At 44.0% G+C, this 131463-nt stretch overlaps 2 long non-coding RNA genes across 3 annotated transcripts; both read left to right on the top strand.

Moving 5' to 3' along the window:
- The first annotated feature begins 10899 nt into the window (after positions 1-10899).
- On the top strand, positions 10900-71718 carry LOC137756830 (uncharacterized). The gene is made up of 6 exons (XR_011072263.1): positions 10900-10976; positions 12561-12759; positions 39569-39652; positions 40912-40976; positions 58472-58538; positions 71648-71718. It is a non-coding gene; the product is annotated as an uncharacterized lncRNA (long non-coding RNA).
- A 7810-nt stretch (positions 71719-79528) lies between these two features.
- Positions 79529-111769, top strand: LOC137756838 (uncharacterized). Of its 2 annotated transcripts, none has more exons than XR_011072265.1 (4): positions 79529-80601; positions 98835-98967; positions 100139-100260; positions 111722-111769. It is a non-coding gene; the product is annotated as an uncharacterized lncRNA (long non-coding RNA). The 2 variants fall into 2 exon arrangements; XR_011072264.1 differs by lacking the exon at positions 111722-111769 and adding an exon at positions 103347-103523.
- Positions 111770-131463: the final 19694 nt, after the last annotated feature.

The following is a 131463-nucleotide window of genomic DNA, read 5'->3' as shown; positions in this document are numbered from 1 at the left end:
TCTGTTTCAATCTGTTGATGGACATTTAGGTTGTAAAACAATAAACATTTATCTCACAGTTTCTGTGGGTCAAGAATTCAGGAGTGGCTTAGCTGGATGGTTCCGGCTCAAGGTCTTTCATGAGGTTGTAGTCAAGTGTTGGCCAGGGTTGTGATCATCTGACATTTGACTGGGGCTGGAGGATCCACTTCCAAGATGGCTCACACACATGGATATTGGCAGGAGGTTTTGGTTTCTTGGCACATGGACCGCTCCATTGGGCTTCTTCAGTGTGTGTGACATGGCAGCTGGCTTCCCCTAGAGTGAGTGATCCAAGAGAAAGCAAGGCAGAAGCCATGATGTTTCTTATGACCTAGCCTGGGAAGTGACACATTGTCAGGATATCCTACTGGTTACACAGGTCAGCCCTACTCATTATGGGAGTGGACCACACAAAAATGTGAATACCAGCAAGTGAGGATGGCTGTCTTGGGGGCTGGTTTACCACAAATCAGAACTATATTGACAAGTAACTAATGAATTAAAAGTGGTTATGGGAGTTCCCTGGTGGTCCAGTGGTTAAGACTCTGCACTTCCACTTCAGGGGGCATGGGTTCGATCCCTGGTCGGGGAACTAAGATCCCACATGCCACACTTGTGGCCAAAAAAAAAAAACTGGTTATTAAGTACATGTTTGAACTCAGCATATTCCAAACATTTTCCCATGCTCCATTCACATGTCCTGAGAATAGAATCAGAGTTAAATATTCAAACCTTAGATGGTTACAAATCTGGCTAATTCATGTGCTTGTTTGAGCCTATATGTCCTCATTTGCAAAATGGACATAATTCTATACTTATTTCACAGGCTTTTTGTAGCCATCAATCAAAAGAGCAGTCCCTAAGTACTCAATTGATGGTAGGCATTTTTATTAATTATTATTGCTTTCACTATACAATTCAGTTTGAGAGATGAGCTCAAGTGCCCAGAGTTTGCATTCTGACACTCATATAACAAGAAGTCTGGATATTGCCTAGGTTCAGGTTTGATGAATGCAATGGCTCAGTGACATCATCAAGTACCCAGGTTCTTTTTAATCTTTCTTCTCTGCCATCCTTGACATTTGGATTTCCTCCTTGATAAGATAACTGCATAGAGTAACTGCTGCAACTTGGATCATCATGTCCTCACACAACTACATACAAAGGCTGGCTAAAAGAGTAAGTCTCTTTCTTCTTTTTGAGGTGAAGAAAATCTTCCCATACCCCTATAGACTTTTCCTGATATTTAATTGATCTCAGTTGTGTTACATGCCTATTTCTAAGCCAGTCATTTGCAGGTGGTAGGGAATTACAACTTGCTGGCTTAGATGAATCAAGACTACTCCATGGGGCTGGGGAAAGGCTTGGCTTCCCAGAAGCACATGGCTATGTGATGCCTTAAAAAAGAACATGAAAGAAAGATGGAGATGGCTGTTGGGTGAGTCATCAGTGTCTGTTTCAGGGTACAGGGAAATAAAATTTTTAGAATTTTGCATGGCTGAAAATGTCTTTATTTTGTCTGCACACGTGAGTAGTTCATCTGGATGTAGAATTCTGGACTGGAAATGATTTTTCCTTAGAATCGTGAAGGCATTGCTCTATTATCTTTTTACTTCTAGTGTTATTTTTGAGAAGTTCAATGCCATTCTGATTTTTGGTATGGGAACTGTTCTTCTTTCTGGAAGGGTTTTGGGGTTTCTCTTTATTCACGAGTTTCTGAAATTCTGTGAGTATGCCTTTTGGTATAAGTCTTTTGTTAGTCTTTGTGCTCGGCATTCGGTTGGCCCTTCTAGTCTGAAAAATTATCTTAGTAAGTTCCAGGAAATTTTCTTGTACTGTTTCTTTGAAAAAGAAATTCCCCCTTTATTATCTCTGTACTTTCTTCCTGGAATTTAATTTGAATGTAGGATTTCCTGTATTGGTCTTCTAGTTTTCTTATCTTCCCCCTCTATTTTCCAAATGTCTTTTTGTTCGTTTCTGAAATATTTCTTCAACTTCATCTTGACTTTTTTTTACTGAATTTATTTCTGCTACCATATTTCTAATTTTAAAAATTTCTCTCTTGTTCTCTTAATGTTTCTTTTTTAGACCATTCTTTTTACGTTTTATGGATGCAATACCTTTCCTCATCTCTCCAAGGATTTTACTTGGAAGATTTGTGTGTGTGTGTGTGTGTGTGTGCGTGTTTGTGTGTTTCTTTAAAAAGTTCTCTAATTCCTCCCAGCCACTTACATTTCCAATTTGGTTTTTGTCTTTTGTTAAATATTTTCCTTAAAATATCTGGTGATTCTTCTTCACTTTCTCACATATAAGGGAAAAAAGCACTTTATCCCACTTCACTATCTACCCATAAGTTACACTGTATATAGAGGAGACAGGAATGCCAAAGGCATAATGACATATGATGTAGTGCTCCAGGTGAAACTGACAGCAGTCATTGCTAACGTTTATTTTATTTTATTTTTTTTAATATTTTATTTATTTATTTGTTTTATTTTTGGCTGCACTGTGTTTTCTTTGCTGCGCACGGGCTTTCTCTAGTTGCAGCGAGCGGGGGCTACTCTTCGTTGCGGTGTGCAGGCTTCTCATTGCGGTGGCTTCTCTTGTTGTGGAGCATGGGCTCTAGCCACGCGGGCTTCCGTAGTTGTGGCTCGCGGGCTCTAGAGTGCAGGCTCAGTAGTTGTGGCACACGGGCTTAGTTGCTCCGTGGCATGTGGGATCTTCCCGGACCAGGGCTTGAACCCGTATCCCCTGCATTGGCAGGCAGATTCTTTACCGCTGCGCCACCAGGGAAGCCCTGCTAACGTTTATTAAGTGCATGTTATTTTATTTAATCCTCATAACTCTGTGATATATGTATTATTACTATCCTCATTTTGCACGTGAGGAAACCGAAGCTCATACAGCCAGAGAGTGGTGAACATGAGCTCTAAACCATAATACCATACTGCCTCTTAGTAGGTGAAACTTGTCCTTGGCATGGCCCACCGCCTCTCTCTCTCTCTCTCTCTCTCTCTCACTGGCCCATCTTCAGGTGTTCTTGCTCCCTAATTCCTTGGTGCCCTCCTGGTTTCCTTAGGTATCCTCTGTTTGTATTGATACCCATCCCTATTATTTTTCAAAATCCTCTGCCCTCCCACATTTCTTCTCCTTTTTCCCCACTCCCTTTCTCCTCCTCCATCAAAATTTCAATTTCTTCAATGGTACTACCTCAATTTGGGTTCAGAAGAAAAACAAATCTATTGACATAACTTAGAATGAACACACACCACCACCACTCCAGTGATTAGCATTTTAGAGGGGACTGTATTAATTCTAATTAGTTGTAGAGTCAACATAGGTAACATTTCTTGATCTGGCACCGCACTGTAGGACAACAGAGACAATTGGTCTTGGTCATTGTTCCTAATACGTTAAAATTTTAGTTGAGGAGACAGTTTACCTAAAAAGATAATCATAGTACATCAAGTACTTGTGTGCACTCTGTGAGATACTGAATACCTTTAAAGGTAGTGACTGCTTGACATCAAGGCAACTTGATTTTCCAAGTACACTGAGATTTCAGAGGCAGGTGGGGACTCAAGGCAGCGACGTCTGCAAGGGTTAGTGCCCAGAGGATGCCAAGAGGGGTGTGTGTGGAATCTAGACAAGGGCACTGATGAGTAAGTGTGGGGCGTCATGAGAGGTGACCTAGTGCTACCCTTACTTAGGTCACCAGAAGAAAAGGGGTCTGTGGCAGGGGCCCTCCACTTCTGAAAGGCAGTGCTCTTTGAAGCAAGGATGAGAAGGATGCAGGAGTGATACTTGATTCTAAGTAACTGTCACACCAGTTGCTCCCAACGCTGTTGTTTGCGTGGTTCTCAACAGCAAACAAAGCTGCAGGGAAAGAGGGCTTCTTCAGAACATGGCTTTTCTGACACTTTGAGTGTTTTTTGGATGAAAGTGCTTTCTTTTAATATATTTGAAAAATCTGTTAGGAATAAGATAAATCCATACCTCAAGCTTTATCAGCTTCAGATTTAATCATGTTTCTTGAACCGAATTCATCACAGCGTTTAAAGGGCAATAAGAGAGCAGTCATCAGCCAGTCTTCAAGACTTCGTTCGGGATGAACTAGCAGATCGACCTTTATTCAAAACAAACAAATCCCTTTTTGACTTTTATCTCTGGCTTTCAAAACCGAGCACCCAGCAGCAGATTAAAAACGCCTCCCAGACCCGTGCTGCTGGAAGGGCTGGGTCCTGTGCCCCCCTCGGCGCATGCCCAGAGTCCCGGGTCCTTCGTGCTCAGGGGGAACGGCTTCGTGGCCGCCAAAGCCCAGCAGTCCGGGGCGCAGCAAAGACACGGAAGGGTCGCCAAGCCGCAACCCAACGACCTGTGTCGAGCACGCCTAGCCTGGGATGCTGGGATGTTAACTGTGGAGTTTGTGTTGTTGGAAGAAAGCAGGAGAGCCGCTTCTCCCAGGCCGGCAGGTTTTCCTGGGCGGTCCGCTCCCTCAGGGCCAGCGGGAGAGGGCGTGTGGAGAGCTGAGGACGGCCCTGCGCGGGCCTCGACGTCCCCGGCCGCAAGGACGCCAGGCGGCCTCTGCACCCGTGCGGGTACCTCCGAGCGGGCCCGGGCTCATTTTCCACTCGGCTGCTTCCCGGCCGAGCTGTAAACCCAACCTGACGTGGGCTCATTAATTTGGCAGCGACTGGAAGGCTGGGCCAGGGCGGCGCACCCGGGAGGCCTTTGTACGCCCAGGGTCAGGTCAGAGGGCAACCGAAACACGGCTGAACCCTGCACGCGGCTCCCGGGCGCGGGGCTGCGCGGCCCAAGCTGCTTCCTCCCGCCCGGCCGCCCCGCCAGCGCGGCTTCCGGAGCCCGGGAGCGCGGTGACCCGGGCCCTGCGTAGCGCCCGGCGGAGCTCGGAGCCGGCGCGTCCCACCCGGTCTCTCTCCGGGAGGGTCTCAGGCGGGCTGGGCCGGCCGTCTCCAAGGCCTCCCGCCTCCGAGATTCAGTCCCCCGGGCGCAGGCCCGCACCTGCCCACCGCCTCTCCTGAGTCTCCGCGCCCCGCACCAGCCCAGGGGCGCCTGACCGGCCTGAAGCGCAGGAATCGCCGCTTCCTTCCGGCCCGAGCCCGCCCCGAGTCAGGCTTCCGCCCGGCAGCCCTGCGGCCGGGTCCTGTGGCCGCTCGGGAGTTTTCCTGGGCGCCCGTGAGGCCGGGCTCCGTGTTCTTTTGCACATGGTGCAGCCCTGACAGTCGGCCGGCATCGAAGGCAGCCTCGCTGTCCTCTGTCTTCTCGCTCCGCTGGGTCGAGGCGTGCGTGCGGGAGGAGGCACGCGCGCCTCCCGGCGGGGAGAGGAGGCCGCAGGCACCCTCGGCGCTCGGGGTCTGTTTCCCCCGCGTGCTCCTTGGACCCTCCATGCTGACGAGCGCTTGCCGAATTTTCTTTCCCTTCTCCAGTTTTCTCGACGGGCGGGTTTAGACTTCGAAGCCCTAGAGCCCGGATCCCCAAGCGAAAAGGTTCTTTCACAAACGCCTGAAATCCGGCGGCGGGGACAGGGTGGCCTTGGGGTGGCCTAGGGGTGGGGGGAGAAGGGTTGTTATGCTTTTTCCAAGTGCTCCAGCACAGATTAATTTTAGCAAGAAACAGAGCGGCTTCCTTCTGTTCCTTTAGGTGACTTTTGTGACATTTAGCAGCAAAGAAACCTATTTCCTCTGCCATTGAGAGCTAACCACGTGTAATTAGCCCAGAAGTCTGTTGTATTTGGGGAACTGTTTGCGATATCCCATCGGTTTTCATCTCGCAGTTCAAACGATACTGTTTACCCTTGTGTCGGGGAAATTGGTTTACATGCGCAGCAATTTCAGTGCGACACCGAAATATTCTCTTGAACCAACGCTATGAATCGTACAGGCTTTGTACTGCTAATAACCCTCCATTACGACTGTCAGGAGACATTTACACAGCCTCTTGGTCGGTCTTGTAAAGGAAAGTCAGATCCTGGGTTTATCTAACTATTTGAAAACCAGTTGGTCTTTGGCCAGAGACGCAGACGCATGGGCCAGAGGAGGTGGCCGGGCAGCCTGGGAGCAATCGGGTCGCAGGGGGCAAAGCCCTGACGCCTTCTGTCTGCTGTGGGGTGGGCTAGGTTGGCTGATACTGAACGACCCCAGCAGCTCCCTCCTTCCGCCCCGCAGACTCGTTTGCGTCTCTTTTCTCCGAACCGTGATCCGGAGCTTCGGGCCCAGCTTCCCTAGTGACACATCGTGAAACCTTAGGGAAGTGGTGCAAGCCCGGAACGGATGGGTGTCTGACCCTGCGTGTTTCGCAGATTGAGGATGGATGGAGGTGTAGACGGCTCAGGGCCATCTAGCCCTTTCGCGAGCCTCAAAGAGACGGTTCGGTGCTCCCAGGAGGCACAAGTCTCCTTCTCAGGCTGTGTCGAGGAAAGGGAGCCCGTCAATGCAGCGTGAAGCGCCGGCCCGCAGCCATGTGGGTGGGGGGCGGTCTCGTTTTTTTGGCCCGTGGGCAGCCGCTAGACGGCTGCATAACCGGCTCCGGAGACCGGGAGTGTGCGTTGGAGCCGCGCCCCGACTGTCCTGGGGCCGAGAAATTGGAGAAATTGCTCTGAAGTAGCGTTGGCTGCCCTGACTGAGAGGCCCGTAATCAACCCCTGGCATGTGTGCAAATGCTGATTTTGCGGGTGTTACTTAATCCACGCCGGCGGTGAAAAGCCTCGGGTTGGTGGCAGGCTCACCTCCCACCACCAGGCTTCTTCTCGGTCTGCTCTGGGGAGCAGACTCTGCGTCCAGGGTGGGGTGGGGTGACCGGTGAGGGTGTGAGTCTGATGCTGGGGCTTCTTTGGCCCAAGGATTGAGGAGTGAAAAAAGAATGCAAAAGTGAGGCTGTTGACAGACGTCTGCCGCCTTAATTCAGGCTGTTGTCCCAGTGTCCTGGTAGAAATTAGCCATTTCCTCTGTATCCCATGCTAACTTACTCTTTCAAGGGGAGGAGTAGTTGGCAGAGGAAAAAACCATAATGATTTACACACAGTACAAAATATGACCAAGGCTAACTTGAGGAAGGTACAAGGAGAGGAATATTCAGTTGATCATTTAAACCTCAGTACCAGAAACAGTCAAAATTATCTGTGGAAGGCCATAAGATCAATAAGGGGCTCCTCTACAAAGGAAGACCCAAATTTTAGTCCTAGCAGTTAAAGTGACCTTTGGTAACTCCATTAAGGTGGAGGTCTGCTCCTGGGCAAATGCAGGAAAGCAAAGATCTAAGGCCAGAACCCACGTCCCACAAAGAGTCCATCTTTTCCAAAGTTGGAAGGAAAAAGCTCCCGCACAATGCCTCATGATGACTAGCCCTCAGTTCCCTCTACTACCTTCCATTCATTGTCTCATATGACTTATTATTATACTGGAAATGAGTAATTTTATAAAGCAAAATATTCTGGGGGAAAAGGAGTGAAAATTCCCACCTACCTCATCCCTTAAATTTCAAAAGGCAAATAATCCATTTACTCATGACCACACCTCTCCCTGCCCCTCAAAAGCAATGAGAATTTAAATTTATGTAACAACTTGAATATAGGTCTAAATTATAAGGGGCAATCTCTCTTTTCAGATCCTTGAGCATTTTATTTTGTGGACTTTCCAGTACTTTCTACCAAAAACAAATCCACAGAGAACGTGAAAGCATCCCAGCTATAGAAGCTAGTTTTAGTCAATCGATGAAAACGAATTGGAAGGTTTGTCCTGAAAAGCAGTGATTTTAAGGTTAAGGTTATACTTTGTATTCTTGGTGTGCGTAGCCGCAAAGTGTAGAAAGAAAGACAACAGAATTATCTCAGAGTATAGTGTTCACATATCAGGGCCATTGTAAAAACAGGGTTTTAGTTTAACAGGGTTTCTTAGTAGAGGCCACCTCTGCCTTACTAATTGTCCTCCTTGATGTTTGCTTTCTTTTGTCCTCCTTACCCATCTACTACAGCTGACAAAAACTTACACCAAAGAGACTCCTCACGCAATTTGTTTTTGAGAGACTGCTATTTGCTTAGCACTGTACTAGCAATAATGAAGGGTAGGAAAGGATCAGATGTGTTCCCTGCCCTTTTGGAGCTTCTCATTTGCCTGGGGAGAAAAGACTTAGAAAACTTAGGGTATTCATGTCCATTAAAGAGGTAGGAAGGGCCTACACAGTATTGCTGAGGGAACGGAGTGAGAATGGCAGCACAGTTAGAGCGTGAGGAACGGCACAGGTCACAGGAATCTTTTCTGGGTCACCCAAGTGGTCTTCAGGTCATGTTGGAGAGAAAACTAGATGAGGAGATTGGGAAGCCAGCAACCAGATGGGGCCTGGCTCAGCTTTGTGCTTTTCTCCCCTGCCTCTTCTGCTCTTGCAGTGTGCACGGGAAACAACTGAAGGGCAAATCTGGAATTCATGGTGTGTGTCTGCGTGTGTAGGGGTGAGGTGGGGAGGAAAAGGCCAAATACGTTATCTGATCATTCTCTACCTGTGGGGAGGTTAGGGAGCTCCATTTTCTGGCTGTTGACCCAGAGCTACTTGCCTTGCTATTTGCATGGCCATGATGCCCAAATGTAATATCAGGAAAATAAACTAACTGGATTATGAGCTGAAGAATCATGTGGCTTTTTTTCCTGCTAGGATCTCAGCAGCTGCTCTATGACAAACATGGCCCAACAAAACTGCCACCATCACAGGATGAATCTAAAGGACTTAATTGCCTGTGAGTAATTTACAAAAAGTACTTGGAATTTGGTATGTGATAGAAAGAACAACCACAGTGGAACACCACTGCATTTCTAGTCATTTTTGAGACCATATCTACCTGGTTTGTGTTTGAAGGCAAAATAATTCTTTCTGCTTGAGAAAAATATTTGATTCTGTTCCTCCACATGCGTTTATTTGGGAGAGTTAAAAACAAATCCAGATACAGTTGCTGTTTTGATTCTACTCACCCTCTCCCTCCCCTGCCACCCTCCACCAAAACCTTCACTTTGTCTGGTTTGATTTTTCAGACCACACACACAGAGGACCGAATGTTTTATAAGTGATCAGAGTCTTATCAGCTCTGTAGTTGGCAGAAGACTTGATCTTTGACCTCTTGCCTCTTCATGGTATTGCTCTGTGGGAAGAGGTGCCCCCCTCCCTTAATAATGTGGGATGTGGTAGGATGACCCTCATGGCCCATCACTTCTGTCATTTAAAACATAGCTAGTTCAAGTCCAATTGGTCTGAAACCTGCTTTCTTCAGAGCTTGCCCAAAGTTTATGTCTGTAATCATCCATAATGAGCCTATGCTGTCAGATCTACCCAGCACCTGTGCCAGAAGACTGAGGCCCAGGCCATGGTCAGCACCACTGATGGGCAGCCTGAAAGAGCCTGGAGGAGCCCTGCAGGTGAGATACTGCCTGGAACCTCCATACTCACCCTGTTTTCCCCCCCTCAATCTGAAGGCCAAAAGCCCTGCCTGCCCCTAAAATATCTGAAACAAAACACACATTTAAAAACTTTTGTCAACCTGTAAACAGTTGAATTTTTTCCCATTGATGAAATTATCAAGTACTTAATTTTTATTTCCTCCATGAATGTATTCATATGTTCATGGAAATCTTGCCCAGCGCACAGAGCATTTGGCAATCAGTTTCTTCTCCTTTGGGAAACCACCTATGCGAGTTTTCAGGGATGACCAGGGAGACTAGGAGTAAGTTTCTGTACAGTCAGTGAAGCCCCAACTAGTGGAGGCCATGCTCCTGGCAGAGCAGTGGATGAGGCAGGTAGAGGCAGTGCATGGGGAAAGGGAGGAAGGTTGGTATGTGATCCACAAAGTCTAATTTCTGATGTTTCTTGGCAGGTTCTGACTATGATATCTTATGTGGGTAACCCTTCAGATGTGGTAAAGATTGTAGATATTGGATGAGAAAGAACAAAAAGCCACTTCAAAAAAAAAAGCAACTCAAAAAGAGAAAAACTATCATGCATGTTTTGATTCTATTAAAACAATGATTATACGTAAATAAGACATAACATAGTTATTCCTAATGCATGTATGCTTATTTTTTTCCATTTATATTTCTTCCATCTAATAGATACCCAGATAAAATATAAAATCAAAGTCAGCATTTACCATTTATCTTATCATTCATATATACTCTTCATATATACTTATTTTTTTCCTTAAAATGTACAGAATTTTAATTCTATAGACTTCTTTTGGGTCATGAAACTCACTTTACATTCTGAAAAACACTTTCAGTTGTTTCTTTAGCCAAGTTAGCTTTGCCCATTTTATTAACCACACTTTTATACATTTATTTATTTTTGTGATTTATAAAAATGGCCTCATCATTTTAATAGTCACCCCTGGGTACATAGGCAAAACTTCCAAAATATGGTAATACCACTATAGCAAAACACCATTACAGCAACAAAAAACACAAACCCACTGAACATGAGCCCAGAACAACATTCCTCCAACTATCTGGGGAAAATAAACCAAAAAGAGCTATCTTTCATCGTGCCTGAAAGGTCAGCTAACCAGGGCTCTCAGGAGAACAGAGGAATGGTATTTTACAGAGGAGGGCCCTTTATGGAAGACCCTCTGCTTCCAGCTCCCCAGAAATGCACTGCAGGGTGGGGCGTGGAGACTGATCTCATGAAAAGAGAGGTCATAGAAATGAAGCAACAGAGAGCCTGTCCCACCTCCTGTGGACGTCTGGGGCTGCATGGATGAATAGACACGTGGTCCATTAGAGCTGATGACCACTCTTGTCCCGAGAGCTGAGGGCAGAGCCTTTTTTTTTTTTTTCTGTTGTTGTTATTATTTAAGGCTAATAAAGGGCAGAAGGAAAGATTGTTCTTTTGTGATGCAGCATCATAATATAGAGATGGATTCTGAGTCCCAGCTGTGATTTTTACTAGATGTGTGATCTTGGGTAAGTCGCAAAGCTTTTCTTGAATTTAAGTGTTTCTCTTAATATTAGAGACAACAATGGCTGCTTCTCAGAGTTGGTAAGAGAATTAAATGAAAAAACCTGTGTGAAAGCACTGATGTAATATATTGAAAGTGCTTTATATTATACATGACTGTACTGCTACCTGGAGTTTTCCTTGAGTCTAAATCATCTGGACTCTCTCTTTGTCTTTAGTTGGGTGCACACAGCCTTCGCCATTGTGAATCGGATCTGAGCGAATGCCTGAAGAACCCAGAGAAGTAGCTGGTCCAAGGAGGTGGCCCCATGTCATACCGCCTCTGACAGCACTGGGCAGGCAAATAAAAACTCAGTCACTCAGGAGTGTAACAGGGGTTCTGGCAGAGCCTGGAGTGAGAGAAAGTGCAATGGAGCAGAAGAAAAGATAGAGGGGACTCGAGTATGTTCAGTTGACTTTTGCCAGCCTGTGGGGAAGCAGCATGGAGCAACGGTTACAAGCAAGGGCTCTGGAGCTCTTCTTACCAGTGATGCATACTTAGCTTTCAGTGCCCGAGGCCCACATCTGCAGAATAGGGAGAATAATAGTACCTGCCTACAGCATTGTAGGGAGGACTCAATGGGTGAGTGCCAGCATAGGGCTTACAACAGTTCTCAGTATGCTGGGTCCTGGTTCTTTCGAGAGGCAATAGAGACTCAAGCTAATGCACCGGACTCTGAGGGAGCTGCCTGAGTCTGCCTTCACCCCTTACTGACTAGATGACTTTGGGAAGTTTCTGCACCTCTGTGCCTCAGTTTCTTCATCTGTAAAATGGGGGTGATAATAATACCTACTTCCTAGGGTGGTGGTGGTTATGATTAAATGAGTTAATAAATGTCAAGTATTTAAAGCAGTGTCTGGCAGGTAGCACGTATTTGCTGATATTATTATTGTTGTTGTTTTTTACTATTGTTTTTAATAGTAAAAACAGTAAAAATAGGCATGCTGCCCCCTCACCTTTCCCTCCAACTCAATAAATGTAGATTATCCTACAGCCAACCTGAAGGAGAAGACTCTGTATCACCTGGAGATGTTTTCTATGGCTCTCACCAATACCCCTGGACATACCAATGTCATCCTAAGATGGCTCTTTAATAATCCTCTAGGAAGAGACACAGCCACCCCTCCCAGCAGGCTACCCCATACCACACCCTCACTCTACCTTTAGATAGACTCTCTATTTTTCACTTGTGATTTTTCACCACCTTCAGCTCTTCTACTTGTGTTTTTCCTCTTCCTACTAGTTCTTGCATGTGACCAAGGGTTCTTCTGAGTTCCATAGACCCTCAGGGGATCTTGCATTAATCAGACCAGGGCTGCTATTGGTCAGAATGACTACATGGGCGGATGGACTCAATGGACAGTGCTTGGTTTCTGGTTTTTATGAAATCAACAAGAAATGAAAAATGGAGCATAAAAAAAATTAAATGCCCTGTTGATTTCTAGTTAATCCAATTATCTCATTCTTCATGCTACTATAGATCCAGAATGATACCGCCATTATTTGAAAGACGGAGAATAAATACTAACGCCTTACCAAAACATTGCAGGACTCTGCAGTTTCCTCTAAAACCTCCTTTCTGTTTGCGGGTGGACTTGAACTCGACAGACGGAGGAACATCATGGAGCACATCCCCTTTGTTAGCAGTCTGAGCTTCATAGGCCCTGGGCTTATGGCATTCCTTCACGGCGGACATGGCAGAAAGAGTTGGACATGCCATTTTAGACTGAGCTCTGAATCTCCAGATTGTGAGTAGTTTAATTCATACCCTCCATGTAGCTTTTGCTATTGACATTTATTAGCCGAGAGTGTTGCTGCCAACACAAGTTTTGAGTAGATTGTGGTATAAACAGATTTCCTCTTTACACATTCTAATCAGCGCAGAAGGACTGTTTTTATTGAAACCGTATCTCAGCCTAAGTCTCTCCACACATGTAGGCACACATGTACAGAGTTTAAATTGTATTTATGGTTGGTAAATGTTCTAATTATGGGGCTGCGTGTGTTCTGAGGGGAAAATTAAATCAGTGAACATGGGAGGCCAGGATGCCCTTCCGCTCTGGTTTAGGTTCTTTATGGTTTTAGGCTTTGAGAAATCAATGCCATGAAATGGTGGGTGACAGTCCAGGTAGATGTTTGACCTCCGACTGATTTACAATGTTATCTACAGATTTCTTTTTCCTCCGTGAGGTAAAGTTTGATTTCTTATTGCCTGCATCATCCTAACATATCACAGTGCAATTTCCAACAAGCTGCTCTTCTGGACAATGTCCTGGGCCTCATTTCCCATATTAGAGTGCATGAAATGCTAAAATAGAAAAGGGGTGTAATTGACATTGTGCCCACCAGCCCAGTCCCATACTACTGTCGTAATGATGACAATGAGTAGGTTACTAGTCACCGAGCAGTGCCTAGGCTTCTTTGGAACTCACCTAAGGAGAGGTTTTGACATCTTCCCCAGTGCCACTAAAGGATGCAGTCCTAGCTGTAGCTGACCAATGGGTGCTAAAGGGTTTTGAAAGTAGCTGCTGCTGTTGCTATATAGTTAGCTCAAGGATGTTGTAATTTGCAAAAATGGGCAAAATATGCACTCCAAGGATATGTAGAACATAATCTAGTCAGCTCTACCCAACCACAGTAATTTTGCTGCTGCAGGCAAAATGCCTTCCTGGGGTAGGCTCGAGTTGACAGATTACTGAGGGAAATTTTTGTCTCACCCACACTCCCAGATTATTCAGCTTACTTTCTAACACACCACTCAACCCTCCACGCAGACTGTGTGGTGTAGACTTGGCACCCTAAACTGAATAATCTCCTTGCTGACAGCTGAAAAGTAAAGGCATCTGTGGCAATCAGATGGGTTGCCTCAGGTTGGTTCCAGATGTCAAGTTGATTAATGTCAGAGTCAGGGCTGCCAGCAGCTAGGCCACGTGAGTGCACAGATCCCCAGGAAACAACCCTGGTGCTTGTGGCATTGGTGGGTAGAGACATACGCACAGATACTGAACAGACGCCAGTCCTTCTGTATCAGCTCAGTAGAACGCCCAGAAAATCATGGATTCCTCCAGCATGCAAACCCCAACACATAAAACTTTTCAGCTATTTTCCATGTTTCCTAACCTAGTGGGTTTGTTTCCTTAAATTAACATCAGTATTTCTATGCGAAGAGGTCCAACCTAGGAAGGCCCTAGTGGGAAAAGCCCAAGATAAAGTTTGTATCTTTGTGATGATAAAACAATACATTTCTGTAGTACTTCCGATTTTCTGATTTTTTTCATTGTATTTATTTCATTGTATTGTATTTTTTTCATTGTATTTACTTCCTTTCTCACTTGTAGCTTACATCCCTATGAGTAAGGTTGAGAAAGGTGTGCTCATGTAAGTGGTACAGGGTTTGTGTTTTGAAATACTCTGTGGATATAAGGTGTCATTGTCTCTCTCCATCTCCATGGGCCACTATGAGATGGGTGAATGGTCTGTTGAAGGTCATGCAGTTTAGTCAGCACAGGAAATCATCCACCACCCTGCTCATTCTCTTAAACCAGTGTTTCTCAAATTGTGGTCCATGGACCAGTAGCGTCAGCGTTATCCCAAACCTACTGGGTAGAACCTCTGGGAGCGGGCCCAGCAATGTGTTAACAGAAGCCCTTGAGGTGATTCTAATGCACACTCAAGGCTGAGAACCACTGGCCTGTGCCAGTAGTTCCCAGCTCAGTTTTCTTGGATGCCAGGACCCAGTGGACATAATGATGAAACCCCATAAGCTGTTTTCAAAATTGCATGAAACTTAATGAAAATCATACTCTTAATGTTACTTTTTAAAAAAACTTTATATTTTATTACACATGGCTGATAAATGAATGTTGGGAAAGGAAATTGATTATTAATCAATGCCATTTGGTATTCTTTCATTCATGCATCACTCATTTAATCCTTTAAAGGTTATCTAATATGCTCTGTGCTAGATACTGGGAGATAAAGATGGTATACTCTTTACTCTTGAGATAATATAGGTTTGTAAACAGCTTATTGCAATTCAATATGCTAAGTCCCGAAAGGCACATTTAAACAGTACTGCTGTAGAAATAAATCTTCTGAAAACCTTGGGGGAAATAATCTTCAGACTTGGCTGTGTTGCTTCAAGGCTTTGTGCTTGAACTTGTATGGTTGGAATGAGGAGAGATGGGATGGCAGAACTACTCCCTCTTCATTCCCAACCACCCAGCTGAGAACCGGTGGAGACACAAGCCCACTCCTGGGTTCTGGGTTTGCCCTCTTCTTGGAACTTCCTGCCTTTCCTGGGCAACAGCATTTCTGATTATGAGAAGCACCGATAGAACATTTGAAACAGGCTCACAGAGGCTCTGTGTTAGTAAGGAGAACTTGAAAATAAGACCTACAACATATTTTTATTGACTTGGCTTATCTTTTATTATAATGGGCAATTATTTAAAAGGCACCTCTCTGTTTAACCAAGGACTTGAAACCAAATGAAATGTCAGCTTGATTCAGAGTCTGTTTGGAAAACATTTCAGTACACTTACTTTAGAAAATGCATAGGTTTAATTTCAGTTCAACTGTTTCACAGGTCTTTGTCTTAAAAAAAAACCATGCTTATGTGGCAGGAGAAAAAAATACTCTCTGTGTTCATTTTGCTTTCAGATTACAGTGAGGTTTGTCCCTGTTTGTCAGGTTCTTGGTTCTAGCGTCTCAAGCCTAAGCAGATGAGGGGCCCACCTCTGTGCTTCCTCTCAAGTTGACTTTCTGTCTGTAATTCCACTTCAGAATGACTATACACAAAGTACATCCAGCATAACTAAAACAAGAGGAAAGGGAAGGGGCAGGGCAGAGATGTTAATACAAGGAAACTTCACATGTAACAACTGAAACTTATATCAGAACATTAGCAGTTGCTTTCTTCTGGTGGGGGAGTGCTTCTGGTTCTAAATGAGGTGTTAGTGTTTGTGGGGTGATAACCTTGTCCCACTGAATTATGATGAGAAAACAACCCAGTTGCCTACAGAGCCAAAAACAAATCTCAGAACTGCTTAACTCATCCGTCAAACAAATTGTATTTTAGGAAATTCAGGACAGAGAAAAATGCACAAAAGAAAAGGACATTTATTTATTTGTACAAAAGTAGAATGACAGGCGTTTGAGTGGATCCAAATAGCATTTAGGGAGAAAAAAATGTGATTCATTGCCAGCTATTAAATCTTGTTTATCCTTCTTTAAACTAACCAGAAACACATTTTGGAAAAACGCTAGTTAACAGTTTAAGCATTGACAGCCTCCTGTTGTGCTGCTTTGCCTTCCCTGCCTTCCAAGGGGAAGACGATGGGGTGAAGCCAGTGAGCATTGTTTCACGAGTCCATGACAGGAGATGAATTCCAGTCCTGCTTGTGAAGCTCCCCCTCAGACTCTGGGAGAATTCCTTCACTTTCCTCAAAGAAGGATGCTTACCTCACAGCAGGGGCAAGACGGTCCATGTTTACAAGGTAGTTTCAGATGAAAGGCCCTGAAGGACACAAAACATTATTCAAAGACACAATGACTGATGAAGTGACGTGTCCTTCAGAAAGTGCCAATTCCCAATAGCCAATCATTATCACAGTATCTCCCAGACCAACAGCTGACCTCACCAAAGCTGGCTCCAGTCACAGCTTTGTGATTGAAATTCTTCAGAGCACTTGACAAGGATCTGAAAAATTTGCTGAAATCCCAAGACCCAGTGGGAGAAAGCCCTGCAGGCTGCAGTATATTGTGGTGGCCCCTTCCAGCCCCGCCCTGTGCTCATCCTGCTACAGGGCTTTGAGGGAGCAGCCTTTTATAGCTGGGTCTGCTGCCCCCAACTCCAGCACCCTTTTGCTTAAATGTATTAGCATAAATATTTGGGTTGTCAGTGCCCTTAGAATTTGAGGGTTCTGTACCTACCATAGACTGTAGTGATTAACTTGATTTAATTAATTACAAAATATACACATTTCTGAAAAAAGCCACTAACATCTTTTTGCTTTCTAAGCAAATAATTCTACCACCAGGATTATCTAGGGTTTGTGGTCTCAAAGGTGACTCTGCTGAGTTTAAGGCCCCAAAGAAAGGCCCAAGTGGACTCATTAGATCCAAAGAACTCCTCTCCTCTCCCCGCCTCCCACTGCAATGGTCTAGGCAGGAGGAATATCCACACAATGGTTTGCTGACCTTCAAGCCTCAGAGCACTCATGGAAGCAAAGTGCTCTTTGCCCTTGCTGGTTGCCACCCCTCCTTTTCCCTCATAACCTGCAACTTTTCTCTTGCCCAACACATCACATTCCCTCACATATTTCTATTAATATTATAAATTCCGTGAGGACAAGAACTGCATCTTACTCATTTTCGTATCCCCTTCTCTTAGCAGAGCACCCACCACATAAAGTCAGGCACTGAAAACCAGTGGTTGAAATGGTCCTCCCACAAGTAGATGTAGGGCCTTCTCACCTGCCAGCATCATGAGCCACCTAAGCTAGGTCTGCACAGGTTCAAGGTGTTAAGACATTTCCTTCCAGAAAGCTCTCTAATACCCAGTATTTGGATGACTCTCCTTTTCTCATTTTAATTAACTCTAGAAACAACATTTCAACCTCTTCTACCGTCACCACCACCACCACAACAGAAAAACAGCCCTCATCATCATCCTGTGGCTTTCCTGAGAATCTACACTTTTAGGGTGAGAATCCATCTGAACTATTGCAACAGTACCTACAGGGTTTATTGGATGAGAGGAACATAAAATAGCCTGAGAGGTCAGAGAAAGACAAACTTAGGTTGGGAGAAAGGTGTGCCTTCTCTTCTGGCTGTTTGGCCAGAGTAGTAGTTGAGAGAGGGAATAAAGAGAAAGGCACAGAGCATCATAATAGTTCAGAAATGTCAGAGTGTGCTTTCTTCCAGAAGGTGTAGATTCAGCAGATTTAGCATCATTAAATCCCTCTTGTCTCAGAAGGAAAATCTGGGCATGAGATGGGACAAGAAAGAGAGTTAGGGTGTCCAGCCTAGTTGTTCTCTGACTCTCACCATAGAACACAATGATAAAGGGACAAAAGACTTTAAAAAATAAATCAATAAAGTTTCTAGATGGTATGGACTGTTTGTGTCCCTCCAAGATTCATTTGCTGAAACCTAATCCTCAATGTGATGGTATTTGGAGGTGGGCCTTTGGAAGGTGATTAGATCGTAAGAATGGAGCCCTCATAAATAGGATTGATGCCCTAATAAAAGAGGCCCCAGAGAGCTCCCTCACCCCTCATGCCATGTGAGGACACAAAGAGAAAATGGCAGTCCATAATCAGCAAGAGATCTCTCACAGGAACCGAACCATGCTGGCACCCTGACCTTGGACTTCCAGCCTCTAGAACTGTGAGAAATAAACTTCTGTTGTTTATAAGCCACTCAGGCTATGGTAGTTTGTTACAGCAGCCTGAACTAAGACATCAGAGTAGTACTTTAAAAAGTCTTACCAACTCTTTGCACCTATGCACTTGACTACCTGCCCCATGTTTTGGTGTTTCTGGGAAGAGCAGTGGTGGATGGGATGTGGATGGGACCACCGGTTCAGGGGAGGAGCTGAGCTCACAACAGGAGGCAGTGGGGACTCCCTGCAAGGGCCCTCTGACTCTGGCCTGGCTTCCTTTGCCACATCACCTTCTACTTCCTCTTTCCAGGGAGACTGTGGTCTCAACCACATGCCTGCAGGCAACATGGGCTCACATCAAACCATCACGTGGTACCCTCTGTGCTTAGAGCTTCATATCCAGGAGCATGGCAGCAAGGACAACATTGTGGTCATTTTGTCCCATAGTCCTGCACTGTCAACAAGAATCTCAAGAAGTAATGAAGTCTGTGGCCCGGCAGTTCTACTCCGAGGTGTACACACCCAAGAGAACTGAAAACATACACACAAATGTTGACAGCAGTACTATTCATAACAGCCAAAAATGGAAACAATCCAAATGTTCATCAGCTGATGAATGGATCAACAAATGTGGTATGTCCATACACTGGAATATTATTCAGCACAAAAGGGAATAAGTACTGATACATGGTATAACATGGATGAACCTTGGAAACATTAGGCTGAGTGGAAGAAGCCAGAAACAAAAGGCCATATATTACGTGATTCCATTCAGATGAAATATCCAGAATAGGCAAATCCATAGAGACTGAAAATAGATTTGTGATTGCAGTGGGTTGGGGGCTTGGAAGAATGGGGAGTGACTGCTAATGGTATGGGATTTCTTTTTTGGGTGATCGAAATGTTCTGGAATTAGATAGTGGTGATGGTTACTCAACACTGTGAATATACTAAAATACACTGAATTATACACTTTATTTTTTAATTTTTTATAAATTTTTATTTATTTTTGGCTGTGTTGGGTCTTCGTTGCTGCACGCAGGCTTTCTCTAGTTGCGGCGAGCGGGGGCCACTCTTGTTGTGGTGCGTGGGCTTCTCATTGCGGTGGCTTGTCTTGTTGCGGAGCATGGGCTCTAGGCACGTGGGCTTCACTTAGTTGTGGCACGTGGGCTCAGTAGTTGTGGCTTGTGAGCTCTAGAGTGCAGTCTCAGTAGTTGTGGTGCATGGGCTCAGTAGTTGTGGCATGTGGGCTTCAGTAGTTGTGGCACATGGGCTCAGTAGTTGTGGCTCACGGGCTCTAGAGCACAGGCTCAGTAGTTGTGGCACACGGGCTTAGTTGCTCTGCAGCATGTGGGATCTTTCTGGACCAGGGCTCGAACCCGTGTCCCCTGCATTGGCAGGCGGATTCTTAACCACTGCGCCACCAGGGAAGTCCTGAATTATACACTTTAAAATAGTGAATTTTATCTCAATAACAAATGCAATTAGAAAAAAAGAAGTAATGAAGTCAAGTCACTGGGAAGCAACAGCCCCCTTTCCTTCTTTCTTCCCTCCCTCAGCCAACTGGGGAATTTGCTCGCACACTTGCACACCCTAGATCCGTATTTTCGGCTCATCTGTTGGCTCTTTCTCTTGTCTTCAACCTTCCAACCACTTCTCTGCACTCGAAGTGATCATCCTTTGAGACTCAAATGGGTGTTCAGTTCTGAATTTTTCTTTTTGTGCCTGCAGTATGCCTTGGGTCTTTGGGGCTGGGCTGATCTAGATAGAAATCCCAAATCACCACTCTGTCTCTGGGAACACTGTGCCTCTGAGCTGCTCCCTGTGGAAGCCGGATTTCTCAAATGTTGGAAGGTAGCAGGGAGGCTGGTTTAAGAGACTGACTGATAAACAAGGCTTGGCAAAATGCCAACTCGGGCAGTCTGGTTTTTGGTTTTTGTTTTTTGCTGCTGTCATGAGACAAAGCCTTGGGGTAAAGAGACGCCTCTATCACGGGGTTCCAGAGGACCCCTCGGTTTGCTCTTCTACGTGTTCCCTTCTCAGCAGGTGTCAGCACAAGCCCCTCCCTCAGGCCGCTTATGTGGAATACACACATCTATTTAGCTAAAAGTGTGAGAGTTTTTCAGAGTACAAACCTCATAAAAGTGGCCGCTGGGGCACTCACTGTGCCCACTCTGAGGGCCCCTGGCTGCAAGCCTCCCGCTCTCCCTGCCCACTTCTCACACGTGACTTCCTGCTTTGCTCTCTGGGTAGATGGCTTTCTTTCCTCCCGGTCACAGGTGCCTCAATCTAGGCATTCCTGGTCCTTGATTATCTTTCACTCTTTTCTGATAAGCACATCCAGGAACATTTTTATTCCCATAGATGATTTGAAGGACAGACAAAATGGGAAGCTTCTTATCATACTAGTTCTGGGAAGAAAAGGGAAATCACATGCCACTATAGGCTTTTAAGCAGGCATGCTGAGATGTGATGCAAATGAAATAGTACTGCCTCATCTGGACCAAAATAGTTTAAGCTGGCTAATAAAAGTGAAGGCTTTGGATTTATTTTTTTAACTGAGAAATAAAGCCCAGAATAGTCAAGTGGATTGAAAAATATTCAAGTGATTCACAACAGAACACTGGCCGTTGTTTAGTCCACAAGGAGCGCCAGTGGAACAAGCCTGGTCATTTATCTGCATATTTAATGAAAACACATAGCCCTAAGCATTAGTAGCATACTGAGCCATCTCCTGCAGGCCAAAGAGAAGATGTTTGTGGAGTTAGCAGTATGTCTTCCACAATCGTGTTGATGGGTAGTCAGAAAGCTGTGGTGTAAGCAACAGACAGAGATTCTGGATGACCCAAGTAAAAAGGAATTTATTGGTGCTATGTGGTGTTCACAGCTTGACCGGGAGCCTGGAGAAGCAGGCTTGGGGAGGGCAGTAACCAAGCTCCAGAGTGAGGAAGCCTGTAGTATGGGAATGATACCATATCTGGAACAGTCTGGATAAGGCAAAGCTGCCACCCTTGGGTCACTCAATATTCAGAGTCTTGAGAGGAAGCATCCAATTGGCTGAGGCCTTATTGCAAGTATGCCGGTGGCTTTACTACCGTGATGAGAGGGAAAAGGATCTAGTCCCTCAGCTTCTGTATGGGAAGTGAGTGTCATCTCATCAAAACTACACATGGGGGAAGAGGTAATTCCCCCCAAAAGATATCAGAGTGCTAATTAGGAAATGGGATCAGATGCTAATTGGACCAAAACCAACCATTGTTTCTTTCATTTGAAGTACAGAAAATCACTTGAAACAAATGAAGATAGCCTCTCTGTGAATGAGGGTGTCCAGGCATCTGTAGGGAAGTGTTTACAATGAGACCTTAATTTTATGGGCATTCTGGCAAAGGTGATATATGAGTATGAGCTAAAGGAGTATCCAAAACTGTTACTAGCTCTCCTGCTCAACTGGTTGTGCAGCCTAGACTACATCAGTGGAGACAAAGTCAGCTAGTATTTATACATAGACAAATGGAACGTTTATCCGGTGAATCTGAATCAAATTAGGTAAAAGTGAGCTGAATAAACCTCCTTTGTGAGGGTCTTCAGCCATTTTTTCCTATCAAAAGATTTAATAGGTGATTAGCACTTCAGGTACTGAGAGGTATGGCACTTACAATGCACATAGAACCTCTACGTACTCCATTAGCGTTCACAGTTTATATATATATATATATATATATATATAATATAAAATATTTATATATTTCCCATTCACATATGCTGTTAGCCAGTGACAACAGTGTGGCACCCGAGGAGCAGCAGCCCACCATCTCGCACATACAGTCGGCCTGTGAGGGTCCTGCTGTGTGATCCTGGGTAGAGTGTGTTAGACAGTATTGTTAAGTGGGCTGTTTACTTTGCTGTGGCCTCTCCTGCCATCTACATTTCGTTCTGGCAAAAAAGTGTTAAATGTTGATGGCTGAAAAAGGTCTACTATGATGGTGCTGGACCTGCTCCAAAGAAACAAAGGCGAGGATCATGCTGGATCACATTGTAAGTTTTACAGCAACTCATGCCCCCTTAAGGATATGGTTGAGCAAACACGGGGTAAAGTTCAGCAGGCAATTAGGAATTGGTGGAAGTCTTTTGACATTGTGGAAGAGATCCGAAATATCACAACAGCCTTGGGAGATTTAGCAACAATTATATGAATGGGAGCTGGAAGAACTGCGTCCAGAGACATGTTGTGACTTCAGCGAATTGGAGAGAATGGAAGTGTGCTCGCCAAGGCACAGTCTTCTCAGTGCCGGGAAGAAGAGACCAGGCGGTGCTCCCTCTCCCAGAAACGCCTCCGCCTCACTCCAGGGAGGATGCCTTCCTCAAGGAGCAGCTCTTTCCCCACTGGTTTCTCAGAGAATTGACTCAGCTCTTCATTCTTGCAGAGCAAGTCAGCAAGGCTTTCAGAGAGGGAAGTCTGTTTGCCTCTGTAGTATTCAGCATGGTTTTGCGGTTACAGTAGGTATTCCATTAGGATTCTTGGTGGATAAACCACAGATAACATTCTCCATGCCTCTTTGCATGTAATCGTAGTAATAAAGTGCTTGGCCAATATTTTATTGATCATTGAGAATTATGAATAATAATGGTTGTGTTTGCTGGAAAGCTTCTGGGAAAAGATAATTAGAAACATATTTTTGTCATGGCAGTGAAACAATTGTCTTATTAGTTTTTAAGGAATTCTTCTAAAAGAATTAGGATTGCTTCTTTTTTAAGAATGGCTTCTAAAATAAAGACCATGATGCAATGCTAAAGATTAATGTTTTGCTTGGGCAACTTAAAAATAAGTTTGTGAGAAGCACTATTAGTAATGAAGAACTAAAACATAAGATTAGTTGTTATGGTGATACAGCCCCACCTCTAGAAAATTTGGCTTCAAGGAATGGGCACACTGAACAGAGTCCAAATATGCAGGTTTCTCTCATATTCTTGGGCTTCTTAATTTAGGAATCACGCATTTTAATATAAGTGTATAAAACATTCTGAAAATACTTAAAAGTCTGTGTCAGTATGAACAGTGACTAAATTATTTGTTTCATGTATAGTATAGCTTAAGAAATGGAAAAAAGTAGAAGGAGTATTTCACAATCCTAGACAACTTGATTTTTTAATTATAAGTCTCTAGATCCAGCCTAGGATGGATTCTTTGTAAAAATCAAACATTAAAATAGAATCAGTGTTATGCCTGTGACTTCATATATTCATCTGGTGTAGATTCATCACAGGAAAAATACTTTCAAGTCTCTGTTAATACATGATTCTTACCATTTCTCAAGCTTTAATATGAGGGTGTAAAAATCACAGCATTTTAGCATGGTGGATTGGGGTGGACACCAGTTAAGAGGGTATTGCAATAATTTGAGCAAAGAATGCCAGTAGAGCTAGTAAGAAGTAGTTGGATTATTAATAATTTTGAAAGAAGATTCACCAGGATTTGCTGGTGGATTGTATGTGAGTGAAGAAGGAGGACTCAAACATGACCGCAAGGTTTTTGCTCTGAGCAGATAGAGCAATGGAGTTGCCATTTACTGTCATAAGGAGAGCTATGAGAAGAGTAGGTTTTAGGGGAGAGATTAAGAGTTTGGTTTTGGACTAGTAAGTTTGAGATGACTTTAAGACTTCCAAGGGAAGATGCCAAGGAGTTAGCTGGAATAACAGTCTGGTATTCAGGTGAGAGGTTATGGGCTGGAGATAGAAATCTGCATGTCATCAATGTGTGCATGGTATTTAAAGACTTGAGTGTGAGGAAAGATGAGGACTGAGGATGGAGAACCCTGGAACATGCCAAGATTCAGAGGTCAGGCAGATGAGTAGAATCAGCGAAAGTAACTGTGAAGTGGCTAGAGAAGGAGGTGGAGAACCAAGTGAGAGTGGTGTCCCAGAGGACAAGAGAATATTGTTCAAGAAGAAAAGAGTAATCACCCTTGTCAATTGCTCCTGAAAAGTTGAGAAAAATAAGAACTGAGAAATAGGGTGACCGACTGCCCTATTCTGTTCAGAACTCTCCCAGCTTTGGCAGAGTCCGAAGCCGACTGGGATGGTTGGTCACCCAACCAATGAGAAATAGCCATTCCTTAGCAATATATATTGGTCAGGAGTGATTTAGGCAAGAAAAGTTTGTGTGGAATAGTGGGGACAAGTGTACAAAGCTGAGTGGAGTGAGGTGGTTTTAAGAGAGAAAAGGTGGAATTATTGTTACATAATACATATTACAATATTGTTACATCATTATTCTTACATAATATTAAAGTTATGTAAGAAAAATTTTTAGTTTTTACAGATGCATTCTGAAGTATTTAAGAGAGAAATGTCATGTTATCTGGGACTTGCTTTAAAATACTTCAGCAAGGACAAAGCAAATAAGTATCTCACCTATAATTTTTTTTTTTGGCCGTGCCACGCAGCATGTGGGATGTTAGTTCCCGACCAGGAATTGAACCCGCACCCCCTGCATTGGAAGCTCAGAGTCTTAACCACTGGACCACCAGGGAAGGCCCTCACCTATAATTATTAAATCTGGGTGATATGATTATGGGGTTCATTGTAATATTCTGAATGTTTAAATATGATTGAAATTTTTCATAATAAAAAGTTTAAAAAATTTAAAGAAAGTGAATGGGAGAAAAGGAATTAGAGGCAGCAGGAATACACAACTCTTTTGAGGAGTTTTGCTGTAAAGTAGAGTAAAGAAATGGGCTGTGCCTGGATTGGTCTCTGAGTTTTGTTTTGTTTTGTTTTCTTTAAGATGGGGGAAGTTAACAGTACGTTTGGATGCTGATATGGAAACACAGATGAGGCAGGCAAGGCAGGGCAAATGCAGGTATGCTGTCCTTGAGTAGGGAGAGGAGATGGGGCCGATGGGGCCCAGGTGGAGGGCTTCGTCTTAGTGATGATGGTGCTGAGCTTGTCCACGGTCGGTAGGGATTCTGAGATGATTGGCTGTACATTCCAGAGGGCAGCCAGTGGAGGTGTCTGGGGTTGGGAAGGTAGGGAGTTGGTCGGATTGAGGGATATACCAAGCTCTGTGGGGGTGAGTCCTGGTGAGAGGGATGGTTTGGGATCTTGGGATTCTGGTGGTGATGGGTAAATACCCAGAAAGTCAGCATGGATGTGGGCATCGTGGGATTAGCCACATCAGGCAGATGTAGGGGTGAGACTGAGAGTTATGGGGAGAGGGGAGGCCTGCAGAGGGGTGGGTCATCGGGAAACACAGGGAACTCTGAAGGTGTGTCCCCACCCCACTAAGTCCCAACTCTCCCTGTGGCTCAACCTGTGGAGTTTGGGACCCAATGATGTTCTTGTCAGAAAGAGGAGGAAAGTTAAAAAACAAAAACAAAAAACTGAGGAAAAAAGCAAGAGTCATGTACTAAGGAAAATTAGAGAGAGAAGTCTTTCAACTCCCAGACCTGATAAGGCCAAGACAGAAATGTTCTAAAAACCAAAAATGCCAATAAATTTACCAGTGGGTCACAAGCCCATGAAGTTCAAGATCAGTTTAATCTCTCCTTTGGTCATTCTGCAGACTTTCCAGGGGCAGAAAATTTGTCATGTGAAATGGAGTTTTCTTCCATTTGGGCAACCCCTGAAAACAACCTTTAGTTGTTTTGCCTGAGCCTCGCATCTCTGAACAGATGGTTTCTCATGGTCTCTCAAGGAACCTATTATTTTGAGGTTGCCTGGCATAAAGTAGAAATTTAATCAATATTTGTTACATGAATATCAAATGAATGAATGAGGTTATTTATTTATTTATTGAACACATAGGTTGCAAACATTGTTCTAGGCAATGAGGAAATGGTTGTAAATAAAAGAAATAAAAACCTCTGCCTCATCCTCATGGGTCTGACCTTCTAGAGGAGGGAAAGAAATGCATGTTATTACATGAGGCCACAGTTCCCAGGGGGGTGGCAAAAGCTGAACTCCAAAGTGAAGAAGTCTTAGTGATTGGTTACTGAGGGCCTATCATGTGCCAGTTGTTTTAAACATGCCATCTAACTTCACCTACCAATATGCAGTAAGTAGTATTGATCCCTATCTGAGAGATATGCAAACTGGGGCTCAAAATGGTGAGGTCCCCAAGATAATGGTGCTAAATTGGCAGAGCAGGAATTTGAGTGCAGGTCTCTCTGACTTCAGGGCCAATATTTCTAACCAGTACACTGAGTTGCTTCTCAGTCTCTACTGAGCACAAGTAGGTGCATTTCTGTTGGGAAAATAGGGGCACTGGTGAATTCGGAATCCTCAGTTCTCTCCCTCTATCTTGGGCATGAACTAACTCAATAGCAGATACCTCTCTTGCAACCAGGCTTTGACTCTGAAGTCAGTTGATAGCCTTAAGCTCTCTAGCTCTCAGGTTAATTTCTATTTAGCTACAGATGCAAATCTAAGTATTAACGCATATATGTGGGATCTAGAAAACTGGTACAGATGAACCTATATGCAGGGCAGGAATAGAGACGTAGACGTAGAGAACGGACATGTGGACATGGGTGGGGGGGGTGGTGGGACGAACTGGGAGATTAGGTTTGACACAAATACACTACCATGTGTAAAATAGATAGCTAGTGGGAACCTGCTGTATAGCACAGGGAGCCCAGCTGGGTGCTCTGTGATGACCTAGATGGGTGGGATGGGGTGGGGGTGGGGGTGGGAGGGAGGTCCAAGAGGGAGGGGATATAGGTATACATATAGCTGATTCACTTCATTGTACAGCAGAAGCGAATACAACATTGTAAAGCAATTATACTCCAATAAAACAATACAAAAATAAAAAGTTATACAATAAATACATGGATGTTGTCCACAAAAAAAAAAAAAAAAAGCAATCTAAAAGCAAGACCCTGAGTCTGGGAGCTATTTCACAGTTTGATAAAATGCCAGTTCCTATCATATGAATAAGGAAAAGAATGACGCAGCTCAACAATCTACCCACGTTACCTAAAAATCAGTAGCAGTGCCCTCAAAATGGTTCCAAGTCATGCTCTGAATCCTAGACAACACTCCTGAATTATTGTCCTTATTTTTTAATTGAGATATAATTGACAAAATATTAGTTTCAAGTGTACAACATAACAATTTGATATTTCTGTTTATTGTTAAGGATCACCACAATAAGTCTAGTTAACATTCATCACCATGCATAGTTATAGACTTTTTTTTCTTGTGGTGAGAACTTTTAAGATTTACTATCTTTGATAACTTTTAAATATGCAGTGTAGTATTATTAACTATAGTCACCATGCTGTATATTACATCCTCATGACTTATTCATTTTATAAGTGGAATTTTTTACCTTTTGACTCCCTTCACCGATTTTGCCCACCCCCCTCACCCCCAATGTCCCTGACCACCTCTGACAACCACCAGTCTGTTCTCTGTATCTGTATCTTCTCTGAGCTTGGCTTTTACTTTATTATTATTTTTTTAGGTTCCACATATAAGTAAGATTATATGCTGTTTGTGTTTCTCTGACTTATTTCACTTAACATAATGCCTTCAAGGTCCATCTATGTTTGTCACAAATGGCATGATTTCCTTCTTTTTTTGTGGCTGAATAATATTCCACTGTATATATATATACATATATATACACACCACATTTTCTTTATCCATTCATCCATCAATGGACACTTAGGTTGTTTCCATATCTTGGCTATTATAAATAATGCTGCAATGAATATGGGGGTTCATATATCTTTTTGAGTTAGTGTTTTTGTTTTCTTCAGATAAATACCCAGAAGTGGAATTACTAGATCATATGGTAGTTCTATTTTTAATTTTTTTGAGGAACCTCCATACTATTTTCCATAGTGGCTGCACCAACTTACATCCCCACCAACAGTGTAGGAGGGTTTGCTTTCCTCCACATCTTTGCCAACACTTGTTATTTCTAGACTTTTTGAGGATAGCCATCCTGACAGGTGTGAGGTGATGTCTCATTGTGGTTTTGATTTGCATTTCTTTGATGATTAGTGATGTTGGACACTTTTTCATGTGTCTGTTGGCCATCTGTATGTCTTCTTTGGTAAATTTCTATTCAGATCCTCTGCCCGTTTTTCGAATGGATTGTTTTTTTTCCTGTTAAGTTGTATGAGTTTTTTATATATTTTTGGATATTAACGCCTTATCAGATATATGATTTGCAAATATTTTCTCCCATTTGGTAGGTTGCCTTTTCATTTTGTTGATAGCTTCCTTTGCTGTATAGAAGCTTTGTAGTTGGATGTAGTCCCACTTATTTAATTTTGCTTTTGTTGCCTTTGCGTTTGGTGTCAAATCCAAAAATCAGTGCCAAGAACGATGTCAAGGCACTTACCACTTATGTTTTTTACTAGGAGTTTTATGATTTCAGATCTTGCATTCAAATCTTTAGTCCATTTTGAGTTAATTTTTGTGTATGCTGTAAGATAGTGATCCAGTTTTGTTCTTTTGCATGTGACTGTCCTGTTTTCCCAGCACCATCTATTGAAGAGACTGCCTTCCCCATTGTATATTCTTGGTTCCTTTGTCATAAATTCATTGACCATATGTGTATGGGTTTATTTCTGGGCTCTCTATTCTGTTCCATTGATCTATGTGTTTGTTTTTTATGACAGTACCATACTGTTTTGATTACTATAGGTTTGTAATATAGTTTGAAATCAGGGAGCATGACTCCTCCAGCTATGTTCTTTTTTCTCAAGATTGCTTTAGCTATTTGGGGTCTTTTGTGGTTCCATACAAGTTTTAGATTTGCTTGTTCTATTTCTGTGAAAAATGCCATTGAAATTTTGATAGGTATTGCATTGAATCTGTAGATTGCTTTGGGTAGTATGGGCATTTTAACAATTTTAATTCTTCCGATCCATGAGTATTTTTCATTTACTTGTATCTTCTTCAGTTTCTTTTGTCATGGCCTTATAGTTTTCAGCATATAGGTCTTTTACCTCCTGGTTAAATTTATTCCTAAATATCTTATTCTTTTTGATGCAATTGAAAATGAGATAGTTTTCCTAATTTCTCTTTAGCCTAGTTAATTATTAGTGTATAGAAATGCAACAGATTTCTGTATATTGATTTTGTATCCTGACCCTGTATTTATTATTTCTAATAGTTTTTTTAGTGGAGACTTTAGGGTTTTGTTTATATAAAATCATGTCTTCCACAAATAGTGACAGTTTTACTTCTTCCTTTCCAATTTGGGTGCCTTTTATTTCTCTTCTATATTTGCTCTGGCTAGACTTTCAGTACTATGTTGAATAAAAGTGTCAAGAGTGGGCATCCTTTTCTTATTCCTGATCTTAGAGAGATAGATTTTAGTTTTTCACCATTCAGTATGATGTTGGCTGTGGGTTTGTCATAGATGGCCTTTATTATGTTAGGGTATGTTCCTTCCATAAACACTTTATTGAGAGTTTTTATCATGAATGGATGCTGAATTTTGTCACATGCTTTTTCTGCATCTATTGAGATGATCAATGACTTTTATCCTTCATTTTGTTAATGTGGTGTATCACATTGATTGATTTGTGGATGTTGAAGCATCCTTACATCCCTGGAATAAATCCCACTGGATTACGGTGTATGATCCTTTTAATGTATCATTGAATTAGGTTTGCATATATTTTGTTGAGGATTTTTGCATCTTTGTTCATCAGCCTGTAATTTTCTTTTTTGTGGTATCATTGTCTGGTTTTGGTATCTGGGTAATGCTGGCCTTGTAAAATGAGTTTGGAAGTGTTTCCTTTTCTTCTACTTTTTGGAAGAGTTTAAGAAGAATTGGTATTACTTCTTCTTTAAATGTTTGGTAGAATTCACTAGTGAAGCCATCTGGTCCTAGACTTTTGTTTATGGGGTGTTTTAAAATTACTGATTCAGTGTCCTTACTAGCAGTCAGTCTGTTCAGATTTTCTATTTCTTCATGATTCAGTCTTGGAAGGTCGTGTGTTTCTAGGAATTTACCCATTTCTTCTAGGCTGTCCAGTTTGTTGGTGTATAATCATTTGTAGTAGTCCCTTATGATCCATTGTATTTCTATGATATCAGTTGTAAGGTCTTCTCTTTCATTTATGATTTTATTTATTTGAATACCTTCTCTTTTTTTCTTGGTTAGTCTAGCTAAAAGATTGTCTCTTTTATTGATTTTTTAAAACAAGCTCTTGGTTTCATTGATCTCTTCTATTGTCTTGTTAGTCTCTTTTTCATTTATTTCTTCTCTGATCTTTGTTATTTTCTTCCTTCTTTTAGCTTAGGGGTTCATTTTTTCTTTTCTAGATCCTTGAGGTGTAAAGTTAAGTTGTTTATTTGAGATTTTTCTTATTTCTTGAGGTAAGCATTTATCACTATGTACTTCTCTCTTAGAACTGCTTTTGCTGCATTCCATAAATTTTGGTATGTTGTATTTCCATTTTCACTTGTCTCAAGATATTTTTTTTTGAAAGTTCATAATAGTGCAATTGACAAGGAAATTTAGTTATTTCTGAGATATACATTTTAAAGTAATAACTAGAATTATGAGTTATAACATTATACCAGAACATATAAGATTTTTAGAAATTTCACATAATGTCTGAAACATTTATATTAACATATTACCATACAAATAACCCAAAGAAAGTTTAGTATTAGTTGTTTTGTTTGTTTGTTTTTTTATACTGCAGGTTCTTATTAGTCATCAATTTTATACACATCAGTGTATACATGTCAATCCCAATCGCCCAATTCAGCACACCACCATCCCCACCCCACCGCAGTTTTCCCCCCTTGGTGTCAATATGTCTGTTCTCTACATCTGTGTCTCAACTTCTGCCCTGCAAACTGGCTCATCTGTACCATTTTTCTAGTTTCCACATACATGGGTTAATATATGATATTTGTTTTTCTCTTTTTGATTTACTTCAATCTGTATGACAGTCTCTAGATCCATCCACGTCTCAACAAATGACTCAATTTCGTTTCTTTTTATGGCTGAGTAATATTCCATTGTATATATGTACCACATCTTCTTTATCCACTCGTCTGTCGATGGGCATTTAGGTTGCTTCCATGTCCTGGCTATTGTAAATAGTGCTGCAATGAACATTGGAGTGCATGTGTCTTTTTGAATTATGGTTTTCTCTGGGTATACGCCCAGTAGTGGGATTGCTGGATCATATGGTAAATCTATTTTTAGTTTTTTAAGGAACCTCCATACTGTTCTCCATAGTGGCTGTATCAATTTACATTCCCACCAACAGTGCAAGAGGGTTCCCTTTTCTCCACACCCTCTCCAGCATTTGTTGTTTGTAGATTTTCTGATGATGCCCATTCTAACTGGTGTGAGGTGATACCTCATTGTAGTTTTGATTTGCATTTCTCTAATAATTAGTGATGTTGAGCAGCTTTTCATGTGCTTCTTGGCCATCTGTATGTCTTCTTTGGAGAAATGTCTATTTAGGTCTTCTGCCCATTTTTGGATTGGGTTGTTTGTTTCTTTAATATTGAGCTGAATGAGCTGTTTATATACTTTGGAGATTAATCCTTTGTCTGTTGATTCGTTTGCAGATATTTTCTCCCATTCTCAGGGTTGTCTTTTCGTCTTATTCATGGTTTCCTTTGCTGTGCAAAAGCTTTGAAGTTTCATTAGGTCCTATTTGTTTATTTTTGTTTTTATTTCCATTACTCTAGGAGGTGGATCAAAAAAGATCTTGCTGTGATTGATGTCAAAGAGTGTTCTTCCTATGTTTTCCTCTAAGAGTTTTATAGTGTCCAGTCTTACATTTAGGTCTCGAATCCATTTTGAGTTTATTTTTGTGTATGGTGTTAGGGAGTGTTCTAATTTCATTCTTTTACATGTAGCTGTCCAGTTTTCCCAGCACCACTTATTGAAGAGACTGTCTTTTCTCCATTGTATATCTTTGCCTCCTTTGTCATGTATTAGTTGACCATATGTGCATGGGTTTATCTCTGGGCTTTCTATCTTGTTCCATTGATCTATGTTTCTGTTTTTGTGCCAGTACCATATTGTCTTGATTACTTTGTAGTATAGTCTGAAGTCAGGGAGTCTGATTCCTCCAGCTCCGTTTTTTTCCCTCAAGACTGCTTTGGCTATTCGTAGTCTTTTGTGTCTCCATACAAATTTTAAGATGATTTGTTCTAGTTCCGTAAAAAATACCATTGGTAATTTGATAGGGATTGCATTGAATCTGTAGATTGCTTTGGGTAGTATAGTCATTTTCACAATATTGATTCTTCCAATCCAAGAACATGGTATATCTCTCCATCTGTTGGTATCATCTTTAATTTCTTTCATCAGTGTCTTATAGTTTTCTGCATACAGGTCTTTTGTCTCCCTAGGTAGGTTTATTCCTAGATATTTTATTCGTTTTGTTGCAATGGTAAATGGGAGTGTTTCCGTAATTTGTCTTTCAGATTTTTCATCATTGGTGTATAGGAATGCAAGAGATTTCTGTGCATTAATTTTGTATCCTGCAACTTTACCAAATTCATTGATTAGCTCTAGCAGTTTTCTGGTGGCAGTTTTAGGATTCTCTATGTATAGTATCATGTCATCTGCAAACAGTGACAGTTTTACTTCTTCTTTTCCAATTTGTATTCCTTTTATTTCTTTTTCTTCTCTGATTGCTGTGGCTAGGACTTCCAAAACTATGTTGAATAATAGTGGTGAGAGTGGACATCCTTGTCTCGTTCCTGATCTTAGAGGGAATGCTTCCAGTTTTTCACCATTGAGAATGATGTTTGCTGTGGGTTTGTCATATATGGCCTTTATTATGTTGAGGTAGGTTCCCTCTATGCCCACTTTCTGGAGAGTTTTTATCATAAATGGATGTTGAATTTTGTCAAAAGCTTTTTCTGCATCTATTGAGATGATCATATGGTTTTTATTCTTCAGTTTGTTAATATGGTGTATCACATTGATTGACTTGTGTATATCGAAGAATCCTTGCATCCCTGGGATAAATCCCACTTGATCGTGGTGTATGATCTTTTTAATGTGTTGTTGGATTCTGTTTGCCAGTATTTTGTTGAGGATTTTTGCATCTGTATTCATCAGTGATATTGGTCTGTAATTTTCTTTTTTTGTAGTATCTTTGTCTGGTTTTGGTATCAGGGTGATGGTGACCTCATAGAATGAGTTTGGGAGTGTTCCTTCCTCTGCAATTTTTTGGAAGAGTTTGAGAAGGATGGGCGTTAGCTCTTCTCTAAATGTTTGATAGAATTCACCTGTGAAGCAATCTAGTCCTGAACTTTTGTTTGTTGGAAGATTTTTAATCACAGTTTCAATTTCATTACTTGTGGTTGGTCTGTTCATATTTTCTATTTCTTCCTGGTTCAGCCTTGGAAGGTTATACCTTTCTAAGAATTTGTCCATTTCTTCCAGGTTGTCCATTTTATTGGCATAGAGTTGATTGTAGTAGTCTCTTAGGATGTTTTGTATTTCTGCGGTGTCTGTTTTAACTTCTCCTTTTTCATTTCTAATTTTATTGATTTGAGTCCTCTCCCTCTTTTTCTTGATGAGTCTGGCTAACGACTTATCAGTTTTACTTATCTTCTCAAAGAACCAGCTTTTAGTTTTATTGATCTTTGCTGTTGTTTTCTTTGTTTCTATTTCATTTATTTCCACTCTGATCTTTATGATTTCTTTCCTTCTTCTAACTTTGGGTTTTGTTTGTTCTTCTTTCTCTAGTTCCTTTAGGTGTAGGTTAGATTGTTTATTTGAGATTTTTCTTGTTTCTTGAGGTAGGCTTGTATAGGTATAAACTTCCCTCTTAGAATTGCTTTTGCTGCATCCCATAGGTTTTGGATCGTCGTGTTTTCATTGTCATTTGTCTCTAGGTATTTTTTTATTTCCTCTTTGATTTCTTCAGTGATCTCTTGGTTATTAAGTAGTGTGTTGTTTAGCCTCCATGTGTTTGTGTTTTTTACGTTTTTTTCCCTGTAATTCATTTCTAATCTCATAGCGTTGTGGTCAGAAAAGATGTTTGATATGATTTCAATTTTCTTAAATTTACTGAGGCTTGATTTGGGACCCAAGATATGATCTATCTTGGAGAATGTTCCGTGTGCACTTGAGAAGAAAGTGTAATCTGCTGTTTTTGGATGGAATGTCCTATAAATATCAATTAAATCTATCTGGTCTATTGTGCCATTTAAAGCTTCTGTTTCCTTATTTATTTTCATTTTGGATGATCTGTCCATTGGTGTAAGTGAGGTGTTAAAGTCCCCCACTATTATCGTGTTACTGTCGATTTCCTCTTTTATAGCTGTAAGCAGTTGCCTTATGCATTGAGGTGCTCCTATGTTGGGTGCATATATATTTATAATTGTTATATCTTCTTCTTGGATTGATCCCTTGATCATTATGTAGTGTCCTTCCTTGTCTCTTGTAACATTCTTTATTTTAAAGTCTATTTTATCTGATATGAGTATAGCTACTCCAGCTTTCTTTTGATTTCCATTTGCATGGAATATCTTTTTCCATCCCCTCACTTTCAGTCTGAATGTGTCCGTAGGTCTGAAGTGGGTCTCTTGTAGACAGCGTATATATGGGTCTTGTCTTTGTATCCATTTAGCAAGCCTGTGTTTTTTGGTTGGAGCATTTAATCCATTCACGTTTAAGGTAATTATCGATATGTATGTTCCTATGACCATTTTCTTAATTGTTTTGGGTTTGTTTTTGTAGGTCCTTTTCTTCTCTTGTGTTTCCCACTTAGAGAAGTTCCTTTAGCATTTGTTGTAGAGCTGGTTTGGTGGTGCTGAATTCTCTTAGCTTTTGCTTGTCTGTAAAGCTTTTGATTTCTCCATCAAATCTAAATGAGATCCTTGCCGGGTAGAGTAATCTTGGTTGTGGGTTCTTCCCTTTCATCACTTTAAATATATCATGCCACTCCCTTCTGGCTTATAGAGTTTCTGCTGAGAAATCAGCTGTTAACCTTATGGGAGTTCCCTTGTATGTTATTTGTCGTTTTTCCCTTGCTGCTTTCAATAATTTTTCTTTGTGTTTAATTTTTGCCACTTTGATTACTATGTGTCTCGGCATGTTTCTCCTTGGGTTTATCCTTTATGGGACTCTCTGCACTTCCTGTACTTGGGTGGCTATTTCTTTTCCCATGTTAGGGAAGTTTTCGATTATAATCTCTTCAAATATTTTCTCGGGTCCTTTCTCTCTCTCTTCTCCTTCTGGGACCCCTATAATGCGAATGTTGTTGCGTTTAATGTTGTCCCAGAGGTCTCTTAGGCTGTCTTCATTTCTTTTCATTCTTTTTTCTTTAGTCTCTTCCGCAGCAGTGAATTCCACCATTCTGTCTTCCAGGTCACCTATCCGTTCTTCTGCCTCAGTTATTCTGCTATCGATTCTTTCTACTGTAGTTTCATTTCAGTTATTGTATTGTTCATCTCTGTTTGTTTGTTCTTTAATTCTTCTGGGTCTTTGTTAAACATTTCTTGCATCTTCTCGATCTTTGCCTCCATTCTTATTCCGAGGTCCTGGATCATCTTCACTATCATTATTCTGAATTCTTTTTCTGGAAGGTTGCCTATCTCCACTTCATTTAGTTGTTTTTCTGGGGTTTTATCTTGTTCCTTCATCTGGTATATAGCCCTCTGCCTTTTCATCTTGTCTATCTTTCTGTGAATGTGGTTTTTGTTCCACAGGCTGCAGGATTATAGTTTTTCTTGCTCCTGCTGTCTGCCCTCTGGTGGTTGAGGCTATCTAAGAGGCTTGATGGGAGGCTCTGGTGGTGGGTAGAGCTGACTGTTGCTGTGGTGGTCAGAGCTCAGTAAAACTTTAATCCACTTGACTGTTGATGGGTGGGGCTGGGTTCCCTCCCTGTTAGTTGTTTTGCCTGAGGCAACCCAACACTGGAGCCTACCTGGGCTCTTTGGTGGGGCTAATGACAGACTCTGGGAGGGCTCACGCCAAGGAGTACTTCCCAGAACTTCTGCTGCCAGTGTCTTTGTCCCCACGGTGAAACAGAGCCACCCCCTGCCTCTGCAGGAGACCTTCCAACACTAGCAGGTAGGGCTGGTTCAGTCTCCCCCGGGGTCACTGCTCCTTCCCCTGGGTCCCGATGCGCACACTGTTTTGTGTGCGCCCTCCAAGAGTGGGGTCTCTGTTTCCCCCAGTCCTGTCGAAGTCCTGCAGTCAATTCCCACTAGGCTGCAAAGTCTGATTCTCTATGATTTCCTCCTCCCGTTGCCAGACCCCCAGGTTGGGAAGCCTGACGTGGGGCTCAGAACCTTCACTCCAGTGGGTGGACTTCTGTGGTATAAGTGTTCGCCAGTCTGTGAGTCACCCACCCAGCAGTTATGGGATTTGATTTTACTCTGATTGCGCCCCTCCTACCGTCTCGTTGTGGCTTCTCCTTTGTCTTTGGATGTGGGGTATCTTTTTTGGTGAGTTCCAGTGTCTTCCTATTGACAATTGTCCAGCAGCTAGTTGTGATTCTGGTGTTTTCGCAAGAGGGAGTGAGAGCACGTCCTTCTACTCCGCCATCCGTTCCTCTCTCAAGATATTTTTTTATTTCACTTTAGATTTCTTCTTTGACCCATTGGTTGTTCAGTAGCATGTCATGTAGTCTCCATGCATTTGTGGATTTTCCAATTTTTTTCTTTTAGTTGATTTCTAGTTTTATTGTGGTCAGAAAAGATTTTGATTTGATTTCAGTCTTAACTTTGTTAAGACTTGTTTTGTGGTCTAACATATGATCAATCCTAGAGAATGTCCCATGTGCACTTGAGAAGCGTGTGTATTCTATTGCTTTTGGATGAAATGTTTTTGTATATATTTGTGAAGTCCATTTGGTCTAATGTATCATTGAAAACCAATGTTTCTTCATTGATTTTCTGTCTGGATGATTATCCATTGATGTAAGTGGGGTATTAAATTCCACTACTGTTATTGTACTGCTGTCTATTTCTTTCATTAGATCTGTTAGTGTTTGCTTTGTATGTTTAGGTGCTCCTACATTGTGTGCATAAATATTTACAAATGTTGTATGTTCCTATTGAATTGACTTCTTTATCAGTTTGTAATGTCCTTCTTTATAGTCTTTGCTTTAAAGTCCATTTTGTCCATTACAAATATAGTTACCCCAGCTTTCTTTTGCTTTCAGTTTGCAAGGAATATCTTTTTCTGTCCTTTCACTTTCAGTCTGTGTATGTCCTTACATCTGAAATGAGTCTCTTATAGGTAGCATATAGATGGATCTTGTTTTTTCATCCAGCCAGCCACTCTATGTTTTTTTGATTGAAGAATTTAATCTATTTACATTTAAAGTAATGAACTCCTTTAGCTTTTGTTTGTTTGGAAAATTTTTTATTCCTCCTTCAATTCTGAATGATAACTTTGCTGGGTAGAGACTTCTTGGTTGGAAAAGTTTTTTCTTTCAGCACTTTCAATATACTGTGCCATTCCCTTCTGCTCTGAAACCTTTCTGCTGAAAAATCTGCTGATCATCTTACGAGGATTCCTTTGTATGTCACAAATGGTTTTTCTTTTGGTACTTTTAATATTCTCTCCTTGTCTTTAACTTTAAACATTTTAGTTATAATGTATCTTGGTGTGGGTCTCTTTGGGTTCATCTTATTCATAACTCTCTGGGATTCCTGGATCTGGATGTTTGTTTCTTTCCCCAGGTTAGGGAAGTTTTCAGCCATTATTTCTTCAAATAAGTTTTCTGCCTTTTTTTTTTTTTTTTCCTCTTCTCCTTCTGGGACTCCTATAATGCAAATGTTAGTCTGCTTGATGTTGCCCTATAAGTCCCTAAAACTGTCTTCCTTTTCTAAAATTCTATTTTTCTTTTTGCTGCTCTGATTGGGTGAGTTCCCCTGCCCTATCTTTGAGTTCAGTGATCTTTTCCTCTGCTTCTTCATCTACTGTTGAACCCCTGTAGTGTATTTTTCAGTTTAGTTATTGTATTCTTCAATTACATGACTTCTGTTTGGAACTTTCTTGTATTTTCTGTCTCTTTGTTGACGTTCTCACTGTGTTCATCCATTCTTCTCCCAAGTGAGGTGAGCATCTTTATGACCATTACTTTGAACTCTTTATCAGGGAAATTACTTATCTTTGTTTCATTAAGGTTTTTTTTTTTCCCCTGAGGTTTTATGTTTTTTGTTTGGAACATATTTCTCTGTTTCTTCATTTTGCTTGACTCTTTGTGTTTGTTTCTTTGTATTAGATGAAACAGCCACTTCTCCCAATCTTGAAGGACTGGCCTTCTGTAAGAGATGAAACTTACTGTTCAACTTTGCCCTGGCTTTTGGTTGTCTCTCAAACCTTTGTGATCATCCAAACAGCCTATTTTATTTTTAATAGCTCCCAGTTGTTGAGGGTTTGCCAAGACCAGTCAGTGTCCCAAAAGGGAGTATCTCATTTAGCACCTAGATTCAGGCTGATTGGAAGCCAGACCCTCAGGCAACGGCTTTTAAAGAATGCAAATATATACAGTCCTGTGGGACTACAAACTTAAGCCCTGTTGGCCCCCAGAGCTGGGTGATCTAGGGGTGTCCCTTGGGCAGCAGTCACAAAAATTAGGGCTCCAGAAGATTGTGAGTTGTAGTGAGGCAGGAGGAGAGCGCAAAGATGGCATTGCCCAACTTACGTTCCCTGAGAACACCTCCACATCCTCTGGATGTGTGCCACACCTGAAGCCTGCCCCTCAGCCTGCTGCTCCAGGAGCAACAGGTAGACCTCTTTCATGGAAATGCTGGGGGTGTGTTTCAGTGTGCTGTCTGTGCATTGCCCTGGAGGTAGTCGCCTGCCAAGGACTGTCTCTCTGATTGTTACAGGACCTAGTAAGCGCCCTGGCCTCCAGAGTCAGGCAATCAAGGGGTGACCCCTGGGCAGCAACTGCAAAAACCAGGGCACCAGACATAGAAACCAAACACATGTAAGAGCTCCCCTCTGAGAGATGCTGGCACTCTGGAGCATGGCAGAGGGAGAGCGTGAAGATAGTGCCTGCTCTCTGAGGTCTCAGGAAAGGATTACAGTCAGCCCTTAGATGTATGTTCAGTTAGAAGCCTGCCCCTCGGGATGCGGCCATGATGATGAGCTAATTGGCCTCTTTTGAGAAAGGTTGCGCTCCTGGGTGTGTTGCCTCCTTCTGTGTCCTGGGATGGTAGCCGTTTAAGAACTCTCTTTCTGGTTACAGTTCTGTAGGACCTGGGAGCATAAGCCTCGCTGTCTCCAGCAGAGCCTAGCAGCAGCTGCAAAGATCACGGCAACCAGAAAAAGTGTAAGTTCCTTTCTGTAAGATACCAGCAAGCTGGAGTGAGGTGGAGGGAGATTGCCAAGGTTGCATTCACCAGTCTCTGTTCCCGGAGAGCCCTTCTGTGGGCCCCTAGGAGTGTGCCAGACCTGAAGCCTGTCCCTCAGGTCAAAGCTCCTGGACAAGCAAATAGACCTCTTTCTCAGAAAGACGGGGGTGTGCTTCAGTGCGCTGTCTATCCAGTGCCCTAGGAGCGGTAGCCTACGAGAGCTGTCTCTCCAATTGTTAGAAGCCCACGGGACCGAGGAACTCAAGCCCCTCTGGCCTCCAGAGCCAGGTGATTAAGAGGCATCCTCTGGGTGGCAGCCACAAAACCAGATCACCAGATGTAGACACGGGGGCTCCAGACATGTGTGGAAGCTCCCCTCTAGGAGATGCTGGCACTCGAGCGTGGCAGAGAAAGTGCAAAGATGGTGCCCACTGGTTGGAGCAAGGCAGAGGGGGAGTACAAAGATGGCATTACCCGAAAAAAGTGGGGAAAAAAGAAAAGAAAGAGAAGAAAAATAAAGAGAAAAATAAGGAGAGAAAGGAAGAAAGAGGAAAAAAAAAAAAAAAAGATGGCGCCTGCTGGCTTTAGCAAATCAGAGGGAGAGCAGAAAGATGGCACCCAGCCTCCATCCCGGGAGAGTATTCCAATAGATCCCTGCCCCTTAGACCAACACTTTAAAATTAGGAAATGAGTCTCTCACATAAAGTCTGGGTGCTTTTCGTAGGGCTGCTTCTGCAATAGGCCCTGAGCCAGGTAAGTCTGCATATGAGCCACTTAAGAGATGTTCTTCAGTTCGCCACAGCCCCGTGAGTCCCAAGGCCATGAGCCCCGTTGGTTTTCAAAGCCAGATGTTCTGGGAGCTCGTATCTCAGGTGCTGGTCTTAAAACCTGGGGTGCCCAATGTGGGGTACAAACCCTTTGCTCCTCAGGGAGAAGCTCTGGGTTTTAAGTTCCCTCCAGATTTTGGGATGCCACACCAGGTGTGAGGTTTAGGAGAGACTGTGTCTTAGCCTTTTCTACCCACTTTGATGTGGTTTCCCTCTCATTTGCCCAATGTGAAAGTGTGGCTCCACCAGTTTTTAAGTTTTTTTCAGAGGAAATTGTTCCATATGTATCTGTAGATTCAGTGTGTCTGTGGGAGGAGGTGAGTTCAGGATCTTCCTATGTCACCATCTTAAACTGGAACCCTCTTGTATTATTATTTTAAAAGTGTATTTCTCTATGACTCTGAACACAGGGGAAAGCAGAAGCAGAAAAGGAAGTTGTCCACCCAAGGAGGGCTGGGAGACCCAAACTGTGTATGTGAGTAGTAATTATTTCCACACCAATTGTGGGTCACACTCTGCCTTGTATGTACCCTGGAGCCATGCCACAGTGAAGGGTGGGATGGCTGCAGGTATCCAGGAGGCTGCTCTCATGAGGTGGGTCCACGAGAACTGCTCCCTCCCAGGATGTGCCCCAGAAGTACATGCACGACAAGGCCTGCAGGGCCTGCTGCTCTCCAAGGATCCAGCCTCTGCAGCCCCCCTTTCTTTCACCCTGAATTAAGTATTTCCCATTGTGCCTGGGGAAGGCTGCAACCTTGGGACTTAGAGCAAGGCTCTCCAGCACTGGGGGTGCCAGCATGCTGTAGGATTGCCCCGGGACCTCTAGTTCAGTCTGAGATGGGGTAAGGATGTGGTCAATGAGCACCAACACAGCTTCTCTCTTCACCTGCCTCCGAGGCCCTGGTCACCACATGCAGAGGACTTGAGGAAAAAGGAGCATTTTAAAATATTGAGTTTCCCACTGGAAGTTAAAACAAGAAATGAAGCAGCAGGGGTTTGCTCCATTCAGTTGCCTGAGAGCAGCTGCTGACCGCGTCTCCAGCCCCCAGTGAGTGGAAAGCAGCACTTGCCCCGGGTAGGTGCCTCTTCCATCCAAACCAAACTTCCCCTCAATGACTTCATTGAAAGCTGGTTTACATCATGAAGAGAAACTCCATTTATTTATTTGTAATAACTTTGGGATTTTATGGACCCACAAGAGGATGTAATTTAAGAAAACATTAGCAAGCTATTCCAAATACCAAGGTTTTGAAACTTGCTACGCCAAATAATCATCAATGGAAATATTTCAATATTAACAACTAAAAGCTGCAGCAAAACTTCTTTTGAGCAGGGCTTTGGAGGTGGAGAGGTTTTGAAATATATATTTTTGGTCATAACATCCTGGGGTCCTAGGAAAAGACAACTGGATTTCCAGGAACCCATTATGAATAACATATGATCTAATAGAAGTGGGTGCATCTAATGCCTCCCTTGTGGGGCTTTAGCCCTATAAGTAACTTAGAAAATTCATGGGCTGATCCTCTCATTGTTGCTTTGCTTTGAACATGGTGTTGGAGAGAATTACATGATGTTTTTATTAGGATTTTAAAGACAAAATAATCAAAAGTTTACCAGGAAAGAGGGTGAGCTAAGAATGGCCCCTCACCGAAGAAATATGATATTTTTCAAGTTCCCATTCTATTAGCAATCATATGTTAGTGATATATTTTTTTTACACAATCGTTATTTTAATATGATATCTAATTTGTAAACAAAGCAGTTATCTAATTTTTTTGAAACCTTTGGTTAGACAAACATTTCTTACACAAAAACCACAAACCATAAAAGAAAACATTGATAATTTTTGTAGACTTCTTCAAAATTTAAAAAGGAAAAAAAAAGCTCTTTAAAAGCACTCTCAAATAAATGAAAAGATAAGCCACACACTAGGAGAATAGATTTACAAAATACGTATCTAGTAAAAGACCTGTGTTCACATTATAAAAAGATTTTAAATCACTCAATAAGAGAACAAATAACCTAATAGTCAAAATATTCTAACAAACACTTCACTAAAGAAGATATACAGATGACAACTAGGCACAAAAGATGCTCATCATTAGTTATTTAGAAAATGCAGATTAAAACCTCAGCAGATAATAAAATGCAAGGGTTGGCTAGGAGATATAACAACTGGGACTCATACACTTCTTGTAGGATAAAAATGCAACAGGCCTTTTGGAAATTTGACTTTTTTTTGTTTTTAAGTTAAACACACACTTCAACTATGTGACTTAGCAATACCCCTTTCTAGGTGTTTCCCTCAAAGAAATAAAATATATGTCCATACAGAGACTTATACAAATAATAATTACAGCTTTATTCATAATAGCTCCAAACTGGAAACTACCCAAACCTCAACTGGTGAATGGATAAGCAAATGTGATTCACCCATAAAGTGGAATACAGCTTAGCATTAAAAAATAGCTACCCACAGATGCACACAAAATTTTGGGTGAATGTGAAAAGCATTATAATAAGTAAAATAAGCCAGGCACAAAATAATGTGTGTTGTAGAATTCCATTTATATGAAATTCTAGAAAAGGAAAATCTATAGTGACTGAATATTAGTGCTTTCCAGAGACTGTAGCAGGTGGTGGATGTGAAGACAGGATTTTCTGCATAGAGGCAGAGGGGATGTCTATATCATGATTGTAGTGATGGCTATGTGACCATATTTTAAAAAATACTTTGAAATGTATGCATAAAATGGGTGAATTTTATTGTGTGTAAATTTCACCTCAATAAAGCTGAGTTTATCAAACAAGGATAAATACTACAAAGAGAAACTGCAAATCCATCAAAATGGAAGAGTTTCAACAATAACAATTATGTTATATGTAGGTTATTCGTGGATGCCTTAATCAGGTTGGTGAAGATCCTTTCTATTATTATTTTGGTGAGTGTTTCAGGAATAGAATTTCCATTGGAAAATAATTTTTTTTTGAATTTTATTTATTTATACAGTAGGTTCTTATCAGTTATCTATTCTATACATATCAGTGTATATATGTTAATCCCTATCTCCCAATTCATCCCACCACCGCCCCCCCCTGCTTTCCCCCCTTGGTGTCCATACGTTTGTTCTCTACATCTGTGTCTCCACCCCTGCCCTGCAAACCGGTTCATCTGTACCATTTTTCTAGATTCCACATATATGCGTTAATATACGATATTTGTTTTTCTCTTTCTGACTTAACTTCACTCTGTATGACAGTCTCTAGGTCCATCCACGTCTCTGTAAATGACCCAGTTTCGTTCCTTTTCATGGCTGAGTAATATTCCATTCTATATATGTACCACATCTTCTTCATCCATTCGTCTGTCGATGGGCATTTAGGTTGCTTCCATGACCTGGCTATTGTAAATAGTGCTGCAATGAACATTGGGGTGCATGTGTCTTTTTGAATTATGGTTTTCTCTGGGTATATGCCCAGTAGTGGGATTGCTGGGTCATATGTTAATTCTATTTTTAGTTTTTTAAGGAACCTCCATACTGTTCTGTTAGTGATATTTTCATTTCCTTAAATAGCCAACATCATAAATCTTTAGAAATCTTTTTGAACCATGTTCAACCCTGTCCTCCTATTGGAAGCATGTAGGATCCAATGGTAGGAGACACAAATTCCCAACCAACAAATCTTCATCTTTCTTCTCCAGGAGGCACTTGTTGAAAAGGGTGGATGTGTACACATGATCACCTGCTCATCTCACTGTAATTACATGCACATGCATTATACTTACAAATTTAGATATCTGTCTCCTACTCCCACCCCACTTGACTGACCTTCCTGAAGACACAAGTAAATCTTATTTATGTTTATAGTCCTGGGCCCACACTGCTGCTCAATTGTTAAGTAAGTCTAAGTCACTATGCTGAACACTCTGTATAGTACTGAGGGCCAGGGGAAGGACCAGAATCTGCAAAGGACACTCTTGAGCTCAAATTTTATGGAAAGAGAATTACCATTTCAGAGAAAAATTCAAGACTTTAGGGTTAGAGCTAACATTTAAATAGCAACTTATAGGTTATAAGATCATCTCTGACCCATATAAAATCACTTTGAGGGGGATATTTTCCCTATTTTTCAAATGAATAAACCAAGAATCAAAAGAGTAAGTGGATTTTTACAAAGTCATAGAGCAGTAAGGGTGAAGTTGGGTCTTCATCCCCAGGTTTGGTTCTTGCCCCATCATACCTTCCTCTCCCCACACTTTTCCCCAAGTCAGAACATTTACACATATACACCTACTTTTTTCCTTTCATAACTGCTTTATTGAGATAAATTTACATATCACAAAGTTCACTCTTTGAAAGATGCAATTCAGTGGTTTTTAGTGTATTCATAAAGTTGAATAATCGTCATCTCTGTATAATTCCAGAACATTTTTGATACCCCCAAAGGAAACCTCATACCCATTAGCAGTCACTCTCCATTCCGTCTTCCCCCAGCCCCTTGCAACCACTAATCTACTTTCTGTCTCTGTGGATTTGCCTATTCTGAATGTTTCATATAAGTGGAATCATGCAATATATGGCCTTTTGTGTCTGGCTTATTTCACTTTGCATAATTTTCTCAAGGTTCATCTATGTAGCAGCATGTATCAGAACTTCATTCCTTTTCATGGTGGAACAATATTCCATTATGTGGGTATAACACATTTTGTTTACCATTCATTAATTGATGGATATTTGCACTGTTTCCACTTTTTGGCTAATATAAATAGTGCTGCCATAAACATTTGTGTCCAAGTTTTCATATGAAGATATGTTTTCAATTCTCTTGGGTACCTAGAAGTGAGAATTTTTGAGGCATATGATAACTCTATGTTTAATATTTTGAAGAACTTCCGTACTGTTTCCAAAGTGACTGTACCATTTTACATTCCCACCAGCAGTGTATGAGGGTTGCAATTTCTTTGCATCCTCACCAACACTTGTTATTTTCTGTTTTTTGATTATAGCCATCCTGGTAGATGTGAAGTAATATCTCGTTATAGTTTTGATTTGCATTTCTCTGATGACTAACAATGTTGAACATCTTTCCATGTGCTTATTGGTCATTCATATACCTTCTTTGAAGAAATGCTTATTCAAATCCTACGTCCATTTTCAATTGGGTTATTTTTTTTTCTTATTGTGCTATTTGATTACCACAGAGCTGTGTAGAAGGAGGTGGGATTTGAGCAAGTTAAAACACTGAGCTAAACCTAGTCTAGGACTGTCTAGGGTTCTGAGTTCAAATTCTGGCCCAACTATTTAGTCAACTGAAAAATTCACACATCCTTACTGGCTCAGCTTCATTTTCTTTTTTTTTTTTTAATAAGTTTATTTATTTACTTATTTATTTTTGGCTGCATTGGGTCTTCGTTACTGCACACGGGCTTTCTCTAGTTGTGGCGAGCAGGGGCCACTCTTCGTTGTGGTGCGCGGGCTTCTCATTGTGGTGGTTTCTCTTGTTGTGAGCACAGGCTCTAGGCACGCGGGCTTCAGTAGTTGTGGCGTGCAGGCTCAGTAGCTGTGGCTCGCAGGCTCAGTAGTTGTGGCGCACGGGGCTTAGTTGCTCTGCAGCATGTGGGATCTTCCCGGACCAGGGCTTGAACCTGTGTCCCCTGGATTGGTAGGCGGATTCTTAACCACTGTGCCACCAGGGAAGCCCCTCAGCTTCATTTTCTAAAGAACAAGATTGTTATGTGTTTCAAAAGAAACTGTAACTGACAATGCCAAGTGCTGGCAAGGATGTAGAGTAGCAGAAACTCTCATCCATTGCTGGTGCGAATGCAAAATGGCATAGCCACTTTGGAAAACAGTTTGGCGGTGTTGAATAAAGTTCAACATACACTTACCATATGATGCAGCAGCCTCAGTCCCATGTACTTACCAAAGTGAAATGAAGATTTATGTCCAGGCCAAAACCTGTACATTAATTGAAAAAAAAATTTATTTATTTGGCTGCACTGGATCTTAGTTGTGGCACACGGGATCTTCGCTGCTGCATGCGGGATCTTCGTTGTGGCATGCGGGATCTTTTTAGTTGCAGCATGTGGGATCTTTAGTTGCAGAATGTGGGATCTTTAGTTGCGGCATGCAGGATCTAGTTCCCTGACCAGAGATCAAACCCGGGCCCTCTGCATTGGGAGTGCACAGTCTTAGCCACTGGACCACCAGGGAAGTCCCTAAAACCTGTACATTAATTTTTTTTTTAATTAATTTATTTATTTATGGCTGTGTTGGGTCTTCGTTTCTGTGCGAGGGCTTTCTCTAGTTGCGGCAAGCAGGGGCCACTCTTCATCACGGTGCACGGGCCTCTCACTATCGTGGCCTCTCTTGTTGCGGAGCACAGGCTCCAGACGCGCAGGCTCAGTAATTGTGGCTCATGGGCCTAGTTGCTCCATGGCATGTGGGATCTTCCCAGACCAGGGCTCGAACCCATGTCCCCTGCATTGGCAGGCAGATTCTCAACCACTGTGCCACCAGGGAAGCCCCTGTACATTAATTTTTATAGTGGCTTTATTCATGATCACCGAAAGCTAGGTGGAAAATATCTTTCAATTGGTGAAAAGATAAACAAACATACAAATAATTCCATAAATAAAATCATACTCAAAAATAAAAAGGAACAAGTTACTGATATTCCCAATGACAGGGATGGATCTCGATGCATTATGCTACATGGAAGAAGCCAGTCTAACAAGACTGCGCTGATGACTTAATTTATATGATGTTCTGGAAAACACAGTGGTTGCTAGGGGCTGGGAATGGAAAAAAGATTGACTACTGCTATGGTCAGAATGTCTGTGTTCCCCCAAAGTTCATATGTTGAAACCAAATTCCCAAGGTTAAGAGAGGGCCTTTAGGAGGTGACTAGGTCTTGAGGGTGGAGCCCTCATGAATGGGATTAGTACCCTTATAAGAGAAGGCCAAGAAAGCTCCAATGCCCCCTTTCACTGTGTGAGAACACAGCAAAAAGAAGCTGTCTATGAACCAGGAAAAGCTCATTGCATGCCAAATCTGTCAGCACCATAATCTTGGACTTCCTAGGCTCTAGAACTGTGAAAAATAAGTGTTTGTTGTTTGTAAGCCACCTCATCTCTTGTATTTAGTTATAGCAGTCCAAATGGACTAAGACAACTACAAAGTGGTATGGGAAAATTGGAAGGTGGGGGGGATGATGTAACTGTTTAATATCTTGATTGTAATGGTTACATGATTGGTGTGTTTGTCAAAACAAGCAAAAATGTACAATAAAAAGCATAAATTTTATGTAATTTATAGCCCTAATTTAAAAGCTAAAGCTAGGTTGGCATAGAAAGAGAAAAAAAAAGAAGTTCTACTTCTCTCTGTAAACAGGAAATCTTTTTGCTTCTTTGTCTTGCTTTGTTTCTTCATTCGTCAATTTTTTTTTAAGTTTTTCTTTTATTTTACTTATTTATTTGTTTGTGTTGGGTCTTAATTGCAGCTCGCAGGCTCCTTAGTTGCAGCATGCATGTGGGATCTAGTTCCCTGACCAGGGATCGAACCCTGCACTGGGAGCGTGGAGTCTTAACCACTGCACCACCAGGGAAGTCCCTCGTCAATTTTTTTTATTGAAGTGTAGTTGATTTACAATATTGTGTTAGTTTTAAGTGTATAGCAAAGTGATTCAGTTATATATATTAATATTTTTTTCAGATTCTTTTCCATTATAGGTTATTACAAGATACTGAATATAGTTCCCTGTGGTATACAGTAAATAATTGTTGCTTATCTATTTTATGTATAGTAGTTTGTATCTGTTAATCTCATAGTCCTAATTTATCCCCCTCACTCCCTCCCTTTCCCCCTTGGTAACCATAAGTTTGTTTTCTATGTCTGTGAGTCTGTTTCTTTTTGTATATACATTCATTTGTATTATTTTTCAGGTTACACATGTAAGTGATATCATATAATACTTGTCTCTCTCTGACTTACTTCACTTAGTATGATATTCTCTAGATCCATCCATGTTGCTGCAAATGACAATATTTCATTCTTTTTTTATGGCCGAGTAACATATATATATATATATATACACACACACATATATCTATACATATATCTATATCTATCTATCTATCTATCTATCTATCTATCTATCTATCTATCTATCTATCTATCTATCTATCTATCTATATCTCACATGATCTTAAACCAGTCGTCTGTTGATGGGCACTTTGGTTGTTTCCATGCCTTGGCTCTCGTAAATAGTGCTACTATGAACACTGGGGTGAATATATCTTTTCCAATTAGTGTTTTCATTTTTTTCTGGATATATGCTCAGGAATGGGATAGCTGGGTCATGTGGTAATTCGATTTTTAGTTTTCTGAGGAACCTCCATACTGTTCTCCATAGTGGCTGCACCAACTTAACATTCCCACCAACAGTATAGGAGGGTTCCCTTTTCTCCAATCCTCTCTAGCATTTATTATTTGTAGACTTTTTGATGATGGTCATTCTGACCAGTGTGAGGTGGTACCTCATTGTGGTTTTGATTTGCATTTCTCTAATAATTATCGATGTTGAGCATCTTTCCATGTGCCTGTTGACTATCTATCTGTATGTCTTCTTTGGAGAAATGTCTATTTAGATCTTCTGCCCATTTTTCGATTGGATTGTTTATTTTTTTGATAATGAGTTGTGTGAGCTGTTTGTATGTTTTGGATGTTAACCTCTTGTCAGGCACATCAGGCAAATAGGAAGTCTTGAACCCTGAGGTCTGGTCATCTTTTGGGTACCTCCTTCTTTGCAGGAGGCTGCTTGGGTCTGACCCCCAGCCTCCCCTCCATATAAACTGAAGACCTGTATATTCCCAGATATGTGAGTTGAAAGGGGTGTTAGAACTGGTCCAGTTTAATCCATGGCTTATTGCTGCCATCACACTGTCCCAAGAACATTTTATGACTAACAGTCCCATCTCCAGTGTGGTGCTGGGGGCAAGAACCCCAGGGAAGGCTGCAGCAGTTGTAAGCTGTTGAGTGATACTCTAGCAGTATTTTAAACCTCCATAGAAACCTTGTCACCACATCATGGTTCTGATTATATCCATAGCTGTAGCTACTTTAAGCTGTTATTACTCCCATGGTGGCCAAGTTTTGGTTTGCCTATAGGCAGGGACCACAAGGCAAAGAGGATGGGCCGGAGGTGTCATTAAAAGTAGCTGCATGAAGATGTGTAGGATATAACATAGAAACTGTTGAGTCTTCATCTTTGTCTCCTACACTATCTTAAAGAGCTCTTTCTGGTATGATGTTAATTTTTGTTTGGCTACAACTTTGAAATTTATATGAAAAGACAACCAGCAAAAAAAGGGGTCAGAAAAAGGAAAACAAGTGGTGCTCACCAGCAGAGGAAAATGGACATATGTTAAACGTACCAGAGGAAGAACATTTTCACCTGTTCTGATTATATAGTACACTGTGTGCACAGCTCGTGCTTTCTCTGGGCACAGGTTTTTGCAGGGGCTGCCTTCCAGTATGAAGCTCTGGGAGATGCTCAGACCAGCCTGGCTTTCCCTCACTGTGAAGGTGGGTGGAGTGATCCTAACACTTAGGCTTTACCCATATCTTACCGTCCTGAACTTTCCTCCAGAGCCAGATTAGGATTTCTGGTGACCCACTGCTCATGGAGCAAGATTAGGAAAAGAAATCTCTGGGAGACAGCAGGGTATGGGGAAGTTGTGTGTAGATTCCTGAGCGTTCCAAAGCTGCTTTCCCCTCCTTGCTTGGTTTATTTTTTGAGGAGTGCGGGCCACCAACAAAGGGGAGGTGGCCTCTTTTTGTGAGGGATCTGGGGAGCTTGCTCATACCCTTCCAGCTCAGGGAAGCTGCATTTGAGCCCGTGTGTTCAGTGGCAGTTCTTGAATTCCCTCTGTGTTATCACTGGGTGCCTATGAGACTGTGGGTCTGTAGTGAAAACTATAACAGAAGCCAACAGCTGAGGGTATTTTCAGCTGGGGCTTTGGTGGGAGACTTATTGGCAGTGTGTGCGTATTTGGGGGTGGAGGCTGCGAGGGGGAGGGTCAGAGGGGAGACAAGGCCTTTTAAAATGGATCTTTCAGTATGATTGTGCTGCTTCCTAAAAATGGCAACATTTTGGGGAAGGTCTGCAACTCCGTGGTGCTGGGAGATTTGTACTGAACTCTGGCCATGAGGAATTTTTTTCTCTTAATACGGGCTGGTGAAAGAGAGATTTTACAAAAGCAACATGAAATCTTTAAATGGCCCCTAGATCACACAACCTCTTGTTTCAGACTGTTCTTAAGCTACCTTTAAGGTCTCCCTGCCTTTCTTTGGCTCATCCCACTTAGCCAGGTGGATGATACTAAAACAGATTAACAGTGAGAACAGCAGGCCAGGGGTGGCTCCTGTTGAGGGTCGCCAGAATGCTATGCAGGTGGCAGCCCCAGCTCCTTGGAGAGCACTTAGCTATGAGACCAGGGAGAGGAGCTCTGTGCAGGTCTCTGAAATCGCTCCACACTTGACCTGTCACCCACTGCAGTCTAGGCTGCTTTCCCAGTGTGGCCCACTCTCCCGCTACCTCTCAAGTGGGGGCTTTCCAATACCTTTACCCTCTTTGTTCAATTCAAGTCCAGCTCATAGGTTGCTAATGTTGTGTTAGCAATGTACCGGTTGCATGTTATAGTTCTTTTTCATATTGTTGTGCAACTATCACTACCATCCATCTCCAAAACCCTTTTCATCTTGCAAAACTGAAACTCTATACTCATTACACAGTAACTCCCAATACCTCCCTTCCCTCCAGCCTCTGGCAATCACCATTCTACTTTCTGTCCCTATGATTTTGACTAATCTAGGTACCTCATATAAGTGGAATCATACAGTATACATATATTTGGTGACTGACTTATTTCACTTAGCATAATGTCTTCATGGTACATCTATGCTATGGCATATGTCAGAATTTCCTTCCTTTTTAAGGCTGAATAACATTCCGTTGTATGTATATACCACATTTTGCTTATCCATTCATCCATTGATGGACACTTGGGTTGCTTCCATGTCTTGGTTATTGTGAATAATGTTTCTATGAACATGGGTGAACAAATATTGATTTGAGACCCTGTTTTCAATTATTTTGGGTATATACCCAGGAGTGGGATTGTTGGGTCATATGGTAGTTCTATTTTTAATTTTTTGAGAATCATCATTTTATATTCCTACCAATAGTGTACAAGGGTTCCACTTCTCCACGTTCTTGCCAACATTCATTATTTTCTGTTGTTTTAATAGTAGCCATCCTAATAGGTATGAGGTGGTATTTCATTGTAGTTTTGATTTGCATTTCCCTAATGATTATTGATGTTGAGCATCTTTACATGTGCTTATTGGTAATTTGTATGTCTTCTTTGGAGAAATGTCTATTAAAGTTTTTGCCATTTTTGAACCAGGTTGTTTGTTTTCTGGTTGTTGAATTTTAGGAGTTCTCCATATATTCTGAGTAATAATCCCTTATCAGATATATAATTGCATGTATTTACTCTCTCCTATAATTTTTTATGATAAAATATTTAATTCCTGCCAGATCAGTAATACTAACACTGAGCCTTTACCATGTGCCTGGTCCTGCTAAGTGCTTTACATACATTGTGTCATTTATTCCTTAAAATTAGGCTAAATGATTATCCCCAATTTGCAGACCAAAAATCAGTGGTAAACTGAATAAGTGCTGGGATTTGAACTCAGGTCTGCTGATGCAAAAACCCTGCACTTAAGTTCCTCACTAGACTGCTTCAAAGGGATGTGTGCAACCCAGGGGCCTGATATAGCAGCAGGTATATTCTGTGGCAAGTCAAAAGACCCAGTTCTAGTCCTAACTCTGCCACTTACCAAGGGACTGTTGTGGGATGAATGGTGATCCCCCAAAGGTGTGTCCATGTCCTAATCCTTATAACCTGTGAATATTACCTTATATGGTTAAAGAATGAATATTATATAGCAAAAGATGTGATTAGCAATTTTGAGAGGAGGCGCTTATCTTGGTTTATCCAGATGGGACCTACATGCCATCACAAATGTCCTTATAAGAAAAAGATAAAGGGAGTTAACACAGATGGAAGGTGAGAACACAGAGAGCCTCACAGAGGAGAAGGCAATGTGAAGACAGAGCAGAGAGTTGCAGCCACAAGCCAAGGAATGCTGACAGCCACTGGAAGCTGGAAGAGGCAAGGAAGGATCCTTCCCCAGAGCCTCCAAAGGAAGTGCAGTCCGGCCAACACCCTGATTTTGGACTTCTGGCCTCCAGAATACATTCTGTTGGTCAAGCCACTCAGTTTGTGGTACTCATTACAGCTGCCACAGGAAACAAATACAGAGACCTCAGACACGTGAGTTACTCCTCCATGAAATTAGCGTGTGGGGTGAGAACACAGCTTGGCTTGGTTTCTTCGTTGCCACACTGGAGTCACCCACTACAGGAATCTCCAAAACGTAAAAACATTTTGAGGTTAAAAACATCACCCCAAAGTAACTGAATCAGAACCACTTGGGTGTGGGCTCAGAAAACAGCAACTATAAAAACCCTCCAGGTGATTCGACTAGGGTCCAAGGTGAACCCCCCCCCCACCGGGTTTCTGTGTCTACACCCTTAACCTCTGAGAGTCTGTGATTCTCACCAGAGAGAGCTCAGCATTCCCTGTCATCACTTTCCTCCAAAGTCTCAAGAAATGGTATGAACTCCTGAGCAGGAGAGAACCAGGACTTGCCAGAATAGAAATGGATGTCACAGGAAGTCTTTCCAGGACCGCAGAGGGGAGTGGAGAGCTTGGGGAGTAACGGGAAGAAGCCAGCAGGGCAGCGGGCGGAAATGAAAATGCCTGGGAGGTCTGGGGAACCTTCGATAACATTGGATCAGACAACAGAGGGGGCTGTGGGACCAGGGGGAGGCACCTGTGAAAATAGCAAATACTTGAGCCAGAGGCATTACGCATCCTGCCCTGGTTCCTTCGGGCTCCCTGCAGAGGAGGGCTCACAGGGCCAGGGTGATGTGTCTCCCACGATGTCGGGGTCCCTGAGGGCCCATCAGGAATTTGACAGGGGCTGCAGACACATCTGAGAAAGGCATATGAGAGAGATAGAGGGAGCGATAGCCAGATCATCATTCCCAAAGATATAGCTTTCACCTCTGCCCCCTCCTGCCTGCCAGCTCTGGGAGATCCCAACAAGCCAGGAAACTTCTCTAAAAGGGGTGGGCGGGGTTCAGGGTTGGGGGAGGGCCCCTCTGCCAGGCGCCGTAGTCTCCCCTCCACCACACAGCTGACAGACACTTGAGAACTTTCCTTCCCAAGCCTGTGTCCTGCTGGTTCGGGGCAAAGTGTGCAGCTTTCCCACCAGGATCAGTGAGGAAGTGGCCTGGTTTGGACTCAGACAGACTGATTTGTTTTCCCAACAAGGCCTCAGCTTAGTGCAGGGAGCCCCAGCATTACCCGTTTTTCCAGGGTGCCTCTCCCTCCCTACCTCCCCCTCCGTGCTCCGAGAACACATCACCTAGTGTCTGTAAGGCTTCTGCTTCTTGTTTGACATCCCTTATTTACAAAGCAAACAGAATGTTCCTTTTAACACACATCATGCTAAGTTTATTAATGCAGAAAACAATCCCAGGGGGCCGACCCAGGGGACCTTTGAAACCTGCCAGCACAAACTCTTCAAACGCTTAGTGCGTCAGATCCTCCAGGACAATATTTCACACAATGGAGTAAAAATAATATTTTTCTTTGGGCCTTTCCAGCCGCTTTTGTGGCGAGCAGACAGAAATTATTTTCTTACTCTGCTCCTCAGAGCAGAAATCTGGACGAAGCTGCGTTTATTTGTTTAAAACAATGATTTCATCCTAAATGTCTCGACAGCAAATAGTTCATGGTTTAATAAAGGGCCTTTGAAAGGAGGCTGGAGCTGGGGAGATGTGAGGCCTGTGGCTCTCAGGGGCCGAGTGGCCACGGGCTACTGCGGCTGGGGCAGAGGAGGATTGGCTGCCCCCTTCCGGCCGACTGGGAGCTCGGGGACAATTCGTGCTGCTTCCATCCTGGAGAAGGAAGGAGACTGACCCCCTTTGGTCACAAATGCCAGGTCTTCCCCAAGACCAGCTCTGCCAAATGCAGGCAGACACAAACCCAAAAGCAGATACTCAAAATTGCTTGAAAAAAAAGAAGCCTCTTGAATTCATTCCTGCTTTCCCCTGATGAAAAACTATGTCCATGTCAACCAAATGTTGGTTGCTGCTCTGATGCCAGCCACGAGTTCAGTAGCCAGGGCTCTGATTACGAGGAGGGAGAGGGAACAGCACCAGCTCATGCCCGTTGACTTCACCAACAAGCAGACCCTTTGCTCCAGCCAACAAGGTCTTCCAACTTGCAAGTAGAGGTGTCAACCAAGGGGCTTCCCCAGTGGCACAGTGGATGAGAATCCGCCTGCCAATGCAGGGGACACGGGTTCGAGCTCTGGTCCGGGAAGATCCCACATGCCATGGAGCAACTAAGCCCGTGCGCCACAACTACTGAAGCCTGCGCACCTAGAGCCCGTGCTCCACAAGAAAAGCCACCGCAAGGAGAAGCCCGCACACCGCAACGAAGAGTAGCCCCCGCTCGCCGCATCTAGAGAAAGCCCGTGCACAGCAACGAAGACCCAATGCAGCCAAAAAAAAAAAAAAAAAAAAGTGTCAACAAAAACTCAGAAAGCCTCATTTGTGCTTCACTTCTTCTCCTTGGGAAGAATTGTCAGAGGGAGTAAAATGGAACAAATATACTCAGAGGAAAAAAGCCAAGGGAAGGTGGTGAATGGTATAAAAATTGCCCAGGTGGTCCTAGATCGTCAGAGTCCAGCTCCCTCATTTTACAGGGGAGGAGGGAGGCCCAGAGAGGGCCAGTGACATGTCTGAGGGCACACAGCTATTAGAGCTGTGACTGGAACCCAGGCATCCGACTTCCGGGATAAAAGGAGAAAAGAGCCCAATCTAGCCGTACAGCTAACAAAATCAAAAAGCTGAATTACAGGTCTCATTTTTGCCAGCTGGGACTTGGATGGGATATCTGATTCAGTTCCTGGTGATTTGGTTTTTGGAATAGTTGATTTGGATCTGAATCAGTTCCCAGAAGGGATGCAAGAACCAGCGAAGAAGAGAGTATCTGTTTATACATACAGATATATTTCTAATTATAAAAGTAATAATTATTCATTGAAGATTATATAGAATATATACAAGTATAAACAAGACAACAAAGATTACTTAATTATTATAAGTAATAAAGTATTACTGTTAACTTATTGGTATATCTCCTCTTGGAGATTGCTTTTGTCCTTGCTTCTATATGCTTTTTTATTTATTTATTTATATACAAAATTAAGATCCTCATTGCTTTTTTAAAAAAATTATTTAATTTATTCTTAAGTATCTCCCCATATCACTAACAGTCTCTCTGAAGCATGACCTTAGAAAGTCCTGTGGTATCCATCATATTATATGACTGTCATAATTCCTTTCCCCAATACCCTGAGTCTGGTCATAGGGTAGAATATCTTGGAGTAGGTCTTAAGGAACAGTCACTGAAAGACTGTCAGGCTGTGTGGGAAATGTCCCCCCAATTCTTACAGCAATTGAAATCTTTCCTCCACCTCAGAGTAGCTTCGATCGCTCTCAAATCCAACTGCCTGCCCTGCCCTCAACTCTCTTTCATCCTTCCCATTTCTCTCTTTTTCCTACTTCCTTTCCAGACCTGAGACAGGCATATATTAATTCCTTACATCTGCATAATATTTTACAACCTCAAAGAGTTTTTATAAAAATGGCCTCATTTGATTTCCGTAAAAAACCTACAACATGGGCAAGGCAGAATGATCTCAATTTTACATTCAACAAATGTTGCTTGAGTGCCAACTTTTTGCCTTTTAATAGCCACTGAAGGAGGGATTCAAATAAGTAAGTCTTTACTTCAAGGAATTTTTAGTCTAGTGAGCACTTTTAAGAACTTCAGCAGGTGATGGCTGCTGTTATTATTGGCGTAGATGACTTACCTTCTGTCACGTGGCTAGTTAATGGCTCAGGCAAGTGACCTAGCACACCTTCCACATTCTGTACTCTATCCCCTACACCACAACAGTTAGTTAAGAGTTGATTCAGAATTGGGGGGAATGGTCAGGGCAAATGGTTGATAGGAAGCTTTTAGAATTTCCTCCACCCCTTCCTCTCAAGCCCTGGTACGGGGTCCTAACACTTAAGACGCCAAATTTCCCTAATTGGAGTCCATGAATTGTGTTGGAGGTAGACATAATGTAATTTATCTTTTAATGAACAAGTGGTTGTTTTGGATTAAACTCCTTCTGCACCCCTCGAAGGATAAAAAGGAGGAAGGAATTTATAATAGTTATTGAGCATCTCCCATATCTCTGCTAGTTTCTGTACTCTATGCTTTACATATATATTTCATTTAAATCAGAACACACAAGAGGTTTTATTCATTGCTGTATTGCTTAGGACCTAGTGCAATAGTTGCCACATAATAAGCATTGAATGGGTACTAAATGAATTAATGAATACTCATAGGTAAGAAAATGGAGATTCTGAAAGGTTAAGCAATCATTACTAGGGCACCTAGCTAGTAAGCAATGGAATTGGGATTCAGTTGTGATTCTTCCTGGCTCTAGAGATGTGCTTTCCCAACAATCCACCCTGTGTCCCTTGGTAAGCTGTGTGCATGCTTTAGGCTATGGAGGGACTATTCAGTCGTCATGGGTGTGGTGGCTTGGAGAGTCTGGTGCACTGTGCACAGACTACCATTTGGTTTATTTTTGCCTCTTTCTGCAGTTCCTAGCACTTCACTATGAAAACAGCACCTGCTATTGTGTCTGCTGATGGACTGTTCCCTTCCTCTAAGTCTTTCTGGGTGTTCCTTCCTTATATCATCGTTTGCAATGGCAATTTGACTCCTTGAGAGTAGAGAGTATGTTATGTTAAGTACTACAGTGTTTTTATATTCTTTTCAGAGATATGAATAACAATGGCCTCCCTCTGAAGAAGCTAAAGCAAAAAAAAAAAAGTCAAGCTTTGCAAATGTTACCTCTAGATGCAGACCTGTGCCATTACTAGGGACCTATTGGGCAGGGATAGGAGAGCTGCTGGCGGAGCTGCACTTTTCCTCTGGGGATGTCAGTGTTCTCCTTTGGTCTGTGTGCTGGGTCCCGGCCAGGGAGCTAATTGTTAGATCTTGAAGGAAAGGCTCTTGCTAGCAAGACTACCTGCCTAGCGTGTATATCTTTAAATCCACTGTACATGTCATTGTTCAAATGTCTTTGGGAATTTAGAATCCAGATGCTTATGTTTCACGCGTTGCCAAGATGTAACATTCCATAAGATTTGGAAGGTAGAGCTTTATGAACTAAAATCAGAGTCAGCTACTCTGAAGTTGAACAGCATCTACCTTTTTTTTCTTTCTGAATAGTGAGATCTTTGCTGGTAATATACATATTGACATAAGAGAACAATGATGTCTAAAGGATTATAGGCGCTCTCTGGGAACATCTAATTGATACTAAAAGGCTCTGTCAGGACTGTTTGGGAAAGAAAATTGATGGGTGTCAAGGAGAGTTGCTTTCAGCTCTGGCCGAGAGCACTTTGGGTTCCTTTTTCATTGTCCTTACCTCTTCCCAAGACTCACCCATTGCTCAAGTATGCGGTGCTCTTGGACTGAAACAACACCAGGTAAATATTTCAACACCAGCAAAATATTGACTGCTGCAGCGTGATTTCTTTGTCTTCGTCACCCAAGTCTGAGTTTCAGCCCAGCAGTCTCTGAGAGATTTTTTTTTAAGATAGGGAAGGGGGCCTTTCCAAAAGTGATGATTTTATTCTGCAACTTAAAAATAGGATCCTTCCTGAAATATTTTTTTTCTGGAATCCCAGAATGTGACCTGACACTCCAGATCATCACTTTCCCTTTCTGGAACTTAGACCGTATCTTGGAGGCTCGGTAAGTTACAGTCAACCCGTTCATTTCTAACCTGAACCAAATGTAAGCAGTCCCATGTGGAGGTGACCCAGGGAACATTTTTCCCCACCTTTTGAGACTTGCTGTGTATATTCCTGACATGCACACAAATAAATGATGTAATTGATCGGGGATACTAAGCAGACCACTCAGATGTAGCACCTGACTTTAGAATAACTTACCTTCTGACTCAAAGTGACTGGGCATAGAATCCTCCTAAAACCTCAAAGTGCTTGCTCCTGAATATATTAAATCTCTTTTACTTATCACATCACTTAAAGCACAGTGATGGCCTGGCACTTTTAATATTCTTTTTATGACATGTCATGTCTATCACAGGTCAAAAGGGGTCCCCCAAACAAAGCAATAACATTGAGTGAAAACTTATATAAAGTCTCTCTATTAGAAAAGTTTGTTTTGGCCCTCAAACATCGGCTTTTATGGGTTCCTGTAAAATCATGACTATTTCTTAGCAGTAGGATTTTCCAAGTCTTGCAATGAAATTCTTAGCAATACTAGTTACTTTAAAATGAAGAATGAGAGACTTTGACCTCAGGAAAGATGGGTGGGCGTATTTTCCCTATTCATGCTACTAAATACAACTAAAACCCTGACATTATATATGAAACAAGTATAGGAAGACTCTGAAAGACGGAAAGAAGAAGGCAGACCAGCCAGGGACATGAGGCCCCAAGGAACGATGCAGGGTGAGTTCCCTGGGTTTTCTTGTTGCCTCGTATATCCTATACTTGGAGCTGCAGAAGCTCACCCAAGAAATGCCAGTGAGTGCAGACATAAAAATCCCCAACAGAAGCCTGCTATTTTTAGTCAAATCACTAGGAAGAATGCAGCCCAGCAAAGCAGAAAACTTAAATAAGAATCACTCTATTCCAGCCACATACTACAGGAAAAACTATGGCCTTACCCTACCCATGCCAGCAAAGGCCTAGACCCGCACCCTCACAAGGCTGTAATGAGGCACTGCACCCCGCTACCATGATGGAGTTAGTGAAGACCAAATAGGGAGCCAGGACTTTTATCCCCGCCAGTTGGTAGTGAGGCCCACTGCCACTCCTGTAATTTTAGTGGAGCCCACATGGGGGGCCTAGATTTTTTTCTCTCGCCCAGCGGTGATGTGGTATCCCTCCTCTTCCCCACTGGGGTGCTGTCAGAGGAGGCCCGGTGGAGAGTCAGGCCTGGCAATTTCAAAATTGCCAGTGGTGACGAGGCCACCCCTACCTCAATGTCAGTGGAGACAGCATAGGGACCAGAACTACTACTCCTACAGAGCAGCAAAGAGGAACCCCCTACCTCGGATACCATAGAGGACAACTGGGCAATCTGGATTCTACCTCCACCTGTAAGTAACAAGGTGATGTACCCCGCCTTCTTTAACCGCTGGAGTGGTGTTCAAAAAGAAACGTGGGGGGAACCAGACCAGAAGGTTTAAATAAGCCTCAGTCTCATGATATAACAGGAAAATGTCTAGGTTTCTATTGAAAATGACTTATACAAGAGCTAAGAAGATCTCAAACTGAATGAAGAAAGACAAACAATAGACTCTAACACTGATATGACAGAGATGTTAGAATGATCTGATAATGATTTTAAAGCAGCCATGATGAAAATATTTCAGTGATAGATATTTGAGATTAATGTACCAAAATCTCACAGCTAATGACACACCAAGTTCCAAAGCCAGGTGTAACTAAGCTCTTTCTACCACAGTATGGTGATTCCCAAGTCTCCTTAGATTCATGGTTCATGGATCACTTTGCATTTTAGCATACAAGTTCTGTACTGCTTTGTCAGATCTACACCTAAGTATTTTTTAATACTTAAGAACTCCTGTTGCTGTTCTCTGGATGCTTCCTTTTCATAGCAACCTGTTCTTGTTTTGTGGTCACAATAACTTCTCAAGTTTCTCAAAGCATGTGACTATGCAGTTATAAAGGTTCTCCTTTATGTCTTGTATTATATATGTTCCTTCTGTTGTAGATATTTCTGTTTGTTCTTTTTGGGTCCTCTTTTGTGGTGTTGATCTTCCCCAAATGTCCATTGATTCTTCCATATTTAAGGGTGGAAGGACTAGGTTAGTAATATGGGAGGATGGTATGAATCTTTTTTGCTGTTGAGTAGGTTTGCTGAGAGCTCTTGGTGACCATTTTTTTCTTTGAAATCTTCATTGGTTTATATTAGTTTATAGAATTGAAAAGTGAGACTCGCCTGTCTCCATGATTTTGGCGATTCATATACTATCCATGAATTTTCAAAGACTACCGGCAACCCCACCTGCAAATTGCAAACTGAAATAAGGGAAACGTCAAGAATAAAGAAAGAATATTTTTAAAGGATAACAAGCAAGACGATATGCTTAGGAAGAGGTGGTGGGTGGAGAACCTTGTCTCAGGGATACGAGTTCTCTATTTCTGTTGATGATTATGGGAACACAATGCCTCACAGCCACAGGTGAGCTGTTCATAAATATTTATTGAGCTGAATTACTTTTCCCTAATTCTTCCCTTCCATTAAATAAGAAATTATTAAGAACATTCGCAAGTACTTTGAAATGTTTTTAAGTGAAAGATTATTTGGACCTGTTTAGTGTGCGTGTCATCTGGGAGGGCGATTGCCCCATGCCGGACACTGTTCTAAGAATTTTATGTGTTTATTTTATTCAATTATGATCACAGCCCTGCGAGGCAGTGTAGCAGATGCTTTTGGCTGTCTGTCCATATCCACTCTCACTCTCCTCTACGCCACAGACTCCTACTGCAAGCACCTGAAATTCTCTGCCGAAATAACCTTTCTTTTTCCTGGCTGCCGGAGCACACCCCATGTGCAGGACACTGGGGTGCTGAGAGTTAAGACCCTCAGAAACAGCCCTCAGAATGACAGAGGGGGGACTTGGTGATAATACCCCAGCTTCCTTAACCCTCAGCTGGGAGTATCTGGGGTACATTGTGCACACTCTCCTGGAGTCCCTCATGCAAAGCGAGTCCCAGTTGCTCACAGGTAACCCATTATCAGCTGCCTCCCCTTCCCTGTTTCACTTCTCTACCCACACCAGGGTGTCCCAGGAGCACCTTCCAAATAAACTCCTTACTCTCAAATCCCTGTCTCAGAGCTTCTGGAGGCACCCAAACTAAGGATACTGGGTAAAATTACTGTCCCCATTTTGCAAATGAAGAAACTGAGGCACTGAGAGGCTGGTTACTTGAACATGGATAGAAAGTTAGTAAGTGGCAGAGCTGGGCTCCCAAGTCCAAGTTTTAACCACCACCTTATGATGCCCTAATGCCTCTGAGCGCTGACGGGGTGCTAGGCACCTTGATAAGTGCTTCATCCAACCTCTTGTACAGGTGATAAAATAAGCTCAGATAGGTTATGTAACAAATCCAAGGTCACAAGTCGTAAGTGGCAGAGTGAGGATTTAAGCTCAGGTCAGTGCTCTTAACCAGCCTGCCACGCTGCCCCCTTGGCAGCCTGCAATGTCTAGCTGCTTTTTCAACTAGACGGCTCTCAGGTGGAGGTAAGCAGGGTCCAGGGCTCTCACTAGCGTGTCCAAGGGGACATGAATTATAGTCCTCAAATGGGCTGCATCCCTTGTCCTAAGTCTTTGTGCTGTTTTTTTTTTTTTTTTTTTGGTGTGAGTTTCATGAGTCTGCCTGTCAGCCTGGATCAGAGTCTCCGGGCTGTTTTCTTTCCTCAAGTGATACCTTCTAGTACTTACTTGCCTCTGCTCAGGAATGGTTCTGGATGCTGGTCTTACCCCTGAGGAATGATGGAGAGAGGCCAGGGGTGGGTAAGGTAAGGCTGTCAGTGATGACTGAGCCTTTTCTCTGTGCTAGGAGCTTTGCATAAGTTATATCATTTAATCCTCTTAGAAATTCCTTAATGTAATTGCTCCTTTTCCCATTTTAAAAACCAGGAAACGAGGTTAAGAGAGGCTAAGTAACTTGCCCAAGGAATTCATCCAAGGTTAAATCATTCAAAACCCAAGTCTCTTGGACTCTAAAGCAGTTCTCTCTTCACTGAGCCAGGTGAGGGTCTGTCAAGTCAAGGATAGGTAGGAAGCTGCCAGCAACTTCCAGGGCACGCCTGTCCAGCATCTGCCGAGAGGTGCCAGACCGTTTCTGATTATGATGGTTCTAGCATAAGATCCCTGCTTAAATCCCAGTTGGCTGGTATTAACGCTCATTGTAGGGGGCAGATCTGTCATTCAAATCTTAAGCACATTCCCTTCCCATCTATGAGCATTCTCCAAGTGTTGGGCTCTGTGCTGACCATTACAAGATGGGGCTGAGAGAACAAGGAAAGATCTGATTCCTACTTGGGAGGACCCTAATGCCTGGTTTGGAAAAATGGACCACATGCAGATGAGGCAGCTAAACACACACGTGACACTTGTATATAAACTACTTCTTGTGAGGGGACTGGGAAACAGTTGGGTTGGTTGGTGTGAATTTGAAGCCCCTTTCTGTACACTCATACCCAGTTTGGGATCCCATCGCTTGAACAAGACAGGAAAAACTGGAAAGGAACCAGAATAAACGTACAATATGAATTGCTCCATGACACAAATTATGAGAAATTAATTTTTCTAAAGCAAAATAAATCGGGTACACATACCCACTCTTCCAGATGTTGAGAATCCTGGGGCCAGATGTTGGGGTTCTGTATCTTCCCTATGTAAGAACCCTTGGGCCTGTGGGGCAGCAGGGTCTGTCCTCATCTGTCAGTCACCACTGTCTGTTTGAAGGATGCTGGCTCCCCTAGCATCTTCTTCCCTCCATGCCAGACGTGGCCTCAGGGACCATCATGGAGAGTCCTGAGTCACAGAGGTCAGCGTCCACCTCCTCAGGCACTGGGCATCCTGATTCTGCCACCTCGGTGTTCCTGTGTGTGGGTGGGCTCAGGCCTCTGTCCCTCCTGGAATGCTATTTATACAGACCCCTTCCAAATCTTGGGAGACTATCCTGGGATTGGGGTGGGGGTCTCTTCTCTTAACCTCAGGCTCACAGCCCCTGTTCCCTCCCTACTATTAGGCCGCCAGCCAAATTCCCTCCCTGGGCCTTCATCTTTGAACTCTAAGGCCTAACTATGGGTGATCTTCCAGGCAAATTCTTTGAACCACCCTACACAAAACAAAACAAAACAAAACTCAAAGAAGTTGTTTATCACCTCCCTCCATTACATACACACATATACGCACAGACACACAGACACACAGACACAGACACACACACACACACACACACAATGAGTAAACAAACCAAGCCTTTTGGAAATGAAAAGCTATTCCCCTCTCCCCATGTATAAAGGGATTTTACACACCAGCATATTGTAGTGGCTAAGAGCATAACTGTTTCCATTTATTTCTCAGCTATGTCACTTATTAGCTGACTAACCTTGGGCAAACGGCATAACCTCTTTGTTTTCTGATGTGCAGACTGGGGGTAATAATTACATCACAGGATGTCGAGTTACTGCTAATAAAGCATTTATTTAGCACAGTGCTTAACAAGCACCCTTAGAACAGAAACGCCCCACCTTGTTCCAGCTCTTCCAAGCGTCGCAGAGCCCTCTCCTGAGCTCTAGGCAAAGATGGAGGGAGTGCTTCTGAGCATTAGGGTCTTTTAAAAGAAAACCCATCTATTATGGGCTGAATTGTGCCTCACCTCCGAATTCACATGTTGAGGTCCTAACTTCCAGTACTTCAGAATGTGACTGTATTTGGTAAGAGGGCCTTTAAGAAAGTGATTAAGTTAAAATGAAGCCATGAGGATGAGCCCTCATCCCATATGACATCCTTATAAGAAGAGGAGATTAAGACAAGCAGGGAGACACCAGGGACATGCAGGAACAGAGGGACAACCTTATGAAGAGGCAGCAAGAGGGCGGCCATTTGTGAGCCAAGGAGAGAGGCCTGGAACAGATCATTCCCTCATGGCCCTCAGAGGAAACCAAGCCTGCCGGCACCTTGATCTTGGACTTCTAGCCTCCAGAACTGGGAGAAAATACATTTCTGTTGTTTAAGCTACCCAGTCTGCGGTATTTTGCTATGGCAGCCCTAGCTGACTAATATACCATCTCAGAGATAAACTAGTGCCAATGTCTCTAAAGTGCATCATTGCCAGTCCTTGAACCTCACTCAGGGAGAAGGGCACCCGTTGGCTTCAGGAACTGAGAATTTGTGATGCACAGCATAAACCATTCTGTTTTCATACATTCACCTCCCACGGCGCCCACAAGTTGGACGTGTTAAAAGGACACCAAAACAGCAGACTTGGGGTCAGAAATTCCCAGAAGGCACTAACAGAAAGGATTTAGTGCTGCCCACCTCAGGAGGCAAAATAATGCTTCTGGAAATTGAATCAAAGGTTTACACACTGGTGAGGATATGGAACTATATGGAGAAGCTCTCTTCCTCATCCCATGATTTAAAAAAAGCATTTAAGCACTCCATAAGCCCAGTGCCTACGGCTTTTCAAGGGTCTACAAAATGTTTCAGAATGAAAAATTAAATTGATTTCAAGATAATTTCTTGTAAAATGGCCAGGTGAAAATAAAGAATAAAATTACAACCCAGTTATAAAGTGCCTTTCAAAAGGTTTTCAATTGCATTTATATTTAAAATAGGCTGCTGAAGTATTTTGATATAGTTGATATCATGGGAGTGGTACCAGTAAAAGTTAGTATGCCTTTGGATCTGTGAAGGACTTAAATTGGTTCTGCTTTCTCTCCACCCTCACCCTCAAACTCATAACCAGGCCGGTCTGGGTTTAGGAGATGACAGTAACAGTGGGAAAGGGTCTGTGATGTGGGATGGGAGTTGGGGAGAGGCTGAGGCTCCCAGTGATAGAAAGACATGCCATATAAGAAGGTGGTCAGGAGTCCAGCTTAAACCTGGGTTCAAACCTGAATTCTGCCCCTGTGTGACCCTGGGCAACTTATTAAACCTCTCTGAACGTAGTATCACCGGCACGAAGGGGATAACAATGCTTACCCCATCAAATTTTCATGAGAATTAAGTGAGAGGAAGAATATAAGGTGCTTAGCTATGTACCTGGGGAATAAGAAGTGCTTAATAAATGCTATTGTAATTGTAATTGCCTTCCTCAGAGTCTCACAAAGGAAGGAGACGGAGGAGTCTTGATCACTAAGGCTTTTGCTCAGCTTGAGCCACAGAGGAAATAGTCAGTAAGTGGCTTTTGACTGGATGTTGTTCCCACAGTTGAGAAAAAACAGCAGTGCAGAGACATTATGTCTCTGGACATAATGCTGGAGCACAGGTCCCTATCGAGGGATAGGGCCCTGCCTGGGGTGGGGAGCCTAGGCAGAGTGGGCAGGAGGGGCTCCAGGACACCCCTCCACACAGGAGCCGCTGCGCAAGGCCCCAGGGGACTGATGGGCCGGCTCCCAGGATCCTGTGGGCCCGGGCGCCTCTTCTGCAGCTCCAGGGCAGAGGGAGCAGAAATTGCCAGCTGGCATCCTAGGAATGTGAACTGCTTTGCAAAGATGTTAGAGTTTGCTGGTGATGGGGGACTGATTATATCTACTCTGCCAGGAGCAGACAGACACGAGACAAAATCCCCGAGAGCCTCAGTCCTCTCACATAGGGTAGTGTCCCATGCAAAGCTAAGTCCAGGACAAAAAGGACACAGGCTATTAATTCACAGACTTGCAGCCAGGGAACCCTCCTGCAGGTCACTTTTGTTTCAGCAGGGGTTGAAAGGTGTTAGGAAGGTTGAAAGTAGCTTTATAGAGTAAAAAGAGGAAATATTTAGAGTCTCTGGTAAATGTTCTGTCGAGGTGGGAGTTTGGGAGCGGGAGACTTTCTAACTGATCTCTGGGTACGTGTGGAAGTCCTTCATTGGCTACCAAGTGGCAAGTGAGCAGTTTGGGGACATTTCAAAAGAAGACTGTGTCTTGTTCGGGGTGGAAGATATTTTGAGGCTGGCCATTTCCTGGAACAAGGGGGTGGTGTGTGGTTGATGGGGTGATTTTTTCCTGTCAAACTGTCACCATGGCCCCTATGGGGGAGTAGGGGGGCTGCCATCAAGGTAGTTTCTCAGCGGACCAGAAGGCCCCTGGCTGGGTTCTAGGCCCAGCTGCTCCCTGAACGGGTCGTTTCCCTGGACCTGTTTGTTATGCGTACACTGAAGGGTGCGACCACCCAAGAACGTCAAATGGCTGACCCTTGGGCCAAATCCAACCTGCGATTGTGTTTTCTTTGGCCTACGAATGATTATTAAGGTTTTTACTTTGCACGCCGTTAGGAAGGGTGTGCCTTCTCCAGTTCACAGCCCCTCTGCTCCCTGCTGTGTTATACCTCCCAAGTGCCCGCCTGTAGGTAACCTCTGTCCCTGTAGGCATCGGGCCTGTGCCCCTGACCTAGATGACTTCTAGTGCCTTCCTGGTGCTGGCTGTCTCTGGTTCTACGACTCTCAATGGCACCGCCCTCCACAAGTATTTGACACTCCTGCTCCCTGAGTCAATTATCCCTTTCAGAAAACTGGAGGGAGAAATGATACAATTAACTACCTGAGAGAAAGTGAACAGAGCAACAAGCTATAACTACCGATACCCACAGTGGAGGCTGAAGCCCGGGGCCTCATTTGACCTCACCCAGCTAACAGTGGTCTGATGCTTCCCTGGTTGGAAGAGATCAGCCAGGCCAAGCCCAGTTCATGCTTAGAGCCACAACCTTCACAGAGCAGGGCAAGAAGCGGTCTCAGCCAACCCCCAGGCTCCACCCCTCCCCATCAAGTAGCCAGGATCAGAATCAACACCGCAGAAGGGCAAATCCTTTCCTCATGCACTGTGCCCAGGAAACAGTTACTCTGTCCCTAATTTGGGGCCTGGACACTGGTGTGTCGTTGGATCCTTGCATCCCAGCCTCAAACCACGGACCAGATAAATCAAGTTGAACTGACTTCAAAGCAAACACTGAGCGGAGCCATCTGTGATTCATTCCTGAGCGGGCCCTTTTCTAGTTATGTAACCAGAGAGATCCAGACAGAAAGACACAGCTTGGAAGAACTTTTCTTTTTTAAACCCAAAACTTTACAGTATTGGGATAATTATGGCTTTCATAGTGTTGATTACTTTAAGCTGTCAGTAATTTGAGTCTCAGAGTCAGTGACCAACTTTTTGTAATTGCATTCTATCTTCCCACTTCCATCCCTAGGTAAAGAAAAGAGAACCCTGAGTTCACAGGGCTTCCTTCAGAGCCCCTCACCCTGGGCACTTTGTTGTCAGGGTGCTGCAATGGATACATCTCCCTCCAGGCGTCCTTCTGGGCTCATCACACGCTTGCTGCCCAATCCACAGTCTTGTTAGAGAATACCTGTTAGTCCCCTACCTGAAAAGAAGGGTGAAGCTTAAGTTGGCTTAGGCTTTTGATGTGAATCATTCACAAATCACCCAAAATATATATTGTGGTTTATGGATAAAGGTTTATGGATAATGGCAAATACTAGAGACTTTAAGAAACTATATTTTCCACACATTTGCAATTTTAAAACTTTTTTTCTGATTATAAAACTAATATCTATCAATAAAACAAACCAATGAAACAGTAACAGACTCACAGATATAGAGAACAAACTAGCAGTTACCAGTGAGGAGAAGGGTGGAGGGAGGAGTGAGATAGGGGAAGAGGATTAAAAGGTACAAACTACTAGATATAAAATAAATAAGACATAAGGATGTAATGTACAGCACAGGGAATACATCCAATATTTTGTAATAACTTTAAATGGGGTATAATCTATAAAAATATTGAATGACTATGTTGTATACCTGAAACTAGTATAACATTGTAAATCAGCTACACTTCAATTAAAAAAATAGACATATTAAAAAATACCTATTAACGTAAAAATTCTAAAAAGTATAAAGAAAAAATATTTATACCATATCCTTGTCTGGGAGGATTATTCAAACGATAAGTGATACTAATATTTCAGCACATTTCCTTCCAGTCTTTGTTTCATCTATGTTTATATTTCTAGAGTTGGAACTATATTACATTTATAATCTTGTATCCTGAACTTCTACTTAAATATGTGCCCACATAATAAAAAAAACCTTCGTAATCTATAAATAGCAACACTACTTCCGATGAAATGGATGTACCATAATTTAAAAAAACAAACAAAAAAAATCCTCTATTATAGGGCAAAGGTTGTGTCCAGTGATTTACTACTGTAAATGCTGCAGTGAACATCTTTAGCTATTAATTTCTATCTGCATGTCTATTTGCTTTCATAGCATCTATTCCTAGAAGTGTAATCAACTCTGCATTAAAGTGTATTAAATTTTTGAATATTCTTAATACATTTCACAAAGATTGAACCACCTTTTCACCATTAAGTATGAGTATTTTTTTAAAACCTTACTATTTTGATAAGTAAAAAATGTAGTCTCATATTTGCATTAATTTAGCCTTCTTTGGTTACCAGTTAAAATAGTTATTTTTTTCAAATCTTTCTTAGTAATATTCATTTTATCCCTTCTTAGAGTAGACATTGTACAAGTCCATGGACTGAAGCTAGGGATGGTTGTGAGATTCCTGGTGCAGAGGTGCTCCCACCTTAATGCAGACCATCCTAAGGCAAGAGCAGCGAGGTCTGGGAAGAAGGTTAATTGAGCCAGGATATCCAGAGGAGGAATAAGTCAGGGGTGGTTTCCATTCCTGGTTATATTGATTATCTATTTCTGTGTGACAAATTGCCCTCAAAACTTCATGGTTTAAAACAACAAATGGTTATTATCTCAGTTTCTGTGGGTCAGAAACTCGAGGGCAGTTTAGCTGGTGCTTTGGGGTTTCTCCTGTAGTTGCAGTCAAGGCACTGACTGGGGCTGGAGGAGCTGCTGCCAAGGTGGCTCATTCACATGGTTGTTGGCTGGGGGCCTCAGCTCCTCACACGTGGGCGTCTCCACAGAGTGTCCTCACAACATGAGGACAGCCTTCCCCAGAACAAATGATCAGAGAGAGAGATTAAAATGGAAGCCACTGTCCCTATTATAACCTAATTGTGAAAGTGATATACTGTTACTTCTGCCATGTGCTATTGGTCATAGAGACTCACACTGTTACAGTGTGGAAGGGAAAGATACAAGAGTGCGAAGACCAGGAGGTAAGGATTATTGGAGGCCATCTTGAAAGCTGGCTACCACCCTGGCTGTGGGTTTTCACCAGTTCCTTTTCTGAAGAGAGGAGAGAATTAGTAGCAGATAGTAGAAAACTTCTCTATGATTTTCACAATTTGCTTAATCATATATAGTTAACAGTATACAGTTAACCATATATATAGTTCTGTTCTCATCATAAGGCTGGTATCAGCCAATTTGTTTTGTCTCCATAACATCTGTAATTAAAAGACCCTTTGCTTACAGTTAGAGCTAGAAGGAACCAGGGCCAGGAGCTCAGCTCCTGTTACAACAAGCACTAGACAAGCCACTCCCTCTCTGCTGGGGAGTGAGTGGACAGTACAGTAGTCACGCTATGGTCACCTTGACGTGTGTAGTTGTCCATGTGACTAGCTATAGCTATAGAAATAGCTCAGAGACTGTCAACCTTGCAGTTTGGCAAACTCAACAAGGATGAGCAGGGAGACACGGGGCCCAGGCTGCGCTGCCTCTTCCCAGCACAGAGCCCCTCCGTCTCCCCACAGGCTGCTCTTTCACCCTCAGCCCAGCCCCACCAGCGCTGAGAAATGGCCTTGGATCGCCTTGGAGAGGTTCATTTTCAGTCCCCAGCAAATGCCTCTTTGTCCTCCAGGCTGCCAGTTCATTTCAGCTGCCGGGGCTCAGAAAGTTCTTGCCCAAGGTTGAGAATCGGGCAGAGGTGTTCCCACTTGGGACTGCATAAATGCCCACACAGTCTACAGTGGGCCAAGCAAGGTCAGCGGGCAGCTGTAAATGCCTCCCTGACAAAGCCAGCAAGCTAGCCAGAGCCGAGCCTCGATCAGTCCTCCGTGCCGGGCAGCTGGGTGCCCACGAGAGACCTGGAGGGCAGGTTGGCTAGGCTGGCAGCCTCCGCGGAGGGACTGAGGCTCAGCTTCTTCTCATAACCGGTCAGGTGTGCAAGAGGGAGACAACATTAAGAAGCAGCCTCCCAGATATCTTCCTTACGCCAGGGTTTGCTTTTACTCTTCAGAGGAAGCTACTGGGGCCTCAGCAGTGATTAACTAATGCTGACCCCAGGGTTCCGGGAGTTTAGTCTCTACACAATCAAGGATTTAAGCGTGTGCATGTGTGTGCACACACACGCGCAAGTGTGCTTTTCCCCTCTTGTCATGAAAACACACGAAACAAGAAAATCCAGGAGGCATTTATCTTTTTTCTCTAAAACATTATGCTTGAATATTCCCATTCCAGAATATCATCTAAGCCAGGCAGCAGTTTCTCTGCAGTGTGTGAGAACAGGCTTGCTTCCTGCCGAGGAATGTTTTTTCTTGTGGCTGGTGGCCTGACTTAGGCATAACTGGGTGGTACGAGGGGGATTCCTAACCCCCTCGCTAGACATTAAAAACTACAGCTATACTGTATTACATGTCAACGATCCTCAAAGGAAACAACAGAAAGACAAAATATATTCTAGTCTAAACTCAAAGATAAGAATATCTTTTGCTTTCCATGAAATTATACAAAAACGTATGTAATAAAGCCCTATTAGCAAATATATTTGGTTTAATTAAATTTTAGAATTTAATGTATAGTATCCCCAAGGAAGCTTTGCCATCAGATGCTTTAGCCAGGAACTAAAATGTGTGTTCCCAGAGGTTCCAGAGGTCAGTGACAAGCATTCACAGTGACATGCTGAGTAGCCCTTCCCTGATGTATTTCCCACACCCAACTCAGTGCCAGGCATGGTGAAGACTCAGTAACTGTTTGCTGGATGGGTTAATGAATGAAAGAGATCCTTTTCTTTGAAGCCTGGCCTGGACTGTGTTTTATCACATGAACTTAAAGAAATCCCACTAAGAAAAAAGCAAACTGAAAAGCAGTATGTATAGTATGATACCCTTTTTTTTGGCTTAAAATTTAAAAAAAAAACCTCTATATATTTTTCTCTATAGAAAAATCACTGAAAGATTCCACCTGGCACTGTTTATGCTGGTTACCTCTGAAGACCGAGACTGCACGTTAGGTAAGAAGACTATCACATTTTTTGTAATTTCTGCCTTTCTGCATTGTCCAACCTGGTAGAGCAAGTTTGTATCACCTTTTTTTTTTTTTTTGGTTAAAAAATAAGAATTCTTTAATGATCTCACTTACAATGTTCAAAGCACTCTACTATGTCATTCTATGGGAAAGAATTTTAATTTTTTATCCAAAGAGAAACCAAAGTCTAGGAAGGTTCATCAGTTCTGAAGGTCATGATAATTTCCTAACTTTTCATTAAATGATTTGAACCACCAGGCCAGTGGTAAGAAAAAAAAGAATGCTATAAAAAGTTAGTAGAATATTGAGAACTACATTAGGTTCAATATTCATTTATTCAACAAGTACTTATTACATGGTATTCTTAGTTTATAGGTTTGTAAGTACAACAGGAACTGTGGCACAAAGGGTAGTATCATGGAAAGAAGTCAGGGTTCTAGGTGGATTTTTTTAAAGTCACCTAAAGTTTCTGTCAGAATTAGAACCTCAGACTGTGGTATTTCTTTTGTCAAGGTTGGTTATTATAGCCTGTTCTTCATCTCAATGCTTTATTTCTCTTCCTTATCATGTAGAATGCCCATTTAACATGATGTGGTCATGTGATGTTTTTCCTATGCATTTATCATAATTGCAATTTTAGATATATAACAATCTATACACTCAAAGAAAATAAACCTTCTAATGAGGACTCAAGCTAACCACCTTCGGGAATTGCTCTTTTTGATTGTATTTTAAGGCCATTAAAATATTTGTTTAGTGATTTATTCGTCCTGGAGACAGATGTAAGGATCGGTCTATTTTTCACGTTACACTGGAGTTTTCTTTTTAAATATTCTCCTTGGCCTTGTGGTGAAATGTGCATTATGATACTTCCTCACAGTGACACATGCAAAAGCATTATTCATCAAACAGTATTTTCAAGCATACTTCTCATTATTCTTTCAAGTATATAAACATAAGGAAGCCCTGTACTCTTCCCGCAATATAAAAAGAATCAAAGATGTAGTACAATTTCTGACCCACATGGACTGCATTTTAAGGACAGGGTCACCATATTTCACGTGAAGTTCTCTCTCGTTCTTTTTCCTTCTCCTCCCTCCCCCTCACCAAATACATAACTGTACTTGGTCTGATGCTAAATCAAGGTAAATGAGACGTGACCTATTAAAAAGGAAATGAATAATTCGAAAGAGGGGAAAATTGCATTCCTGTCTAGAAGTATGGACATCATGGCTTGAATGTATAGGTTTATTTCACCACTTCACTAGATGATTTTGCTTTTTGGGTGGCATGTCTTCCATCATCCAAATTACCTCATGAGATCAGCAAAGTAAGTCAAACCACATTTTGGTGCTCTCTACTTTCTATTTTTTTCTTGGTTCTTTTTAATGGGTTCTTTTTAATTAATGGGTGTACGTATAGCAGACCTATCTTTGAGGGCTCTGTGGGAATAGTTCTTATTAAACTCCCTAAAACTTGATCCACAACAGGAATTAAATGATCTGTGTGAGCAGGCACACAGGTCAATGTTTCACAGGCAAAACTGTTAATAGAATCCCTCATGTCTTCTAAGTACCAGTTGAGCCAGCCTTGCCCCTCCTTGCAGAATGTGGAGGAGGTGGTGAGGTTGGGGACCCATTCTCAGGAAGTCACTCAGTCAGCTCCTTCATGTCCTGGGGGCCAGCCTGGGTGGCACAAGACTCATCCAAGGAGCTCAGGTCTACACAAACAGTGAAAAGGGTCAGAGGGTAGAGATTCTTTAGCTGCAGGATGAACAGAACGTTGTCTGGGTACCTCTGTTAAATGCCGTGACCGACGTGGCTTTGATCAGGCAACTCACATAAAAACCACTGAGGCAGCCAGTTCCCTAGGCTCTGTGTCCCTTGTCACTGTCTTGAGAATTGCCGTGTCCTGGTCTTTGCACAGCTTTTTGCTTTATTTTTCTCTTTTTACTTATAACAAGGAGGGAGGGGAGAAAAAGAGTTCTGATACATTATAATCATCCGTGTTTTCTCCTTATGGAGTGAATAGTTCCTCTTATTTCTAGGTGGTCAAGGCCAGTGTTGAGAGTAATAAGAAATAAATCTCCCTTACTGTGATTAAAGCAACCATTAGAAAACAGACTTTGCTGATGGACTTTTTTAATATTAGTTTTGGTTTAAAGTGATGGGGGTTTGGGGGGAGGAAAGCCCTCTCCAGTACACTGCTGCAAGAGGAATGCAGCAGGGGCCCATGAGAGCTGCTATTAAGTGAGTGCTCCTCTCAATAAGGGAGTCCTTAGGGCTCTTACCTCTAAGTTACTTAAAGAGTTACACGCACGAAATCAAGAAAGGAGATGTGTTTGCAGGTGTCTTTACAAAACCTAACGATGAAAAGCTTGAGTTGCCTGTGACAGACAAAAGCAAGGTGCAGGGAACCATAGTATAACTTCAGACCACAGCATAAAGTGTTGGGAAAGTCAGTTCTCTTAGAAAAGGGATTCAGTTGTACTGAAGTATTGTGCAACAGTTATACTTTAGCCTTGATGTGTAAATGTTCCTAAATCTTTCAGAAATTGAGGAAGAACATGTCAAGAGCCTGACATTTATAGAATTACCAAACAGTGTCAAGTCACTGCCAGAGAGCACTTCTAAAACAGAGTCTACAAATGCGAAGTGTCATGTAACCATTTCATGTTAACAACGATCATCCTTGTGATCACGACTAAAATGGCCTACCTGTGCTTTCTACTCACATAGAGGTATTTGCCTTGCAAATATGTCAGTTGCTAAGTTCTGAAATATATAGACCTGAACTACATTTGGATTTGCACCCTCTCTCCCTCTCTCTTCGTGTTTCAAAATAACATAACAGCTTTTGGAGCTATTTATAACAGCCCCAAACTGGAAACAACTCAAATATCCAGTGCTAGATGAGTGGATGGGCAAATTGTGGTACATCCATATGATGGAGTCCTACTCAGCAATAGAAAAGAACAAACTTCTGTATACAGCAACATGAACGGATCTCAGAAATGTTATACTGAGGGGAAAAAAAATAGATACAAAAGAGTACATGCTGCGTGATTCAATTTATATGAAATTCTAGAAAAAGCAGAACTAATCCGTAATGACAGAGGGCAGATCAGTGGTTGCCTGGGGCTGAGGTGGGAAAATGCCAGCAAAGGAGCACAAAGGAACTTTTTGGGTGATGGAAATGTTCTGTATCATGACTGTGGTGATGGTTATAATGGTGTATACGTTTTTCAAAACTCATCAAAATGTACACTTAAAATGGGAGCATTTTATTGTACGTGAATTTATCTCAGTAAAGTTGGTCTTAAAACAAGAGCTGAAAGCAGCATCAACAACAAAAACTTGGCCCAGGAGTATTTATTTGGATCATGGAAAGTGTCTGTGATCTGAGAGGAAGCACACCAAACTGTTAGTTTTGGTTACTCCCAGGGAGTAGGAATTGGGAAGAGAGATGAGAGAGATGTATTTTGTTTTGTTTTATTTACTCTGTTCCCTTCTTATAAGTAGGTATTACTTTTGTACTAAGAAGAAGAAGAAAGAAAAAAAGATAAAGTCCCGGATAAGATAATGGTATGCTGAGAGAGACCACCTCTTGCTCCTAATGTGCCTACCCTTCTGGTATGGGTGTAGCTATGTGTGTGGTTATTGTGTGGTTAAATCAACAACAGGCTACAGGCTTGCAAGGGGGCAAGTCTCTGTAAGACCCCCTGTGTGGAGGCTGAGGGCCCATAATCTGAGTTGGGATGTGTTCATGGGGACACAGCTTCCCCAAGCAGAGAATAATAGGGGGCCAGCCACATAGCCACGGGGATGGCTGGAGGAGGGTTACGCCAGCCCCACAGGGACAAGAGTGTAAAAATCTTAGGATAAGGGCCTTGGGGCTTCCTAAAGAGCTTCCCTGATTTTGCAGAGGTTCTGTGTTCCTGCCTCCCAACCCCCGAGGTTTTTAGTATTTCTTTAAAAAAAAAAAAAAAAAAAAGTTGGCCCATCTCAGCTGGGTTAAGGGGAATAAGAAAACCTTTTGTATTGTTTCATTAGTTTTGTCACTGAGTTTCAGAGAAAAGGAGAGCTGGGTGTCCTTGAGGGCCAGACTTGGTGGTGACCGGAGGCATAAAAATGAGGAGTAAGAGCCACGGCTGCTTCAACAGACGCCCCTCACCCCCCAGCAGTTCTTCCAGGATTCTCTGTGAAAATTTGGGGGTGGGAGGTGGAGAGAGAAATGCTTGGTTATAATAACATATACCCAATAGAAAACAACTATTTAAAGATTAGCTGCACTGTAATGCGCCTTTCCACATGGCAAGAAGCGAGTTTGGTTGGCCCCTGTTGGCCAGGGTGATTTACAGAAGCCTTTGAACACCGATGCTTGTGGCCCTGCGAAGGCCGGTGACTAACTGACCTGTCTGTGTATGGTCCACTTCGGAAACAGAAACTTCCCCGGTGGCATGGGAAAGAAAACACCAACCTAATCCTGAAAGAGTACCTTTAAACCAAAGCCCAACCGAGAAAGAGAGCGGGAGAGAGACTGCCAGCCGAGCCAGGACAGAAATGAAAGTCCCATTGTCCCAGCTGAGGCCAGCTCCAGGCGCAGACTCCCAGCCCTCTTGGCTTGCTCTGCGCGCTGACACTTCTGGTACCCGAGAGAGTGCATTCCAGAGGCGGGCAGCCTTCACACAAAACTGCAGCTGGAGGAGAAATCACGCTGGAGGCACGAGGGTGTCGGGTACGGGGAAGTTATGACACGGAAAATCATTCAACACTGATGGAACCAACCTCAAACCTGCCAAAAAACCAGGGATGATGAATCTGGGAGGGTTGAGTCCGTGAGAGGAGAGCAAGGGGTGGGTTAAGGATAGGGGAGGTGAGAAAGGGGAACTGTCCCGGCTCAGCTAGAGCAGAGGATGAGGACTCTGCTCCAGGAAGGAGCCCACGTCCTAGAAAGTTGTAGTGGTCATCAGGGCCCTGGCAGCTCAGGCAGCAGCTCACTCTTGGGGGCAGGGATGTCTGGGGCCCATCTGCTTAATAAAGATACATCGCAGGAGTAAAAAGCCCCAAGATAAAACATTTGAAATAAAAGAGTGGATAGACCATCAACAGAAAGCAAAGTGGAACGAGATGGGATGGAAGTCAGGAGCCACTGATTTTAGTCTGTGACCCCAACAAGTCACCTGCCAGTTCTGGGTTGGACATGGGAGTGAAGTGGCTGGGCCCCGCCTCTGCCATCCCTTCTCCATCTGGGTGTTCTGAGATCCTCAGAGTATGACTCCTGGGTCCAAAGAAGAGGTTGTCCTTACCTGCCTACTTTCCTCTTGTCACCCCATTCTCGGGACTGCTCTCTAGAATCTCCAAGGTCTCCCCCAGGTGGGAAATTGCCCCATTCTCTGACTGAAACCTGTTCACACCAGAAGTCTCAACCCCTCACACTGGATGAAGGTGGAGGAGGGGAGCTTGGAGGGCCTAAGGGTTCTGAATGTTGGGGAGGGAAGATGCTGCTGCCATGGTGACAAGGGCCCACGAAGAGGAGTCTGGGCGTGATGAAGACATGCTTAGAAGACTATAGCTTCACATCGTGGGTCCTCCTTCCTTACCTTCAACTTGAAGAGGAAAAATGGTAGCTAGTCTCAGAATTTAAGAACAGTCTGAAAATGTGTCCTTCATTATAAATGGGCTGCATTCCCAGAAGACTTATTCATGTAGGTGCAATTCTGAAGTGCCTGGGCTCACATTCAAGCCTGAGGTTTAGCCTCAGCTTTGGCTTAAACTAGTTCAGTAGACTTGGTAGAATCAGGATGCCTCTCTGGGCCTCAGTTTCCTCATCTGGAAAGCAAGGGGCTGTCATCCTCTCCAAGTTGAGCCCTGAGGAGGTCCAGAAGAACTACAAACACTTATTCAAGGTGAATGATCAGTCCGTGGGTGGCTCCTTCTCCCTACAGTTAAACGTGGTCCAAGCCAAGGAGTGCCTGGTGAGGAACTAAGAATCCAGGCCCAGGAGGACAGAGAGAAAGGGCAGATGCCCAAAATATTATTGCCCATGTCCCCCCCACCCCACCCCACCCTGCAGCCTCTAATTATTAAAAAACAAAAAAGTGAGAGGCTGGGTGACATGATCTCTGACAGTCCTTGTAGACATTGGCTGATGCTATGAGCAAAAGCCATCTTTAGTGCACTCTCTCTGCCATCGTCTCCTATTTTTCCATCCTTGTCAGCCTGTAGAGGTAGAACGGGTGGCAATGTGAGCTCATGGCAGCGACATTTAGCCAGTGCCCTTGGTAGAGCCGTCTAGAAGCACATTAGGGCAGTCTTTTGCCCTGATGCGTGCCCTTTCTCAGCAGCACAGACAGGCAGAGCGGAGGGCAGGGCTGGCTTCATGGAGGTGCAATCTTGGAAGGGTCCGTCACTTGGTTTAATGCTCTGCTGTCACCATTTTGAAATTTTTAATAATTTTTTAACAAGGGGCCCCTGCATTTACATTTTGCCCTGGGTCCCACAAATTATGGAGCTAGTCCCAGCAGGGGGCCTTGCCAGTGGGCAGCTTCCTGGACCAGGAATTAGTGGGGACTGATCTGGGTAGGGCACCCTTGCCATAGGTATCAGCTCCATGGACTGAGGGGCAAGAGACCCACGGGGTATGTGGACACTGCTGAATATATGGGTGTACAAGCACATAACAGTGAAAATACACTTGTAACTCTTAGGTAAGGAGGGTTTTAACTCTTAGGTAGAGAGGCCCAAGGCCATTGGGTGACCTACCTTTTCCAAAGAGAACCCAGTACAAACAAATGCATATACCCAATGTGAGTAGATACACACACGTGTGTGTATAAATATATGTATATATTTATTTATATACGCACATACACAAATGCACACACAGAAAAACCTTAAAGTGGCTAGAGAGACCTTGAGCAATTTAAGATCAATAGTGAATCAAATGTGCATGTGCTTTGCACTGAGCGAATTTTCTTAATCAACTCATTCAAAGATTCTAGTAAGACATTTAGAGTTTGAAAACTTTACAGAGATGACTTTTAAACAGAATATGATGGAGGAATCTGGGCATAAACCTGGGTCAGGACTGTCACCTGGGCAGGAGGGCGTTTACATGTTCATTACTGTTATTATCTTTCAAAGGAGATGTGCACATGCACTGTTTGGATATTCACAGACGCTTGAGAATAAGAACTTACTTGTACTCATCTTTGTGTCTTTACCGTGTGCCAGCAGAGAATCTGGTAAATTAATATTTGCTTAATGAATGAATACTCATCTCTAAGTGGACAGGATTTTTTTTTCTTAAAACCGTAACACATTTAATTAAGGTGGATGAATATATATTTAGCTATGTAAATATATCATGGATTAGTAGAACATTGGATGACAAAAGGCCATTGACTATTATCTAGTCCATCCCTCTCATTTTATAGATTAGAAAACTGAGGCTCAAAGAGCCTAAATAAGTTATCTGAGGTCACCTCCCTAATCTGTACCAGAACTGAGCTCTTCTGCCATCTAACCCAAGTGAATTTTTCCACTAACCCACCCTGCCTTAAGAATCAGGAAGCATAAATAAGGAGTCTTAGGTGTTTACGCACCACTTATATATAGTTTTCCTAACCCTTCATTATGGAAAAGAAGAACCTACCCGTTTTAACTGTCACCTGCAAAAGGACTTCACAATTTGCTACGGTTGCTCTTTGGCAAGCCCCTGGGAGAGACAATTTGAGATCTGATGCAAAATGAGGAGGAAAGAAGGTCTAATAAAAGCTTTTTATTTGCAGATTGGAAGTAAGTGCCTGTGCCAGGCTGTTGGCTTTCTCCTGACTTCAGGCTTGCTGCTTTAATGCTTCAGCGAGCAGAAAATTGGAGAGTAAGAGCGTCAATCACTCGGTCCTGCCAAATGACACCCCCTCAAACCTAAGCGAAATGTAATATTTTGCTTGCTCAGAACAACTCCAAAACCACCTCAGCTGCCTCCATACCACGGGTTTTGAGGAAGCTGCAATACAGTCATTTTGTGTTACCAGAGCATCTACCCCTTCGTATGATTCCTTAAAGCTGCATTTCTAAATAGGATCGTCCAGGTCACAGGTGGCCAATCAGATGCAGCCCCTAAGCCCCAAACTGCTGGGCAGTACCGACGTCAGAGCGCTGCTTTCAGGGAGGGTGGAGCAGTGACCAGACAGCATTAAGGCTGAGCCAGGAAATTAGTGAGGTGCAAATTGCACGGCCGTGGCTTCAGGGCAAGAGGAAAATTGCAAGCCATCGCCTGGAGAGAAACAGCGGGGTGGTATTTTGGGGCCTGGCGCCACTGGGCCACTGGGCGTGCTCATCACTGCCTTAAAACACCGGCGCGCGCGCATGCGCGCACACACACACACGCACACACAACCACAGCAACGGCAACAACAACGACAACATTTTCTTGAAGTACAATATATAAACAGAAAAGTACACAATCTTAAAGCTCAATGAACTTGTATAACCCTAACTGGCAACCTGCACCCTGATCAAGAAAGAGAACCTCCCCTCCCGTCCCATCCAGTCACCCCACTCCACGGGGCACTGCTATTCTAATTCGGCCCCGTCTTTCCAATGGAAGCCAAGTGGCAGCTGAAGAGGAGACAGCCTGGTGGAGACTGTCCAGATTCTTCCCACAACTCCATTGCTGCAGGCCCAGCCTGGCAGCCTGCTGGGTCCTAGCTAGCCCAGCAGCGCCTGTGGATCTTGACAGGGCCCGACTGGGAGAGGAGGCGTGGGCAGCACCTGGAGGAGAGGAGGCCTGAAGACGAGAGAGCGGGCAGCGGAGGTGGAGAGCCAAGCCCGCGGGCCGCCGTGCCTGCCCGAGGCCAGAGAAGGTAAGGTTCCAGTCTCCTCACTGGGGCCAGGCTCTTGGTTGTACTTGACAGCATCGGCTGTTCACAGAGGGATTCTTCTGTTTCTGTTTTGGTGTTTTTGTGGGTTTTCTCTCCTTGTAGGCTCTCTGAGTTGCTTTATAGTGGTCAACCATTCCGAGGGAGGGGCAGAGGCTGCCTTGCTCCGCCAGCTTCCTGTCAGGCAGCAGAGTCAGGCCTCCATGGCTTGGCAGCTTCCACTCTGATTCTTGTGGCCTGGAGGCATGGCTGGTTTTGCTTAGTTTGCCACCTGGCTGCAGTGGACGATTTCACCCCAAGTTAGATGCTGTTTCTGAGGAGAAGTAAGCATGTTTTAAACAGGTTTCATGTTCTGCTCCGAGTTTTTGGTTTGGCTTCCCTCTGGCGTAGAGTGCCCTGGGTGCTGGAGTACGTGTTGGTACCTGTGAGGAGGAATCCATTTCGATGTGGGCATCAAGGTTAACAGCCAAATTCTCTTTATACTTTCAGTGGAGTGGGAAAGAGATGCTTACATTCTCAGGGGAGGAGATCTGGCCAAGGTCAGTCCCAGTCATAACTGCATCCTTGGCTTGGGGAAAAGAGTTCCCTTGCCTCTTTGGGTTTGCCTTGATAGACTTCTCCACGCCCTAGCCTCAGCAGGTTTCTCTTTTTGCTAAGGGCACTGCAGATGTCAAGTCCAGTGAAGGCTTTTTAGTCCTAATCTTAAATCATCCCCGTGGCAGCAATGACGCCGTTGACCTCTCTGTCCACCAAGACACTCTCTTCTCCCTCGGCTGCCGGGAGCTCATGCCTTCAGAGTTTTCTCCTGCATCTCAAGTTCCTCCAATTCAGTCTTTCGTTGTCTCTTCTTCTTCCACTTCTCTCCTTGGTGGTGTGCTTTCCTGAGGTTCCATCCCCCGCTCTCTGACTCTGCACCCTTTTCCCGGGCGATCATATGCACACACGGCTTCAGCCTTACATCTAGATCGCCAGCCAGACTTGTTTACTATATTTTAAAGCTCTAGGCTGGCCACTGGCCCCTTCATGGATCCTCTATAAGGATCTACAGCAGTTGCTTTCAACTCTGTGTGCACATTAGAATCATGGCAGCTTTAAAAAAATATACTCTTGGGACTTCCCTGGTGGCGCAGTGGTTAAGAATCCTCCTGCCAATGCAGGGGGCAAGTGTTCGATCCCTGGTCCGGGAAGATCCCACATGCCGCGGAGCAACTAAGCCCGTGTGCCACAACTACTGAGCCTGAGCTCTAGAGCCCGTGAGCCACAACTACTGAGCCCGTGTGCCACAACTACTGAAGCCCGTGCGCCTAGAGCCCATGCTCCACAACAAGACAAGCCACCACAAGAAGGCTGTGCACTGCAACGAAGAGTAGCCCCTGATCTCTGCAACTAGAGAAACCCCACGCGCAGCAACGAAGACCCAACGCAGCCAAAAAAAAAAAAATTTATATATATATATATATATATATATATATATATATATATATGTATATATATGAGCTTTACCACCTGAACTACTACTGATTCAGTTGATCTGAATGGGACCTGGACATCATTATTTTTAAATCTCCCCAGGGAATTCAAATGAGCAGTCAGAAATTAGGACTCTGAGGCACAAGGCACGTAAAGGTAGACAGCTGGCGTGCTCTGGACAGAAACCCCTTTGCATTCCTACACTAGGCCCTCCTCCAGGAAAATAAATCACAACTCTGGCCCTAGATTTTTCAAACCTTTGTATAGGCATTAACTGATGAATCCATGGCCCCATTGGGAATCAAAATTGATCCTCGGGCTAGACATGAAAAAACTGAGGCTGAGAGAAAAGACTGATTCAGAAGACTAGTTCTCCACCCCTTTCCCAGCACAAAACCTCCTCTGACCCTGCTTGAATTCCGGGGCTGGTTTAGGGTGTTTTTAAGGCCTCAAGCTCAGTTGTTTCCCATTCAGTCAGGTGCTTCCCACTTCTCCCAATGCCCTGAGGTTCTCTGACTGTAGAATGACCAACAAGACATGAACAGAGGGGCTGACAGGAGATGTATTTCTAGGAGCAGTATTAGAAGCCACTAGAGGAGTCCGACTAACTCTGAGCCTCATTCAGTTTCTCTAACTACCAAAATGGAGGCAATTCCTACTTTCAGAGACGTGTGAAAAGCAAGCAAGAGATAAATGAAGATGCTAAAATATTATCATTTATATTCTAATTTAATCCAGAATTGAGTTTATTCACACAGGGCCTTAAATAACTATCACGTGTGTGCTCAGGAAACAACTTTAGAGATAATCCCATCCAACCGCTTCGTTTTCACAGGCCAGGAAACTGAGGCCCAGCAGTTAAGAGGCTTGCCCAAGATAACACTGCCAGCCACATATCAGGTTTCCTAGTTCAATGTGCATTTCACTCCAGACTTCCCTAGGGATCTATGCCACACCCATGTGGCTGGGCCTGACCTTCTCGTATCACCTTTCCAAACAGAGCGCCCTATCTGGGGCCCAGGGCCATTTGGTGACCTACCTTTTCCAAAGAGAACCAAAGCTGTTCTTGTCCCCTTCTCCCCATCCTGCTTCCCTCTCTACTTAAGACCCTGAATGTAGGTGGTCTGAGGTTCTCTTCCTAAAGCTTCAAAATGTCCGTGGTCTTCCTACCTCTGCCTGCTGTCACCTTAGGGCATCTCCCTAGTGGGGTAAAATTTGGGGGTGGAGGGAGTTGTTAAAACTAGAAGAGACTTGGCCAGAGAGGGTACCTGTTCTCTAGCACCAGAGAAACCTCTGTTTGACCCTGGGCTGACCTTGGACAAAATATGAATCCTCTTTAAGCCTTCAGCTTTCTCACCTATGAAATGAACATCATAATGAGATGGGGTTTTATGAGAATTAAATGAGACAATTTCCCTAAAGCAATGGTTCTCATATATGACTTCACATTGGAACTACCTGAGGAGCTTAAACACACACACACACACACACACACACACCACACACACACACACTGATGGCTGGGTAATAACCCTAGAAATTGTGATTTAGTTGCTCCAGGCATCTGGATTTTTTAATTCCCTCAAGCAGTTTTAACTGTGCAGCCAAGATGGAAAGCATGGCTATAAAGAGCTCAGCATAGCACTTGGGCAAGTGATTAGCTAGTTCATTCATTCATTCACTTCTCATATGAGTAAGATAATGTTGACGACTCAAAGCTCCCTTCCCTACTGGAACCTCACAGGCCCTTGAAGGACCTTCTTCCTTTTGAATGATCTGGGGAGGGTTTTCTTCCCTTTCCCCAACCTCAGTTCTGCCCAGGGCTCCCTGAGTCTTCAGAAACACTGGACTGTTGACTTCCACTTCTGAGAGGTCAGTGGAAGTGAAGGGCTTCCTGATCACAGGTGACTGTCCCCAGACCCATTCCGAGTACCTCCTGGCTGTGTCTGTCGAGCAAGATTGTTTAACCTCTTGGTGCCTTCCTTGTATAAAAGGAAGGGCTGGGCATTGTGCTTTAGTGGCTAGGACAGAGTGTCTTCTGCAAGTGGGATGATAACTTCTGCCTTGAAAATTATTAGCTACGAGGAGGAAATAAGGAAGGGGCCATGTGCAAAGAGCTTCGAGACAGGCCGGGCCTGCAGGCTGCCCCAATAATCGGGAACGGTGGTCTCAGACCGTTGTCTCCACGGTGCAGATTTGCAGGTCGCTGCTGATACCACTTTGCAGACAGGGGGAAGCTAGGGAAGGCGGAGGCCACTCTCCCGGCTGGTTTTACCAGCACGTCGCAGACACAATCTCGAAACCTCCCCCTCCTGGCCAATTTTTAGGACCTTTCCACACCCTAGTCCACCTCTCAACTGCGCTCTGACTTGAGTTCCAGTTCGCGGCGCGGAGGAAGCGTAGAGCACAGAATTGAGCCTGGGCGCTGACCCGCGTGGCCTGCCTGGGGTGCGCGCGGCGCGTCCGCGGGAGCGCACTCCTAAGGCAGCCCGAAGCCAGCGTTCCCGGCAGGGCGCGCGGGTCAGCCGCCGGCCGGGCCCTCTCCCTGCCTCTATCAATCTAGAAGGCCGGATCCCCGAGGCCCCAGGGGTCTCGTGCTCCGGAGGGTCGCGCCGGGGTCCCAGGCAGACGGCCCCTCCTTGAGGTTCCTACGAAGTGTCTGAGAAAACAAACTGTTGCCCAGGCCGCAGGGGAGCTGGTGGCAGAGGAAATAGCTCAATGCCTGGCGGGCCACACCACCCTTGGCGCTGGCTCCAGGCGGAGCACAAGGTTCTTGGCCGCGACCCCGCTGTGCACCCCCGAGCGCCAGTCACCGCCCTCCGCGCATTGCTGGTGGCTCCGTGGGTGGGGCGACGCACCACAGTCCCCGCTCACTACCACCCGCTGGAACCTCAGATAAGCTTCAATTTCTCCCAGCCCGTCACTCCTTTTCAGGTGGCATAGTGTCAAGGGCCAAGATTTCAAAGTCTGGGTTCCAATCCCTGCCTTGCCATTTATGGGCATGTGACCCAGGGCAGATTACTTGATTTCTGCCTCAATTTCTCATCTGTAAAATGGGCATGATAAGATGCCCGCCCATGTCGAGTGTTGTGAGGAATAAATGAATGTAAAATACCATAATAAACACCGTATAAGTATTCGACATTGTTAATAAAGTAGGGATTATAATATTCACCTTGCAGCGTTGCTATGTTTAATGAGATAACGTAGGTAAATTGCCTGTATTAAGTGGGCGGCGGATAAAGAATATTTATTAGTATTACCATTACTCCCGGGAAATCAGATTTCTTTCTTCTTCTTCTTTTTTTTAATCTTGGCCTCCTCACGTGCACGTGTGCGAATTGGGGCTTCAGGCTCAACATAAAATGGCCCCTGAATTCGTGCCCAGTTGTAATTTCCTTGGCGGTTTGGAAAGGTGCTCTTCCACGTTGCCAGGCTGGCGCCGTGCTTTTGTTTGCAATAGGGCAGTGAGTAAATCATATCCTGGGCTTAGCAAAGCAAGAAATAAACACATTCACAGTAGGACTCTTCAGATGGACTATTTTATTCCTCTTTTGTATTTGTTCTTGGTCGTTGATGGTCCTCTGCAGACTAATGCAATGCTGATCCGTCTTAATATTAATGGTTCCGAGCTGAAGACAGCCGTTAGCCTCACGCCGTCGGGGCCGCCTGGGCAGGGTTGGGAACCACCATGAAGCCCAAGCGAGGGCAAGGAAAGATTCTTATTGTCACTTTCTCCCGCTCTCGTCCAATACCTCGCATCTGAGTTCCTGGGGAAACATTTTTTCCGGGTTGCTAGTGAATTTAAATACCGCTGCTTCCGCAATTATAATTTTCTTCTCGAGCAAAAAGCGGGAGTGTCCTCCTGCGCCGGGTACCGCTTTTTGCCGCGGTTGGGAGCATTTAACCCCTTTATATATAACACTTGGCTGGGCCAGGCAAATCGCCTCACCCAGGACACCTGCTGTGGAATATTAAAGGAGAGCAGAGGCTGTCGTTGGCCGGAATGTTGGTGGTGGCAGTATCCTAAAAATCAGCCTTGATGGCTGCTGAGGCCCAAATCAGGGACTGTACTCCTCTTCTCTCCCCACGGTGCTGGTGGCCTGGCAAAGCACAGGCGGTAAAGTAGGTGCCACTGAAAAGAGATAACCACCAGCCTCTTCCCGGGCAGTTCATTTGAGGATTTCTGTCACTAGGGTGCTTCCACATGAATTTGGACTCCTTGCCCCGGCCCAGAACCCTCCCGTGCAGCGCCCCCCAACAGAATTTGAAGAAGAGGAGGGCCAGCGCCCCGGGCTGGGTAGAAGCTCTGGGGTAGCCGAGGAGAGAGAGACGCGAACGCGTGGGCTCTGGATGCAGCCAAGTTTCTACCTTTTAAAGGAAGAACCAAGCGCCGACCCTCGGCCTCACCAGAATGACAAACGCAAAAACAAAATTTAGCGGCGGAGCAGCTATCAGGAAAGGGGCTCCGGGGCGAGGAGGCGAATGTGAGCCCGATTGTGCGCCCCGGGGACCCGACGCGCCCGGGGATGTTCGCCGGCGCGCTCGCGTGCCCCCTCCACAGACGCGCTGTTGTTTATAAACTCTTTTCGGGCATCAGGGCAGCGACGACGCTGTTCGTGTTGGATGCCTTTCGTCCTGGAAGGGAAGGGCAAACAAACCAGTCTTTGGCAACGCTCAACCTCCCTGTTGCATTCCGATTCACGAAGGTTTTCAATGTAAATGCATTTCGTAACCTCCAAAGCAACGACTCTATTTGTTTTGGTGTAGGAAGGTTAGCAAAAGCGCTGGTGCCGTCCTTCGCGCTTCTCTTTGATTCTGTCTCAGATTTACGGGTTTTTACTCCGCGACACGGCCCGGGCCGTCCGCCTGCCCTCCCTTGGACCCGGCAAAGCGAACCCCAGGCCCCGGTCCCCGCAGCAGCTCAGAGGAAGGCGATTGCAGAACTTATCAACCCCCTCCCCAGGACCTCGGATTTCATCTCTTTCTTTTCCCCCTGCATGTTCAGTTTGTTTTCTCAAGACCTAAGCAATTTTTAATGTACTCTATACTTCCCGCCTAATCCTCATCGTTTATTGTATAATTATAGTTTCAAAGTGATTATGTAATTAAAATCATGTTTCGTTGCAGCAGGACTTCAAAAGGGCGGCAGACCCCCGCTCTGGCATTATTTTCTGGTGATGTAATAATTTCCCTGTGATATTTAAAATAAACACATTAGTTCAAGAATTCTAAACATGTCTCAAAGTATATAGTAGACTTGATTGGCACGAGGCTGGGTTGTAAAGAAATGGTAAAACCTATCACTAGTTTAATATATTTCTATGCTCCCATGCAGGGTAAATTATAGGATAATGGGGCTCAGGCGATGGTAAGCTCTGTTTATATAATCCATTTCTTCACACGAGTTCCCATTGCTTTCCCTTCCCTTTGCTGTATGTGGTGGTTCTCTGATCCCCTGACCTCAGCCATGTGTTTTCACTTTTTCTTCTGATCTCAATTCCATGACCAGCGGGGAATAAAATACAAATTGAATAGTAACCATTCACAGGCCGCTCTTTTCAAACTGTTGTTAAAACCTCTTTGTCTTGTCTAGCGGTTGATAGATAAATGTGTTGTATTTCTCCCGATTTCCCCCCTCCTTTTTTTTTTTTTTCTTTCTCCTGCAAAGGAAAAAAATAACCCTCCTCAGCCCAATTATGCTCTTTAAAAATAAAACCCACACCTCCTTTCAACCCCTCTCCTGCGCTTCCGTCTCTCCCCGGCCGGCCCATTGGTTCCGCGGCGGTGGGAGATGCGGTGGATTCACCACGTGGAATAAAGAAGCGGCGGGAGCCGAGCTCCGCTGGGGGAAGGCACGGTGCCCCCGTGTGAGGTCCGCGCCATTGTGCCGTGGCCTGAAGGTTCATTTAGCATCGAACCTGTATCTCCTCTGATGTCTTAGCGGAGCGCCCAGCATTGGCTCCGAAGTTGGGGGCCGCTGCTCCTAGAAAGCGGAGGGAGGGAGGGTGTGAAGGAGCCTGGGAGAAGGAAGTTAGAGTGAAAAATTCCTCCTTCGCCCGCCTTTTTCTCTTCATGGTTAGACCTCTTTGAAGGCGAAGTGGACAAGAGGCCCAGGTTTTACAGCTTTTCTCCCCAAGGAGAAACACAATGGCTCCTGATTTCTGGGCCTTGCCTTTCCCAGATCTCTCTTCCTTCTACCTCCTCTGCTTCTTTTCGGGAACGTAAAGGCAAAAGAAAATAATTGCCGAAACTTCCATCCTGCAGCCTGCCCTCCTTTTCATCAGGGCTTCTTCGGGGTCAACGGCGCGGCAGCGTCTTTGTTACTCCACTGCCAGCGCGGGAGGGGGTGGCGGTGGGGAAGAGAGGGGTGGGAAGGAGAACGTCTGTGGACGCGGGACCCACTACCTCTGCGTCTCCCAACTGCAAAGTGCTCCTCACTGTTTTAAAGCGAGCTGACACACCCTTCCCGGGAGGGGAGAGGGCCACCGCAGGGTGGCTCGCCGCGCCCTGCCCTGGGCGCGCACCTCGCCCTGGGCGCACGGCTCTGCAGCCGGCTGGGGCGCCCGCGCCTCCAGGCCGCTCACGGCGCCCGCCCGGGTAGGGTTTCCCGGCGGTGCAAACCAACCCGCAATCGGCGAGGCGGCTTGACAGCGCTCTTCGCCGTGGGCCCGCGTACCTGTAAGCTGAGCCCCGCTCACATGCTTCACATTAAACCTCCGTGCCCGGTGCCTTTTCTCTTTTTTTCTTCCGAAAGCGTTCTTATAAACTTCCCTTCGTTTATTTAGCCTGGTTTTCATTGCTCCAGTTTTGCATGGGTTGCCTTTGTTTAGTTTATTAACCCACGGGGTTACTTTAACTAAACATTTGGGCTGAATACTTCGGGGTTGAATTTCAACGTTTTCTAACGAAATTACCGAGTTTTTTGAAGCCGCACAGAGAACGCTGTGTTGAGTTTATTAGTCAATTTAACAGACTATAAGGGAGGGGAAAAAAATGAATTTAGGACAGTCCGGGCTCGTACCCACTGGGCGGAAGCACCTCGCGAACCCTTGGGGTTGAGGCTTCACCGGCGCGAACAGCGCGCGGGGACGGTGAGGGCGCGCTCCTCGCTTCAGCGAAGCGCGCACCCGTGGCCCCGGGGCCCCGAGGCCCCGGCCTTCTCCGCCCGCGGGCCCGGTTCCCCGAGGCGCGCGCCCGAGCGGGTCTTGCAGCGCCAAGCGCCGGCGCTGACGCTGGGGGACCGGAGAGGGGGCGGAGCTGCGCGACCCCCGCGGGGATCCCGCGCTTTCTCCAGGTTGTCGCCCGCCACGTGTTTGTTGGGTGCCAGCGGCGGGAGAGCTCTGCGGGATGATCTAGGGAAAAGGGTTTGTGGTGGAATCTGCCGGAAAGATTGGAGGTGGTGGGCAAACTTCCGAGGTGGGTGGAGAGCAGGCTGGCAGCTCCATCCCCCGGCCTGGGTGAACCCCCAGCCCACTTGGAGACTGGGGGTCTTTGTCCCAAGCCCAAGGAAGACTTGAGGGACCCCGGGGAGTCGGACACACAGACCCACTCTCTGAAAAGCGGCCGTTCCGGGACCGACCCGCGCCATCCCACCGCCTGCTTGACCTAAGGGAGCAGGAATGGTGAAGAGGGAGATACTGATGCTGCTTCTGGGTCGGTCCAACTAGAGCACTGATTAAGGACCTGTTTCCACAGCTTCCTTTCCTAGCCAGCCACCTCCGCCACTTTTCACACACTCTCTCATCCTCCACCAGATTCCGGCACAGTGATGCCCAGTAAGAGGTGGCCTGGCTAAAACGTCCTTGACCCCTAGGCTTTTCAGAGGAAGCTGAGAACTTTGCTGTGTTTCTTTGGTGGCGGTAATGAAGTGGAAGCTAGAACACAGAAAAAAACCTTCAACTAGCTGGGGAGGGATGAGGGGCCCGAGGGAGTGTAACACTGAGATTCCTTAACTGGTTTAGTGGGTTGGTGAGCTTCACATGGGTGAAAAGCAGGGTTTCTTACTGCAGCATGCAGCCACCAGGGCCCTGGACCCCAACATTTTCAAATTTAATTATAAGAGGTAGTACACACAAGAAGTTCAAAATTCACAGGTACAAAAGGGTATACCACGAAAACCCTCTCATCTCTCTCAGCCTCCCCCATTCCCCTTCCTACAGGTGACCACCACTGTGAGATTCTTGGGAACTGTTCTGGAGAAAACTGCAAGCTATCGCAAAAGGCCTAGCCACTCCTTTCCTTGCTCTGCTTCCACCTCCTGGCACTCCCTGTGCACTTGCTGACCATTCAGTGTCTCTAAGAGGGCCATCCCCACCTTAGAGGTTGTTGCTTGTCACCTTCCCTTTCCCTAATCCTGCCCACACAACCGCCTAGAGTTCCGCTAGCCTGTCAAACTCAGCAGGGTTGGAAGGGATTTGCTTGTGACTTTTCCTTCACACAGAGGAGAAGTCCAGTCATCTCTCCCTGCAGTTCTCCAAGTCCATGCTTTTCCTCTTCTACAGCACGACTTTGGACTTTTCTTTCCCTTTCCTCTGCCACTACTCCAGGTCCTCTTTGGACCATTGGAACAGCCTGCCAACCAGCCTCCTATTCTTCCATTCCCTTTCCTCCAATCCACCTTGCACTCGCCACATCGATCATCTGAGGCCCACTTTGATGTCCTTTATCTGACCACTAACCTCTGAGGCTTTCCACTGCCACTAAGTTGCCAGGCTGCAGACCGCTGCTAGGTCAAGAACCCATCAGACCCATTGCAGATGGTCACGTCTCAGCTTGGCTGACTCCTATCTCCTTGGGATGACCTCAGCTCCCCTCCCTCTCCTCCTGCCAGCCCTCTGCTGTAAGCATTTGTCTCACCCTCTTCTCTAGCATCTGATCCCTCAGGCTCTCCTGCCCCCAGACATTTCCTCAAACCTTGTTAACACCTGGCAGACCCTTGTCCCATCTCCACTGGTCAAAATTCTTCAAGGCCTTGCTCAAAAACTACTCACTCCCCAGCCATTTGATATCATTTCCTCCCCTGACCCTCAGAGTGATTTGTTTTGACACCACTTATATAGGTGTGTTGAATAATCATTTGGGTGTTTGTGCCATTTCCTCTCCTAGATTTTAAAACAGTACATGCAAAGCAAGCAATAATTTTTTCAGTTAATAACACTTCCCTCACTATTCCTCCTTTCTCTCCCTCCCCACCCCCCAAAAAAGAAGAAAGGAAACTTCAATAAACATTAAAATACCTTTCTCTTTCTTAAATATGAGTTAATATTATCTGTTAGATTATCTTATTGAAGTAATTCTCACTGAGATATGACCAGTGTACAGGATTAACCCCTCTAGAATACACACGCATTTTCAGAGAACTGGTTATTCCACCGAATCTCCACACTGGACAGGGAGGTGGAGTGGGCCACATTGGGCCATTGTTTGCAGCAGCAGAACAGTAAGTGGTAACTTAGGGCTCCACTCCTGAAAGGTTGTAGACGCCTGGTGAAGATGCTCTCACTTAAGAATGTATAAATATTATAACTGAAGTTCTGGGTTAAGATGACTAGCCAGATTAAATTTCACAGATGGTCCTCCTCATGCTCTCTGCTCTTTAGGGGTAGGAAAGCCGACTGCTGGGAGCAGGAGGAAATCCTCTCCCTGGTCCCCTGCATCTTTTTGGTCACTGGACTCCAGATTCCCATTAGTACAGCTTTACACCTCTAGTCTGGTCTGAGCCAGTGGGGTGCCAGGGAGTGGGGGAAGAAGTTTGAGGCCCCCTTCTCCCCTCCCCGTAGACTCCATTGGGAACCCTGAAATAAAATGCAATAGAGGTAAAACTGTGTTGGCTATGCCCGTGCATCCCAAAGCCCCAGTACCTTCCGCTACAGCCAGATTGCCGTCCTTAAGCTCCTTGTAGAGCTGTCACTGGTCTGACCAGTTTTAATGCTTGACAATCCTGCTTTGTATAGAGATTCTATGAAGTATGCCCTTCCTCCACCCCCAACCACTGCAGGGGGCCTGGTGCAGGGTAATTCATTATTCAACAAGTATTTGCTGCCCACCCATTATTATGCCAGACAAGTAGATGGTGGGGCTGCCCTGGTGAACAAGATAGACAAAGGCCCGGCTCTTGTGGGGCTTACCTTCCTATTGTATTTGGGGCTTTAACCCCGTGGCACCCTGTCTCAGCTAATGGGGAGAACACTGAGCTGGGAGCCAGCCTCGGGCCCCTCGAGTCCATCTGTGATCTTTGTGTCCCAGGAATGGTTTGCTCAACCTCACGGATCGGTTTCTCACCTCCAGACTTGGAAAGTTTTGTGAGATTGACCAAATCAATGGGCGTTCAAATCCTCTAAACGTGAAGTATTCACATGTTCGGATCTGGAAGTTTAATTGTGATTATAAAAGGAAATCTGATCGGTTCTGTGTAATAGCAAAAACAGACACACACCCCTCTCTCCCGTTCCCCACCCCCAAGGAAAAAAAAACAAACACCCTGGAAAGAATCTGAAGTTAAAATAAAAAGCAGCTGGCAATAGGCCCATCGTGTGTGACGATAATTAGACAAATGTTTTCCAAGTATGGGATGATCTTGTGAAGACAATGGTTGGGAGGGGGAAGAAAAAAAAAGGCTTAGAAAATGGAATTTAGTAAAGCAGTGATTTCTGCCTGCCTGCAAAGGGTTTAAGTGGCACAGGATGTCACACAGTCTCCAATTTAGTACCTTTTATTTATTTTTTTCCTGCACCCTGGGAAACATGTCTTCAGCTAAAAGACTGAAGAAAAACTTGAGGCTTTGATTTACAAAAATTAAAGCCATGACTAGGCTTTGGATCAAGGTTGTGTCCCAGGCCTGGAAAGCCTCATCCTTCATTGTCTCAAACCTTTCCTGCCCTGAGGAAAAAGAGTTAAGAGTCTTAAGCTAAAGCAGCTCTTCTGCCATCTGGGGCTCTGACTTGGTTGACCCTCTCCCAAATTATTGTAATCCTGAGTCTGGAATGGATATAGATCTGGTCAGGGTGACGGCAGCTGCCTTATGCTTCTGGGTGGCTCGGGATCTTCTGGACAGGCCTGGGTGGGGGCCGGGGGACTGTGATGGAGGGAAAGCAGGTACCATCAGCAACCTGGCCGGCTCTGTGCAAAACTGAGGCCTTTCTTTCTCTATGCCCATCCCCCAAGCAAATTTTACTCTTTAGAAATTATATTAGACATTTACACCTTAGTGTGACTATTAAGGCCATGTGTTAACTCACCCGCGGTTATTTACACTTTAAGCTTGGGCTTTGATTGTAAAAGAAAGTAATTTATCCCCCATTAAAAGAATTTCGAGTATGTGGGCATGTGGAGCAGGCTATGGGTGGGAAAGGGAGTTGAGGGAGAAATAGGAAACTCTCCCCAGCTAGATAGGACAGGGGGAAAAAAAAAAAAACTGGTGGAATCCCCTCGACCGGAGCAAGAGAGGTAGCACCATGGAGAGTATGTGGATTAGAGGCAGAAGAAAGATAAATGGAGATTACTTTCCTTTAATAAACCGACCCATCTGCCCTGAGCTTCAAAGGGAGGAAGACCAGATCACCTAAAATTTCTACTGCATTTACCCTTCATCCACCCTCAGATTTTACCCCAGGTGTGTACTGTCCATTGACATGAAAGATGGTGGCTGCTATGTTCACAACCAGCCTTGGAAATGCTTACAAACTGAAGCGATTGAGAAGTGTATTAGAGGCACATGGCATACGTCCTGTCTCTGGTCAGTCGGCTTTGGTATTTACTGGTTTGCTTCTAGGGGAAATAAAAAGCAGGTTTTAGTTTTCTTTTTAATCAAGGAGGAGTTTTTAAAAAATAAAAACCATTTTCTGAGTATAAAATGATACATATGCTGTGTAAAAATGCAAACAAATACAGAAAATTATAAAAAAGTCAAAACAAAACCAAACTCAACATCCGACTCAAAGGTAAGCATTGTTAACATTTATGAGAATGGTTTCCTAGAGTGACTTTCTTTGCATATAGGTACTTATAGCTTGATATCTACAACTTAAGGTAAATGGAATATACCAGAGGGGTACACATATCCTCTCTGTGATGGGACCTGAACATCTTCCCATGTTCCATGTCAATAAATGTAGATCTGCATCATTTTTCCTTTTTTTTTTGGTATATAACATACACACAGAAAAGTGCACAAATCATACATGTACAACACCACAAATTTTCAAAAAGTGAACACACCAATGTAACCAGTAGCCAGATCAAGAAACAGAACCTTTCCAACATTCCAGAAGCCCTTCGTGCCCCCTTGCAGTCACCCCTTTCCAAGATAACCTCTGTCCTCACTTCCACCATCCCGGGATTAGCTGCCCCTGCTTTTGAACGTTATATAAATGGAATCATACAGAATGACTCTTTCTTACCTCTTTCACTCCACATTCTGTTTGCGAGGTTCATCCACGTCATTGTTGACCTACCCTCACAGCTATATGGCATTCTCTGCATCCACATTTACGCATTACCCATTCTGCTGTTAATGGACATTTGGGTCCAGCTTGGGGCTATTATGACTGGGGCTGCTGTGAGCATTCTTTTGCATGTTGTTTGGTGGATGTATATACACACGTTCCTGGTGGGGATAGTCACGGGTGGGATTGCTGTGTCATAGTGTACATGTATTTTCAGCTTCAGTAGATACTGCCAGGTGTATTACCATTTTTAATGGCCAGGCCACATGGGGCTATGTTGCATTCATGCACCACATTTACTTATTTATTTAACCAGACTCCTATTGATGGGCACTTATTTTGTTTTCTAAGTTTTTCTATTAAAAACAATAAAGGGACTGAATCTGTGGGAGACTGAGAGAGAAATTTCTCTCCTGCTTAAATTAGGGCCCAGGCCTGTTGAAGTTTGTGTAGCTTGGGTGATTTTCACCTGTTGTGTCATGCAAGGGAGAATAAGGCCCCAAAGTCTTGGTTTTGTTTTTATTGCTTTTACATGGTTACGACCTAGGAGGAAAAAAACTAAATAATTTCAGATAATCATTTTGGGACTTTGTGTTTTGTTTGGTGGCGGATTGCTTTAATGGAGGGAGGATTGAACGAGAGGAACAGACAAGAAATAGGAAGCCCCCAGCACTCCCAAGTAGAAAAAGGACAAACTTGGCATCAAGTTGGCCACCTGGGCTCACATCCCATTTCTCTTTCTAGATGGTCCTGTGCAAGTATTCCTAGGTGAGTGAAGTTAAGTCAGTTAGAGTGTTTTTACATTATTTTTCTCATAGTGTTAGCCATTCTCTATTGGTGGGCATTTGACTGAGCATTGCTGATTAGATTTCATCTGTTCATTCAGCAAATATTTTATTGAGCACCTACTGTGAACCAGGGACTCTTCTAGGGTTGGGGATACACCAATAAACAACACAGACAAAAGTCCCTGCTCTTGGGATCTTGCTTTATAGCAGAGCTTACATTTTCTTAGAAACATTGGGAATGGTTTCGGCTTGCTCCCTTCATAAGAGGAGGATCCTGGGAAAGTATTTTCTTTACTTCAATTTTCTTATATCTGTCAAAAAGTTTGATTAAAGCCTTTGGAGACCACTGATGTGACTTTAGACTCAGCCCTTGTCCTCTGAGCATTGGTTTCTCATCTGAAAAATAAACATGATGATGCCTCATTAGAGGAATTCTGAATATTAAATAGCATATATAAAGTACTGTGTCTGGTATACACTAAGTGCTTAATACGTGGCCACCATTACTATTATTATGTGCTCTGTGAACATAATAAAAATGTATAAAGTATGATTTCTACCTCACTGGGATTCAATATCTACTCAGAAGGCCAGACTAAAAGGCAAGAAATAATCACTGAGCAGAACCAAGAGGATATAATTAAGTGGTTCAGTAAATTGTAGGGTGTTAACTGTAAATGCCATAGGAATTCAGAGGAGGAAAAGATGGATTTGGGCTGGTGGAGGTTGGACTGCTGCCTGGCTCTGCAGGAGAGGGATAAGAGAGGATTCAGAAGGTCCCTCCAGGTCCTGGGGATGAGGCGGGAGTGAGTAAGAGGTTGGCTGGATAGAAAGGTAGCGTCCAGTCATGACAGGCGGGGAAAGGCGGGCCATGGAATTTAGGCTTGGTATGTAAAGAAAGAATAGGGACCAGCCTTAAAAATCCCACTCAGGTCAATCTAGGTCAAGGAAGGAGAGGAGAATACTCCTCTCTTTCATTCTGAGTCCTCGCCCTGAGGAGGGAAGGCAGGTGGGTGGGTCATGGGGAGGGCTCTTTATTAGGATGTGTGGGGAGACCTAAGACTCTCTTGACAAATCCTCACCACACTAGTCAGGGATTAAGTTAGCTGGCTGTGAAAAGCACTTAAATAAGCAATTTGGTTTTTAATGCTAATTTCAGGGTATACTGTAACCTACAAGTTCTAGCCCACGAGGATGGCAGGTACTGTTTGGTTTGCCAGTTTGGGGCAGGATAAGAGTATTTGGCAGGGGCATTGAGAGAACAAACATGAGCCTTTTGTACATCTTTCCCACCTGTCTGCCACTTTCCTCACAGAACTGATGGGGCTCGGGATGTTGACACGGCTTCTGCACTTCAAGGCCAGCTTCACAGTTTGGCCAGAGGATTCTGTGATCTCTGTTTCCTGCTTCCCCCTTGGTGTACGAATGACCATCACAAATAGTGTTCAGAAGACATACAATCAGGCATGCCCAGTCGTCAAAAGGGTCCTTTATACTCAGCCTTATTTAAATCTAGGAGACTTGAAGCATTGCAGGAATACTAACTCTGTAGCTTTCTCCAAAACCTGGGTAGGGGGAAGGTCACAGAATGAGGTTAGACAATCCCAGAGGGTTGGTTTTATCACACATAATGGCTGGGAACCTGAGTGGAAAAGCATCAATATGTAATAATCTACTTAAGGTATCAGGGTTAGGAAATGGTGTTCCTACTTTTCAGATTAAAAAATGAAAGCAGAGAGCAATCAGATCATCTGGATTTGCAAGCAGATAATCAGAAAATCTGGCCAAGGGAAAGGCCAGACAGAGAAGTAGATCCCTGAAATCCACCAACAAATCACACTACCTGGCTGCCATCCGAGGGGGATGATGAAATCAATCTAATCAAGTGGTTGTAAAATACATATCACATTACATTTACCATCTTACCACTTTTAGGTGTATAGTCAACACAGGGAGTGCATTCATGTTGTGCACACAATCTCTATAATACTTCTGATCTTGCAAAACTAAAACTCTGTACACATTAAATGGCAACTCCCTACTCCCCTCTCCCCCCAGCCCCTGAGAGCTACCATTCTACTTTCTGTCTCTGTGATTTTGACTACTCTAGGTATCTCATATAAGTTGACTCATACAGTATTTATCTTTTTGTGACTGGCTTATTTCACTTAGCATAATGTCCTTCAGGTTCATCCATGTTGTAGCATGTGTCAGAATTTCACTCCTTTTTAAGGCTGAATAATATTCCACTGCATGTATACACCACATTTTGTTTATCTATTCATCCATCAATGGACAACAGCTGTTCATTTATAAGACAACTATTTTTTTTTTAAATTTTATTTATTTATTTACTTATTTATGGCTGTGTTGGGTCTTCGTTTCTGTGCGAGGGCTTTCTCTAGTTGCGGCAAGTGGGGGCCACTCTTCATCGCGGTGCATGGGCCTCTCACTATCGCGGCCTCTCTTGTTGCGGAGCACAGGCTCCAGACGCGCAGGCTCAGTAATTGTGGCTCACGGGCCTAGGTGCTCCGCGGCATGTGGGATCTTCCCAGACCAGGGCTCGAACCCGTGTCCCCTGCATTGGCAGGCCGATTCTCAACCACTGCGCCACCAGGGAAGCCCAGACAACTATTTTTTTAATTTAATGTCTTGTGTAGGTTACATATTCGCATGGTTCAAAATTCAAACTGTATAAAAAAGTAAATGGTGAAAGTCTCTCTTCTGTCCTTGTCCCCCAGCCACCTAGTTCCTTTCTCCAAAAGCCACCAATGTAACTCATTTCTTCAAGATCCTTCCAGAGTTGTTTATACATATATGTAGAAACGGTGACATACTATACACGCTGTTTGGCAACTTGCTTTTTTGACTTAACAACATTTCTTGGAGATGTTTACATACATAGAAAGTATATATACGGGACTTCCCCGGCAGTCCAGTGGTTAAGACTCCGCACTTCCACTGCAGGGGGCGTGGGTTCAATCCCTGGTCGGGGGAACTAAGATCCCACTTGCCCCGCAGCACGGCCAAAAAGGAAAAAAGAAAGTATACACACGTGTGCATACACACACACGTCTACATGTTTGCATGGTATTCTACACCATAATTTACTTGTTAAGTCCTCTATTGATGGATATTTAGGTTGTTTAAAATCTTTTCCGAATAACGTTGCAATGAATAAGTAACATTACATTTGTCATTTTGCACAAGTGAGAATATCTGAAGGGTAAATTCTTAGAAGTGGAATTACTTCACCAAATGTTCCTTTGTCAAAAGATGAAGTTGTGATAGACATTGCCAATTGCCTTTCACAGGGGTTGCATCCATTTCTACCCCCATCAGCCATGTGTGAGTGTTTGTTTCTTCACATCTTTACTTATATGTTGAATCATTCATTTTTATCACTTTTTAATATTAGTAGCTCAAACTTTAGAAATGTTATAAACTATGCCATAAGCCCAGCAAAAAATAGCATTCTTATTCTTTCTCTTTCTCCTCTCTTCTCCCTGGGCAGTTTCAGGCTCAACTTCTGCATCTCTGGCTAGACTGATTCAAGTTGCTGTAACAGGGAATGTGGATGGCCGAGCGAGTGCTGGTACTGAGATAAGGAGCATTTCACTCAGGTCACTGAAGGGGACAGGTTGGTGGTGAGTGAATGTTCTTGTCCAATGACTGTTCTGTGACCTCCGTGAAATGACTCTGTGGCCTACATATAGCATCTCCCGAACGGATGTCCACATCGCAAAATCTTCTCCACAATTAACTCTAATTGGCCACCTCCTTAATCTAAACAGGAAATATAACTTCCCAGCCTACAGGCCCTTCCTCCAGGCCAGAGGCCAGCCTCCCATGGCAGTGGGACCCTCTGAGAAAGTCTGTATAGCTACAACCCAACTCGGCTCTTGCTGGGGTAAAGACCAACACCATCATGCCTCACCTTTGACAAACACTGCCTTCTTTTTAAAAGCTATTTCAAAGAGAGGTGTTTTGAGTTCCCTGATTTCTTTGACAGCAAATGATCCAAGTGCCGTTCGGTATTCTAAAAACAGACAGCAGAATGAAAGAGTGGGGCTAGGACCTTGACAACCCCTTCTGGCCGAGCATATTGTAGGGGCTTGTTAGGTATTCCTGAGGTATATATTCCTCGCTTAATCCTCATAACCACTCTACCAGGTATTATTCTGCCCATTTTGTCATCAAAATTCAAGAGAAGCAAAGACCTGCTCCAGATGACAGAGCTGACAGATAGGAGGGGTCTGGCTTTCAAGCCGGTGCTGTGTGCACAGCTTTACTCCCCTTGCTGTTGCAGCATTTGCTTCTGCTTGCCTCCTGCCCGGAGCGCCCCATCCTCCACCGCACCCCGCCCACCCAGTCTGCAGCAGGCCTGTCTGGAGGCCCATGATGCACCCAGCAGAGGTGCTGGGGGGCTCAGGCGAACTCCAGGCACTCTTCCTTGGACCCCGGGCAGGTTCTGGGGAGTTTCAGAGCAGCTGGAAGAAGAAGGAGACAAAAAGAAAGTCCCAACTGGCATTGGCAGAGAGTATGGGGATCCAAACCAAACTTCAAGCGCTGCCTTCTGTCTAGACTGCCATCTCCCCTGCGCCCCACTTTGAGGCCCCCCGGCCCTGGCGCTTCCTATGAAGACACCCTTGAAGAGTTGCTGACTCTTGCCCCTGGGCCAAGCCCTCCTCTTCCTCCTCCAGCACAACCACTCTCAACACACTGACTTAGAAAACTGTTTCCTTGTCTGTCACCAGACTGGGGAGCTCCCTCAGGGCAATATTTAATATTATTTGATGCTCACTTTTCTTGCCCCAGCTCCTGACTCAGAATAGACCTGTTGGAAAGTTTGTTGACCCAAACTGAAATCTCTCACCTGATTCGACACCACGTGGACAAGCACAGGAATCAAAGATGAAGCCAAAAGACCAGGTTGGGAGGTGAGCAGCAGAGTGCATGGCGGGGGGGAGGGATCCCCGGCTTTCATCACAGCCTTGGGAAAAGATGCTGGAGGCCCTTCTGCGGGGTGGCGGCCCATAGTCATGGGCGGTCAGCTTCTGTTAGAGGAAAAGGGTCAGAAGAGACCACGCCTCAAGGTCCTGACTCAGAACCTTGAGGTCCCCACCTCTCCCTCGAAGCCTATCCTGCCTACATCAACCCCACAGAGCCCTGGTTTTTCTCCAACTCCAAAGCAATCTCTCTGCACAGCCTCACAGATGGCCTGTCCTTATGGGTTCTGACTTCTGACATGGGTCTGCTCTCTCCAAGTAATAATGGCTAACCCTCTTACACTGCAGTCTATGTGTCCAACTCTGTTCGAAGCCTGGTTATGTATTCAATCATTGAATCCTCACAGTGACCCTATACGGCAGGTACTGTTTCTATACCCTTCTACAGAAGAGGAATGGAGGCACAGAAAACTTAAACTAAGTTGCCCAGAGACACACAACAGTGTATGTAAAGTGGCAGGGCCCGGATTCAAACCCAGGCAGTTTGGCTTCAGAATCCATGCTCTTCTAATCATCCTAAGTGGAATGGAAGCCCCTCAAGGGCCACAGCCGCATCTGCTCCCCACTAACCCATGGACCCTGCACAGTGGTAAGAATCTCAGTAACATCCCTAAAGAACAGTGGGCAACAGAGTTGCTGCCTCAGACCTGCCATAGACCTGGCTGTGTTATAGTGTAGGTTACCGGGCGCTGGAGCTTCCAAAAAGCTCTTAGTATGTCCTTTTATGGGTTTCACAGCCAAGGCCACTTTTGCGTATACACCACAACCTTCTTCTCCCTCACAGTCCTCCCTTTTCTGAGCTCTGTGCCGATGTGTCCCCCTGTGGCGAGGGAAGAACCCAGCAGGCTCTTTCCCCCAGCTGTGTTAACGTGTGTGCTTGCTCTCTGGTAATGACACGTCAAAGCTGAGCCAGCTGGAGTCTTACTAACCTGAAAGCCCTGGAGTCAGGCCTTTCCCATATCACCTTCCGTCTGGAAAGTAGATGCCAGAACCAGGGCTTTACGGGCTGGGGGTGTCCTGGACTTGCTGGGAGTTCTATCCACTGCCTTAGATGGGGCTGGGGGTTGGAGGAAGCAGATCTTTAGCTTCACAAACAAGTGGGGACTTACACAGTAAGTTACCACCCTCTCATTCACTTAGAGTTCTTAGGAGGGAGATGACGAGGGAGAGGAAAAAAGAGAGATGGACCTCCTGGGGCAACATGAATTAAGTCCTGGGTAACAGAAATTTCTGCCCAGCTCATCCCCAAGGCGTGTAGCCTGGGAGAGCTATTCTGAGGGAGAGGATCTCCCTCCTAAGCAGGCTTTTGGGGTTTGCTTTGCATTAAGCACTGAGTTAGTGCCGGGAGTGTTTGGACTCTCATCTGGAAGTGAGTTATACATTCTGCTGTCCTGAAGGCAAAAACCAGCCCTAAACACCGCAGGGAGGACACCAAGGTTCTCCATTGGCCACTGAATGCTGGGGCTGGCCAGTCACTCCTGCACACCCACCCCACCTCCTTGAAATCGAATCAGGGTGATTTATGCCAGGTTCGAAGTAAAGAGGCTGCTTTTAGTTATTTCACTCCATGCACCTCCTGCAGGGTGGCCAGCTGGTGAAACACCCGTGTGGGCTGCTCAGGTTTTCATATGGTTTTGCAAAGGCTCCCACTGATCCAAATGTCATAGCTAGTCTGGTATTCAAAGTTTAAATTCCTTGATTCGGGTCAACTCTTCCGTGCAAACCGAACCTGATGACAGTCTGCACAGAATAAGTAGGTATGAACTCTGATTCTAAAATGACATGACAGATCCTCAAACAAAGAAATCAGAACTTGCATATTTACAGCGGTCACCTGTGAGGTTGACACTGACATTTTTCTTGCCCAGAACAATTTTGGAATCTCTCTTGGGAACTCCAGAACTTACAGTCCTTTCTTTTGCATGCCTGAGAAGTAGCAATGATTTTTTTTTTGAAGGTGGATTTAATTTTTGGAAACTGTCAAAAATAATTCAGAGCCAGGTCTGGTGAATCAGACCAGTAATCAAGTTGGGTGAGACCATTTGGGACTTGAAACCAAAAAGCACATTATCAAGTAATGTATCTAATGTTCCTTCTGGACTAGCTCTGAAGACCTCTGAAAAGAGGAATTCGAGCTGTTTCAGGCAGTCGTAGCTTCCCACAGTATTGATATCCACTTTGAAGGGCTAGCATCTACTTGGCTAAATAGGTTGTGAATTGCCTGCTTGAAAAAAAACCCAGCCTTATTACTTAAAATCATACACATTTATGTAAAAACTCCTCCTCTTAAATAACCACGGGATTTTGTTGGCATATAAGCTTATTAACCAGCACTGTTTTTCCTGTATTTATCATAGGCCATGAATTTATTTCAATAGTCCTACCACTGCTCCTGAGTTTTCCTTGGCGGCAGTCCAGTTCCTGAATGTACTGCCGAGAAAGGAGCAAGTAGTTTATCATAACAAGGGGCTGGGATTATTGTTGAGAAAAGCAGAGGGAGGTCGCATCTGCACTGCTGGCCAGGCCAGCTGAGTTGCAGCCGAGAGAGAGGGCGGCATTTGCTTTGGGCTTCTTTTCTGTCCAGTGCAGTCTTCCAGGGGCGGGCATCCTGTGCCATTCCGTTCACTTCATTGTGAGTCACTGAGTCCTAAACCTGCGCCTGGTATTGGGCTTGGCACCTCAGAAGGTTTAAAGAGAAGGCAAGTATCAATACTACGCAGGAGGTGCAAATTTTAAAAATGACACAGGGTAATCTGGAGGCAAAGATCCAATGGCAGAGGCAGGAAAAGGGATCCCCAAAGGAGGTGACATCGGAGACGCAGCCCGCAGAAGGTGACATTGGCAGGGTGGCTGGAGCCCAGGTTGGTGCAGAACCCGCAGCCTACCCTGCCCTTCCGCCCCCAAGAGCTGAGTTCCCAGCTCAGCACTGACAGCTGGGCCAGTGCTACGGATGGGATTACAGCATTAGGTGAGAAGTTAATCACAAACACGAATCAGCCTTGTTTTTTCCTTCTCAGCTCAGCTCCGGAGCCCTGCAGGGGAGTGGGCAGGGCCCCTCGCTGGATGTACAGGAAATCATACTGGGGAGAAACATGAAGCCAGCCATTTCTCACCAGGGCCAAGATGTTACCTGCATTTTGAGATTACAGGGGAATTTACTACATTACCTGGGAAGAGAATCCCCTCAGTGTGGCAAGCAGGAAGAGGAACTGTTTCATGGGCCAAGTGGCTTCTTGGGTTCCACTCAGGCTGTGACCACTGGGGGTTTTTCATTTCAGGGAGCCCCACCTCCACCCCTGCTCTGCAGCTCCCCACGGACTGAGCTGCGCCTACGTCAGAAACCCTTTTTTAGCTAAGGGTTCTCTTCTCTTGTCTCCCACCCCTGGAAGGTCAGCTTATATAGAAAACCCACTTCTCATCCAAACCAGCAGGACTGGGTTAGGACCTGCCAGAAACCCTTCCCTCCCCAGCCCTCTTCTGGAATGTCCAACACTCTCAGCTACCCTTATGTTCCCTCACATTCTCCTCCTTAAGCTCTGGAGCGTCCCACTTACCACCTAATATTTGCAGAGCGGCTGTCACTCGCATAGACAGACGGCTGATGGTGTCGGCCTCCTCTGCTCTGGAACCCCTTCGCCCTCGGCTTTCAGATTTGACAAATGCGGCTCCTCTGTCTCCATGCTGACCTGACGGGGCAGCCATTCAGTGAATGCTGTGCTGGGCTCAGAGTCACGCCATCACGAAATATTTCCCTCCTTTTGAATTCTGTTCGCAAAACTCCTCAGTTGCCAGCAGTTCTTTACAAAGAAAAGAACTCAGTGTCATCAGAGGAAGGTAACCCTCATCAGAATCTTAGTAAATCTCCATAGGTAGCCAGGATGGCAAAGGATTTCATTCCTTTGTTTCTTTCATGTTTTCAAAGTATTAAAGTTACTGCACACAAGTGTTTAATCAGAAAATGTTAGAGTCTGACTTCATAGGTCATTGCACAAGCCTGCAAACGTTCAAGAATTCCATTTAGCTCCGGGTTTGAATGTCACATCTATTTGTGCAGCCAAGGGAGGCTGATTCTTCTTTTCTTCTGCCCCAAGGAAGTTTCATCTGGGAAGCAGGCAGTAGGGAGTGCTAGAACCAACAGGGTTTCTTACTATAAAAACATAGAGTAAGTCAGTCCCCTGCTGGAGTTAAAAACAAAGTGGACTTTGGCAGTTTGATGCAGAAGGGAGAACTCGAAAAGGGAGTAGGGCGGTGCAGAGGACAGATCAGAGAGCACACAGCAAAAGACAGTGATACCCAGGAGCTGCTTTCCCTTTCCAACAAATAGAGCTGCTGCAGGAAAGGGTCAAAATGATGTGTACGACCAGACACCGATATGTGTCCTTTCAACCTGGACAAACAGACACCAGAGGTTATGCACACATGATACCCTCAAAGTCAGAATCACTTGTTATCAATAAAGCCCATACTCACCTCTGGGCAAAGGCAAAAAGATCACACACAGACACACATGGACACACTGACCTGAGACATGGATAAACAAGCACGCTGTCCAAAGCTGTCACCTCTCTGTAACAGACTGCAGGGGTCTTCTCGCAGGCCTCTCCTGGTGTCTGTCAAAGCTAATTGTTTTCTTAGACCTGTCTTGACATTCAACACAACTGAACACAATAGCAGACCGGCTCAGGCAGGATTTGCCGGGTCTGTGGGGCTGGCATCCTTCAGTGGGAAGGGGGCAGTGGTGGCCAGGAGATCTGGTGCAGTGGTGGGGTGGGGACAGGGGGTGCTGTGCCCATGGGGGGATGGGGAGATGAGCACCCACACTTTTGAAAATGTCAGGAGCCAAATTCACAAAAGTCCCGTGGGAGCTGGCCGCTTTGTGCTGTGGTTCCCTCAGCCTCGGGCGCTAGGCAAGCTGACTGGGGAACGCCCTGTGGTGATAGCGGATGGGGAGGCTCAACAGTTACGGGAGTTTCTAGCTTTCCAGGAAAACAGGCCCCTGGGAGACTGAGGTCATGATAGAGTCTTCAACAACTCTGCGGCTTGGCCAACTTCTAACCCACATTTTTACCCCTGCTCACCCGAAAGCTCCCAGGAGGGTCACCTGAGGGAAGCCCTTCTCACTCTTCAATGGCTAACGAATTCTCGTTCCAGGTACATGAAGGAGATTTTGTGGAAATGTATCTGATTTCCCTCACACTCATCAAGTGAAAAAATTAACCTTTATTTCCGAAGGATGGGTTTAAAAAAAAAAAATGCCAATGGACATTTTTTTTTTTAATTTTTATTTATTTATTTATTTATGGCTGTGTTGGGTCTTCGTTTCTGTGCGAGGGCTTTCTCTAGTTGCGGCAAGCGGGGGCCACTCTTCGTCGCGGTGCGCGGGCCTCTCACTATCGCGGCCTCTCTTGTTGCGGAGCACAGGCTCTAGACGCACAGGCTCAGCAATTGTGGCTCACGGGCCTAGTTGCTCTGCGGCATGTGGGATCTTCCCAGACCAGGGCTCGAACCCGTGTCCCCTGCATTGGCAGGCAGACTCTCAACCACTGCGCCACCAGGGAAGCCCGCTAATGGACATTTATATTCAGAGAATGGAAATAATTTTTATGAAGTTTTTAGCCAGTTTTCCAAATACTTCCCACTTATACACCAAGGATGTGTTCTAGTTCTTTAGACACAAACACACATTTAAGTGGCCCCCATTTAAAGGGAACGAGATATACAGACCCCCCTCCCACCCCGCCCCTCCAAGTTGAAGGACTGGTGGCGCACGGAGCCAGCATGTCCTGAAGACGCAGGCTTAAGGAAGCTTCTGAGTGGAGGGCCTGGCGTGCCGCGCACAGCACCTGCTGGCAGATTCTGTCCACCTCCATTCTGTCCATCAGCAGCTGCTCAGCTGTGGGAGGGGAGCCACGCTGCGCACGTGAGGAACCAGAGGCCTTTCCAGAGAAACCAAGTGCTGATCCACAAGGGAGTGGTCTGGTGCCAGCAACTGAAGGGAGATCTCAGAACTGAAAACATGTTGTAGAATGTTCAGTAAAAAAGCAATCTGCTCATGGCCCTACAACCCCCAGAAGGCCCAGCACTTTTTTAGATGCACAAGATACAGCCTGAACAGCACAGGGCTCCAGCCTCATCCAAAATTTATAACACAATCAATCCCTTCAGTATGCTGCCCCAGTCGGAAGAGACTTTGAGAGTGTGTAAATGCTGATGGGAAAGAACCAGTACAGAGAAAAAGAGGTTGAAGACGCAGGAGAGAACGAGGATGATCAATGGAGAGAGATTTGTGAAGAGGCAAGAAGCCAGAATGCGGAGGACAGGAGGAGGGATTGATTATAAACAGGGAAAGGTGGCTTATTTCACTGTTCCCGGAGGGGAGGTGGAAAGCCCAGGCTCAGATGCCATCAGGTTTGTAGGTTTGGTGGTGGGAGGGAAGGAGTTTGAGGCTGTCACCATTACATCCAATTCTGTGTGTAGGCAAGAGTTGTCTTATGGCACCTGAGTATTTTTGCAAGTGCAAAGTTAGAGCTAGACAAGCTCTAGAGTACACTAATTTTTCTAAACTTTTCACTTTGGAGGGCTTAGAATTAATCAGAGAAGCTGGAAAACATCCTGGGGCTGTCACCTTGTAGAGTACCCAGAGAAGACAGGTCCAGCAGATTCTGGGGGCAGAGCCCCAGTCCAGGGAAGTCTCCAGGGACCATGTAGCAGCAATCAGCCCGGGACCTGGATAGAATGCCTGGTGCTCAGTCAGGAAAGAGGCTGGGGGAGCTGCTGTGTAGCACATATTGTGTTCTACCCAGAAAATCCCTTAAATGTGATTATTCAAATGATGCCCTTTCTCTATCAACTTAAAAAGGAAATAATATATACCCCGTTTGTTTTAAATGAGAGCACCTCGCACCTTGGGTTTGTTTTTACAATGCTCCTCACACACCTGGCACTCAACTGAGTGAATAAATGGGTGATTGACTAAAGAATGAGAACGTACCTGTGGAATAAAAAAGGAAAAATAATTTGGAAATGACTGAAAATCTATTGAAGCAATCTCTACTTCCTCTCAATCCTTAGGGATTAAAGGGTTAATTTCATATTTGAATTAAGGATTTTAAACCCTTAACCCCATCACCTATCCACTGTTAACATCTTGTTTATATAGACTTTCAGATATTTCTTTCTATGAATATATGCTTTTCTTCCTCCTACTCTACAGAAAAGGAATCTAACAGCCTATCTTCTCTTGGGAGCTGCTGTTTGTCTCTTAGCAGTACATTGTAGACAACTTGATCCAATGTCAATAGATACCATTTTAGTTCCCAATACTGCGTAGTTAGAATGGATGTGTGGGTAAACATGATCACCACCCACGTGAGTGTGAGATGCTAAGAGAAGGGGAAACCTGGCAGACGTCTGCATTAAGGGGGCAGGCAGAAGAAGAGGGACCCATGAGAGAGCAGAAAGTGGGCCAACAAGATGAGGGAAAAGCATGGCAAATGGTGTCACAAAAGCAAGGAAGGAGAAAATTCCAAGGAGGAGGAGGTAGCCAATGGCCCACATGCTGCTGAAGGCTCAGGTAGTCAATGGCTGAGGGGTAGAATTGGATTCAGCTGGAGCGGAGTTACTCAGTTTATATTTTCCCACTCCGCCAAATTTCCTAATGTTATGAAATGAGAAAAGAGATTTTTGTTCTGTCTACCAGCTGGACAGGAACATTCCTTAGCCTAAAGTGATGGTCTGAAGTTTGTGTTTTGAAAGGGTTTTGGTTAGAATCGCATTTAGCTGCCTTTAAGAGAAACCCAGAGTCTTAACCAAATGGGTTTTATTTTGCTCAGCTGAGAAAAAGTTTTGAGGCGGGCAGTCAAGGGCTGTTACAACTGTTCAAGGTAGTCATCAAGGACCCATACCCCTTGCAGCTGCTATTCCACCAATCTTAGCGTGAGGGTTTCATCCTCATGGTTGCAAAGTGGCTGCTCTGCCTCCAGCCTTCATTCCAACCAAGAAGAAGACAGAAAAAAGGACGTGCAAAGTTCCCATATCATCTGAGTCTGTACATTTTCATGAAAAACCCCATCCCATAGACTTTGCTTACAGATCATTAGCCAGAACTGGGTAGTATGGCTGCTCGCATGTGTACGAGAGCCTGGGGATATGAATATTTTCACCTGAGCACATTGTCAATCATTTCTGGGCAAGGAGGAAGAGAATGGATGCTGGGGAAGCAACCAGCAGGATCTTCTGTGGGGTGATTATATTAGGCCTGAACATAACAGCATGCAGCCTTCTTAGATTTATTACTGTTTTTGTGAAAGACAAAAATATTAAAGCATTCAATTTGATTCTAATTCTACCAGGAAGTAAAGAATAAATCACGATCAGTCCTGGGCCAGTTTTCCTCATAAAGTGGGGCAGTTAGAGAGATCAATGTCAGCTAAACCTCTAGCTAGGTTCCAGCTCTTTTGGTTTTACTGACAGGGCCCTCAGATATATAATTTTTTAAATTAAATTCCACCTTGCAAAAGTAGGTGGAAAATCCAAGCACAGCAAGTTGCTAGGAGACCTGAGGGCCTTTATTGGGTGAGCTGTTTGGGGCCTACATGACTGAATTTCTCTCACCTGATGACAGACATGCCTGACACCTGTTTAATTTCCAAAGTTGTGTGGAGGGAGGCAGCATTTCAGCTCTGAGCAGGGGAAACACCCCGTCACCGGGCCTCAGTAAGTTCTGGAGGAATTGCTGCCGCCCGTCCTCTGAGGTGAAAGGAGAAGGCAAGCTGCTGAAGGAGAGAAAAGCTTTCTCGACCTTTCTTCATGAAACAGTAAGCCTGGTAGAACAGTTCCATTTTTCTCCAGGAACCCTCTGCCCTCACCCTAATAAGGCTTTCTCCTCAGGGTGCTAGTTTCCAAACAGTGAGCTGCTAAGAGCAAGGGTCTGTGAGCTGCAGCCTGTGATATCTGAGGTCATCTGTAGCGGCCAGGATCGATTTGCTTCTCCTCCAAGACCGCACCATTTCTTTGCCCCGTCTCCCTGCCCCCAGCATTGCTAGAATAATATCTTTGTTAGCTAAATTGAGCACATGCCAGATGCAGTCCATCTAAATGAGCAAGTGCTTTCTGGGACTAGGCCTGATGAAAGAAAAGCCGAGCAGAGCTCAGTCAGCGTGCCAATCCCCGGCTGCTGAAAGGTAACCATACTACTTTAAGAGGACTGTGTGTGCCAGCCCGCGGGCAGACACCGGGAAGAGGCAGAGTCACTTAGCAGCATCTTCATTCCTGCCTGGCACTCTCCAGCCCAAGAGGAGAGATGGCTCTGGGGAATTTCCATTCTGTAATTCACTTAAGCAGGATAAACAGAGCTCCTGCTCTGGAAGATTCGGCCCTGAGTAAAAGGCACTTGGAATCTACGGGGGGTGGAGGGAGGGTGCAGGTGGGGGCTTGGATGTCCCATGTGAAACATAGAAGAAAAGCAGGAGTCAGGTGACATGAGATGCAGCCAGCTCTGACACCAAAAGGCCACAAGACCTGAGCAAGTGACTTCAGTCGCTCACCTGTGAAGTGACTTGTGCTTTGTAGAGCCCTGAGTGCTGCAGAGGTTTTTAGAGTTTCTACAGACATTTGATTGAAATTGCATTAAAACATTTTCCAACTGGACAAAAAAAGATACAAATATGACAAGTGCAAATTTTTAACTGAAGACTGCCAGCATGTTCATTTTAGTGCCTTCCAAATACCTCTCTGTGGGTAAACCTTGGAATAAAGCTATTCTGCTGTCTGTCTAATGGAAGAGTATCTCAAGCTTGCAAGGAAAGTTATCTTTAAAAAAACCAACAACTGTTACCATGTGCAGCTACTTATCTGAATGAGGATTTCTTTTCCTCAATATTATGCAACCAACTATTCCAGAAATAAACTGGACGCAGAGGCAGACCCAACTGCTCTTATCCATCTAACTTCAATTTGGGGGGTCATGATAGCCTTATTATACTCATTGCTTAACCTACAATTTAACTTCATTTTAACTCCAAAATGCATTCATGCTAATAAAATACTGCCTTGTCTCATTTTCTGTGTAGGTGTTCTAATCTGGTTATTTTACTAAACGGTTTGAAAATCATGAGAGCTGAGACTGCTCAGGGACCTCAGCTCTCGCTTTCTAAGTTTCGGTGACTGAGTGCCCTGCTGTGGGTCAGACAATCACCAGGCAGGGGTTCCACAGGGAACGGGCAGCAGTGGGCAGAAGAGGTTGGCAAGGGGAGGAGGGCGGTTAATGAAACCTTGCATATATCATTATCAAGTGCTCAATAAATATCTGTTTGCTGGCAGAAACAAGCCTTGACACAGGGTGTGGTCAGTGCTAGATTGCTGGAGATTCAGGAACCCACAAATGGGCAAAAGATGTAGCATTGCCAGACAGTGAGCACATCAGACTGGTTGCTACGGAGTAGTTATGGGGAAGAGGGCGCGGTGGGAGAAAAGAACAGAAACTTTGGGACTTTCAAGAGAAACCTCCCAGCTGGTAACGCTTGGTCCTTAATCCTTGCTGCCGATTTCAGAAACTTGTCTGTTTAGGGCTTCGGGAGAGCCTTGTAACCTGCTGCCAGGATGTTTGACGCCCTTCTCCTAGAAGGAGCGTGAATAATCTCCCATCTCTGCCCCTGTGTCAGCTAAGTGATGCTCATTCGGTATAGAAATCACCTGGAGAGCTTGTTAACACAGGTTCCCGGGCCCCACTCTCAGAGATCCTGCTTCAGTAGGTTAAGCACAAGGCCTGAGAATTTTCCTTTCTCATAAGCGCTCAGGTGAGACTGACACTGCTGGTCCCCGAACAAGACCGAATAGCACCGACTTAAATATTGATGGGACACGCAATACACCCTCAGCGCGGTGCAGGGGGCCGAGGACGATGGAAAGAGCCGCTCCCACCTCGAACAAAGGGGACAGGATGCCTTCCTTCCTGATGAGTGGATGGTGGGAGTTAAAGAGAAACTTCCAGCAGAGATCTACAGGATGAAGGGGGGAAATCCCAGGGACACGGAGAAATAGGGAAGGGTCCCCAGCTCCAATCTATACTCCATACGGTTGCCTACCCCAGAGAACAAAATGATAGATGGAAAGCAAGTTCAGGTCAAGAGCAAACCCTTACGAAATGAGCATGAAAAGCGAAGGAGAAACAAAAGTGCTCATAAGGCATTCCCGAAACTGGGGCTAGCAGGCCGTGCTTATCTGAGCAGTGTGATGAGGCACTTTCTTGAAAGTTCTGTTGGGAAGAAGAGCATTCACGTGATACCAAGAACAAGTCTTATCCAATGGTAGCAAACAGAACCAGAATAACTTGTCTACCCACAGACCATTTAGTCCCTCCAGTTTCTTTATACTTTTCTTATTATTCCCACAGTGAACACCTTTCTTTGGTGAAAAGATACCATGATGTCCCCTGTCTCCATCATTGGTTTAAAAAGGTACACTACAGCTCAGCTGGACCTCCTGAATGGCTGCCACCCTTTCATGCAGTGGCCCAGGAAGAAAAAGCCTGGCCCTTCTGCCAACATGGTGGTGAGTGTAGCTCTGTTATTTCAAATTTGCTCTTAAAATCCCTCTCTAAACTTTTGGAAAGAGACAAACAGATGTCCTACAGCGCAGGGTGTTGTGTGTTGTGGCTTCGGTTGGGGAAATCATATGACTCATTTGTATAAACTCATTAAAATATTTTTCTCTCATAAGTTAGCCACAAGTATTAATTAAAGGATCAAAGAATATGTATTTGGACCTATAAAAAACAGAACCAGCCAAAGCACAAGGAGAAACTATTGAGCATTTTGGAACTTTAAAAACAATTTTTCGAAATGACCATATTGGAATTGAACATTTCTCTTTAATAAAGTTAGACTCCAGAAAGGAAAACAAAAACTAAGACATAAACCAAACTGCTTTTAAGAATTATCCTGTGGCAAGGTTATTTATTTTACTTGGAAGAACCAACCTAGAATGTATTTGTGCTGAGTCATCCATATTTACATATGGTAGAGATAGTCCTCACCTTAAAAGCTCATTTTAAAGTCAGTGTTAAGGAGAAAGAATATATTTTCTTGTAGAAAAAAATTGTTAGCCGTGATGGAAAAGGTGCGGGGCTGGGCACACACAAGTCTGCATGGCTGATGTTTAGGTTGAAGAGTCGGGCAAAGGGTAGTGGAGCCTGGATCTTGTGAACAGAAACTATTGGAGGGGGACTAGGAAGGGGAAGCAGACCTTCCTCCCGCACTTTTCTGGCTGCCTGAATGCTGGAAATGGGCTCTTTCATTTTTCTCAAATAAATGCATTTTTATTGAGGATTCTGTATGCCAGACATCATGCTGGGCCAAGAGAGAGAAAGAACAAGACTGAAAGATCCCTGCCATCAAGGAGCGAATATTTCAGTGGCAAGGATAGATGATTTTATAAAGAGTTACAAATGGAAGCTTCTGCAATCATAGTAGAACCTGACTCGGACTTAGGGTATCAAGGAAGGATTCCCAGAGGCAGTGACAACTAACCTGAGACCTGAAGGATGAGGAGTCAGAGGGTCAAGGGGACGAGGTACTCTCCAAGCAGAGGAATCTGCATGGACAAATCCCCAGGACACAAGAGGACAGGCTGGTGGGGGAGGGAGAGAAGGTGATGGATTCCATCCTGGAAATGTTGGTTGACATGTCTGTGAGATGTGGGTTGTCCTGTAGACAGATGGGTGCCAGGGGGGTGCAGCTCAGGAGGGTGGTCTGGGCTGAAAGTACAGACTCAGGAGTCATCAGCATGTGGATAGTGAGAGGGGATGAGTCACCCAGGGAGAGTAGGACCAAAGAAGTCAAGGAAAAGAGTTAACAAGCAGAGAGGTCACCAGGGTCAAAGGCTTTGGGGAGGTCATGAGCCAAGAACTGCAGTTTCCATTGCTTTCGTCACAGTGTCACCGGTGACTCGGGCAAGAGCAGTTTCCTAGTGGGGAGGTGAGCAGAAGAGACCCTGGGTGAGGAGAGAGGGATCAGAGTGAGGACGTGGAAAGCAAGGGGACAAGCAGCTCTTCCCAGATACCCGGCTGAGAGGGGCCATGGTGGGAGTGGACGGTGGGTTTAGGGAGAGCATTTTGTGTTTGTCGAGGTGGGAAAACAGGTTAAAGGAGCCAGTGAAGAGAGAAAAGTGGAAGATGCTGGAGACCAAGGGGAAGGAGCTAAGGGAGGTGGCTGGGAAGGCAGCGGAGCTGGGATCCAGTAGGCAGAGGGCGGACAGAGCCCAGCTGGGAGAAGGGGAGGCTGGGTGCGGTGCAGGGAGTTGGAGAGCTGGCTGGGTTGGTGGCAGGAAGCTGAGGAGGTCTGTGGAGGAAGGCAAAGTCATCCTCTGAGCGTGAGCAGGGAGGGAGGGTCAGAGGTTTGAGGAGAGTGGAGGCGGCCTCTGGTCCTCCCCTAATACATATTTGTGCCTCTTCCCTCAGCCCCCCGGGGTCAAAGGGCCCATCTGTGCCATACTCTTCAAGCTGCATCCTTCCATCCCTACCTGCCACTTAGCTCCCTTTATATTTCATCGAAATTTCCTTTTCTCAATCTAGCTGTCTAGGTGTTAGAGGGGCAGCAATCTGATCAAGTAGGTTTATGCTCCGGTCTGAAAGACCAGTGGGTCAGAACCCTTTTAGAGGTATTTGCATTTCTGTGGAAAGGCTCTTGTTCTAAATAAACCTCAAATTCAAGGGTTTTCAAATGGAGTGAATAATTCTAGGCAGCGGGCCAGGATAACTATCTGGAGTCTGTCTCTGAGGGTATCTTTTATCCACAAAGTGATCCAAAGGACAGATGCCAAGGAAACAGAAAGGTCTGCAGAGGAGACCAAGCCAACTTCATGATGTGGATGGAACAGATGCCCAGAGCAAATTTCTGCACACTCTCCCAGCTCTGGCTGTGCCAGGCACTGAAATGGTCCAGAATCAAGAGATCAGGGCTCCTGAAACAACCAATGCAGTTAAAGCCAACACCAGGGTGAACCTGGCTTCTACAGGGCACATCAGCTCCTACTGTGTTCAGCTCATATTATGTGGCACACATGAGGTATAAAGCAAATGCATTGTGGACAACTGGAATTGACCTTGCAGATGGTGTCCACCGATGCGGATGGTAATAATTTGCAGGAGGTCGGCACTAAGTACTTTATTTTGTCATCTGTTACTGCAGCTTGGGGCATTGGAACTGTTAAAATATATTTAGGTTGGAAAAGTCTTTATATCTATCTGTGAGCTGTATACAAAATGTGTAGGAGTGTGTGTGCATGCTCCCTGCTCCTTTGGGCCTGGGGGGTGCACTAGTACAGATAGAAACTCTACTTTTAACAACCCTGAAGTCTATCAGCTCATGTGCTCGGACTCAAAGTTTAAAGATCATTGCATTTTGAATCAGAAACAATTTTTAAAAATATTTTATTGACTTTTATTGTTAAAGAAAAACATGCTCACTGCAGAGAGTTTGGAAAACACAAAAAGCCCAAAGACAAATGAAAGTTACCTGTAATCCCAATTCCCAGGGATAATCCCTGGAGTCTATTTTGACCCATTTCATTTTAGTCTTCTACCTCTGTCTGTCTCCATCTCTTTCTGCCTTCCTGTCCCCTCTCTCTTTGTCTCTCTCTCTCTCTCTCTCTCTCTCTCTCATTAGGGATAATATCTCTACATAGTTGTATATCCTGCCTTTTCCACTTAACTGAATCAGGAAATGTAAAAGCAGTAACAGAACCTTTTTATTTCCACATTTTCTACTTTATTTCTGTCTGCATCTTTCTCTCCTTTTTTTTTTGGCCAGTATTTCTTTATTTTGGAGTATTTCCATTTTTATCAAAGTTCAATTCAAAATGTAAAACAGTTTATGCTTTTTGAGTTTTATTTCCTCCCTACTTGTTAAAATAGACCAGTAACAGAAAAGTTTTCCAGATTATGATAGATCCACCTCCAACTATATAACTGGTTCAATTTAGAGTCTTAGGATAATGATCTGCCACCATATGTGGGTTATAACTTGAGGTTTGCATAAAAATGTGTCTTGGATTAACTGACTATGCCACAGTGCCGGGTAACTGGCTTGTTTCTAGGAAGTTAAATGCCTGACTTTTGCTTGATGTAGTCAGTAGAACTTTCTGATGAAAGCAAATAAAACAACCAATTAGGGATGTGACTTCAGGTGTGGTCTCCTCCCTGTAGAGGTGTGCTCCGTGTTCAAGAAGATTTTCTATGGGGGAGGCAAAATGCCTTGGAAAGCAATTATCTTATTGAAGCCTACACTTGTCTGGGGAGCTGAGGTCAGCCACAAAGCCGTTGGAAAAAAAGGCTCCGTCTACCATAGAAAGCAGTTTCTTTGGGGGGAGGGGGGTCAGTTTGAACAACTTTGCTTTTGAACTGAGTGACCTCCTGAGACCACTAGCCTGTGTCGATTAAGCACAGAGCAAACCTCAGGACGAGGCCGCCCCCTCGCCCTTCAAATCACTCCCATTTCAAAACAAAAACACAAACAGAAATACTTTAAACTTCGCTTTCCAAAGCCAATGCCCTCCCCCCAAACTGTCTGTTACTGCTTCTGCTTGGATTATTTTCATTTGGGTTGTGTTTTTCTGACTGAGGGCCAGGCCCTTGTCTTTGTGTATTTGTAAAGCGCCTCGTCTACTGACTAGTCTTTAGAAATTACAGACAAAAACAGGAATGCAAGAGAAACTGGCAGCTAAAACCTTGCAGCTTTTCTGAACTGATGCTCTGCCCGAGAACCAGAATGGAATATTTTTATAAGGCAATATTGAAACATTCTAATCCCAAGAAACTAAATTAAGTCTACATTAGCTGAATAAAAAAACGGTGCCCCGAGTTGGCATGGTGTCTGCCACTAGCATGGCTCGCCATGATGCCGCGTTACCGAGCTGTTGCTCTGCGGTCAGTATAAAAGGGAGTGGATCCTTTCCAGCTGGGGAGCCTCACAATTTCATGACAATGATGGGAGAATTTAGACTTCACGCCGCCGTCCGTCCTTTTCTGTACCAACCTTCTGGAGATCCAGAAGTTCCTCCGGCATGATGCTTTTCATCTTATGACATGTATCTGACTGTGCTCAACTGGCAGAATCTAGGAGCCACAGGAAAGAGAGCCCATCATTGGAGGGACACAGAAATGTGAATGTTTGGATTCAGTTGAGCGGTGCTATGAGGCCAGGTCAGCACAGCGGAAGCAAAAGGGAGGCAAAGTAGACAAAGCGGAAATTCCTTCCTTCCTTCCTTCCTTCCTTCCTTCCTTCCTTCCTTCCTTCCTTCCTTCCTTCTTTCCTCCCTCCCTCCCTCCCTCCCTCCCTCCCTTTCTTCTTCCTTGACCTTGCCAGGGTTGGGTATAAAAGATGGGGTCTGTGAAATCTTTCTGTCTTAGAAACTTATTTCCTAGTTCTGTAGACATGGTTGTATTAGATGTTCTCTATGAGTTAAGAATGTACTTGTAGACTAAAAGATGTAAGTGCTGTATAAAATCAGCCAATTATTTCCTCTTTGATTTCTTCGGTGATCTCTTGGTTATAAAGTAGTGTATTGTTTAGCCTCCATGTATTTGTATTTTTTACAGATTTTTTCCTGTAATTGATATCTAGTCTCATAGCGTTGTGGTCGTAAAAGATACTTGATAAGATTTCAGTTTTCTTAAATTTACCAAGGCTTGATTTGTGACCCAAGATATGATCTATCCTGGAGAATGTTCCATGAGCACTTGAGAAGAAAGTGTATTCTGTTGTTTTTGGATGGAATGTCCTATAAATATCAATTAAGTCCATCTTGTTTAATGTGTCATTTAAAGCTTATGTTTCCTTATTTATTTTCATTTTGGATGATCTGTCCATTGGTGAAAGTGGGGTGTTAAAGTCCCCTACTATGATTGTGTTACTGTCGATTTCCCCTTTTATGGCTGTTAGCATTTGCCTTATGTATTGAGGTGCTCCTATGTTGGGTGCATAAATATTTACAATTGTTATATCTTCTTCTTGGATTGGTCCCTTGATCATTATGTAGTGTCCTTCTTTGTCTCTTGTAATAGTCTTTATTTTAGTCTTTTTTGTCTGATATGAGAATTGCTACTCCAGCTTTCTTCTGATTTCCATTTGCATGGAATATCTTTTTCCATCCCCTCACTTTCAGTCTGTATGTGTCCCTAGGTCTGAAATGGTCTCTTGTAGACAGCATATATACGGGTCTTGTTTTTGTATCCATTTAGCCAGTCTATGTCTTTTGGTGGGAGCATTTAATCCATTTACATTTAAGGTAGTTATGGATATGTATGTCCCTATTACCCTTTTCTTAATTGTTTTGGGTTTGTTATTGTAGGTCTTTTCCTTCTCTTGTGTTTCCTGTCTAGAGAATTTCCTTTAGCATTTGTTGTAAAGCTGGTTTGGTGGTGCTGAATTCTCTTAGCTTTTGCTTGTCTGTAAAGATTTTAAGTTCTCTGTTGAATCTGAATGAGATCCTTGCTGGGTAGAGTAATCTTGGTTGTAGTTTCTTCCCTTTCATCACTTTAAATATGTCCTGCCACTCCCTTCTGGCTTGCAGAGTTTCTGCCGAAAGATCAGCTGTTAACCTTATGGGGATTCCCTTGTATGTTATTTGTTGTTTTTCCCTTGCTGCTTTTAATATTTTTTCTTTGTATTTAATTTTTGATAGTTTGATTAATATGTGTCTTGGCATGTTTATCCTTGGATTTATCCTGTATGGGACTCTCTGTGCTTCCCAGGCTTGATTAACTATTTCCTCTTCCATATTAGGGAAGTTTTCAACTATAATCTCTTCAAATATTTTCTCAGTCCCTTTCTTTTTCTCTTCTTCTTCTGGGACCCCTGTAATTCGAATGTTGGTGCGTTTAATGTTGTCCCAGAGGTCTCTGAGACTGTCCTCAGTTCTTTTCATTCTTTTTTCTTTATTCTGCTCCGCAGTAGTTATTTCCACTATTTTATCTTCCAGGTCACTTATCCGTTCTTCTGCTTCAGTTATTCTGCTACTGATTCCTTCTACAGAATTTTTAATTTCGTTTATTGTGCTGTTCATCATTGTTTGTTTGCTCTTTAGTTCTTCTAGGTCCTTGTTAAACGTTTCCTGTATTTTCTCCATTCGATTTCCAAGATTTTGGATCATCTTTACTATCATTACTCTAAATTCTTTTTCAGGTAGACTGCCTATTTCCTCTTCATTTGTTTGGTCTGGTGGGTTTTTACCTTGCTCCTTCATCTGCTGTGTGTTTCTCTGTCTTCTCATTTTGCTTAACTTACTGTGTTTGGGGTCTCCTTTTCACAGGCTGCAGGTTCGCAGTTCCCGTTGTTTTTGGTGTCTGCTCCCAGTGGCTAAGGTTGGTTCAGTGGGTTGTGTAGGCTTCCTGGTGGAGGGGCCTGGTGCCTGTGTTCTGGTGGATGAGGCTGGGTCTTGTCTTTCTGATGGGCAGTACCACGTCCAGTGGTGTGTTTTGGGGTGTCTGTGACCTTATGATGATTTTAGGCAGCCTCTCTGCTAATGGGTGGGGTTGTGTTCCTGTCTTGCTAGTTGTTTGGCATAGGGTGTCCAGCACTGTAGCTTCCTGGTTGTTGAGTGGAGCTGGGTCTTAGCATTGAGATGGAGATCTCTGGGAGAGCTTTCACAGTTTAATATCACATGGAGCCAGGAGGTCTCTGGTGGACCAATGTCCTGAACTCAGCTCTCCCACCTCAGAGGCCCAGGCCTGACACCCGGCCAGAGCACCAAGACCCTGTCAGCCACACGGCTCAGAAGAAAAGGGAGAATAAAAGAAAGAAAGAAAGAAAGAAAAAAATAAAAGAAAATAAAGTTATTAAAATAAAAAATAATTATTAAAAATAAAAAAAAAGAAGAGAGCAACCAAACCAAAAAACAAATCCACCAATGATAACAAGTGCTAAAAACTATACCAAAAAACAAAACAAACAAACAAAAAAGTCAGCCAGTTATGTTAAACTAGCATATCTGCCTTTGTGTTTGTCATTGGCCTGAATAGAAAGACCTATAAAATTGATTTTTTTTAAGAAAGCATTTTGTTTGGTATTATATTTATTCAATTAAGTATTTAGGGGCTTCCCTGGTGGCGCAGTGGTTGAGAGTCTGCCTGCCAATGCAGGGGACACGGGTTCGAGCCCTGGTCTGGGAAGATCCCACATGCCGCGGAGCAGCTGGGCCCGTGAGCCATAGTTACTGAGCCTGCGCGTCTGGAGCCTGTGCTCCGCAACAAGAGAGGCCGCAATAGTGAGAGGCCCACGCACCGCAATGAAGAGTGGCCCCCGCTTGCCACAGCTAGAGAAAGCCCTCGCACAGAAACAAAGACCCAACACAGCCATAAATAAATAAAAATAAATACATTAAAAAAAAAAGAAATAATACAAAGAAAAAATCATTTAAAAAAAATTAGTTAGTTTTTAAAAAATCTCTCCTCCTCCTCTCTTCTTTCTCTCTCTCCCTTCCTTCCTCTCAACTGAATTTTGAAGTAAATTGTCTCTTCCTCACTTTGACTGTAGACATAACTTCAAAAAGGAAGAAATAACTCAAAAATAACATTTGAGATCCTGATGTTGTGAACTCTCTTGCTCAGCTAAGTTTAGGAAGGGATTCGTATGTGAGGTGTGGGTTGGACAACAGAATAGACCTAGAAGAGGTGTGTACCTAAATGTCCCCTCTTCTGGAAAGCAGTGATGACCTTAGAGTCCTGGGGAAGCACAACAGCCTAACCAAACTCCTTGCAGGTTGAACTGCCCTAAAATGAGCTGGCAGCCTGGGCAGCTTATGTCACCAGGGTGCCAGCCCAGCCCAGTTAGTGGAGAATGAGGCCAGGAAACTTTTTGTTGGCAACACAAGGGCATTGAATTTAATGACCCAGGCAGCAGCCGAGGTCACTGCAATAGCAACTCTGAAACCAAATTGTCCCACACGGAACACTGCTGTCTTTCTCTTTAAAGCAGCCCTGGAAAAGCATAGGCAGAGCCCAGTCAGAATATACATTTTTAAATTTCATTTTTCATTTAGAGATCAATAACTGAAGAATTGAAAAACGTGCAAACCTCACCAAAAAATCAGGTTTGGAAACTTACAGTTAAGCTTTCATCACAGATTTGGTTCCAAATGTACATTGTTGGGGAGAAGCAGTTAAAATATAAGTTTTAGAACAACTGTTACTATTATCAGGATTTTTTACGAGAACATTGTTCAATGTAGTCACATTTCATTTCTAAAAATAGACAAATAACAAAAATGATTCACAGATGTTGATTTATGCGAAAAATAGTGAACGATATAAACCGAAACGTATTCGAAGGAAGGGTAGAGCCCCTCATTAAAAATTGTTCCATAAAAAGCACGTCCTTCTGCCTGACTCCCCAGGAAATTCCACAACACATGGGTACAGGCGTGCACACCAGCTCCAGGACAGCGACCCAGGGCAGGACCTTTCAGTGTAACGCTCTCTGACAGGAGCCTGCTGAGGGCAGGTTCTCGGAGGTGGCAGTTCTCACTAGTTGGTCTACATCAGAATCACCTACAATGCTAGTTAAATGCAGATTCCCAGGCCCCACTCCTAGAAACTCAGATTCAGTATATCTAGAATGGAGCCCAGGAATCTGCATGTGAAACCAGCCTTCCAAGCCATTCTGCTGCAGGTGGAGCACAGGCCACACTTTGAGAAACACTCCTCTGAGGGATCCCATTGAAGTCATTTCCTCCCTCTCAGAATCCTGCAGTTGCCAATTCGGGTTCACCTCGTCTATCCGTGGTTTTTATTAGCACCTGCGGGAGTCTTTAATACATAGGTTTTGGGAGCCATAAAAGGAGTAATTAGAAATGACCAAGCCCTCATTACGGAATGAGTCTGTAAACTGTTCACTATACAGTTAACCTAAGCATAATTATATAGATCAGGCTACCATTACTAGAGTGTGTGGTTCTGGAAATACACCTAATCCTGCTGTATTGTATTATTGTCAAAACAGTCACCACCCCTCCTGACTTTGCCCCACCCTGGCAGTTGTCCCTGGGAGATTGGACATCCTTTTTGCAGGCAGGCTTGGCCATGTGACTCATTTTGGCCAATGAAATGTGGGTAGGAAGTGGTGGCACCTCTTGGAGCAGAAGCTTCAAAAGCCACGGTGTGGTTCTGGCCTCTCTCTTCCCTCTGCCATGCGAGCAGCATGTCCCAGATAGAAACTGCTCCTTCAGTCTAGACCTGAGTGGGGAAGACCAGGGGTCGAGCTACAGCAGAGACTGAAGCAGACAGGTTACAGGTGTGAGGGAGAAACCTTGGCTGCTGTAAGTCCCAGAGACAGCCTGCTTGTTTGCTACTCAGCCTAACCTAGCAAAACCAGCCACTAATATGGCTCCTCATTAGTGTCAGCAAAATACTAAACTAGGCATGACTAAGGGAAATGTCTTGGTCCTGATTCCTTCTGGAATTTTCTCTTGTCATCTGAATTCTTTGTGTTCCACACCAATCTGTGCTTCTTTTTCATAGCATACTTAACATTAACTGCAGAAAATTAGGAGTTATCTTGTAAGTGTTCGAAGTTCAGAGTTAAAATACCAAAACTTCATCAGCTGTCCCTCCGTTATTCTTTTTTTCTTTATTTGAAGTATAGTTGATTTACAACGTTGTGTTAGTTTCAGGTGTACAGCACAGTGATTCAGTTATGCACATATGTATATCTCTATCCTTTTTCAGATTCTTTTCCCTTATAGGTTATTATAAAATATTGAGTATAGTTCTCTGTGCTATACATTAGGTCCTTGTTGGTTATCTATTTTATATATAGTAGTGTGTATATGTTAATGCCAAACTCCTAATTTATCCGTCCCATAAGGTGTTCTTTTTTTTTAATTTTTAAAATTTTTAAAATATTTATTTATTTATTTATTTTTGGCTGCATTAGGTCTTAGTTGCTGCGTGCGGGCTTTCTCTAGTTGCGGTGAGCGGGGGCTACTCTCCGTCGGGGTGCACGGGGCTTCTCATTGCGGTGGCTTCTCTTGTTGTGGAGCACGGGCTCTAGGTGCACAGGCTCAGCAGTTGTGGCGTGCAGGCTCTAGAGCACAGGCTCAGTAGCTGTGGTGCACGGGCTTAGTTGCTCCGCGGCATGTGGGATCTTCCTGGACCAGGGAACGAACCTGTGTCCCCTGCATTAGCAGGCAGATTCTTATCCACTGCGCCGCCAGGGAAGCCCACATAAGGTGTTCTTAATTGCACAGAACCTAGGAAGCACCCTCCACTTCCAATATGCTTTGCAGCGTGGCCTTCCACCAATTACCAAAGAAAAGGACCACGATCTATTTGCATGGTATTGCAGCTTCTTGTCCGCCTTTCTGTTCCTGACATGCTATGATCTGACGTAGTGTCTCCAGGGCTATGGTGGTGAGAAACAGTGTTTATTTGCCTTTACTTTGTGGTGAGAGTAAAAAAAAAAAAAAGTCCACTTGAGACCATGCTTTTAGAGCTCCAATATGGGCTCCATAGTATTTCCCTTATAACATTATCAAATATCTCCGTGGAAACTAGGCTTTTATTGTTTGACCATTTCACGTCCCCACTGTGTTAAGCCAGTGTGCTGTCACTGTCAGAACACACTTGTGAGTACAGACAGCCTTGAGAGGAAGGGATGAGTGGCGGCTAGCTCGCTGAGAATTTCCCAGAGGTCACAACCCACTTTTGCTCTGGGGCTGCTGTTGGTGATGACCCACTTTTTTAAAAAAATTGAAGTGTAGTTGATTTACAATGTTGTGTTAATATTTGCTGTAGAGCAAAGTGATTCAGTCATATATATATATTCTTTTTTATATTCTTTTCCATTATTGTTTATCTCAGGATATTGAATATAGTTCCCTGTGCTGTACAAAAGGGCATTGTTGTGTATCCATTCTATATGTAATAGTTTGCATCTGCTAACCCCAAACTCCCAGTCCATCCATCCCCCACCCCCCGCCTTTCCCCTTGGCAACCACAAGTCTGTTCTCCATGTCTGTGAGTCTGTTTCTGTTTCATAGATAGGTTCATTTGTGTCATATTTTAGATTCCACATGTAAGTGATATCATATGGTATTTGTCTTTCTCTTTCTGACTTACTTCACTTAGTATGATAATCTCTAGGTCCATCCATGTTGCTACAAATGGCATTATTTTGTTCTTTGTTATGGCTGAGTAGTATTCCATTGCATATGTGTACCACATCTTCTTTATCCATTCCTTTGTCGGTGGACATTTAGGTTGTTTCCATGTCTTAGCTATTGTGAATAGTGCTGCTATGAACATAAGGGTGCATGTATCTTTTTGAATTATAGTTTTGTCTGGATATATGCCCAGGAGTGGAATTGCTGGATGATATGGTAATGTGAGTGACCCACTTTTCTGTTAATCACTCCTAGACTTTTGCCATGTCAACTTCCAAATTTTCTATGTTCCTTGGGCTAACACTCTGGAGCCAGTGTAAGCACGGACAAAGGAATGTATTCAGTGAGAGTGGTTTGCAGCTTGGCCTTGGAAAGGCCTGGTAGCAGGACTAGAGAATCAGTGGGAGCCAGCCCAAATTCTCACTCTCCAGATCTGTCTCCCAGCCTCCTTGGTCTCCTCCTTCCCCTGCCCCTCAGTCCCAAGAGGGGGCAAGGCTGCCCATAGCTCCGGAGTCCCAGCCTCAAGCACAGGAGGGATCTCTCCATCATCTCAGTCCCCAGGACCATCAATTCAACAAATATTTATTGAACACTCACTGTGTTCCAGACACTGCCGTAGGTGCTTGAGATACATAAGGGAAGGAAGAAGATTCCTGTGGGGTGGGAGATGGGGGCCAGAATTATGTTCCATAAATATGGTTTCCAGGAGCCCAACCCAAAAATCTCAGCAGGGGCCTCAGTAAGAAGGATCACTGTCAGCTGGGCAGATAGCCCAGAAGGTGACACTCGCACAACCAAAATGAAAGTGCCAAATGGGATGATTGTGTCTTTCTATCCCACCCACATAAGCATGATCTCATATAGCATTTTTCACTCAAGTTTCATGAGTGCTTTACAAGCCTTATGCTGTCACTCCTTGTTAGTTTTCTTTACCCTGAGCCAGGCTGGTGGCTCATGCTATTAACTTCATTTCTCAGAAAAACCAAAAAACAACAAATAGACAAGCAAAATGGGAGCAGGTAAAGAAAGGAGTTAAATGAAATCAGCGTTGCTAGGAATTCTTTCAAAACAGTTGATTCTCAAAATATGGTCAAATGACCACCAGGGTTCACTTCTGATATGAATTAATATCAATAGTTTTCTCACAGCATTTCTCAAAGCTGTCTTATCCAAAGTTACACCATTTTTGTGACACAGCTCTGTTTGAGAGGAGACATGGAAATAGATGGTCTTGTGCAAGCAGGCCCTGGGCCACCATTCTAAACCTTACTCTGCTCCATCCAGGCACGCAGTTGGGCTCCAGTCAGAGATTTATAAACCTATGGTGGGAATGGCTATTTTGTAAATGAGAATCTGCCTTTGATTTTGACTCTGAGATAGTGAAAACAACCAGAAACAGAACCCAGATGGAGCTGCTTCAGGCCTGCTGGGGAGACAGCACAGCTGAGAGGCAAACTAGAACCAGAAGTAAGAATAGAAATTAGGTATTTACCCGACCCCACCACAGAAGTTGCCAAGAAAATCATGGAGACTCATTTTACTGTAACAGGCTGCACTTTCACCACACAAAGGGCAGTTCCAATTAGGGGAAGAAGAAAACCGTTGTGAGTGGGAAATATTGGTCCATTAAAGAGTAAGGATGGTTGGCCCCATGTGCCCACAGACAAACATTAACCCAGTAACACTCAGAATGAATGTGAGCCTCCGAAGCTACTTCACAGAGCTTAAGATGAACAATTTCTAGGGAAGGGAGGGGGGAAATTCAGGCAAAGAAGATGACCCAAGCAAAGACCTAGAGGCAAGAATTAACGCAAATCGTTGAGGGGCTGCATGTTATTTCTGACCCATGTTGTGAGGCAGGAAGTAGGAGGAATGCAAGGGGCAGAGGTGGGCAGTGTCATTTAAGAAACTTGACTTTGTTCTGTAGGTGCAGGGAACCATTGAATGGCCTGATTTAGATTTTGACTGTTGTTGGGAGACAATTCCCCATGAGTTTATCACTTTTCTGCATGTCTTGTGAATCAGGTACTAACTCATCTCAGTTCCTCCTTGCTTCTTGAGAATCACAGGGACAGCATGGAGTGACTCAGGCAGATGCTATACATGAAGTGGAGGTTCTGCCTCCGTGAGAAACCCTAAGTGAGCTTAGGGAACCTGAATATTTTATAATTTTATAATGGGCTGCAAGCAAAGCTGCTGCCCTTTGAGTCTCTATCTTCATCTTCCAAAGATGCTTGCTATACAAACATCCTTGAAAGAATAATCCAGACAAAAGGGTAGTTTCCCAGCTACTTGCTCTACTGGAAGTTGTAAAGTCCTTCGTATCTGACCCAGGAGTCTCATGTATTCTGTCAGCATCCATGAAATTGCTAGCATCCAGCCTGAGTAGGGTAAATCTGAGATCTTTCATGGTTCTTGACAGCTGTATGTTGGTCCAATAGTTTGGAGGCTGTTGCAGTGATTCAGGTGAAAGATAAATTCGTTAACTAGGGCTATGAAAGTCAGTATAGAGAGGAGGCAATAGATTCCAGAAATATTCAGAAGTAAAATTGATATGACCTGTGATGGTTTGGATTGGAAGAATTGGTAAAGGAAAGTGATCGTAGATGATCCCACCTTCTAGCTTGGGCGTTTGAGTCATTAGAAGAGCTTATGCCTAAGAGAGTGTTAGAGAAGAGACCTGATTGGGAGTACAATGAAGAGTTTAGTTTTATACACGTTGCCTTTGAGGTGCTCATGGGACATCCAAGAAAGGATGACCAGAAGATACCTTAATATAAGTGTCTGAAACTCAAGGGGAGTCATTAGGACCTGTATCAAGAGTTGGGAGGCTTCAGCATATAGGTGATGTGGTAGCCAGCCTCCAAGATGGCCCCTAATGATCCCTGCCTCCTAGTATTTGTTCTCTTGTGTAGTCATTGTATCAGAATTGGTCTGTATAATCAATAGATGATACATATGCCATCACCAGCAGAAATGATAGTATACGACTGCCAAGCTTAGGTCATAAAAGAAATTGTGGTTTATGCCTTGGTCCCTCTCTTGGATCACTTGTTATAGGGGAAACTGGCTGCCGTATAGTGAGGACACTCAAGCAACCTTATAGAGAGATGGATGTGAGTGAGCCACTGTGGAAGCAGGTTCTCCAGCCCAGTCAGAACCTCAGAGGACTGCAGCTCTGGCTGACATCTTTTTTTTTTTTTTTTAAAGATTGATTGATTGATTGATTGATTGATTGATTGCTATGTTGGGTCTTCGTTTCTGTGCTAGGGCTTTCTCTAGTTGCGGCAAGCGGGGGCCACTCTTCATCGCGGTGCGCGGGCCTCTCACTATCGTGGCCTCTCTTGTTGCGGAGCACAGGCTCCAGACGCACAGGCTCAGTAGTTGTGGCTCACGGGCCTAGTTGCTCCGCGGCATGTGGGATCTTCCCAGACCAGGGCTCGAACCCATGTCCCCTGCATTAGCAGGCAGATTCTCAACCACTGCGCCACCAGGGAAGCCCCTGGCTGACATCTTGGTTACAACCTCACGAGAGAGCCTGAGCCAGAACCACTCATTTCAGCCATTCCCAGATTCCTGACTCTTAGAAAGAAGCTATGTGAGATAATACATGTTTGCTGTTTAGGTTGCTAAGTTCTGGGGTAATTTGTTATGCAGCAATAGAGAACTAATACAGGTTGTAATTGAAGTTGTGATCTCCTTCAGCTCCCTTCACTCTCAGCAGATGATCCCTGGCCCTGACTTTGTAGAAAAAAATGCCAACAGGCTGTAACTCTTTCCATCTCCCACTCCGTTGCTCCCCATATCTAAAGGTATCGGTTCTGCACCTGCACTTACCTTTCCTCCATCCTTAAAGGAAGACTTACCTGTCTGGCTTTGCAGCAAAATGCCTCTTTAACTTTACATATTAATTTCCTGGGGCTCCTGTAACAAAATACCACAAACTGGGGTAGCTTAAAACAATAGAAATTTATTCTCTCACAGTTCTGGAGGCTAGAAGTCTTAGATCAAAGTTCCAGCAGGGTTATCCTCTCTTTGCAGGATCTAGGGAAGGATCTGCCCCATGTTTTTTCCCTTAGATTCAGTGTTTGCCAGCAATCCTTGATGTTCCCTGGTTTACGCTGTACAACTCCAATCTGTGCCTCCATTCTTCTTTCTATATCTGTCTTTTGTCCTCTTATAAGGACAGCAGTCATATTGGATTAGGAGCCCACCTTACTCCAGTATGACCTCATCTTAATTTATGTCTTAATTATATCTGCAACAACCCTGTTTCCAAGTAAGTTCACATTCTGAGGTTCCAGGACTTAGGACTTCAACATATCTTTTTGGGAGCACAATTCAACCTGTGACACTGTGCACAGGAGAGAGGAGGACCCTTCCTAGTTCTCATCTTGTTGGGTCCCCTGCATCAGCATTGGACACTATTGATCACACTCTGCTCAGAATTCCCCCTCCCCGACTTTCAGGGAATCACTCTTTCTTTTCTACCCACCTAACTATTCCTCGGTCTCCTCTACTGGTTCCTCTTCTGTGCCTCTCTACCAGTGAGTTCTCTGGACTTCAGTATTTGGCCTCCTTTTCTCCCAAAGTTATGTCCTACATCTGGGTGATTTCAGTCATACTCATGGCCTCAAAATGCACCTAAATCTCTATATTTAGTCCAGGCAATGATGCTGAGTCCCAGACCCATGTATGCAAATACCAGCTAGACAGACGAACCTCAGAAGCCACCTGTCCAAAACTAACCAAACTCTTGATTTCCGCCTCCATACTTGCTTCCCTTCTTGTAATTCCCTTTCTCTGTAAATTTCTCCCCTGTCCCTGAGTCCCCTAAGTCAAGTGTCTGGGGCTCATTTTATAATTTTCCCATCCCATGCCTGAGTCATGTCAATCTTACCTCCTAAAGAACTCCTGAATCTGGTCCCTCTGCCTCACCTCTTGCCTGGTTCGGGCCCTCATCATCTCTCATTAGACCAAGGCCACACTCTCCTCAGTAGTCTTCCAACCTCCACTTTCTGCCGCCTACTCAGTACTTCACACTGCTGCCAGAATCCTCTTCCTATAACTGATCTCATCTAATCTTGTCACTTTTTTGATTCAAACCCCTCAATAGATCTTCTTTGCCTTCAGGATACAATCCAAAATTTCCCTAGCTGTCCTCTAAGGCCCACCTCACACAAATCTCTTGCCCTTTTAACCACTTAGTCCAATCTCTAGCCAACAGGATTACTTATTTCAAACTCATGTTGAGTTCTTCCATGCTTCTAGGGGCCTCTGCCTCCTTCTCTCCCCCTTTTAAAACTTGGTGAGGTAGACATGAAAGTGTACATTTCAGACCTCCCATTACAGGATACATAACTGACCAGGGCCCCAGCTTGTATGTGCTGAAATCCATTGCTACATTGGTAGTAAGGCCTAATTCCATGGGATGCTCCCAGCTACTGAAAGAGTCTGGCAGAATATTATGGAAGGCCCTTTCTTAGGAGACACAGAACTTTTCAACAGCCTACTTTGGCTTGAAGACTCCCTGTCAGTCTTGCTGAACCTTTCTTAGACGATCAACCTTCCCTCCCTCTCTTCTTATTCCAGGTCAGACTTACATAGTGGTCTGACAGTTTCTCCCAGCCTTCTTGGGTTCCTTCCCTATCTCCTCTCACAGATGTCTCCTCTAATGAAAATGTTTAATTCCATCTTGGTGTCTGTTTCTCAGAGGATTCAGACTAACATACCCAGCTTAAGTGTCTCAAAGCCTCATCTTTTAGGAAACTAGAGAAAAAAGAGCAATTTAAGCCTAAAGGAGAAAAAAGAAAAATAAAAATTAGAGAATATATCAACAAAATCTGAAACAGAAAAACAGAAATCAACAAAACCAAAGGCTGGTTCTTTAGGAAGAAAGTTAAAATAGTTGATAAACTTCTAGCCAAGGAAACCAAGAGAAAAAGAGAGAAGACACAAGTTACAAATATTAATAATGAAAGAGGCATGATCACTGCTGATACCCTGAAAATTTAAAGAATAATCAACGAATACTACAAACAACTCCATGCTCACAAATTTGATGACTTAAATGAAATGGACCAATTCCTTGACAGGTACAAACTACCAAAACTTACAGAAGGAGAAACAAATAATCTAAATAAGCCTTTATCTATTAAAGAAATTGAATCAAAAGTTAATAACATTCCAAAAAAGAAAGCACTGGGCCCAGATGGTTTCATTGGTTAAATTCCACCAAACATTTAAGGAAGAAATGATACCAATTCTCCACAATCTCTTCCAGAAGATAGAAGCAGAGAGAAAACTTCCTAACATATTCTATGAGGCCAGCATTATCCTTAATATCAACCAGACAAAGATATTACAAGAAAGGGAAACTACAGACCAGTGTCTCTCATGAACATAGATGCAAAAATCCTCAAAAAAATATTAGCAAATCAAATTCAACTATGTATGCAAAGAATTATAATACCATGATCAAGTGGGATTTATTCTAGGTATGCAAGATTTGTTCTGTATATGAAAACCAATCAATGTATTCCACTACGTCAACAGGCTAAAGATAAATATCACATGATCATATCAATAGATGCAGAAAAAGCATTTGACAAAATCCAACACTCATTCATGATAAAAGCTCTCAACAGACTAGGAATAGAGGGATACTTCATAACTCGATTTTTAAAAGTCTACAAAAAATGTATACCTAACATCATGTTAAGAAACTCAAAGCTTTGCCATTAAGATCAGGAACAAGGCAAGGATGTACCCTTTCACTGCCCCATTTTTAATATCATACTGGAAGTCCTAGCCAATGCAACAAGACAAGAAAAGGAAATAAAATGTATACAAATTTGGAAGAAAGAAATAAAACTGTCTTTGTTTTCAGATGACATAGAAAATGCCAAAGAATCAATAAAAAACTCCTGAAAGTAATAAGTGAGTATAGCTGGGTGGCAGGACACAGGTTAATATACAAAAGTGTCATCTTTGATTCTTCCTTGTTCCCTCTCAGGCAGTCTTACTAACTCCTCCTCAGGCCCTCCAGTGTCATTTTACAGACCCCTGTTCCAGCAAATGTGGCTCAGGTACAGTTATCCAGATACTTGGCACCTTTCCTGGTGCATACAAACCTCCAATTTTTTGTTCAGTGTTATGTGCTCACGAACAGAGAGTGGGTTACTCCTCCAAAAACTTCCTGGTGAAAACTTCATTTCACCTGCTATTTTCCAACAAAACCTCTTCTTGCTAAAGAAAAGGAGAAAAGCATATGATAATCTCACTTGGGTCATTTCCCTTTTGAGAAACGTTATTTTACTTCAATATTCAGAAATGTCGAAATGCTAAGACCCACTGTACTAGGACAATACTTTTTCATTTGATATACCTAATTATCTTAGAGTAGGCAAATGATAAAAATTCAGTCCCCAAGTATACATATGACAAATAGATGATATAATATCACATCTGGATTCTGATATTGTCTCAGTCCTTATGTCAACAAGATGGTTTTTGATATGATGTCATGCTGTATGGTAAATTGTTGCCAAATGGCCTGAAGAAGAGCAATGTTCTGATGCAAATGACAGAAATAATGAGCATGTGACGACGTGGAGGGAGCCTTGCAAGGGGGTATGGGAAAGTATAGCAGCAAAATCTGTGGGAACAAGTGGTACAAAAAGAATGAAAGTGTGAGGGTACTGCATAAGAACTCTGTGCTCTGACCCCTGTCCTGGCAGGGTTCTGAGTAGGCAAACCTATCTGTTATACTCACTTGGGGGTTTACCTTTGAAATTCAAGGCCACCCTGTTGGAGAGGGAAGAGAGTGCCTGCAAGGGGATGGTTCCTGTTAGACTACGTTACTTCTTAACACTTCATGATTTCCTCTCCATGGTAATTCAGGTCAAAAGTAGAACAAGTTTGTCTCCTTTCCTCCTTCTTAAATCAATCTCACTTTTGTTCTTTTTATCTAGAATCACT

Source organism: Eschrichtius robustus, chromosome 2, assembly GCF_028021215.1.
Source record: "Eschrichtius robustus isolate mEscRob2 chromosome 2, mEscRob2.pri, whole genome shotgun sequence".
NCBI lineage: Eukaryota > Metazoa > Chordata > Mammalia > Artiodactyla > Eschrichtiidae > Eschrichtius > Eschrichtius robustus.
This window is presented reverse-complemented; position numbering and strand designations above follow the sequence as displayed.